This window comes from Solea solea, chromosome 20, assembly GCF_958295425.1.
Source record: "Solea solea chromosome 20, fSolSol10.1, whole genome shotgun sequence".
Lineage (NCBI taxonomy): Eukaryota > Metazoa > Chordata > Actinopteri > Pleuronectiformes > Soleidae > Solea > Solea solea.
The window spans coordinates 8,098,462-8,202,101 of NC_081153.1; the positions used below are offsets into that span (position 1 = coordinate 8,098,462).

Genomic DNA, 103,640 nt, shown 5'->3' on the forward strand with positions numbered 1-103,640 from the left:
ATAATGACACTCAGCAAATCCTTATTTGTGTTATTAACGACGTATTTTAATTGCCATGTTATTAACTTCAGTTTTTAACAATATGACGTACTAAAAACAGACCTTTTTTTACTTGTTTTAGCTCAGAAAGGAAACGTGAGAGTGAAACTCAAACTCAGAAAATTCTCATTTGTATATTAAAGAAATACAATTGTTTATATATTTAAATGAAAGTCACTTCTAAATAATTTGACCTAATAAGAGCATAGTTTCTGACTCATTTCAGCTCAAAAAACACAGCTGTATAAAAGGTCTGTGTGAGGGAAAACCAGTATCGAGTCAAACTCAGCAAATCCTTGTTTGTATACTGAATAAATAAGTTAATTTACATGTTTACAAACGTAATCTAACAAATATGGAAACACAGAACACAGTGGCAAAGGTTGTGAGAGTTTAACCGATATCAAATCAAACTGAAGAAATTAGTAAATTTACATTAAAAATGTCACTTTTAAAGAATTTGACTAAAAACACAGTTTTCAACTCATTCCAGTTCAAGTTGGGGGAGTGAAACTTGTATCAAGTCAAACTCAGCAAATCCTCATTTGTGTATTGAAGAAATGAGTTGATTTACATGTTAAAAGCTTGACTTCTAAACAATCTGACCTAATAAAAACATAGTTTCTGACCAATTTCCCCTCAAAAAAAGACAACTGTAATGAAAAAAGCTGTGCGAGTGAAACCTGTAAAGTCGTCACAAGGAAATAATCAGAGTTCCTGGTTTGAGCGAGTGGGTGGTCTGAGAATCACCAGGGCGATTCGACAAACACGGGAGCGAAAACATTTTTACTGCTGCAGCTCGGGACCATGTTTTCACTCCGTAAGATTCACTTCCAGTGAAAACAAAGATCAGGAAAGATGAGGTTTGATTTGACTCCGCCGAGCGAGTTTCCGAGCGCAGTCGGTTTGAAATTTATTTAGAAATGTCACCCTCGCTCTGGTCCACAGTGTCAGGGGCAGAAAACAGATTTATGGCTGTTTCTTGTTGTGCGGTTTTGGCCTCGAGAAGAAGAAGAAGAAGAAGAAGAAGAAGAAGACGTAGAGGGGGGGGGGGGAGAAAATAAAATGATGAAGCTGTAGCTGAAGAGCAAACAGGCTGTCAGAGTGCAGCAGTTTGACCTCTGGGCCGCAGGGGTCAAAGGGTCAGATGTACTAATTGTATTATGATCCCGACTCGGAGCACTTGCCCATCGCACAGAGGTTAAGTCAGCAGGGCTCCATCAAAGCCCGGCTCACGGTGCCGGAGCCTCAGCGCCTGCTGCACAGCAGTGGGAGGCCTCGAGTGACGAGGGCCCCCCCCCCCCTGCCGAGTGACGAGGGCCCCCCAGTCTGAGTCTGACACACAACTCAACACTTTTCACAGCCACGAGCAAAAAAAAGGGCACAGCAAATAATCAAAATCACACTTTCAAACAATGTAATTCCACTATGAGAGATTTAGAGAGTTTATCTGCTGCCTTAAAAAAAACCAGAGTGACAATATTTATTGTCAAATTGACAAGTTAAGTTGTTCAATTTATCAAAAATGTGCTGTCTAAATTTAAGATATATAATGCAAACTAGCAGTTTCAAGTCATTGTTGACTGTTAAAATAGATCCTATATAGACTTAGGACGATTATTTTCACAATCAATCAATCTGACGATCATTTTCTCGATTAATTGAGTAGAAAATCTCTCCTCAAATGTCTCGTTTTGTCCACAAACCAAAACTATTCCGTTTTAAATGATTTCTTTGTTACATGGAGTGGAAAATGAAAGTGAAAATATTCACATTTAAGAAGCTGATAAATCCGAAAAATTGTTTTAATTTCTTTAGAAAAAAACAAAACATTTATTGATGAATAATCCAGTCATGGCTTCGTCCCCACTTATCTGTACTATTAAAGGTCCAGTGTGTAAAATTAAAGAGAAAATAATTATAGTGGATTTGTCAGAAGTGTATAATCTTTATCAGGAGCCAGGTCAGCTCTACTGAGGCGGCCATTTTGGACCACCATGGCCCACAATGGACCAACTTAACAACTTTTGACGCTATAACTGAAGGCTACATATATGTTATATTACCCCGACAACAACAACAACATGTGGAAGAGTTTGGTGCAACATGCGACCCTGAGCAATACATGTGGCTAAATTTGACACACTGTACCTTTAATTGCAATGTTTGTCATTTTGCTTTAATGTCACACTGATTCAAAATACAGAAATGTATTTAACAACAACTATGTTACACTGGTTTCTCTATAATTCTGATGTGTAGATTAATTATCAGTAAAAACATTTAAACGGTTAGTTACACCTACAAACTCCACCCTTTACGTCAGAACTAACTGATCTGAAAAATCGCAATAAATCAAGACAACAACAATAATAATTTGTGTCTCGTGTCCACAAATCGTCACAATAAATGACTTTATTCAAATCATTTAATGAGGATCTCACAATGTACAGTGAAATCCCAAAATTAAATGTCAGAAACTGTTAAGTCTCATTCTTTCATTACTGTATATTCATTCAAATGGCGTCACATGATCTCGTTTTAAATCTATAAAACAGTAAATAAGGTGATTGACTTAAAAGTTATATTGCAACTCAAATTGTAACAAAAATATTGAAATAGATTAGCCACAAGTCATGAAAATGATCTTTTTATATGCAGTAAAAGAGGATTTTAGCTGTAGAGAATTAAGCAACAACAGCCAATATCAACAGAGGAGGTGTGACATTAATTATGTTACTTCAGAATCATTTAGATTTATACTCTCTCATGTAGCATCTGGAGGAATATTTAAATGCATGAAGAAACATGTGTACGCAGACCAAATTCACTTCAAAATTCTGTCAATATTAGGAACATTTTAATGGGATCATCAGGTCAAAGGTTAATTTAGTTTAAAAACATTACAGTGCTGATGATTTGAGTCAGTCAAATGAAATATTAAGATGTTGAAATGTTGTGTGTGTGTGTGTGTGTGTGTGAGTGTGTGATGGTGTTTTATAACACAGCCCTGCACTGAGATTCAATAAATGAGATCTCATTACAAATAATATGGACTGTGCTCGTAATTATTAATAATTATTCTTCTGCACACTTCTGGTAAAGTATAAAGATAATAATGCAGCACATGGACACTGGACAATACATATATATATATATATATATATATATATATATATATACTATATAAAAACACATATATCATAAACATGGTTTTACTCATAGTGTATCTAGTTTATGGTCAGTGTTTCTTGTTAGTTAAGTTGACATAAAAAACTAACCCTAAACTAATGTGAGCAAATATAATTAATGCAAATAATAAAAAATAAAAAAAATGGATTTGATCCTAATTTTGGTGGTTTAAAGTTCACACGAACAGCCACCGTCAGTAAAGCTGTTGGATTAAATAAGATTTTAAGGTCATATAGATGTATAAACTGTTCCAAACGCATGCTGAGTTGTTGAATCTGACGAAAACAAAGTAATAACTCGTTGAAATGTGAAGATTTTTGGGTGTAAATCATGATCTTTTTCCAAACATGTTAAAATGTAAAAGTTTCCTCTTTAATTTGCTCGTTTGTTCCATTAAAAACTCCTCATATCATAACTTTTCATTCATAAACTCCTCAATTTAATCAACATGAAATCTAATGTTACTTGTTTGTTTATTTTTTTTAAATAAATGTTTCTAAAGTAAAAGTGGATCAAAAGTCACGCACCGTCTCTGCGGGTGAGTCCGCTCTGCGCTGCGTCACCATCAGTCCTGAGCTGCTGCGGCTTGGCTTGTTTGCGCCGGGACATGTTGCTGTCTGTCTCCGTGTCTCTGTGTCTCCGTGCCTGTCTCTCTGTGTGTCTGTCTCTGTGCGGCTCAGTGCTGACTTTCCCCCGCAGCATCTACGGGCAGACACAGGGAGCCTCCGGTGGGAGCGGGCTCGGTGAAATGGTGCTGATGTCCGTGTGCAGATTGCGCATGTCAGTCTAATTATGATGGAGGGAGGATAATGCTTTTACGACTCTCGCTGCCCTTCGCTGGCTGATTGGCTGCGCTCCAGACACACTCACACTCGATATGGAAATTAGGATATCTGTGTGCTTTCTTTTCTTTTCTTTTTTTCTGTTCATAAGAATTAGCCCACTTCCTGTCCTGGATCAGCCGCTGCTTTTACGCACAAATCCAAAATGTTCCAGTCTGAGCCAAACTCCCTGTGCGTCTGGGAACTTTATGTTTCCCTTCACACACGCGCACAGATGTGGGATGAACAACAAAACACACACACACACACACGCTCCAGTTCCAGCTTCTTCTGAGACTGTGGACCAATGTCCCAGGTTTAGTCGCTCACCTCACTCACACACACACTTCACACACACACATATACACAACAGCAGCAACACTGTCGTCCTGCCATCCTCTAATCCTGCGCAGAGGAAAACCTGCGTAAAGTCCAATTTCGACGCCGCAAAAAAGAAGAAGGTGAAAGCACTCGCAGGTGACACTCAAAATTCGTGCGTAAAGTCAAAGTTTGCGCGTCGAGCAGAACGCGCACAGCTCCGTCCTCGGAAGTGAGACTCCTTGGTTTGTGTCCGAGGCACCGGCGCTCGTCTCTCCTTGTTGCCTCCGCCTCTTGTCCATCATTAGCTGCCCTTCAGGCGGCTGCGATAGGCTACTGCCAGGATACACAGGAGGTGTTGGAGCCTGCGCTTCATTGGTTAACGACCTCCCACTATTTGGCGCCAGAAGAGACTGAAAAATGTCTCGATTGTTGGGGAAGAAAAATTCTTCAGAGTGATGATCAAGGGACTGTGAGCTCACATTAAAGAGAGGTGAGGCTTCATGTCGTCCTGTGAGGACTTTAGTCCTCAAAAAACGACACAAAAATACACTTTAATGACTTATTTGCTTCTGCAGCTGCAATAAAATGTCAAATAAAGTAAAAAACCAGAGAATACAGTATGTAATAAAACCTGCCTTGATCTTGTTGAGAGCTTAAGTTTCTCTTTCCATGGATTAAAAGTCAGCGGTGCAAAGTAATGAATTACATTTACATCTACTTTTGTAATTTTACTTTCACTTAATTATGTTTTTTAGGAAGTACTTCACTACATTTTAAATCACATCTGAAAAATTTAAAAATAAAACTGTACGCACCAGAAACTGATAGGGAAAAACAATTCATGTGAGATTTGCGTTCCCTTGTCCTTTTTGCACGACACAAGACTGAACCACAACCTTGTTAAAAAAGTAACTAAGTGACTTTTTTTACTTTAACTTGTGTAGATTTTTAGACCAGTACTTTTACTTGAGTAGAATATTTCAGTACTTGCTAAATGTGAGATTCTATTCATCTTGTCTTTGGTAGGACATCAAGTTTCATTTACGCAAACTGTGAATCTGAGTCAAAGCAAATTACGACGTGTGTGAAGACGTTAGAGTGAAAACAGTGTGAAGTGAAGCTCAAGAAAACATCTGACAAACTTTGAAAGACGTAGTTGTTTTGGTAACACCAGAAGGAAATCAGGCAACTTTTTAGTCTACTTCTGTAGTTTGAGTGAAATTAAAAGTCTTGTGCACAGCTCTCCACTCATGGCCTTAAGTAAGAGTTAAGAGGGTTAAGATACAAGATACAATACAAGTTAGATAAATCAGTTCCATCACCATCATCAAAGTGTTGCAGGACGTGAACACGTGGACGTTTCACCAAGTGTAGATGTTAAAGAGATTTATAAAATTTATAAAAGTTCATTTCTGAAATACCTTGTGCCTTTAAAAGTTGTTTTAACATAAATAAATAAATAAATAAATAAAAATAAGTCAAGACAGACGGAGGAAACAGCAACGTTGCAGCTTGTGAAGTGCGACACAAGCGTTTGGCTGAAAAGTTTCTTGTGAGTGAATTCTACAGTTCTTGTCTCCGCCCACGCCCCTGCTCTGCTGTTGTATACACGCAAACGCTCCCTCAGTCAGGTCTGATAGTTTTGCTTTTCTGATGAAGTCTGTTTTCAAACGACGGATGCAACATCTTATAATTGTCTCTGTTCATTAAAACAGAGGCAGAATTAGAACGTCAACAACCACAACAGCCACAAATGAAGTTACATACTGCAGCTTCAAACTCATTCACTTCACTTGGTAATCCCGAAATAAATTACATTCTCCAACTTCCTTTTATGCATGTTATCTGAAATACACACACAAATCTTTACTAAAACTCTGAGCAAAATTCAGCAAATTTGTTTGGGGAAATTTAAAAATCTTTTTAAAATCACTGCTGTACAGTGATAAAGCAACATTAAGTTAATTTTGAAGTATCATGGGATGTATTCATCACTTCATTTACTAACTTTAGTGTGACTTAACTGAACTAATGTTTGTGTTCCACGCAATAAAGATTAAAAAATACTTTTTTTTTTTTTAAATGTACAGTCTGTATACCCTCTATTCTCCACAGTTTGGCTTTATTTAACATGCTAATGCAGCTGAAGAAGGCATTGAAACCCTAAGTGCTTAGTTATAATTCATTTTAGTAGCAAAAGTAGCAAAAAAGACGAAAAACAAACCAAGTGAACTTTGAAATGTGACTTATTTCCAATTTCACAAACTCAATTCGATTTTTTTTAAATCTTGAGTATGTTTTGCTCAGGTGTGTTTATATAGTTGGTGGAAATGGGAAAAAAAATTATTTCATCAGATTTCTTAGAGCTTGTGCTGAAAAAAGGACACAAGACACCGTATGTTGTACATTCTTATCACCTCTGTATATACGTTTTTACTAAGTAATGGAGAAATACACACTAAATACTCTGTGTTCGCAAGGAAACTTTTTAAAATCACTGATGTACAGTAATAACGCACAATTAAATTAAATAAATATTTAAACTATAATGGTGAAGTATTCATCAAATAATTTACTTTGTAATAATACTTTTAGCTACACGTTAATGCAGCTGACAAAGACATTTAAGGATAATTATTTCCTCTATTTCTCAAACAAACCTTCAATATTTGCAAAAAAACTGCAAAAAATAAGTGATTATTACTTCCACATCCGCCATGTTCTTTTTTTTTTTTTCAGTTGAGGGAAAGAATTCAAGTGCACTTCACCAAAGCTGTAATCCTCTTTCAGGCATTGTTCAAAAACTTGTGATTATGGTGGTATTAAAAGATGCAGCTGCGTGAGCGGACGACAGAATCAGCTGTTGATAATTGCAAAGTACGACACAACAGCCTGGTATCGATCCATATGTCTCTTATTCCCCTGCTATGCAGAGATAAGGAGACCCCACTCCAGTTGGAATATAATTTCTCCTGACCTATCAGGTTTCCAGGGACTTATGATGAATAGCCATCGTGACCACGAGTGCTTATCTGGAAACTCGACCCCCCCGCCCTCCTTGATTCAATATTGATTCTTTGTAACCAGCGTCAGCGCACAAAATCAAACCAGCGACTACTTGACCATGATCTTTTCCAGATCCAAACTTGGCCCGTGCACCGACACAGACTCCACTCATGGCCTTAAGCACCACTTGAATTTCATTATTGTGTACATCTGGGACGCGGAGATTTGTCCAAACAAGGCCAATACAAGTTAGATAAATCAGTTCCATCACCGCGGGTCGTCAAAGTGTTGCAGGACGTGAATACGTGAACGTTTCACCAAGGGTAGACGTTAAAGACATGTATATTAACGTCAGTGATGCATAAGACGCGAATAAAACAAATGATCTGTTTAAATTCAACTGTATTTTTGGAATTTTAAAGGCACTTTGTGTCTTTAAACCTTATTTTAACATAAATATTGCAAAAACTTAAAAACTTAACTACTTTTTTCACATAATGTTGATTTTTATTTACTAATAAATTACATAAAAAAACAATAATGATGAAATTGGCGTTATATTTCATGTATATGCGGCCATACGACTCTACAACAACAGTGTGTAGATATTATAACAATGTTTATGTCCCTGTTGTTATCATATTTCATTTTTGGTCTGCCATAACTACATGTTTACAATCATTGTACATTCTTGCACCTTATTACATATGTATATTTACATATGTATATTTATATTTACATTTATACTTATATTTATATATATATATGTAAATAACTTCATACTTGCACTACTTACTTGTATATTGTTGTTTGTTTTTATCTATTGTTGAGCTGCTGTAACGCCGTTTTCTCTCCACTGTGAGATAAATAAAGCTATCTTATCTTATCTTATACTGCAATGAGGATTAAAAAAAGGTATCCAAACAAAGATTGAAAGCTGCTTTGTTAATACTCATCTCCCAAAATGGTGACCTTAACCTTAGTTTGAGTCCTTTATTTTGCCAAAGTTATAGTTATTCTGCACAATTTGAGTGAGTGCAGTTTTTAGCTTTATATCATATTATTAATAACAAAATAATAACAGTGAACAAATCAACGAAAACCCTGAAATATGCACACTCAGCTACTCCAAACTTAACTGAGTTCAATTAAAATCTAATAAACGAATCGGCAACTTAAACATTAAAAGTTTCTTATATGTAAGTGTGTCAGATTTGGCAGCGATGTCACGTCACAGAGGAAGACGCGCTGACGACATGAAACTGAAAACTGAGTCTGCAGAATTTCAACGATTCCCTGCGACCACTTTCCCGTCCATATGGAGTTTACGTCTGTGATTATTTACCAGCAGCTGAGAGGAGGAGGAGGAGGTGGTGGAGGAGGGAGCAGACACAGCAGTCAGTGCCAGCTGAGGAATGTCAGCGCTGCTGTTTGGAGCGCGAGGCCTCAGATGGAGACACGACGAGCTAATGACCCCTGACCTGCTGCTCCGATCAGCCGCGAGAACCCGGCGAAACTACGCAGAGATACAGTATGTCAGAGAAAATAAGAAAAACTTGACTCCACTGTGAATCCGTTTCGACAATATCTGCTTAACATATGTGGGAAGTTAAAGTCAAAAGTCTCGCAAGAAGTGTCGGTTAATGTAAACAAATACATTTTCATTCTTACATCAAAATAAAAGCAAATAACGCTTCAGATGCAAAAATCACACAACACCCGCACAAGTGTTTATGATCGTTCTTAAAGAGTAACTTTGGGTTTGGATCATTTATATGTACATTTTCAGCAATATGATTCTACTGTTCCTATGAATTTAAAAGCATATCACATGCATTCATCTGCATGGTTCATGGCAAAATTATTATTCCAATAATTGTATTATAGGAATTCACAAACAGTTCCTACACTTGTGGCAAAGTAGTGTTTTAAAAATGTCATCACTTGAAGTTAAATTCACCTTTTTTATGTAATTCAAGGTTTTGAAAAAAGTTAATCAAACAATAATTGAATTAATTGGATTTATAAAGGGATATTTTGTGATTTTGACATGTAAAATCTTGTGCTGATTCCAAATATGGCACAAAAGTATGTTTTCCTATTTTAATTTTGACCCTTCAATCTAAATTATATGTAAAATAAGGGGCATCATCGGTGGTGGATAAAAGTATAGTTATACAGTGTTTTTTTTTTCTGTTATTTAGAGTTAAATAATTCAAAGAGTGAGAAGCCAGAGGTTAAAAGCCACAGACCGTTAGTAACTCACAGGTCTGTGGAGCCTGCATTCTTCTTCACTTGATTTAGTTCTCAGTGGAATCGACAGAATCATAACAATTTTTTAGTTGAAGATATATTTCCTCTGAGGGGTTCCTGGGTGGCAGTCTATTTAGCTCTCCACCACCGGCACCAACTCCACAGAATAGATCTGGAAGAATTACGCTCACTCAAGCCTGTGTTTCCTCATATAATCACACAAAAGGATTTTTCGTGAAAATAACAATAAATCACAGGGCGGATCAATACAGCTGGCCCAAGCTGCACTGGCCTGATAACACAATCAATACAGGGTATTTGGATTTTAATTAATACATGACAGCGCCTCAGCCCTGAAACAGTGAAATATGACCTCAACCCCCTTTTGAAATACAGCCTGCGGCACAATCGCAGGCCCGCGATATCTGCTGCAGCTCATCAGACGTCAGTGAGATCTGAGACAGAGCACAGGAGGGTGAGGACACACAGAGTGGACATATAGCTGGAAAAACAAATCAGAAAGACTAAATAGAATCAAAGAGGGTTTTGTATTTTATCATTTTGAATCACTCGCATTTCATCCCCCCCACCCGGCCGCTTATGGACTTGAGAAGTCAGAGCAACCTCACAAACCCCAATGTACTGTAGGATTCCAAAATGGCTGCCACTCGCATCAGTAGTAAAAACAAGCTAATGTCCTGGTTCTGGTTGAGGGATAGGTTGAAGTGTAAGCGCTAATTAGCTCCAAGGATGAAGCGTAAGAGCCAACTAGCTCTTAAAATTAAGTGTAGCTCTTAAAATGAAGTGTAAGAGCTAATTAGCGCCTAGGATAAAGTGTAAGAGCTAACTAGCGCAGAGGTTAAAGTGGAAGAGCTAGCTAGATTTTCTAACCAAGAAAACTAATACCATCCTCATAACACCGGTTAGCATGTTGTGTAGCTATGCTCAACACAACAAAACTTGTTTGCGGTCTCTGGTACTGACCACAAACATTTTTAGCAGTATTATTATTAGCCTTAAAGACATGTTGTCTTTTCTCTTTGCTGCAGAGGCACATCTGTGGTCCACAATAACGATATAACAGCTGTCTTCTTACGTGGTGACATATCTCGTCACAGGAGGTAAAAGTGAGAAATTGAACTGTATAATCAGGGGATAAAAAGCTGATGTTTTATTGTGTTTGCTTGCATTTTGGAGACAGAGTTTACCATTTTACAACAGTTTTGAATAATGTCCATGATTGTGGACCAGGGAGACAACTACGTCTTGTGTCTATTAGATTCATTAGGGTTAATCATCTGAGGACAATGAATGCATCTCCAATATTTATTGACTTAGTCTCTGTCTAGGTGATTTTTCTACACTAGGAACACCGATATTACTTTAGTACGATTAGTACTTAATAATACCACTACAGCACAGAAATTATTGCCACTGTTTGAGTGTGTGGACTTCATCCTCTGGGGACCATGATCAGACATTTGTGGCCCAAAAGGATCCCACATTTGATCCAATATTTTTTGTCTCACTCTGATCCAAAACAGTAAATCAATCAAAAGGCCAACATTTTTATCACTGGGGCCACGGGAAACAAGAGAGACTGATCAGTAAAGTCCGTCCTCACAGTGATTGTCTCAGCGGTTGACACGGACGCTTCGATGCAATATCCAAAACCTTCACTCAGCAGTTATTGCAGCTGATTGGGAGCAGCTCCTTCATCCCCCAAAACACAAAGCAAACGGAGATTTAGTGCAAAGAAGAAATCAAAAGAGCACAAAGGAGCAGAGAGTGGAGAGTGATGGACAGCAGCGAGACAGAGCCGCTGTCGGTTATGTAGACCGAGAGGACTGAACGAAATTTCTGATCGCTTTAATTCACTATTACACCCAACATGCTCTCTCTCTGCTTTTATCTAACACTGTGTTTCTGTATTGATTTTTTTTCCCTTTATCTTCGGAGCTGGATAAGAGCACAGAGAACTACTGGCACAGGAGAGTGAATGGAGAACTTTCCCGAAGATTGCTGCTATTCTCTGGCTTATTGCCTCCTGTCCTTCACCGTTTCACATGACGTCCCGGGTGTCAGGTTCGTCTCCCAGCTTTAAACGAGGGAAGCTGATGATGCCGATGCACTGGGATCAAAAAGGAGGAGATTGTCCGAGGTGGAAAAGATATTGAATGTGTTCCTAAAAGGGTCGGGTGATATAAAGTGGGTGAAGATATTTGCCGGAGCACAAGGGACACATATAGAGACAAACAACCATATACACTTACGGTCAATTTAGCGTGTCCAATTTGCCTCAACCCCAAATCGGAAAACCTGAAGGAAACCCATGCACACACGGGGAGAACATGCAAACTCCATGTAGAAAGGCTCTTGTTCATGAACCCAGGTCAGCTCAGCTTCAACTGTTCTCTATGGGACAACACAGAATAAGGTTTTTTTTGCTCTGTGGTGATGGAAATGGAAATCATCTGCAAACACAGACATGCAAACACAGAACGTACAGAAAGGTCCCAGACCGGGAATCAGGCTACAGTGCTAACCACTTCTAACCACTGTGCCACTACGTCGATTGGACAAAAGTGGCAAAAACATCACTTGCACTGAAGCTCAGCTTCTCTGGGAGTCAATGGGGCAGTGGGCGCGATGCATGATGATTGACAGCGTTGCAGAAACAAACCCGACAGCTAAGCCTTTTCTGCCTTTTGAGTCACTCAAGTTAAAGCTCTGTTCTGATGACCAGACACATCTGACCACATCTAGAGGAAACACCCCACAAAGCCGTCCACACGGAAACGGGTTTAGAAGAATATGCATACTGTCCACACAGAACTGGTGTTTTACGACCTGAAAGAAACGTCTCCCAGAGTGGGAAAATCTCAAACGCCGGCCTTGCGTTTCCATGTAGACACTGAATATGCTACTTCCGATAACGATGATGTCATTGCCCCGTCTCCCTAACCCTTTGACCCCACATGACGCATAACTTTTCATGGGGGTTCCGTGTGGATGTGTGGAGATATTTCCTGAAATGGCGCCATCTTTATGGGGGAACTTTTTTAAAACGGCAAAGAAAAAAGATCGTTTTGTGCCGTTTCCGTGCGGATGTGGCCTCAGTTTCCTCCTCCAGATTAACACTAAAATATAATCATCTCTTTTTTTACATCATAACCCACATCCTCGCAAAATCTAATCCAAACCCGTCCTTTACTTTCAGTCGTGCTGCTCATTCACAGACAGACAACGTAACCCACTTTCGCGGTGGAGCTAATAAAAGTGTGGCTAAATTCAAACGTCCGAGCACATGAAGGTAAGTAGAGGTTTTGACAGATTATTTACAGGAGGACTAAACCTTTTTCACAATCACATCTCTTAAAACAAAGAGGAGATTGCATTGAATGTAGCAGCGGGAGGCTCTCTTCTTTTCTCATCCCACAAACAATTAGGCGACACAGTTGTTTCTCGAATATGAATAGATCGATGCAGATCAAAGTGAAAGTGAAGTAAAAAAAAAGTCCTTTCAGAGGTGATCAACAAAGCCCAGAAACCACAGGTCGTCCCTTTGTTTCTCCTCAAGCTTTAACAGCGACAGGATTTAATATCAACCAGTGACACACGAACACGCTGAGAAACATTTACATGTCTTTATGTTCCAGGGGTTAAAGCTCAGGTTAAATAAAGCCCGGATTCAAATAGTACACAGATTATAAAGACTCTGACTGTTTTGATGAAGATTATAACTGTCGCGCTTTTGGTTTGGAAACAAAAAAGTCACTATTTCCTGTGTGAAAATGTGAGTTGAGTTAAAATACAGTTCCAGTTCAATGAAAACATCCCATAATAAAATTGACACTGGACTGAATAATCAGAGTATTACTACTCTTAAAATAAGAGTTAACTTAACATCTTGGAATGAGAACAATTATCGCTCCTTTTGTAAAAACAAAAATGTTGAACATTATTAAGTAAAGAATCTACTCAAGAAATTATTTTAACTCAATTTATTTGTCTTGTTCGCTTAAAACTCAAGTTGAACTATTGATATTTACTGTAATATTAACAAAGCAGCCTGGTTTCAAATGTACACAAATGATTTTAAAGACTGGATGCTTTGGTTTGTTTTAAACTTTGAGAAAAAATTAGGAAACAGGAGCAGTTTTTTAAAGAAAGCAGATGTTTGTTTTCATGAAAACCTTAAATAATAGAAAGTACACTGTGCACTAAACCTTTATATTTTAAATAATTAGAACATTAATGGTCTGAAAAGAAGAGAATGGGTTAAACTATTGATTCTTTAAAAAAAAATCAAGAATATTAATTAAATATTATTGAAAAGTATTAAAAAAAGCTTATAAACTTGTATAAACAGACTGTATAGAATCTTTGTTATAGATCCAGCTCATCCTTTACACGTATCAGGTATATTTAAAACAACGCTAAAAACCTATATCTATGTATATAATCCATACGCTTTTTAAAAATGGAAAAATAAACACTTTTAAATGTTGTCAACATTTTTTAGAGACACAAATACTGTTTTGTCACTTTAACAACGTTACATTTTATAAAATGTTTTAATGAATTAAAACTGCATCGTTTTTTAAACAAACATCAGTCAGTCATCATCTACCGCTTTATCCTCTGCCAGAGGGTCGCGGTTTTAAACAAACATAAATTCATTAATTATAATTTGGCACATTTTGTTTGGAGGCCACATGAGGGTCCTGAGCCAGTGTTTGGGAACCACTGCACTGAAACATGAATGTATTACATATAATAACATACATATCTCAAGATTGCAGGAATTATTTTTGATACCTTGACTCATTTTCCTTCTTGGAACACGTCACTGGGATTATAGTTAAAGCAGCATATGTGAGGATTATCTGAAGTGTATGGATGTTTTTATTCTGTTTGCTCTTTTATTGTACAGTTTGTCTTTAATCTCGACGGACGTCCTGGTAAAATAAAGATTCAATAAATAAATAATGAAATTAAATGTCTGTGCAGAACGTTTTTAACGACCTCAGCCTCAGTTTCACGGTTTCCCAGAACAATTTTGAACGTAGAATAAAAGGAAGAAGTTACTGCAAACGTGTTTGTGCATCATCTGTTCTGTTTGTACCTTGTTGCTAACGTTGTTCTTGACCTCAGAACCTCACCTGTAAAGGATATTTAAATTTCAGTACGACTTCCTTGCAAAAAATAAAGTTGGGATTCATTCATCAGCAGGTTTATCCGTTCAAAAACAATATTAGGTGTTACAGAATTACAGAAATGATCTTTAAAAATAGTGGACACTCCCTGCTGTAGCTGTGACTCCTCAGAGGGTTAAAAGTCAACATTTTCTGTTGCAAACATGAACGATGAGGTCAGACTTACTCGTGTCTGTGTGACGTTGCAGGTCCTTGTGAAATGTGGAGTTAAAGCTCGCTCACAAAGGTCCTGCAAACACGTTAAAAGTGTTTGTATTCCGCCGCCACCGCCACTGCCGCAGTAAAGAGAGAAAGAGAAAAGACTCCGGCCTTTGCTGCAAGAAGAAACGCAAGAAAAGAAGAAAAGAGACACATAGAAAAGAAAGAAAGGGACACAGAGAAAGAGAAAAGAAAAAGGGCCCAGACTGATTTTTATGTGAGTGTTGACTAAGAATGTTCTCCATCTGTGTAAACCCACTCAAACAGTGACTTCCTGTGAGTCACAGTCTGAAGCCTGGAGCAAATCACTGATATTTATCATGCAAGATGGCACACACACACACACACACGCACAGACACGCACAGACAAACACACACAGGTTGTGCTTTTAATTGTTTAAACCCCAGAAACACAAGCAGAGTTTTTCAGTGTTTTAGGTCAAACTGTTGTCTTTTTATTTATCGGTTTGTTTTTTATTCAGATGTTTTCAGGGTCAGTTTGTGGATGTAACAGTGAGTTTTAGTCAATTTAAAATCCTCTCTGTGGTTTAATCTGCAATAATCCAGCCTGTCCGTCCGTATCAGACTAAGTTAATCACTTTTTTTTTGCAGATTTTTGGCAAAACCATTTAATTTTTAATAAGTTTAGCTGTCATTTTTTTTTTTTTACTAAATATTGTGATCCAGAGGTTTTAAAAGTTGGCAACAAGCAGATTTTAGTTAAGGCTCGGTGAAACAATATTATAAAAGGAGATTATAGCCACAGAGCAGACTAAATGTGATGTGGGTTTACTTAAAACCAGAAACACAAGCAGACACTTTTTAGTGTTTTAGGTCAGATTGTTGTCTTTTTTTATTGAATATTTATATGTTGTTTTGTGCCACTTTAAGACAGACATGGCTGTTAACACAGATGTGTTCAAGATCATTTTGTGGATTTTGTGGATGTAACAGTAAATTTAAGTCTTCTCTGTGGTTTAATCTGCAATAATTCAGTATCTGTTTGTCCTTAAATCGCTTTTTTTTGCAGATTCAAGCAAATTTTTTAAGCAAAACCATTTAACTTTTAGCAGGTCCAGGTGTCATATTTACGAAATAAAGGTATCCATAGGTTTTATAGGTTGGTAAAATGAAGATTGAGTCAAGGTTCGGTGAAAAGATATTATTCAAGAGAGATTATAGCCATAGAAGAGACTAAATATGTGGATTCAGTTGAAGATTTACACCAGATTTAGTGAATTTATTTATTTTCCCAGAGTGGAATTTCTTTTTCACTTTATCCAGAATCGGAGCCAAACTCAATAAGATTAACAAAGAAAACAAGTTTGTTTTAGGGAAAGTCCACAGAGTCTGACTCTGACAAACTCCTGCTGGATTTTTCACATGTTTGCAACACCAAAATCTGTGTTAAATTGCAGCTTTCACGTGTTATGATAACAGTTTGTTTTGAATTCAATTATAAATCAATAATGCTAATTCTGCAGTTAATCTGAGGGTTAATCTGTATCTTTAAATGTAACTGGTCAAAACCAGGCACTGTGGACAGTGTATGCAAACTTTTTAGACTTATTTTCTTTGCACTTTTTAATCATCATTTTTGGCTCGTTGCATTATCTTAGAATTATATGAAATAAATAGTCAATAATGTTAATTCTATGCAGACAATCTGGGGCAAATGTGCATTTCTTATCTTAACTGATTAACACCAGGCGTTGAAATATTTTCTCAAACAAATTACATTTGTGGACAGCGTATGTTAAATTTGACTTGTTTCTTTGCACTTTTTAAGTAACTTTTGGCTCGTTGCATTTCCTGGAATTGATAAGAAAGTCTGTTTTGAATTAAATTATACGTCTTTTTCCACAGTAAATAGGGTGAAAATCGATATTTTTGGAGCATAACTGGTCACAAACAGGCGCCAAAATTTATATTTTCCCAAGCAAATGACATTGTACAGTGTAAAAGTTGTAAAAGTTACAATATCTCACCATATGCGAGTTAAAGTGTTAAAGTGACTCTCTGTGAGACAGCAGGGTCCTTATCAGCTCTGTGTATGTTCCTCCTCTATTAATGTGATTTTCTTTCTGCATTTTCATCATCTTTTCACTCACAAAACAGCAGAATCACTTGTTTTTAAAGTTAGACTCACACTCACAGCTGCCCTGCCAACTTCCCATGTATTACAGATGCAATAAAAGCCCGTTACAGGAGGAGGAGCAAGTTACGGATAATTGCAAAGTCATGCTCCACAGAGCCGGCGTGGTTTATTTGATTAACCCCGACAGTGACAGGTCAGATGTTGGGAATATGTTTTTCAGCAGATGATCACGGGTCATTTATGTCCGCCACGCTGAAGGATGATCAATGGCTTGATGGACGCAGCTGACAACATCTGTCCTCACAGTGGTATTTGTGTTAAGTCTGGGGTGGACAGATATGATGTGAAAGAAAGAAAGAAAGAAAGAAAGAAAGAAAGGGACTGAACTGAACCATGTTAAATTAAAATTTGTGCCAAATCTGGAATCTTTCATAAATCCTTATGATACATAGTCTGCTGGTATGGTGTCTGATCCTGAATATAGATACCCAATTCTGTTCTCTGATGAGTTTTCACAAAGATGTTCTATTTTGTTTGACAGTTTTGCCCGTTATAAGAAATAGGGATTTCTTGGAATTTTTATAATTTTTATGCTATCACCAAAGGGAAGGTTCTTACCCAAATTAAATGGGAACATACTTGGGTGATAACCCACCCATCACAAAAAATTCAAATTTGATCTGTCAAAAACTGTAGACAGGAATGTGCTAACAGAATGACAAAAGTCGGGATTAGGGTTATTGAGATAGTAGGAGACGCACTGGTCAAAATTCTTCAGCTCTACTCCGATCACATACTGTACATACATATACATTAAAAACAGTATTCCCAGAGGAAGCACCACAGTTTGAGAACCATGGCTTTGAAGTGTTTTGTCTTTTCACGGTGTAAGACTCTCGCACTGTGAAACCATGTATGACATAATAAGTGCAATCAACCGTAAAAGGTAGCAGTGAAAGTGTTTTTCCGAGTTGGAAAGTACGACCTGAGGGGGGCGCTCAAGTTGTAACGTCTACACTTGTGAGTACAACTGGAACGCACCATTTTACACAACCTATGATGTGAGTCCTTTTCTGTTCCAAAGTGCCACACACACGTGTTCGTCTCTCACAGTCATGATGCAGTTAACGGTGCCACAAAATAGCAGCATGTGTGTCAACACACACACACACACACACAGACAAATGTCCAGTTTTCCTTTAACAACACTTTTACAGCACATCCTGGGCTGAGATTCACTGGCCGCCTGCAGACAAACTCTGTCCAACATCCGGCCTCTGCAGCTCCGTCCTCACGCTCCGAGCTGCTCGCGCCTGTAAACAAATGGCATTCAGCATTTCCTGTGGTCCAGACACAACAGAGGAACGGAGGAGGGAGATTCAGTGGAGCTTGCGGCTCGTCCGTACTCACAGAATAACCTGCCAAGTCCACTGTTGATTAAATACCTGGTTGATTATCATTTCTTCTATTATTTATCTCTGATGTACAGCACTTTGTTTCAGCTGTTGTTGAGTTGTTGAGATTTCACTTGTTACAGACGTAGACAAGTGTTCAAAAGTACAAAAAGGATTAGAATAATCAATGAATTAGGAAAAAATGGAACAATTATCTGTTGCTTTCTGTTTTATACGTCTATACTGAACTGGGGAAAAAGGGAAATTTAAATTTAATGTTGTTTTCTTTTTAATTTGGGTTTTGAAAAAAGAGGTTGTTAATCTTAATGCAATTTCCCCTAGTATAACAAATCAAAATAATTTCATTGCACGTCTCTCAGTTGCCCTTTCTTCACACTGACTCAACACTCAACTTACAAAGTTAAAAAAAGGGTGACACTTATTAAAGGGACAGTCCAGGTTTTGTCAATGCCGTTTCCATGAAGGAGAAAACTGAGTTTAACCAACTAACAAAATGGCTGGACTAATAAAATCTACCCCTGCTTTTAGTCTAATGTCTTATCAGCTGCTGCAAACCAACGTTTCTAAACCACTTACTCCACTGCACCAAATCCCATAGAGAAATTCAGCATTTTTAGTTAGTTTAGTTGGCAGACACACAGGAGCTGCTGCTCTACGGTGGCCTTGTTTGGTCAGTTTGTGTCACAAATGTAAAACCAAACACAGCACATTTGTAGTTAGTGATGGCGGCAGCAGTGGATCAACATCTGCTAAGTGCCGTGATGTAAAATCGCAGATTTTTTCAATGGACTTTGGTGCCGGGGAAAGAGAAACTCCAGTTTCCTGCCAAATAAAGCTGTTAAATTAACGGTGACAAAAAAAACTGTGAACATACTGTTAAAATGTGTTTTGATGGAAGCCATGCTATCAGTGAGAGCGAGTGCCAGGCTGTATTATGGTGTGCTTACTATAATCACTGTTGATATTGTGTCAGAACCTCATACAATCACTCTTTAAATACTCCCTTCTAGTTCCAGAAACACACACACACACACATCAACAATTATCCCTGTAATTCTTCTGTCGATGCAGTTATGTCTTATGTGGTCGATGGACGTGTAGTTGTTATCGCAGATCGATACTGAGACACTTCATAACACATGTGAGTGTGATAGAAGTTGATATCTGGCGTTGACACCTCCTGATCCCCGTTTAGTCGTGATTGCAGGCGCTGGTGTGAATCTGTTTGGCTGATTATGGATTAACTCCGTTTGGCCCTGAAGAGGCTGCAGTTGATGATGTGATTAAATCAATGATCGTGTCTCTGTAGGAGCTTTGATTTGCTCTCGTTTGGACGCGTAGCTGAACAGGTCTGAGCGTCTCAGCAGCAGCAGCAAAAGCAGGAATAAAAGCAGCAGCAGCAAGACTAAAGGCAGGGATATAAGCAGCAGCAGCAGCAAAAGCAGCAGCTTGTACTAATGTGTGTTGTAATATAACAACTTTATTTTTGTAAAACTACAACTCTAATCTTGTAATATTGCGACTTTACTCTTGTATCATTGCGACTTTACTCTCGTATCATTGCGACTTTACTCTCGTTTCATTGCAACTTTACTCTCGTATCATTGCGACTTTACTCTCGTTTCATTGCAACTTTACTCTCGTTTCATTGCGACTTTACTCTCGTATCATTGCGACTTTACTCTCGTTTCATTGCAACTTTACTCTCGCATCATTGCGACTTTCTCTTGTATCATTGCGACTTTATTCTCGTATCATCGCAACTTTACTCTCGTATCATTGCGACTTTACTCTCGTATCATTGCGACTTTACTCTGGTATCATTGCGACTTTACCCTTGTATCATTGCGACTTTATTCTCGTATCATTGCAACTTTATTCTCGTATCATTGCGACTTTATTCTCGTATCATCGCAACTTTACTCTTGTATCATTGCGACTTTATTCTCGTATCATTGCGACTTTACCCTTGTATCATTGCAACTTTATTCTCGTATCATTGTGACTTTACTCTCGTTTCATTGCAACTTCATTCTTGTATTATTGCGACTTTACTCTCGCATCATTGCGACTTTACTCTCGCATCATTGCGACTTTATTCTCATATCATTGCGACTTTACTCTCGTATCATTGCGACTTTATTTTTGTAACATTACAAACACAACACTCCATCATAGGAGAAGTAAATCAAAATTTGTAAAAACCAGCAGGCCTACATGGGAAAAATCTGGATTACGATTATTATTATTATTATTATTGGACGTGTGCGTCTCCAGAAGTGTTTCAGAAACAATCCGATGTTGTGCTCCGCATAGAAATGCATGAATGCTTGTCGGGGGCCGTGGACAAAGCTACGGCGAGGCTGTACATCTGTGAGTTTAGAAACAAAGCTTTGTTTGTGAGCCTCAATCACTTGTGCTCATGAAAGCAGACACTTGAAAAACTTTCTTTTGCTTTCAGTGGGGTGGGGGGCAGCAGCGGTGGTGGTGGTGGATGGAGGCTGAGGGGGGGCAGACACTCTAAACCTACATCCTGGTATAAATTTGCAAAACGCAATACAGGCCTGATTGTGTGTGGAGTAGACGACGCAGGGCGCATACAAATAGAATCCCCTCTGAAACGTCCTGCTCTCTCACATGGCTCAGTGGCTAATGTACAATAAATCAACAAAAGACGGCTTTAAAACCAGGATGCTGTTATTTTATCTTTTTTTTTTTTACAGTATTTAATTGGAAGTTTTTTTCCCCCCTGAAACATTACACCGCACTTCTAAAATCTAAGAGGAGATTGATAAGAATTTCTCTCCCTCCCTCCTTCGCTTTCCTCCCTCGTCTTCTCTTCTTTTTTTTTTTCTTCCCCGCTTCTTTTCAGGAGCGAGCTGAAGTTTTCGCCGAGGGGAGACTAAAGTTACAAGTGTGTGGCATTTTGCGGCGGGAGAATGAAATTGGAGGCTTGCGGGGACGGATAAGGACAGGCTGGGAAAAAGGGAAGTTGGCAGTGGCGGTGGGTCAACGGCGCGGCCTCAGAGCCGCAGCCACTGCACCAGGTGTCCACTTAATTCAAATGATACTATTATTCATAGAGAGAGGAAGAGTATTGAAACGACCACCGTCTCACCCCCCCTCTCCATCCCCCTCCCTCTCCAAATCATTTGCAACTGAATACAGATATAATCCTGGAAATATAAGTCTCCATTAAGGCTATCCCATTTAGCAAACAAGGCTCCCATTGTGCGACATGTTGTGTGTATAAATCACAGACTGAGAGAGAGGGAGAAAAAAAAAGACCAAGGAGAAAGTAAAACATTGAGTCCAAGAAGAGATTTGAGAATGTCACCTATTCACACACGACAGTCACGAGTGTGTTTGACGGCAGTCGACTTCCTGCTCTTTTCATTTTAGTCTTTATTCTCAATCATTTCAAGAAAACTAGAAACAAAAATACGTTTATTTTGTCTTTTCATTAAAGGTTATTGTGATTAATATCAACAAAAGAGCAAAAATATCGCAAAAATATACTTTCAAATGATTTAACTCTGTTTGGTTTGATGGCAGCGTCAGTCGACTTCCTGCTCTTTTCATTTAGTCATTATCCTCAGTCATTTTAAGAAAATGATTTATTTTATCTCCGCATGAAAGGTTACAACAACAACAGCTGAAACAAAGAGCAAACATTTCTTTGGAATGGGTTCAAAATATAATATAATGCTCTATGTGTTAAAAATGTAGAAAGTATTCTGGATATTCAGCAATCACAAAAATCACAGTGTTTTTCATTGTAAATTAAGCGAATATTATATCAATGTTAAGAAAATTACATCAAAATGATCAGAAAAATTAGTTTGTAAATGTAAATGTCGTTGTATCCAGTCATTTAAAATGTCTTATTTTGTTCAATATTTTTACATTAACTTGTCGTTGGACCTTGTGGTTGATTTATGGTTAGAATTGATTTGAACAGTTGAACAGTTTTAAATTTCAGGTTAAAATGTGATCTCACCACTCAGGATGTTCAGTTCACTTCAGACACAACAAGTCCATCTTCAGTCGGTGGATCAATCTAATCCTTCAGGTGAACGTGTGACGGAGCAGCGCAATCACACCAAACAAAGAGCAAACACAGGTCTATTCCCTTCACTCAGGAGCTCAACGGTGAAAAGAGAAGTTACTTTTTAAAAGCAGACAATATCCAGCGTGTGATAACTGCCTTCTTCTCTGCAGAGGAGTTTCACCGGGGAACAATTACGGTTCAAAATCCTTTAAATCCAATAAACGTAGAGTATAGAATTAATCTAAAACACGTTCCAACCTTCATTTAATGTTTATAACCGTAACTGTTGTTGTAAATGTTTATTTTTTTCTCTCAGTTTACATTAAAATCATCATTATTTATCTTAAAAATTGATAAATAAACATCAGAAATGATGAATGAAGCTCAACTATCGTTGTTATGTTGCAACTTGAAACAAGGCTTCAGTTTTGATCGACGCGTGCACAAAACTGCCGTGACGTGGTTTTATACGCGGCAAAAACTGGTGACTTATTAAGGCAGTTGTTTTCATTAGAATCAGTGAATACACCAGACTTCCTTTGCTAAATGTTGGAGATTAACGCATGTTTTCAGGAAGTAATTTTAACTGATCTACAGTTCGGCATTGTTCGCTTTGATTCTTGTGTCAGACATCACGTGGCGACACTCTCTGACCAATCAGTGACCGGCAGTCTGTCAACGTCACATTTTAGTATCGCCGCAGCTTGCTTGGAAGTTTAATCAATCTGTTGCATGGCTCTTATAATCATTAACTGCATCTGCTGTTGCCGTGTGTATTTTTTTCACCACGTCTCCAATTAATTCATTTCAAACCAATAAGAGGAGAACGCGGCGATTGATTTACTGCGGCGTCTTTGTGCTATTGATCGTAAACAGCGCGTGGTCGTTCTCGACGTAACGGTATGCAAATGGACTGCCTCTCAGTTTAATTTGTTACAGGTGTCGCTGCCATGTTGAACGCTTTAATGTGCAACCATGCGTCCGTCATTATCCCACAATTACAGTTAACAGTGAACAGACAGTTTCCTGTGCCACGAGGAAGAGAATTTCATCACAACACAACAGACATCTTCATTTCTAACCTTGTATAAACTCTTCAGTTGAGTTACTTTGCTTTTTATTGTCATAGAACTTTTGCAGAATGGGAGCCAGAGTGAAAAAAATTGCAAAAAGCCACATTTGTGTTTTTGTATGGACAACCAATACGCACCTTTTTTGGGGGGAAACAGTGATGTCATAGTCCTTGCTCTGCAACCCGTAAAATCCACAATATTTAATTCTCAATCTTGCCTTTGGGGTTTGGAGTTTGGGCACAGCATGGGAGATTGAAGCACATGATCCACGTCTTCTTCTATGTCTTTGGTGTACTTCCATGGCAGCGTTACAGTGCCACATACAGGCCTGGCATATACACTACAGCAGTGGTTCCCAAACTTTTCACAGCTAGTCAGTCATTTAACCTCCAGCCATGTTATAGTTAAAAAAAACTCAAATTGAAAAAAACATTTTCGTTAACTGAAATAAAAAAAGTAGAGTTTAAAAAAACAAACTGAATCGTGTGTTTACAAAACTAATTAAAATGAACGAATATTGTATCACAAATGTGCTTAGTTTTTATCTCTGTAAATTAATTTCAAGTGTATTTATTATTTATAATATAGGGAGTTGTGTATGTGGCCGATTTACCAAGGGTGCACCTGCGGCACGGATCCTCTGAGATAGCTGCCACCATACAACCTACAACCTACAAACACGACTTTTTCCCTCGTCAATATCACTTTTTAATACTGTCGTATTTGCTTCACAGTAAATCAGTCCTAAATGTAGCACTGTTTATTTATTTTTGAACATAAACATTTTGTATGCGCAATATACCACGGCACGCGCTGTTAATGACCGGTATTGCTAACAGCTAATGGCTAGCCCAAGACATATTTGTGTCTATGTTTTTTTTTTATGATGTTACATGTTAGTTGGCATCAGTAACTTAGCATTACTGCCCTTTTTCCTTCTTCTTCTAAAGAAAGAGCAAACTCCTACACTAACCAGTCTGCCATATAGTTTGCTAGATACTTAGCAGCAACCTTTAGCGGCTGTTAGCATAGAATAGAATGGAAATACTTTATTCATCCCCAAGGGGAAATTGTTTTAACATAGCAGCAATACAAACAAATATTATAAACATAAAATGGAATGTAAACATAAAATGTAAAATGTGCAACAGTGGGAAAAAAAAATAGTGCAGTAGTAAGGGAATGGCAAGTTAGCATACATTATGTTGCATTAATCTTCTTCATCCATTATTTCTTCCCCTCTTTTCCAGTTTATGTTTATTTCTATATAGTGTCTTTTGTAACAGTTTGCGTCAGTAATATTTGCTTCTTCTCCTCTATTTTTACTTCTTCCGTGTGTAATCATTCACTTTTTCTCTCAGGATTAGTTCTTCGCCTCGCCCGATTTGTCAAAAGTAAAAGTTTTAAAAAGTCAAACCACACTCACGTACAGCATTAATCTCAGTTTTGTGTGTTTTTATTGTAAAAATGATCTCTTTCCTTTGTCATAAATATGCTTGTCTACAAACTCCTCATTCATCATCACTTTTGTCGACTCCTCTGTCTCTGTCTCCCCGTCTCCGAGCACAAGTTCCCATGACCCGTCACAATACAGTGATGATGTATTCAAGCAGTGATGTATGAAATTTGGGCAAATAAAAACCTTTGTCCCTCCACACTGGCTAATTATATGACAGATTGGAGCCCTGTTGTGTGTGGATTCTGTGGCGGAGCCCCTCCATCGCCCTTCCCCCACCCAATAAAGAGGCCACTTGCTGAAAAAAAAGAAAAAAAAAATTCCTCTATAGCCTCCCCTTTTCTATTCTTTGTGAGAAGATTACATTTTTTCACCACATTTGGGAATGACAAAATGGGGGAGAATGGTGGGGTTTTTTTGACGTGGGGGGGGTTTCTGTGTGTGCTCAGGCAGTGACAGAGGGGGCCGGGACAGCAGTCAGTGGCAGCTTAAAAAGATTTTCTCAAGCAGAAATATTTAATCTTCCCCGGGAAAATAAAGCAGTGAAAAAACAGAGGACAAAAAGAAGCTAATCATCCACAGGTCCCCCCCCCCCCCCCCCACACACACACACACACACACACCGTCTCCTCCATCTCTCCCCCCCATAAAAAAAAAACAAAAACAAAAGAGATTATGTAAGTTTGATCGCATAAATCTGCATGTATAATTATGACGGGTTCCCACATTTGAGTGCTGTCACTCTCCTTGTGTGACGGCTCTTTTGACAACTCATTATTCCTCAGTATAACGCGCACACATTCACATTTAATTATAGGACGGTAAAAAAAAGAAGACTTACTTTTGCTGGTTTAAGTTGATCACTCTCTTCTATTTTTACGTCATGTTTCTGGGCAAACCTCTGCAGCTAAGCAGCTAATTAGCGGCGCTGGAAGCTTCCAATGACTTTCTTAAGCAAATGGTTTGTTCCGTGTGTTTTTTTTTTCATGTGGAAGCAGAGTAATTACAGGCTCAGGAAATGCAGGTGCAAAGGCCTTAGAAAGGGAAGACGAACACCTGCACGTCAGCTCCACAAATGACAATACCTGTGTAATCCTAGTCAGGAGGGGATTCATAATTGAAGATATTTACATAAACTTTAGAGTCAATTTTTTAGCTAAAATCTGGCTAGATATTCTTTTTATAGATATGTCTTGCTATATATATATATATACATATACAGTATACATCCTTTCAATATTTTCTTTCATAAATGTAAAAAAAACCACTTTATTTGTGAGAATTGAGCTTAATTTTCAAACTGTATGTTTAATCTGAGATTAAATTTAAATGTGATTTTCTTTGCTGTTCCAGATAAGGTGACAAACCAAATCTTGTTTAGTAAAGTCGTGTCTCTTCTCGGTGTCTTTGGGATTTCACAGATTTCAGCAGTGTCAGGTCATCTGACCTGGGAGTTATAGGAGCAGTGATTTAGGAGCTGTTACCGCGTTGACACGATACAAATGAGGCTGGTGCGAGAAGGTCAAGCAGCCTGCGCCGTCGCCATAATCGTGCTAATTGGAACAATATGTGCCCGATAAATCACCTCGGCTTGACACTGGATCCTCTAATCACTTTAATTTGCAAACAAATCTCTTATCTCTTCTGGTTCTCGCGAGTGTTTTCATTGTTGGAGTTGGAGCTTTGCTGCTGACCACATGTTTTTGAGGAGCATATGCTCGGTGCCGCTCGGGGAGGGAGGAAACTGTGAAAGGGTTTTAACCTTCTTCGTGGGAGAAGTTGTGCAGTTAATACTCCAGCCACCTCTTTACTGGGCCAGTGCCAAGTCTTCCTTTCGCCCCGGCTGTACGTAGAGGAGGAGGAGGAGGAGGAGGGTGGTTGAGGTGGTGGTGGTGGTGGTCACCCACAGATGCTTCCCCTCTCCCTCGATCCTCTCCACCTCACAGCCAGATGCCGAAAGGATAAACTCAGAGAGCTGCAGGAGCACAACATCAAGGTTGTGTCCAACAATGGAGCCTGTGATATTAGTCACATGGAGGGTGTGATGTATGACTCAAGTGTGTTCTGTGGCTCAACAACTAAAACCACAAAACAACATTTAAGGAAGAATAAAAGAACGATTACTGGTAAAAGCTGGTCTAAAAACGACATCATATTATGGAGAAACAATGTTAATATTGCTAATGTTTTTACAATTAGCCATTTGCGTAGAAATGTAATAAACTTTTACACAAATGAAAGAGTGATTCCTGTTCAAAGCTGGTGTAAATACAACATTTTATTATACAGAAACATTGCTAATGTTTTTAAAGTCAATAAATTGTAATCACACATTTTAAACCATTACAGTGTGTGTGTGAACATGTCTCATGTCTGATGTATCAAATGTTTGGCGTGTGTTTATTGGTATTTACATGAAAATGTTGAAGGAGCAAAAGTGGAGGCAAAACCAGCTGATTAGCTGGAAGCTAATGCTTACTACATGCAAATATAATCAATTAATGTACACCATATGTTAACAACTTGTGTGAAATGTTCATTTAACTTTAATTTCAAATGAACCCAATAAAATTGTGTGTTGCCAATTAATGTGATTTTTATACTATTTTCCCTTTTTGGTGTAGATAGCTCGTTAAGCTATCTTAGAAAGATAGATAGATAGATACTTATGCTAGCATAGCTATCCATCTAGCCAGCCATCCAGCTATTTAGCTACTTATGACTATTTATTTTATTTGGTCATTTGGTTCAAATTATTCAATTTAACTAAAACTTATGTTAACAGGTTAATGTGAAATAACTTGTGTTGTGTTTTCTCTTTTCGGCGTATATTACATGAAATAGAAAGATGACAAAAATGAATAAGAGTTTATCTGTAATCAGATAAACTCTTATTTAGTTTATCTGATTACATGTGTGTAAACTTCTAAAGTGGGAGGTGATTAGATGAAGGGCTGAGTGAAAGAACCTCATCTCTGTGAAAATCAGTGTACAGTATAAGACAGTAAGAGTCGCTCTGGACGATGCACAGTCAAACACCAGCAGGGACAGAGATGCTCCTCGGGCCACACTTTGAAATCAATCTCTGTGTGTTTTGTTAATGTGCTAATGTGTCAGCTCATATGTCTGTGTCACACCACCGGCCAAGGCTGCCTCCCGACTGACGCTGTCTGTGCTGGTAACACAGAATGTGGAGAACAGGCCAGTTCTGGGTGGCCAGGGTTGTTTTTTTGTAAAGGGGGGGTCCAAGGCTTCGAAGGGAGCACATGGAATGAGAGCCATTCATCCCTCCACCCCTAACTCCCCCCCCGATTGGCATATGGCATGGCATTGTCCTTGGCCGCTGAGCCAGAAGTGATGCAATTTGTTGGCATGTCCTGTCATTTCACAAACTACCCATCCCATTGAGGCCTCCACAAAACAACAACAGAAGACATGGAAGGGCAGCCAACAGCTCAGCTTCTACCAGTGTCCTGCCAAAAGCACTCACGAGGGAAATGAACACTCTGGTTCAAACTCCCAAACATTTACCCATATTCATTTAGGTTTTAAATCAGGATGATAGAAGAAAAAAAAATAATTAAAATGCTGCTGAAAATTTACAGCTTGAGAGCACGAAGAGGTGTTCGAGTGGAAGATGATTTACGGACATGGAAGTTGTTAAAGATGGATGTAGTGAACGAAGCTAAAGCTCCAGTTTACAGTAAATTTAAAATAAAAAAAACATTCTTAGATATGAAAACACATTATTTAAAAGCAGTTTTAATCATACGACATTAAAAAGGGTAATGAAAGTGAGCCAGAAATCCTAACTATAGTACTAACTATACTAATAACTGGTTGTGAATGAAGTTGAAGTATTAAGTAAATAGACAGCGGAGATAGGAGATTTTGTTAGTGTGAATAAAATGAGTTAAAGTGTCAGCTGAAGAAAAACTGATGAATTTAAGTAGAAATCCACCATAAATGTTAGTTTATTTGAATTGTGTGCTGTTTTTAGCTTAAGTGGAAATCACTTTACAAAGTGGAATTTAATGGAGAAAATAACGAGTCAGATGAAGTTCACATGATTAATTGAGCTGGGAAAAAAGATGTGTAAACTAAAAACAGGAACAGAACAAAGTATCAATAAAGAATTAGTTGAAGGTTTAAAAAGAAAAGTCCAGCCACTCAAATATTCCTATTTTTTTTCTAAAGAACAAAGACCTGTTTTTACTTCTCCAACAGAAGTCGCCGATTATTTATGGGCTTCCGCTGCCACCTTCAAGTCTCCTTTAAGCAAACCTGTCCCACTGTAGAGGATAATTGTCCAGATTTCAGTCCTGATCTCGTCCTTCCAACAATCCTGGGTGTCTTCTGATTTGAGGCTGATTTGAACAGATTATCTGTCCAAATTATCCTGATGTGTGAGGGATTAACAGACGCGATTTTAACATCATCGGACGCATCAAATCGTAAGTATTAAACATGTTTGGTATTCATGACTTAACAGTGATTGGCGGCGTGAGCAGAACCCAGCAACAACCAATGAGAGCGATTCGATTGGTAAATGGACGTCGCATACTTATGTTTAGAACCCTTACTTCTCAGCCATGACTTCAGCCACAGTTTTTTTGCGTTTCTCAGCACAAAACATCAGCTATTAACTGACGATGCAGACAGTCTGGTTACATTCTGAAGTCACGTTAAAACACGCGAGTTTCTGTGAGATCCCAAATCCCTGGATCTCCTCCCTGAAATGAACTGGATCGTCTGGTCGAGTCTGTGCTTTCTCACGATTTGAACAATGAAAATCAGTGACTGTATTTGTTGTGTCTGCGGTCTCCCATGTTTTTAAAATCAAATTAAAAAGTTTGAGTGTTTGAACTTTGAACTACTGTATCTTCTATTTCAACTATCTTTTTAGCACTGTAACACATTTTGTAAAGGTGTGTACATTCCAATCGTGTACATACAAATGCTAATTGGTAGGAATAAAGGATATACATTTACAGTCAGGGTTATTTCCAAAATTTGTTGTGAGAGAAATCAAAGCAGTGTGGGGCAACACAACAACCTCACAACAACAAACACATCGGCGTTTCCTTGTTTCACTGTACAGCTGGTGCAGTTGACCACACGCTGCCCAATGTTTAATTAACTCTCACAGACTTGACAGAGGGAGGAGGAGAAAATCTTCAAAGAATGCGTCCCCTGCTTTGTGAAACGTCAAATCCAGCTCCAGATCCTATTGTGGCGACTTTGCTCATACTTGACCTCACCTTCTGTTGGGATATCCTGTTGAAAGACGCGGCCGGATCGCACCGCCCACACAAAGAGGATTTCCCCGCAGGGAAACTCTGAGCTGACGGTGGGAGACGTCGTCCCCGTCCCCGTCCCCGTCCTCGTCGTGTTTCTGATCTGTGGATGATAAAGACTCAGACTTGAGAAAAGGGATCAAAGACTTGGATGTTGTTTTCTGGCTCATGGATCCATTCAGATGCTGTGATTGTTTCCTCTGCTTCCTTTTCATCTGACACATAAGCGTCAATTTGGCCTCTTTCTGGTGTCAAACTGTTTCACACACATTTGGTCCCACTTAAGAAAAAAAACTAAAAGCAAATCATGCAAATGAAGCAGGAGCAGGAGCTTCCTCCCGGTGATTCAGCTGCGTCTGCTGCCTCTGGTGGTGATGAGTCAGACGGCTTTAACAACTGCAGTGTGCATCAGCTCACACGTAGAGTAAATTCTTCTCTTAGTGCGTCACGTCTGAGCAGATTCTTGGAAACAGACAGAGATGGAAAGAGAACTAAAAAAAATATTCTGATCACGTCAAAGTACTATTACGTTATTGAAATCTTGTTTAAAGCTGCAGTGCATACATTTTGGTGATTTTTTTTTGTTGTTGTTGAAGTTATTCTGCCTTTGTTTGGTCTTTGGTCTCGACTTTTTCAAGCAAAACCATCAGATGTCACTGATGGAGCGTTATGTGTACTACATGTTATCTAAGGTATGGAAACAGTCGGAGAAGACATTATTCCAGGCCTGACTTTGATGGCAGTGGTCCACCTCTGCGCTCTCTCAGGATCTTTGGTGACACGGTAAAAATGTTCTACAGTTTGCTTGTCCTTAACTTTTTTGTCATCCCACGACACAGCAGATATCCACCATCTTCACAGCCGACAAAGTTTATGAGTTTACCGACTCATTGCCTAGTATGTATATATGCAGCAGTTTTATAAGTCTATGGAGTGTTTTCCTGCCAAGATGGCGTTGTTTTAGTTGCAAGTGTCTTCCAAACCATACAACTGTGGCTGCTGTCTTCCTGATATTTCCTTCAATATCTTGTCTTTTTCACATTTTGTGCTTTCAAACCCGACAACTGTGACCAATTTATTCTTTTTTACTTTTCCTTTCTCATCTTTCTTTTTCCCCCCAGTTGTTCCTTCTTCTTTTCTCATTGTCCATCTTCTATTTGAGGAGTTTACTGGCAGTGATCCACCTTGGCCGTCTCTCAGGATCTGTAGTGATATGGTCAAATATTCTCCTGTTACTTCCTTTGACTTTTGCCATCCCGAGAAACAGCAGCTATCCACAAAGAGATTAGTCAACTTTTCAACCCAAGTCAACCCAACTTTTACCTGGAATAGGCTGCCTGTTGTGAACGGCACATTTTCCTACCAAGATGGCGTTGTTTTGGTCTTTCAAACCATACAGCTGTGACCATATTTGCCTTTTTTCTCCTCTTAGTCGTTCCTTTGCATCTTTTCTCAATATCCGTCTCTATGCTCACTTTGAATGACTTTACTGGCAGTGATCCACCTCTGCCGTCTCTCAGGATCTTATTTTGTAGGATAAAATGTTCTCTTGTTTGCATGTGCTCGACGTTTGCCATCCAGATACACAGCAGATATCCACCATCTTCACGTTTTACGAGAACCGCTGACAAAGATATGAGTTGGTCTATGCTGCCTGTTGTGAACGGCGCATTTTCCTGCCAAAATGGTTTTATTTTGGTCTTTCAAACCTTACAAAAGTGACTATTTCCCGCTTTCTTTTCTCATGTTCCCTCAGCCTGATATTCCCCTTTTCCTACATTTCTGTGCTTTCCTCTTTTCATTTCATTTCTCTCGTCTTTCTTATTTTCATCCCAGTGGTTCCTTTGCTTCTTTCCCCATTCTCCTTCTTCCCCCTCCGTCGTCTTCTCCGCGCAGTTATCTGTGATCTTCGCCCTCTGCAGGTCGTCTCACTTCATCAATTAGAAAATGTGTTGGCATGGCATGAGGCAAAGAGCTGACTAATGCTGATGATGTCATCGACGCAACCCACGGCTTACAAATCACGGCCGGAGGCATAAATCATCTCGCAGGATGTCGCGGCTCGTTCGATGAACACAGTGTTTCATGCGGGTTCACTGTCGTATATCAATCAGCAGAAGAAGCCGAACGCTCGCTGGCCTCAGCTCGGGCCTTAATGGAGAACACGCCGCGATACATAACCTGCTCCGGTTTTACACTCTCAAAGCGTCTGTTGATTTTGCCGCGTTGCCAAGGCTGTTATTTTCATCACCGCGCACACACACACACACACACACTGTCATCTTTTATTTGTTTATTGTGTGGAGGTGTTGGCCAGGTTTTCCTCCACTTTCTGACACTTCTTCCGTTTTATTTTATTTTTTTACGAGAATCCAATATGCACACGCAGCCATTCGCATTTCCCGTAAAGTGCAGCCCTCAGCGACTGCTGCTCTCCGCCTGGTCTTCCAGGATTCTGAAGGTAGCAGGAGGTTATGATAATCTCACACACACTCATACAACAAGGCGGCCATGACACGAGCGCGGCCTCAGTGCTCCCTCTCTGCATATCAAAAACACCAGCGTTTACGCGCCGCACCGAACTCATCTCATCTCGCATCTGAAGACTCGTCCGACCATTCTAGTTTTGAAAAAGATCTCAGAAATCATGCAACAACAACAAAAAAAAGATATATAATGAAGGGATTTCATGCAGCAGATATGAGTGCTAATTAATGTATTCCGCCGTGTTTCAAGTTCAGCCCCATTGATTCCAGCGTTGTTCCCTCTTAATAACATTTCTTTTATGTCTGTAGGACCTCATGCATAAGTCTCATTTACATTCACGTCTAAAGCCTGAAACAAATGACCTGATAAAACCTTTGAAGTAGGTGAATATGATTTATTCATTTTAGTGAAGGTGTTTATTTCTTTTCCTAACCAGGGAGTTTTATTCTCTTCCCGGTAAACACAACGAGAGAGAGAGAGGGAGGTTAATATGAAGGTTTGTCCATAAATCGTCTTTTACACTAAAATTACTGGGTGTTAAAACAAAGGTGACATATACCAGAATTGTGATGTCCTCGGTGACATGTTGTACGGACCGCAGCTTTGGTTTTATAGTGTGAATAGTGTGTTTGAAAACCACCTGTGAGTAACAGCTATATGCACTCATCTCTTATGTTATTTGACGCCAGCTGTGGAAAGAAAGGCACATTTTCTTTGAATTCTTTTCACTCATGCACGACTTAGATTTGGTTACATTTCCATTTGAAAATGATAGTTGTGAAAATGAAATTTGCATTTTTCTTTTTTTAAACTGCGTTAAAAAAAAGGACCGTTGGCGAGCGGAAATCTTCACATTATCAAATATGGCCCCGTTTGGCAAAGTTTGGGCACCCCTGATTTAGATCTATGGTTTTCAAACTGTGGTACGTGTACCACCAGTGGTACACAAGCTTCCTCTGGTGGTACTTGGAGATAAAATATCTGTTATTTAATACAGAAATACTGTTGTACTGTAAATACTAGGGTATGTGGTTGGGGGAGTGGAGCTGGGGGATTTTGACTAGAGTGAGTAGAAAATTAAACAACAAAAATAAATTCTAAACTAACTCTTGTATATACAAAGGCTATACAAATGTGCAATATAGAGTGTTTTATATCCTTTTTTCAGATCAATCTATTGGCAATCTGACATTTTCACCAACTATATAAACACACCAGAGCGAAAAGTACTTAAAGGTGACATCGAATGCTTGTATCACACATATATGTTAGTTATGGTCTACTTACATATATTAACTTGTTTTCATGGTTAAAAACCTCCTAGTCGCTGCAAACGAGCCGATCAAAATATGTCCTCACTGACGCTCTTGTCAGCCACGCTGTTTCAGACCAAAATCACACCCCCAGAACGTGGACTGTGTTGTGATTTGCCAGCCAACAAGAGCTTTCCCACTGTCCTGTGATTGGCCAGGTACCTGGAAGTGACGTAATTGGTAGGCCAGCTCTCAGATACACAGCTCCCCCTATGGCACGGTGGATGCTCTGCATCTCAGCAGCTGCAACGAGAGTAGTTCTTCTTCTTCTGTGGTTGAATGTACGCAACCGGATGTGCCCGGACTAGTGCTCGCACCAGGAGGCGCTACGGTGGTGAGAGGAGTGGTGAGGATTTCTGATGACATCATCAGCATAGGGAAGTGCCGATCCGCTTCGCAGAGCCCAGGAAAACAATACAACACTATTTTCTCAGCAGTGGCTGAACTGTTTGTTCTGAAACTTTAGGGTTTCATAAACGAGGTCATGACGCAGATACACACACAAACGCAGCTTTAATTGGAGCTTCCGGTCTATGTCGCCTTTAAATATGTGAAATGTGGAGTTCTGTCACAATTTGAAGTTTGCTTGGCTCGTTTTTACGAACAAAAGTAAAAATAAAATCCTCTAAAAGTATCACAACAAAAAAGTGATATAAAATGAATCATAACTTTGACTCAACAACACATAAGTTACCGGTGTGGATCAGAGAGCGACAATTTACATGAATTCTAACTGTAGTGCCCCCTAGTGGGAGCGCCTGAGAAGACATCACAGAAAATTATAATGCAGCTTTCAACCTTATGGATTCTCACGGACATTTTTTTAAATGAAATACTAAACTAATAATGTATCGAATAATTATATCGTGTCAAAAATGTTAAATATAATGCGATCACATGGACGCACAGATTTTAACAAACAGCTGATAATATTGTATATATGTATATTTTTATCTGATGTATTCTTCAAACGCCTAATTAGTTTTGCACATGAGCCAGAACAACGACAACAGCTGCTTTTCTCTGTCCAACGTGAACTCGCTGGTGGATCCTGGGTCGTTTTGGATTAAATGGCTGATGTATACGCTTCATTGTCGATTGAGTGTTGTCTGGTGGGTACTTGAAAATGCATTAACCTACAAACCAGGGGGAATAAGCCAGAGAGGCTCCATGTAAAACCAGCGGAGCCGTTAAAAGGCCTGATCAGAGCGTTCAGTTTATGAGTGTCTCCACTTCATCCTAATGCAGCTTTTAGATGATGCTAATAGATCACAGGCCATTGTGATCAGACAAGGTAATGGACCTTTGTCACAGCTTGCTGAGTATGGCTGCGGGGCTGTACACACACACACACACACACACACACACACACACGCACACACAGGTTTGTGCATCTATTCTTCTCAGGCCACTGCATTGACTTCCATTCATCTGGACAACCTAAACACACTGTTATCACTAAGCTTAACCATCACCACAGCTCAAATCCTTGTCCTAAACCTAGGTTCTACTTCATTAGGACCAGGTTTGGACCTCCATGAGGACCACAGGTCCTGACAAGGTCAGTGTTTATGACAGAAAAAGCTCTTAAATAGGTAACAAATACAAGTAAACACACACATATTATTGTACAGCACCCTTAGTAAAGACACTCATACACATAATGCTTGCCCTGGCTCCTTAATCTAATCTTAACCATCACAAAAAGCCCTTAATCTAACACTAACTTAAACCCAATTCTCACACTAAAACTTTTAATGTTTTGACCCATAAACCAGCCAAAATAGTTCTCACTTAGGGCAAGCATTAACCCTTACCTTAACTATAACCACAATTCAAATCTTAGCTCTAAACCAGTTCCTCTGAAATGAGGACCAGGTTTTGGTCTCCATGACGACTACTGCTCGTGACAAGGTCAGTGTTTAAGACCAAAAAGAGGTGACAAATAGTGAACACACATATATCCATCTACAGCAGTCTTAGTGAAGACACCAATTCCCTCTCCTTTAATCTAAACTTAAATATCACGAAAAAAACCTTAACCTAACCCTAACATAAACCCAATTCTAAGCCTAAAACTGAGTCTTGACCCATAAACAGCCCTTTAAAGGTGAGACAGAACGTGAGGACCATTCAAATTGTCCTCACTTAGGATATTCTTCTTAAGACACCGCACTCATTACAACATGTTATCTCTAACCTTAACCATAACCAGTTAAAGGGCGAACCCTAACCTTCACTTAACCACAATAGCCCTAGACTTAACCAGTTCTTCCGAAATGAGGTTCTGCCTCATTTAGGACCAGGTTTTCCATCTCCATGAGGACTACCGGTCCTGACAAGGTCAGTGTTTATGACAGAAAAATGTCCTGAAAAGGCGACAAACACAAGAACACACATGTACAGTCACAGAGACACACAACTACCTCTGCACACAAAGCAAACACACACGCTGAACAATGACCCTAATTAATAACGATTAGTCTCTCCTCAAACACACTCACAAAATGTGCAAATGGAACAATAAATACAGCTTTTACACACGGCTTTTACCAGCGATCTGAAACAGTCTGCGCTAATCATTAGCAAACATTAGCAAACACGGCCTGATTTGTCATTATTACTCTGTGAGGCGTGAAAAAAGAAAAACGCTGATGAAAGTGGCGTCAGGTTTGGCTCCGAGCGCGACAGAGTTTATCGCGAGGATCAAACGCCTCGGAAAAGTACAAACACAAACTCTGAGAGCAGCTTTTGTTTTGTTTGGTTTTGTTTTTGTCAGTTATGGAAAGCAGGGCCGGACCAAACTTTTATGGTGGCCTCAGAGTAGCCAGCGCTTAACTGTTAGTGACACACATGTAAGTTTGGTTTGTTTTTTTGTAACATTAGAGGGCAGTAAAATCACAAATATTTAAAGTGAAGAACTGAGTGTGGTGATAGGAAACTTGGATCAAACAAGTAAACCAGTTTAATTACACACATAAAACACTCTCTAAATATATCTGACCTCTTCATTTTCTTTTTTTCTTGACCTTCCACTGCACAAAACTCATCTCTTTAAGACTGTTTTTAGTGTTTAGTGGTTTAAACTTTAACTTTAATTTGTCTTTTGTTTTTCATGCTTGTGCTTTTAATGTAAAGTGAATTCAGGTTCAAGAAACTGCATAAATAAAATGTATTCTCATTACAATTATAATCATTGTAATACAAATATATCTATATATTTTTTTTTTAAATTGTTGTTTTTAAAATGGCTGCAACAATTTTTCAGTTATTTTCATAACCAATTAATGAGTCAATTATTGTTTTCCAATTAATAAATAAGTTTATTATTACACAGATCAAAATGTTGATTTCTCAAATCTAGAAATGATGATGTGTTCAATGTCTTGTTTTGTCCAAAAACTAAAACAAAAGCAAAATTCTAAATAATTAATTTCTCCAACATGGAAATGTTGCTGTCTTTCTGTCTCATATTTCATTGTTCACAAACTTTATTTATAAAGCACACAGCATAAGACCTAAAAACAATATTAAACAAAAAGGCAATAAAATACCTGTAAAACTGTCAAAATAACACAGGTAAAACAAATCTACATTTCATAATCTTAAAAGTTAAGCTACATTTTAATTGAACATAGTTTGATTTCTGACTTTAAGTAATAAAGTGATTAACAGCAAGCGTTAAACTGTTATTTGAGCTGCATTTAAAACCAAGAAAAAATGTAAATAAGTGCTGCTGTAAGAGCTCATATGATTTCACTTCATGTGAAATACCATTTAACCAAATTTAAAGTCTTTTTTTAAAATCTAATATTGTGTTTTCTGACACTAAAATATCCTCCAGAGTGGTAATAATAATGGAGGACATTAAAAATAATGATTAGCCTCCAATGTAAATGGGGATTAAAGGACACAAAGGGCTGCAGGCGTCGTCCTTGTGGTTTTGACAGAAACACAGTCTCTGTCCTCTGACACTCGTTTGTCTCCACGCGTTAAATCAATCAGGTTTTAATAAAGACGGTGATGAGGACGATCAGTTTAGTCCACGTTTAAACTGCGTCAGCTGTAAACCAGTGAGTCCCAGACAAATGAGACTTGTTTGTTTGTTTGTTTGTGAAACTTTTAGAGCTCACTCCACACATTCACCACCAAACGAACTGACTCGTGTGGTTAAACCAAAACAAGCAGCATTAGTTTGACTTTGAGTGCGAGTGAAGAAAATGAAGATGCTGCTGCTCTGAGGAGGATGAAGATGATGATAAAGAGGCAGAAGAGGAAACGGTCAAGAACATTTGTCAGATCTTCAGTCAGAACGAACACTGCAGGAGAATCAGCAAAGAGGCACACTGCCACCTAGTGGGAGCTTGTATCAGGTTTTTATTTCCTCTCTAATAATTCCTCAACTGAAAATTTTGAAGATTTAAAAGAGAGAAGATTAAAAAAAATAAAAAGCTTTTAAAAAAATTAAAACTTCTATATCTGTACATTCATATATATATATATAAATAAATATATATATATAAACATACCACTCTTTAATTACTTTTGTATTCAAAGCAGAAATATAGCTATAAAAGCACTGAGTATGAGGAGTATTTAGATTCTTATGAAACAATATCATGAATACTCTATTTTAAGTCAAAGTGCCGCACTCAAAAATTGAAGAATAAAGCAGACGCGTAACTAATAAAATGGTCAGTCAGTCAGTCATCATCTACCGCTTTATCCTCAACCAGAGGGTCGCGGGGGGTGCTGTGCCAATCTCAGCTACATCGGGCGATAGGCGGGGTACACCCTGGACAGTTCGCCAGTCCATCGCAGGGCCACACACAGATAGAGACAAACAACCATTCACTCTCACACTCACTCCTATGGTCAATTTGGAGTGTCCAATTTACCTGTCCCCACATTGCATGTTTTTGGACAGTGGGAGGAAGCCGGAGTACCCGGAGAGAACCCACGCACACACGGGGAGAACATGCAAACTCCATGCAGAAAGGCCCTTGTTCCAACCGGGGCTCGAACCCGGGTCTTCTCGCTGCAAGGCGAGAGTGCTAACCACTACACCACCCTGTGGCCCCTAATAAAATGGTATTTGATGTAAAAAAGCATCAGTTGCCAGTTTATTAGGTACACTCCAATGTCTTTATTTGTTATAATAATTCAGTTTCAGTGATTTGCAAAACAAGATATGATTCCTCAGGTGGAGTCGAGCGTCCGTCGCCTTCAAACTGACAGTTGGACTTGACCTCGGGGACAGAGGTCAACAGGGTCTTTGTTTCCACCATAACAGCAGCTTCAGGTGATGAAGAGGCTCCTCTTCCTCCTCAGCTTCAGTCACACTTCATTTCTGTTATCTGAGGAAACTGAACAACCATTACTAAGTGAATAAAGCTCTTTTGAGAACACAAATCCAGCACATGCCCCTCCTCCTCCTCCTCCTCCTACGACTGACCTCCTCTCCGACAAGATGACAGGAATAATCTCAGCGAGTGAGATTGACACTTCATTTCAGAAATCAATATTTACAATTTACTTCTTTCAAAGTTCGTTCTTGGAGAGGGCTCCATATTATCCACCTCCCAAATAAGCTGATCATATCTGCACCGGCCCTGGAATGAGGTTCCTTCCCCAAAATGTGTCGTCTTTTTTCTTCTCCCTCCCTCCCTCCCCCCCTCCCTCCCTGCTCTCAGAAATCAATGTCTGCGTTTGTGCGCTTTAATCTGGCCTCTGATGACAGTAAATCTTTATCTGTTTCTGGGCGAAAGCAGCAGCGAGCGGCTGACACCATTTCCCATCAGAACAAAGAGCGCGGCCTGTGTGGACACTGGCAGATACACGGGGCTCTAATGTGGCTGAACATGTTTCAGCAGGGCCATTAATCAGAGCAGGTGACAGCATGAGGCCTCAGAGCTGCTGCACACAGGAAACAGGAGATCACACCTGTTCTGTCTGTCTGTCTCGCTCTCTCTCTATAACTCTGCTTTCACCAAAGAAATGTTTCTAAAAGTCCAGTGTGCAACATTTATAGCGACACAATCTGTTGAGTATTTTCTCGATTAATCGAGGTAGTCTTGAGGCACTTTTCCATGACACAGTTCCAGCGCGACTTGGCTCGGCACAGCTTCACTCTACTGGTTTTTGCTTTTCCATTAGTGATAGTACCTGGTATCTGGTACTTGTTTTAGTACCTGCTCTGTAGAGGGTCCAAGCAAGCTGAGCCGATACTAAAATGTGATGTCAACAGTGCCAATGTCATCACTGGAAGAGTCATGAGCACGACGTCCGACACAAGAATCAAAGCCAACAATGCCGAAATGTAGATCAGTCAAAAAGACCAAAAATTTGCAAAGGAAATGTGTAAAATCTCAATGTTTAGCAGAGGAGTGTGGTGTATTTAGCGACAGCACTGCTGAAAGCCGGCGATCGTGAGCCGAATCACAACCCGTTCAGAAGTACTGAACAATTCTGTGAACAAATCTTATTAATTAACTAATTCTAATGATTCAGCACATGATTCTAATGATTCAGTACATGATTCTGATGATTCAGTACATGATTCTAATGATTCAGTACATGATTCTGATGATTCAGTACATGATTCTAATGATTCAGTACATGATTCTGATGATTCAGTACATGATTCTGATGATTCAGTACATGATTCTAATGATTTAGTACATGATTCTGATGATTCAGTACATGATTCTGACGATTCAGTACATGATTCTAATGATTCAGTACATGATTCTAATGATTCAGTACATGATTCTGACGATTCAGTACATGATTCTGACGATTCAGTACATGATTCTAATGATTCAGTACATGATTCTGACGATTCAGTACATGATTCTGACGATTCAGTACATGATTCTAATGATTCAGTACATGATTCTGACGATTCAGTACATGATTCTGACGATTCAGTACATGATTCTAATGATTCAGTACATGATTCTGACGATTCAGTACATGATTCTGACGATTCAGTACATGATTCTAATGATTCACTACATGATTCTAATGATTCAGTACATGATTCTGACGATTCAGTACATGATTCTGACGATTCAGTACATGATTCTGACGATTCAGTACATGATTCTGACGATTCAGTACATGATTCTGACGATTCAGTACATGATTCTAATGATTCACTACATGATTCTAATGATTCAGTACATGATTCTGACGATTCAGTACATGATTCTGACGATTCAGTACATGATTCTAATGATTCACTACATGATTCTAATGATTCAGTACATGATTCTGACGATTCAGTACATGATTCTGACGATTCAGTACATGATTCTAATGATTCAGTACATGATTCTAATGATTCAGCACATGATTCTAATGATTCAGCACATGATTCTGATGATTCAGTACACCGGAAAAAAAAAGTTACTAGTTTGTACAAATATAAAACCATGTCACAACAGTTTCATGCAGCCGTCCACGTTGAGGAGGTACTTTGAAGAAATGGAAAACGATACCAAAGTCAAGTCAAGTTGACACCTACTGACCCCCAGGTCATTTAAGTTTGACCTTGCTGTAAGTTGTAGTTTTTACTTTAACAATAACCAGGAAGGCAAAGACGAAAAGGTCCCAAAATTCTTCTCCAGTAGGAAAAGTGTGTTTTTTGGTGTAAAAAAAAGAGGACAATTTCAGCTGAATAAAGGTTGAGGAAAGGCAAAATTAAAACACACCAAAACTTAAAACTTAAACATTTAAACTTAAATAAAATTCAAATGTCCTCAGTAAAAAAAGAAAAAAATCAGAGAATTATCACTGAGTGTGTGAAACAACAGAGTGAATAAATCTCCACCATGAGGTCCAGTGATGATTCATAACCTCGTCTCTATTAAAAACACGACCTCCAGCTCTGAAATAATAAAAAAAAATAAAATGAACTGAAGTGATGTTTATTATTATTATTATTGAGCAGATTTATGACACGAACCACACTCTCTGTGGCTCCGCGGGGAAAGATTGGCTGGTAATCTATTGTTAAACAGCTTTTAGTGAGATGGATGAAACGTCCGCGGCGGCCACGCGATCAATTCATATCTAATTAACCCGCTTTATTTATGAAGGCCTCGGCGGACACAGGGTGTGAGTCTCTGGGGACGAATAGAGACGTCAGCTGACACTGGAGGGACACGAGAGATATTGATTAAGAAGAGGTGATCAAGGAACGAGAAGAAACCAAAGCTCAGAGAGGTAAAGGAAGGAGGGAGGGAAGGAGGGATGAAGGAAAGCTGAGAGGTAGGGAATGGAATAAGGAAGGGAGTAAGGAAGAAAGAGATGCTGGGAGAGAGAAAGGGATAAAGAAAGGTAAGAAGAAGGAGTGAGATCGAGGAAGGAAGGATGAGAGGGAGGGAAATAGGGAGGAAGGAAGAGTTAGATGCAAAAAGGAAGAAAGGATTAGAGGGAGGGAAATTCTGGGAGGGAGAATGGAAGAAACTGTCAACACTTGTGTAAGCCTGACCTCTGCTGGTCAAACGTGGTTAAAACACCTTTTGTCCTCACTGGTCACAGACTGTGGGTTAAAATGACCTCACGTCATAAAAACACAGAGTCTGAAGAATAAAAGGGAAATCATTTTCCTTTTAAAATCAAACCTGAAAAAGCTGTGCGATGATGAAACATCAGCCTTTCATCGCCTCTCAGTGATGCTGCTGCTGCTTCACCGTGTCACCCAGGTCTCTTTTACTCCGTCCATGAAAAACAGCCTTTTTCTCACTCACTAAGTGCTTTATGTAACAAAAACACGGATGAAAGCAGCAGTGAATTCAAAGAAGACGTCATTGCTTTTTTCATTCGAGGACTGAGAAACATTTTTTGTGCTCAGGTTTTCTTCCACAGTCCACGCCTGATTATGAAGGAGCAAATATATTCTGTACAATAATGGGAGCCATTTGTGGGCGAATCACTTCCGAGTGGAAGTGGTAAAAAGAGAGTTTGAAGTGTGTAACTGTCTGGAAACCTTTGCTGCACTCCATTTGTGTTCAGAACTCCAGAATTCCAGAATTCCAGAGGTTCCTGAAGAAGGAACAACCTCCTGACCATGGATTTTTAACTCAGAAACTCTGAGGCAGGCGGTGACCTCACAGGAGAGTGTCAAAGGTCATGGTTCTCAGTCGGAAAAAAGGGTGAACTGCCCACTGCTGGTCAGGGAGGAGGGCTCAAGTATCTCGGGATCTTGGCAGATGCATTGAGTAATACCGCTGAAACATTTACACTTCCAACTTCTCAACAGGGAAGTGGTTAACGCGAAAGGTGACGTCACTCCCACTTTCGAATTCCAATGTAAATGGAACGCAGCACTGTACTTTCTGATTTTGCGTGCTTTTGTATCTTGTTCTGAGTTTTGTCCGTTGGCGATAAAGTGTCAGAAACCGACAATGGTACACAGTGGAGCCAAAGACTATACGTACAAAATGGGGGGGAAAAAGTTTCCTACAGTGAAGTCACACAGGAAGTCAGAATACACTGAATATCCACTAGGGGGCGACTATTTGTTGTAATACTCAATTTGAGAGTAAGTCTGTGGGAATTTGAACTTCTACTTCTCACTTGGTTTATGGTACATTCCATTTACATCAGAGGTCGGAAGTCTGACGTGGGAGTGATGTAATTCCAGGCTAGCTATTGTTAGCAATAAGTCAATAACAACGTGTGTTTTGCTGGCACAAAAAGCAGGTGGACTTGCTTGAGTAAAGTTGAAAATTCCAGAAATGAACACAAAGTACGGAAGAAAGGCTCCGTCTGTCTCTGTCTTTTGCCAAGAGTATAAATGGGCCTTAACTCCACTGACCACTGATATTTTAGACAGTTAGCACTAAGTGGGCGTGTTTTCTAGGGGGCGTGTCTTTCCATGGGCGTGTTTTCCTACATCCTGCAGTTGGACATATTTGGGCTTCAAAACTGTGACGACCAGCTTACAGTTCTAACAGTAGAAATATAAGTGAAGTAAATGGGATAACTGCAATTATTTATTGAAAAGTTATTGTCGTGAAACCTTGTGCATGAGTAGTGAAAGACAAGAAACATGTTGTTTACCTTATTAACAATGTTTTAATGTGATTTAATGTCCCTGTAATCATTGAAATTGACCCTTTAGCCCATTACCCATTCATTTCAATGGCAGCCTGGTCATTTTAATCTGGAATACCCACTCAGAGAAGTAACTGTGACGATTTCCGTGAAGGACTTTGCTTACATTACAACAGTATGAGTAAAATTAAACTTGCATGAAATAAGAAGAGCCTTTATATTTTTAAAAAAAAAAGACGGCAAAAATATTGTGAAAACATTATTTTATTATACTTTTGTGATATGAAAGTCAGTAGTCGACGACACACAGTTACTGATACAAGAATTTAAATATAATAATTACAATATTTATATATATATATATATATTTATATACTGTATATATAGATAATAAATTTTTCTCCTCAGTCATTTGAACAGTATACGTTGTTTCCCTGCTTAGTAACAGCAGGGCGTCACATGTGACACACGGTGATATATGTTTTTAAACAGCCTCACATGTACAGACATTATTATCCGTCCCCCGCTGCCTTTGCAGCAAATCACAGTTTCACACGTCCAATCCTTTTATTCTGCGCACATACAACGCTAACATTCATATGCAAATCCTTTTCTTTTCTGGGACAGAAACACTGCTCCCATTTTCTCAGCCCCAGTAGCGACTGCATTGCAGAATCACCTGTTCAGCCTCGGGGATAAACAGGAAGTAATATGCAATCTATAAGATCAGCGGGGATGAGGCTGCTGCTCTGGAAAACAGTGATTACATCACATTCATACATGAAAGCCATTATGCGTCTTATTTAAGAAGTCAATTATTCATTTGTTTGTCTAATTTATTCATTCATATACTGTATGTATATTTACAATGCTTTGAAATAAAGGCCGTAATTCCATTTTTATTTTACAAACTCCGCCCCCTAATGTTCAGTGCACGGAGAAGCAGTTCTTTAAAGATAGATTTTGTTTGTTTTTTTGCCGCCAAATTTTGAGGCATAAACGTCCACCAAAAAATTTATTTGTTATCGATTATCAATCGTTAAGTCATTTATATACGTTTTTAACTATAAATCGATTGCTACGTGGATGATGTGGCATAACAGTTGTGGCCACTAGGGGCAGCACTGCATTGTTAGCAAGTTCCGTAAAAGAAGAACAGGTAAATCGGGGTCGTGCGAAGTCGGTGCGAGTCGGGGTGGCGTTCCAGTTAAAGGAACTCGGACTACAACTGGGACAGACCATAATATATACCCGACCAGTTATATCTTCACCACAACAGCAGAGGTGGGCGGGGACAAGGAGCATTTAGAATTCACTTCTTAAACTTTCCGTTGCCGCTACTTTTTCAGTCAAACTTCTTTACCAGCTTAGTATTTCTGTTGCCTTCTCAAATCACTTCCTGTTTGCAGCGCAGGAATGTCACCGGGCGACACGAGATCTAACCACTGCCACACAGAGAAACACAGTAGACAAACATTGTTTGTGTTTGAAAGTTAACTCTCAAAAATCACCGTTGGCATCAGCCTCGCGGTTCCAGTATCAGTCATAATCTACACAAACAACAGGGGGCGCTCTCAGGATCAAAGCATCTTACAGATATGAGAGTCGTGACCTTTGTGGTTCACGCTGAGGTTGGCAGGCGGAGCCGCGGGCTCCATCCTGCTGCGGTGGTCGCGGGTGTCATGCAGCGGACACTCGCTCGGCGTGCGGCAGTGGAACACCTGCTTGTAGGAGTTCCTGAAGTTCTCCGACAGGAAGGCGTAGATGACGGGGTTGACGGACGAGTTGCTGTAGGCCAAGCAGTGAGCCACCATCCTGAAGAGGAACGAGGCCTGGTTCAGCGGAAAGGAGCCAAACTCCACCCACAGGTGCACGACGTGGTGAGGCAGCCACGACAGGCCGAAGACCACCACCACCACCAGCACCGTCTGAGCAGTCTGTGGAAAGAAAGAGCAGGTAATGATGGGTAATATAACGTCACATGATCAAATTTACCTGTGACTGGACTGTCTGTGGAGGAAGCCGAGGAGCAAGATAATGATGGGTAATATAACCTGATCAAATAAAATAAAAAGACACATTCATTTTATGGCCGCTCCAGTCAAAAGTCAAACACAAGAAGACGGTGAGTGGTTTCAGCAAATTCTAATGTGGCTATCTTTCTTTTTCCTGCTCTGAACACTCAAGATAAAGCATTTTCAGCAGGGTGAAAAACCTTGTCCTTCAGTGACCGCCGTGTACCCGACGATCAGTCGACCGTCGGTCATTAAAGGAGGAATCAGGGAAATGTGCTCATAAATGTAGACACAGGAAAACAGACTGGCACCGACCTTCTTTTTGGAGAGCTCTGACTTTTTAGAGACGTTTCTCAGCTTCTTGTGCAGATGTTTTAAAACCTGAAATTGAAAAAAAAAAAAAAAAAGAACAAGATGAGGATTAAGACGAGAAAGCCGTTGACCTACTTTTTGGTTTTATTGCTCGTAAACAGTGAATAGAAGAACCTGACATGACCAGTGGTGAGACACTTTTTAAGGCTCAAATCATTATATAAAGCATCACATTTACAGCCGTATCTGTCTGCATTTTGATTTTGTAAACAAAAAATACTTAAAAGATGGTCAGTAAATCAATTAAAACTGATTCACATTATTTTAAACATATGAACATAAATCTGAACTAAAAGGTTAGCTTGGGAAAAATGCTGGAAATGCTTTTATTTTCAGGGACCCAAAAAAAAATCCCCTGCGACCCAACTGTGGGTCCCGCCCCAGTATTTGGGAACCGCTGCTCTTTACAACTGCATTAAAAAAAACTAGGTAATGTCAGATTATGGCACCAGATTTGACAAATGTACCAGAAATAGGTAAACGTTTGCCTTTTTAAAACATAATCGTTATCTTTCTTAGAAACTTGAAAAATGCTGCTCAGTCACTACAACTCTATTTTTGTCACCCAGACTTTAAACCATTAAATTATGACATCAGTTGTTTATAATAAGTGCAGACACAGAATCCGCACAGGGAGTCAAAACCATGAAAGATTTGGAAGAAAAAGAGAAAAGTCACCAACAAATATCAGTTATCATCTGCACTGATTCCGAAATATCAGTCAATAGGTCGAACTCTAAAATATATAATCAAATCCCTTCTATAGATTTGACCTACATTGATACTGATTATTCTCTCTCTTTATCTGTGGACATATTTTTTGCACTTTTACGCACAAAAAACAAAATGGCACACTGTCACACTCCGCCACATCCACATCTGTTCTGCGTGTCTTGTTTGTACCAAACTGTAAAATCTGTGAACATTTGATGTTTATTTCAAACGTTGACTCTGACTCATCCATCTTTCCAAAGTAGTTTTTTTGCGCTTTTACGCACAAAGAAAACATGACACACTGCGTCATTTCTTTCTTCCAAACCGTGTAATTACTCATAATCACTCATTTATGATAATTACATGAATACAGTCGTTGACTCTTGCGCACACACCTTTTTAGCAGTGACATGTCAGCGTGATGATTAGTTCTGATCATGCAAATCATCTCCTCTCACGTCAGTTACACTCCCTTTTTTGATTTTTCATACACTTTGAGCCATTTTAAACCTGAAAAAGTGCGCTTTCACGCACAAAGAACACATGGCACATGTTCTGTGCTTATTTTCTTTGTTGCGCAAAGAAATGCAACATCGCTCATGATCACTGTCTTATTTATGATAACTATATGAATTTAGTCGCTGAGTCGTGCGCACACACCTTTGTGTAGCAGACAGAGATGAGGACGAGCGGGAGCAGGTAACCGAACACAAAGGTGCACATCACGTACACCTTCCTCTGGTGGCCGGGCCACACTTCCCAGCAGAAGGTGGTGTTGTCCTCTCGCTCCACGATGCTCTGGTAGTGCGCCACGGGCGCTGCCATCACCAGAGACAGGATCCAGATGAGCAGGACACCGAGCAGCGCGTGTCTGCCCACCCGGATCGACGACGACCTCCTGGCGTGCACGATGGCCACGTAGCGGTCCACGGACATCGCGGACAGAGTGAAGATGCTGACCAGCATGGACACGGTGAAGAAGTAGTGTATGAACTTGCAGATGAAGGCGCCCAGCACCCACGTGTCCAGCATGTAGATGGTGGACTGGAAGGGGACGCAGAAGAGCAGGTAGGACAGATCCGCCACGCTCAGGTTGAGGATGAAGATGTTGGTCGTGCTCCTCGGTTGACCCGGTTTACTGCGCGCCAGCACCGTGATCACCAGCGCGTTCCCGAGCGCACCGAGGATAAAAATCAGCCCAAATATGAGGAGAGAAATAAAGTTGTCTACACCTACACCCAGGATGAGTTTGGCCGGGAGCTTCACACTGTTGCTGTGGACTGACTCACTCTGGTTCTCCATCTTTTTCTCTCTTTTTCTTTTTAATCCCAGTGAACGCAGAGAAGTTCCATGTTGATGAAGAAGACGAGAGGTTTTCCTCTACATGAAGCTCACATTTTCTCCTGGACGAATGTTGGACTGGGCTCGTGCTCGTGCAGCCTGATGTTCCTGCCCAGAGCTGAAACGTCACCACACTCACGCGCAGCAAATCCCACCAATACCTGACCAGAGTTCAACGCTGCTGTGAGCAAAGATGATTTTTACAACTTTATCATTAGTTAATGATTAACTAATCACTAAGTTCAGTTCATCCTCTGGTGAACATGAATGTCTGTAAAACATCTCCTGTGTTCCATTTATGTCGGAAGTCGGAACTATCTCGGGCTAGCCATTGTTAGCAGCCAATAACAACAACTCTACTCTGGTATTTTCACGAAACACAAACACAGCGTAGCAACATGTCTACGTTTAAACATGACATGGAAATATGTGAACCACCAATTTACTTTGACCACGGCCTCAGAAATTCAGAGTTCCGACTACAAATGGAACGCAAAAATAATTATTCCCGTCCAAAGTTTCTCAGGACATTTTGTGAAAACTCACTCGGCATCACAGCATTTTATCACATGGCTGTTGAGATATTTCAATATTTCAAAATAAATAAATATCGATTCTCATTCTCATTCTGATATTTTATGTTTTGATATCACGTCCCGTAATCTCAGTTTAGACCCACAATTTATTTTAACTACACAAAGTGTTTTGGTGATTTATAGCAGGTACCAAACTGAATATTATATAAAAAAATGTACCCCTTTTATTTCACTTGAGTGCCTGCCCCCATAATGTGTGTGCACACCACTGGTGAAACATAGTCCATCAGAAGAATATTACTTAAAAACCTATAAAATACAAGACAATATCCTGACAAATAAAAGCAAACAAAGAACAACAAAAACATAACACAAAGTAAAAATAAAAGCATGTGATTTAAACGATTTTAGTGAATCTGGGAGTATTTTCTCATCAGGAAGGTCAAGGGGAACAATCTTCAGACTTCTTTGCGCTGAAATTATTCTTTTGTTTTCCTCCACCGCGCTCACTGCCTTGTTGTTTTTCCCCCGTTTCCTCGGCTCTCTTTTGTCTCCTTCGCTGATCGGCTGTGAGCAGATCTGACAACAGCTGACACATCTTTATGCAAGTGTGAGGATGCGAGTGCGGCCGGAGCTGACAGATCTGCTGCAGAACAAAAACCATGACAACAAAGATGATGCACTTTTCTGTATGTAACCCGAGAGCAGAGCCTGATGTTATCTCCTCTGCTTGTCCTCAGATGGTTGGACACAGCTGGAGCTTTTATTGTTTATACCTGAATTTTTCACACTCTCTCTCCCTGAAGAGGAAGAAGAGGAGGAAAGTGAATCTCAGTCATTATATCGCCCGTTGAGAGAAAAGAAATCACAGGGTTATTATAGTTGTGGGATGGTGATGGTTTGTTTTGTAATTGGTTTTTCAGCTCTTGTCCTGAAGCAACATGAAGTTTCCATGGCGACTCTTCACTTGTTTTCCCCAGAGGAAAAGAAACGGAACCCAAATAGAACGGTCACGACATTCCACGTGTTCCCAGAAATAACAGACAGTCGGTGGTTCTGAATTTGGACATGAATCAGTTCGGCATCACCATTGACGTGAAAAACTGATCCGTTTGCTGTAAAAAAAAAAATTGTATCCACACAGAAACAGAACTTTCTTAAAGAGGCCGTCCACACGAAAGTGGAGAATCGAAGACGGGGGTTCACGACGCGGTCAGAACAAACAAGTTTGCATGTTCTATGACTTCAGAGGACATTTTGAAGTCATGGAACAAAGAAATATGCTCATTCTCTCGTGGACTTTCATTTTAAATAAGTTACTTTTTCATGACCAATAGAGTCGCCCCCTGATGGCCTTTCATGAGAATGCAGTTTCGAGCCTCTTCCAGGACTCTGTAAATGTTGTTTCTCCACAGACTTAATTGCCTCTTACAGAGCAGAACCACGACGGCGTGATGTTTGGACTCTTCTCCCCAATTCCCGTCTCGACTTTGATCGACTGACATCACGACTTCGCGACAGCAGATCCCGCCTCACTGCGTCCTCTGGGATTGTCCTTCGTTAGAGACACGAGGAGGATACGCTGCACGTGACCCCGCTGCTCCGTCCGCTTCTCCGGTGGTTAGCCTTTTAGCTCAGACCAGAGCCAGACCTGTTGTTACCATGACACTGAGCCACGGGAACAGAGCAGAGCAACAGCACAGTCATTTACCCCAATCATTTCAAATGGCCGTACATTGTCTGCTGAATGGATGGAAGCCACAGATCGCTATTTGTGTGATTAAGCTTTGACAGACCACAGGGTTTGATGTGTTTTCTGTTTCTGCACAAACAGTAATGATGGTAGTTTATCAGTCTGGGAGGACGGGAGGTTAGAACACTTAAAGCTGCAGTACGCCGGATCAATGGGAGAACAGTTCATTCTTTAGCGGATCATTAAAGCATTAAATGCATTATTCTGCCTCTGTTTGTTCTTCATGAATAAAATCAGTGTAACATTATTTGTTTGCTGTGTCCGTCGAGCAAAACTATCAGACCAGAGTGAGGGAGCACTTTAAAACAACCACAGTGCTGTACAGGATGACAACTAAAAGACACAAAAAATAAAAAGCATACAAACATGGATAAAGCTAACATCCAAACAAAAAACCACCATAAAAACACATCAAATTAAATAAAACAGTGTCAAAGGCCAATAAAAAGAGACTAGTTTTAAACACAGAGAAGAGGCCTGTCTCATGTGCAAAGAGTAATAAGAGAAAACCTTAAATCATTTCTGAGATTAATTCTGATTATCGGTCAGTTCGGTCTGATTATCGGTCAATATTGATTCAATGTCATCATTACCTGAAAAACAGTGTCTGGGGATGAACTTATTCTGACTTAAGTATTATACTTAAGGGTGTTTTTGCTCCAAAAAAAACCCCCTGGTTGTTCAGTTTGATGGTGGGATAAATGTTTGTTGTCTCCACCCGCCCCCCTGTGCTACTGCTGTATACACACAAACGCTCCCTCGGTCAGGTGGTCTAATTCTGTTCAAATATTAAACACAGGCAGATTAACAAAAGGTTATGATACTGATATGACTGGTTAAAGGTGCAGTCTGAGATATTCAATAGGATATTTATATTCCAAAACATGTGTTCAATAATCCTACGTTGTGAGGAAAGTGAGGTTGCAACCTCCAAGATCACCACTAGATGTCACTAAATCATACACTCAGACAAAGGCCTTTTTTCCCCTTTAGAAAAGAAAAACTAGTTGGAGTTTTTGATTTAAATATCAAATATAACCCTGGGATTATTTTATGAAGAGTGAGCATCTGTGACGTGTTTGTAAAGAGAAGATTTAATCCAATCTTCAGTCTCAGCAGGACAATGTGAGTTCATCATGAGTTCATTACATCTGCACCTCACAGTTCCTCGCACCAGCAGCAGGGGGAGCTACAGGGGTTTACAGCATCATTACTCATCTTCACTAAGTGACTCTGGGAGCAGAGCGCAGACAAACAGCTGCGTTATCAGATTTCCACTGGAGCCGTTGACTTTTCAAACAGAGATAAATGTGTGTGTTCAACAACCTCCAACGAGCCGCTGAAGCTCAGGCCACTATATATATATATCTATAGGCCACAGCAAGTGTTCTATATATAAACTGATTTTAGACATTCATATCAAATAAAAACACACCTTCTACTCAATGTCAAATTAATGTTCATGTGAATTGTGAGGATTCAACAGGAGGCAGATGTATTCTCTCGTCATCATCCTCCTCCTCTTCCTCACATATACGCAGGGCCGGCTCTACCTAATTTTGTGCCCTAGGCGAGATTGCTCTCCGGCGCCCCCCCCCGTGTGTGTTGGGGAGGGGGCGCTCCCGAGGGCTTGGACGGCCTTTTCATGTCGTTAATAACAAAAGCTTCACCTGTCTGTGACCTGACCTCTGATCCCTGCTCTGACCCTGAGGTCACCCGTCATGTGATTCAGCAGCACCACATTTTAGGAACATTATTGTTTATTCATTTGTTAATATTTATTATTTTCAAGAGAGAACACACAAATGAGGGCGACTGGGAATAGAAAATCATTTTTATTTTCATTGTTTTAAAAAATTTAAAACAATGAAAATTTGTTTTCATTGAAAAAAAAAAAAAAATATTTTTTTTTTTTTTAAAAAAAAAAAGCCTCGCGGCGCCCCTCCAGCAGGTGGCGCTCTAGGCGACCGCCTATATCGCCTATGCCAAGAGCCGGCCCTGCATATACGTCACACACTCGTATAGTGATATTAGATTAATCATCATTTGTTTTATCTTCTACACACTCCAGTCACATACCCTGGTATATACAGTAGAACAGTATTTATGATTTTCCTCCAAGTACCACCAGAGGAAGCTCACGTACCACTGGAAGTGCACACACCACAGTTTGAGAACCATGGATGTAAAGTGCTTTTAAATGCATTAGAACATTCACTGTTAGTCCATATTCACCTCTGCCACCAGTAGAACTATTTAAAGGTTCAGTGTTGGACACAGAAAACACGATGAAAAAAACAATTTCTGCCACTTAACATAAAGTTCATCAAATAAAAACCTTTGCTTGACTGAAACTACAACATCTTAAGATGATGTTCACAGCTTTTATTTCACCTTTACACACTCGATTCTGACTGGAAACTTGGGTTTTGTGTCTCTACGTAAAAACTGCTCCCTCACCTGCACAAAAGAAAATCATGAGATTTTAAATGATGGCACACGGGAGTCGTTGATCCACAGCTGAACTCCATTAGTGAGTTCAAATTTGTCATTTTGTGACTTCTTTATTTAGATTTACCTCAGTGACACAAACCGACCACACGAGGCAGCAGTGGAGCAGCAGTTTATGTGTCCCTGTGAGCTAAAATCACTGATTTTCTCTATGGACTTGGGTACAGGAGAGCAAACAGTTTCTGAACTTCAGTTTTCAGTCAGAAAATGATGTTTAACAGTGAGATAAAGCAGCAAACACATGTTTAAGATGAAGGAGATGTAAGAAGGTGTATCATTTATTAACTGATCCTTTTTTAAGTGGCTTAAAATCAGTTTTTTCCAGAGTCAGCCATGTTGTTCTCAGCACAAAACCACACTAAATATAAATGTGAAAAATACTTGATGTACCCAAAGCTTTATTTTGTATACTCAAATAAGAAATGTTTTCTTTTTATCTTCTTTGTGAGGTTTGCAAAAATGTAGGGGAGAGATTTGTGAGCTTTTCGGCAAAAAATAAAAGTGAACAAAAAGGAGGCAGAAACAGCGAGATAAGGTAATGGAAAACCACACATGAGAACACACTGAGCAGCAGCAGCAGCAGCAGCAGCTGAAACTAGAACAAAGCAGAACACATGTGAATGCACAGGATGAACTGACAAAGACACAGAGGACAACATGCAGGGATTAAATGCATGTGGAGGGCAGGGATGTTTGAACACACAGGTGAATCACATTAGAGCAGAGCAGACAATCAGAGGAGCGAGAACAGGACCGGGGGGGTAATCTAAACAAACAGGAAACCAGAAGAAAAGAACTAAAACACCAAGGATTACGACATTAAAGTCGAAATAAATGTCCAAACAAAAGCATCAGAAACAGAAACTCAGAGGTCATGACACACACACGTCCATTACAGTCATATCGTATATAAAATCTACTCATTTATGTTTTTTGTAAAAGTTGCAACAAAGAGCCAGAATGGCTGCAGCTGTAGAATTAATGAAAACAACACAAACAACAGGCTGTTCAAGTACAAACTATCAGGTATCAGGCAGTGAAATCCTGTCAAGTTTGTGTTTTCACACACACAAAAAAATAACAAGCCTATCATTTATTTTTCCAATTGCATGAATGTGTGAAAGTGAAGAAAACCCTTTTTTTGCAGAACAGTGAAGGATGTTTTCCATCAGTCAGAAGACAATTCTGAGGTGACATGGATGGCTCTTGTTTTAGAGTCACTTCTTAGATAAGAAAAATACACAAACCCTGGTCTGAACCGTCATTTGTGTCCAATTCTTTCCAACAACATGATGAAAAGGTGACAGGTTTTACTCGACGTCACTGTCTTTACACCAGAAGCCTTTTAAAAAATGATATCAATTCATTTAATGGATCTGAAACAGTGTGAATGACTTTAATGTCTGCAGGTACAATGAGATCATATTATTTCTTCATTACCTTTTCATCTTCTTTCATTTCATTTTTTCTTTTCTTATATTATTTCATATTATATCATGTTTTATACAAGATTACGATCAGTTTTCAGAGGCAAAGTGACTTACAACTAAAATGCAAAATGGAGACGTGAACACACTTAAAGTGACAGACTTATACATTACTGTTAAACTTGAGAAATTCATTAAAAATAATAATGAAAATCAACAGTGTTTAAAGTTTGTTTTTCGAGCGTTTAAAATAAGAGAAGAAAACCCCCAGCTCTGATATGTGCAACAATCCTCTATTTACTCAGAAATATCCGCCGTTTGAAACAAGAGAGCATGATATTGTTGCGGCGCTAAACAAATGACAGCATTATTCTCCGGCCTCCTGCGACCACTTCAGCCAAATGTTGATGGAATCACTGGCATTTGACCAGTGAGATATTTGCATTGAGTTGTTTATCACAGTGAGGGGGAAGAAATCCATTGGATATTTTTTTAGTATAAGTTAATTACAGTTTACTCAGTTTCTTAATTGATCAGATATTTTGTCATAGAAAAAATCATCTGTAATTAAATGTTTGCAATGGTTTGCATTGAGTTTGTGCCATGACATCAGCTACTGAGCGTCATAGTTATGATGTCATCACTCAGTGACAGCTGGGATTGGACGGATTGAATGAAGGGTTGGATTTGAATGGTATATGGAATGTGTATATACATATACATGTATACATATATATGTATATGTATATATACATATATACATATATATATATATATATATATATATATATATATATACTGTATATACACAGGGATTTAATCGTGCAAGAGAAGTGGCTCTTGGTTTTGGACGATGCACTGCAATGTTTGAGACCTTTGCTTCCATATGTATCTGAATCTCTTTGACGGTTCTCTTATATTTTACAATGATCCACACGTATCAGACCATATGGTTCATGTTCCTAAACGGTTATATCATTGTGCAAGACCTGTGGTTCTTGGTTTTATATGACGTAGTGCAACGTTTGAGACCTTTGCTTCCATATGTCTCTGCTTTTTTATAACTGTGACTGTTTGTCGCAATGTACGGTCCATCTTCTATCCGAAGAAAGCCAGGTATTTCATCTTGTAGGACCTGTGGTTTACTCAGTCTCAGGTTATAGAAGATGTATTTCATCAACTGATGATGTAGAGTTCTGGGGTCCAGACCTGGGAAGTAAAACAAATATCTTTGAAAATGAACCACTAGTCTTTTACAGTGACCAACATTCCAATGGTTCCTCTTCTGAGGAGAATATTCCATCATGTAAGACCTGTGGTTCAGCATGACCTTTGTTAAATCATCTGATGTAGAGGTCTGTGGTTCAGCCCTGTAATGAACCATCTGTAACGATGACTCGCGGGTTTCTGACCATGTGTTTTTTCTTCTGAGATCATGCAAGATCTTTGGTTTCATCATCATCAAGATTCACTTCACTGTTTTTACAATGATTCACAGTTTTCTCTATGGTTCATCTTCTAAGAGAAGGTGCAGTATTTCATCTTGTAGGACATGTTGTTCCTTAGCTAATAAAGAACACTCTGGTTTTAGAAGATATAATTTCGATTTTGAGTCTTTTAATTCCTCATCTGATCTGAGCGTTCTTGGGGTTCAGACCTGTGATGAAGCATACATTTTTGAAAATGCAGTGACCAACATGACTCTGACAACAATATGGTTCCTCAGAATATTCCATCATGAGAGACCTGTGGTTCATCATGATGCTGAAGAAGTCATGTATTCTTTGAGACCTTTGCTTAGATTTCATCTTTAACAATGACCCACGTGTCTAACTATCCGATCTTCTCATCCCATCTTCTGAGACGTGAAACTCCCAAGGTTAATGACCGCACCTGCTCTCACTAACAGAGTTTGCAGAGGTTATAAAAACCATTTCAACAAACTACATTAAAAGCAAAGCCAAACGGTCTCCTGTGGTCATATTCTGCACGAGAACAGATGAAGCCTTTCTTTTCCCTCTTTCTCTCCATTAACAGATAGATATTCAGCTGCCTCTCTCAGTAGGCGTCTTGGTCAAGATTGACATTCCTGTCGGAGTTCAAGGATATCTCCCGCGTTTGTGTCCCACAGCTCTCGACCATGGCAGCTATTGTCTTCCGTGCGGTTATCCTCGGCCTTTGCAGCCCCAGGAACAAATCCAAGACTCTTCTGGACATGAGGGCACAGGCAGTGTGGTCATCCCACTCTCAACATTCCTGCTCCCTCCCTCTGCGAGTCCCCGTGGGTGCTGCGCTGAGGCTTCGGGCTCTGCGGGACGAACAGACGGAGCACTGTGCACGAGTTCAGAGTGGACAAACACGGCTGCCCCTGAGTCTATACCCTTTTTATTTACATGTGCAGGAAACAGGGCGGCCATGTTGGCTCCACTGACCTCAGTCAGGAGCAAAACCATGCAATAGCAGTGCAAAACAACAGTGCACGATAGTGTAATAAAAGAAGAATAACAATAATATTTAACTTACAAATAGATACATTAATATAAAAGTAGGAACAATATGAATGATAGTGAGGTATGTGGGGATAAATGAATAAAATACAGCATGTACAGCATGTACAATGAGTTACAGCAGCAAGAATTATGCGGAAAATTCAAGGTTTATAATAAAAATACAGGAAATGATGCCACAAATGTTTATTTACATTGGAGATTTATAGATTTAACTTCAATTTATTTCAGTTTATCTCCTCTCTGAAGTTGTTTTGCAACAAAAAGGTGATCAGAGAAGTGATGTCTAACACTCTCATTACATTACATTACATTACATGTCATTACACTCTCCCTGCTCTCTTTATTAAAAACAGATTTATCTGTCATTACACTCCACAGCAGCATCAAACAGAACAATTCATTTTTCCTCCCTTAAAGCAACTTTTCTGATTGGTAATAAGGAGCAGCCGTAACAAAAAGGGCATCTGTTTTCAAAAAATATTAATATTCTGATGCTGCGCGGGTGTTTTCTGACACAACTTATCCTGCAACAGATCCTGCTTTGTTCACAGCGGCCACTCTGAATCAGAAAACACATGCAGGGCTTCATGTGGAGCTGTGATGGGTTAAAAAATAACATTTACACACATATTGGCAGATTTAATGAATGAAATCAAGAGCAGGACTAAAAAAAAAAAAAAGAGCATCTGACCCAAAATTGAATTAGCCTACTGTATTTCATGTGTTATTATATTCTAATTATGTGATGTTTTAATTCATAAAACCGTGCATGTTATGGCTAAAGAACCCTAATACATGTACAGTAATTATCAAACATTAAACATTGATGTGTCTGGTACTTTCAGTTAGCTTTGGGAGTAACGTTAGCATCAGACTAATGCTGCGTTCACACCAAACGCCAATTTTCATTCACGCCACGGGAGCGCTGCTTTTTTGTGCAACATCATCAGCCGGTCGGCCCGGGCCTCAACCACCTTCACTGACCCTTTCCCACACTTTCAGATTCAGGGCCAGGCTGTTGAAAACCCACTTCTGTTTCGGTTCACCTCGTTTCTTTGCTTATATCTGTAAAACATTAGTATGTTGTGCTAGTAAAGTGCTATGATCAAGCACATTGAGCCCCAGGATATGGACACTCAAAGTGTAAGGGGTTACAAGACCACCAGCACAATTACTGACAAAAGCTCTAATGAAAATGACCAAAATTCTCACCTTTTATTGAGCATTTTTAAGGGGTTGTACCCTGGGACGGATTCTGAGCCATTGGGTATTAGCCTCAGAGGTCATATACCTGGTTCCTCACTTGGATAAGAGGTCTTCAACTCAACTCAAGCAAGTCCAGTCCCCCACAGCTAACTGCTGAAGAAGATTATGACCTGGATGACTGAGAACCTTCACCGACCCATTGGGCCCATGGACACAGACAACACCTGGCTAATAATATTAACATGAATTGCCATTTATCTAGGCCCAATACAAGGATTACAGTGACTGTTTCCCCCTGTGGCTGGGGTCAATTTAGAGTGTCCAATTACCAATGAGCAATGGGGATTGGGTACCTCGCTCAGTGGTTCACAAGCCTAATTCCCTTTCTGCTTGGCTATATGACTTTTACCAACATCACAGAATATGTGCAGAGTCACCCATTCACAGAGTTTTTTCATCGAGGCGCCTCCATATGTTAATGTGGGCGACTGTACGTCCAGTTTAAACACAGACCATGAAGAAGATAAATGAGGCCAGTTCAACAATGGTGTCACAGAGCAGCATCAGGCTGTGAGTTCACACTCAGTGATAACCCTCGTTGTTCCTGCGGCCGGGGTGAGGCAAACGAGGAGAGGAACAATGGCCAGGCCAGTGCAGAGGGCGGCAGTGACTGACACAGACACTGCAGCTCCAAAGAATGTTTGGAGACCAGCCAGTTCTATGGACCCCCCCCCCCCCCCCCACAGACACACACACACACACACATACCCTTCTCCTAACTTGACCCCCCCTCATGTCCCATGGTGCCCTGAGACCGTTGGGACGACACCTTCAAAGACTGCCTCCCGAGCCTCAGTCAGAGGCGATTCAATCCTCCAGTGAACTGCGTGCGTGGGCCGAGGACTTGGAAGAGAACTTCTGAGTAAATAGACAAGAGGTCAACCACACCCAACCCCTCGGCTGAAGATAGCATGGCAACGGCGAGTACCTCAGGACAGAGCACCTTTGGGCTCGGGAGGAAAAAGAAGAACCCAGGACTCATGGATCAGATTAGCAAATTGTTTGGAGGAGAGAAGAAGAAAAGGAGCAAGGTGAGCATCCGTGTGTTTGAATCTGAAAGTAGCTAATTTCAAGATCATTCATCAAATATATCTTAAAATTTGAAATTCTTTTATTTCTATGTCTTAATTTGTGCTAGGTTTGTCCAGTGATGGGGTCAAATCCATGACTCACGATTATATCATTTCCACTATAAACTTAAATGATCAACTATAATATTGTTTCCATGATTGATTTTTTTTAATTAAAAAATTACTGTGGATTTGCTGCAACTTTAAATTAAACTCTCCACTTAATCCTTATTTCACTTATTTCACTTAGTGGAATTTGGTACCTAAAGCTCAGCAATGGCTCACTCAATCTTCTTCTATTATTTTTTTAAACTAAAAGGGTTTGCTTTTTGATTTTCTTTTTTGAAAAAAAAGTTTTTAGAATTTTCTCACGTGAAAACAGGGCTTGATTCAGAACCATCGTGTTGCTTGTTGTGGTTTTTCTGCTTTATACATCCAAAAAAGGGTATTTATTCCATCTAGTATCTCAAAATTAAATTCCAATTTTAGCTATATTGCCCAACTCTCTCCGTAAAGACTGACTAATAAAGTTAACGTGCACTAAATATTTTATTTCGCTGTAAATATGAATAACTCCTCAATATGTGCATTTTATGAGCCACAATTGTAGAGCATGTCAGAAATAATATCTTTAAAGTTTTGATATTGAACCTCTTATATGTTAAAGGGGAAGTCAACAGGCACACAAATCTGTTTGTCAAATAAAAATAAATTGTTTTTATAATGCATATATAACTTTATTTATGCACACAATTGTATACATTTATAAGAGACAAACATTTACAGAAGATATTGTAATTGTGTGTATATATATATCTATACACACATACAGTATATGCAATTTCATTTTAAAATGTCCATGTTTCTGTGCGTCAAAATCGACACCTGATTAATCTTCTTGCCCTCCTGCAGTTATTCATAAATGTACTACATAGAAGATAGAATTTGATGTTTGATATCTTATTTATTTCACAGTACATTTAAATTTATATAAAGTAAATGTAAGTTATTTTAAATTTTTTTACATTATTTTACATCTCTCACTACTGTGAGATATAAGATATAGATATATAATATATATATATATATATATAATACATATAATATACATCTCTGTAATAACTCTAACATCTTGACCTCACTGTATGTAAAGTGCCTTGGGATAATGTATATGTTATGAGTTGGCGCTAAACAAATCAAATGGAATTGTATTGACTTGGACTTGTGTTGATCCCGGCAGGGGTCGTTCCGGGGTCATCTGGCCTCCTCACCCCAGCAATCTTCTGCTCGCCGTCGGCCCAACGAAAATGCTGTCATGCATTTCTTCAGGAGCATTGTAAGTTTTATACTGAATCACATTCACTGTGTAACCACATGTATAGTCATTCTGTAGCATCATGCAATTCGCTCTAAAAAAAAGTCTCACGCTACTTAGCAAAAACACGGAATAAAGTAACTTATAGTTTAACTTTTTGATTCAATCACGAATTACAAAACTTTCTCTTAAAAATTAAAATCCACATCAGTTTATCAGTAAATCAAAGTTTGTTGTTGTTGTTGTTTTTCCTGCCCTGTTACCGTCAGTCACTGTGTTGCTTGCTATTTCTCAGGTTTCCTCTCCTCGTCCTAAATCCAGGGTGAGTGGCTTTTTATTTTTTCACAGTATTTGTCCCCGACATTTAGCTCTGGCGTGGCGAAACAGCCATGTGCAGATTTATGATGAAACAAAACCTCTTTACTAATGTTTTCTTTCAAAATACCAAGCATGAAAAGCAGCATTTGGTTCTTAAAATGGTAGTTTCTTGTTTCCAGACGTTGAATAACTTCAATAGCTAGTCTGTATGAGAGTTGAAAATTTGGGGTTTTGGCGCCACCTGATGGCAATACTAAAAATGCTCAAATATTCCTACCGCTTACTTGTCAGCCAATGTTGTGAAACGTTGTGAAAAGTTTAACATTTAACAGCCTTTGCAGCAGTTGGGAACAGTAAGCTAAATGCTAACATTTTAGCACATTTTCCCATCAATCAGCATGCGAACATCTGGTGTTAGGAAACAATACTTAGCTAATCATAGGGCATTTAGCACTAAATAGGAGTTTAATTGTTACAACCATGTTAACAGTGCAGATTCTGTACCTAAAGCTAACTGTGTCATAAGCTCTTCAGGGTTGGAGGACTTATGGTGTGTTCCATTTACATCAGAGGTGAGAAGAAGATAAAACATGGATGCAAACATATCTCAGGCTAGCTATTGTTAGCAATACCAGTCAATAACAACATTCTACATGGTATTTTGACAGCATAGCTACACGTCCACGGATAAAAATTTAACAGTATAACGTGTGCAACTGACTTGGGTTATGTCAATGTGAGACAAATACGACAGAAGTGAAATTAACAGTAAACGTACGAGTGGAAGCCTTCTTGGAATCCTATGTCAGGGTTTGTGAGGTTGCCGAATTCTGACTTCAACTGGAGCACGCCATTAATGCGTTACCTAAATATCACAAAAAGGTGAAGTTCAACTTATATCTTGACATACTGATGTCGGTGGAATTTTTCACCAACGTTACTGAGGTTCATCCAACAGGGAACATGAATATTTGCAACAGATAATGGTAGTCTTTCCCAAAAATTGTTAAGATACACTATATGGACAAAAGTACTGTGTCCATTCATTCTGTGGAGCATTTATGAGGTCAAGCACTGATGTTGGACGAGAAGGTCTGGCTCACAATCTATGTTGCAGTTCATCCCATAGGTGCTCGATGGAGGCCAGTCAAGTTCTTCCACACCAAACTTGTCATACCATGTTTACGTAGTTCTTGCTTTGTGCACTGGGACACAGTCATGTTGGAATAGAAAAGAGTCTCCCTCAAACTGTTCCACAAAGTTGGAAGCATAGCATTGTCCAAGGGTTACGGTTGGTTAGGGTATGCTGAAGTGTTAAGATTGTCCTTGTTCGGAGATAAGGGGCCTGGAGACCAAAGCCTAATTGAAACACCTGAATTTAACACTTAACAGGTGTGGCCAAATACTTTGGTTCCCAAGCTTTGCAATTTTGTTCAGAAATGGAAAAACTTGCCTCTCTTTCATAACCCTGACATTGCGATGTAATCTAATGGTGGCAGCTGGATTATTTTCAGATATTATTAAGGTGGACGCAGGTGTTAATCACACTCTTCACTGAACTTCATCTCATCATGTCACTTGTATTTTTCTCTTTCATGTCCAGTGGAGAGAAGTCTTGGGCTTGGTAGGTCACTCAGTCTTTGCTTCTCAAATGGAACAAAAGCACCAGTCCTGAGTGTTTCACTCTGTGTTTTCATGTGTGTGTGTGAATCTGAACTCTTCTTGTCCACAGTGTAAACGTTACCTAACCGTGTTCAGTCTCTGTCTTGCTCTGTGATCTTAAATATCTTTGAGAGTGTTGATTACTCACCAGCCTTCAGAGACAGAGCTGACAGCAGCTCCCTCTTCAGTGATCATTGAAACACATTAATTCAGAAGCTTGAGGAAGTGTATTTAACACGTTTCAATTTCCCCCTTAACTCCAGAGCGACTCCCTGCTCCTGGATGACTTTGAAACTGCTCACCTTTTTATGAACCACAACCGGTAAAACCTTCTCTCTCAGGAACTCTTGGCCTTGACCGCCTTCCTCTTCCTTTTCACACCTCTAATTCTCTGTAACACCTGCCTTTCCTACTCCGTGCCAGTGATGACTCACTGATCCTTCTGTGTTCGTCTTCTCGTCTGTGTGTCGTCATCTGTGGGCAGCCATTTGTGTCATTTGACGACTGATCGTCCATGTCATTCCACTGTGGGCCGTGCTCCGCCCCTGTATTTCACTCTCCTTCCTCACCCTGAAGGTCACTGTCGTGTGAATCCTGTCCTGTCACATGCTCTTCACCGTCAGACTGCTGCTGTTGCAGAGAACCACACACAATCTTTTTGCCTCAAAGCTCCAGAGTGTAAGAATTAGTGACCCGCCACATCTTATCATACTAGCAGGGACGTCGTTCTTCATTTGCGTTACAAACTCCGGTGTCAAAATAACTCAAAATAACTGTGGTTGGTTTGTCCAATCAGGCTTCTGTAGAAACATGGAGGCACAAAATGGCCGCCGCAGTAAAGCAAGGGCCTTGATTAACGTCCATATAAAAGTCTTATTCTGAGGCTATGAAAATGAAATAATGTTTTTTTTATTGTATATCGACAGACATAGATTGGGTATTGTATTTCATTTTGGCAAGTAACCATTGCTAAATGTTACCCACTGGACCTTTAAGTCAGTAAAAATTATATTAACATGATATATGACACGAGTAATCTATCATTACAGTTGCCAACTGCTGTAAAACACCAACAACAACCAAGCTACCAACCAAGTCTTATAAAAGTAACATCAAATCAATTTTCAGGAGTTTAGATTCTTAGATCTTATCTCTTATATCTAAACTCCTGAAGACGACTGAGAATCTTCACAGACATCCGCTTCCTTTCATAGCCCACAAGGGAAATTCAGCTTGTAGTGAAGTTGATTAAAACCCAGTGAAAAATTGTTTCTAATTCTAGACGATCAATGCCAATGCAATTAAAGATGATAAATGGTTTAAGAAAAAAAAACAGACCTGGTCTGGTGATGTCATTTTGGACATCTGTGGTAACATTTGGTCATTAGTAAGGACATTTGCAGTCTTTTACTTGTTTATTTTAAGGACACATCGTTGGTGGACATGCAATAACAGTAACAGCAGTTCTTTTTCATGTCACTGATGACCCTGTGGACAAATGTGTCCCATCACATACAGAGAAAAGAAGTTTATATATAGTGAATTTAAAAGGGGGCAGCACATGGCTAAGTGGAAAGGGAACTTGGCTTGCAACTGGAAGGTTGCTTGTTCCCACTAGGTCAAGGGCTGGTTTACCCCTGAGCAAGGTGCCCATTCCCCACTGCTCATGTGTAAATTGGACACCCTAGTAAATTGCGTCAAGAAGGGTGAAAAAAAATCTCTGCCAACAGTGACACAGCAGCAGACGTGGTTTCAGGTCGTCCTGGTTCCAGGTCTGCATCTGTGCTTATAGAGCATCTTTTTCTAGGCCTCCTCGCCACGTGCTGAGAGCACAAAGTCGCCGGTCAGAAGACGCAGAGACCAAAGTACACTGTCCAGACTCTTCAACCTGGTGAGCTCACCACACATTCACATCTCAATTTACTCCTCTTCTTTCTTAAATCTATAAAACTGGACCTCATAAGCAATGTTTCCTATCTGTGTTTACCCGAATGCAACAGTGATGCTCTCAACAGACATCAGTGAGTAGTATAGATTCATCATTTCATATTTGTTATCCATCAAAATGCTTCCACAGCAGCATCTCATCATAATAAACTAACAAGCTGAACAGCTACACCTTCATTTTTACAGTGTAACTACATATAAATCCATTCATTAAAATTCTCATACACAAATTCATTGATTAGTTTTCAATACATTTGTTTGAACAACTACCTCAGTTTTTATTTTCAGTGTGGATCTACTTAAACTCCTCCCCCTTTTTTAAAAAAAAGAGAAGAGAATTACTCGACAATCAAAATACTTTTCTGCAGCTTTAACCCAAGAACTACAGATTCCTCTTAGTTTTCCTCATATACAAACGTACATACTGTTCTGGAAGCAAAACAAAGCGTTAATGTTCTTTATTTATTCAGCGTCATTTCAATTTTTGAAAGCAGAAGTTCACAGATGTTAAATTTAACCAGGCTCCTAGTGGACAAAGTGCTGCGCTTTATCATCTATTTTCCTCTAAACAGGATTTATGTCAGTTCATATTTTCCTCACTCAGGAGTTAATGGGCTCAGTTGCTAGTTTCAGGTCTTCTTCAGTACAGTCCCATGACTCTGTTTGTTTGCCACCGCCATGTTGGCAGGAAAAGTTTCTGCCTGTCGCCACTTTTCACTGGGCGCTTTAATTCCACAAAGATTCAGCGAAATATTGCAGAACCTGATACAACGAGTATGGAATCAGCCAAAGAGGACATTATTCCAGACCTGCACTATTCAGATGCATGTTTCGACATAGCAATGAAAACCTGTAAACAAGATATTAAAGCTAGTTAGCATAGGATTCTGCACCTGATACCATGTGATCACTACACATGTGGAATCCATTGCTTGTGGAGTCAAATCGCTCCATCTTATGTTTGTTTTTTTAGCAGTGATGCATCTCTGCCATCTTTCAAGATATTTGGTGATCCATTAAAATGTTCTCCCCTTTGCTTGTCCCAACTGTTTCGGTACACCAATGCACAACAGCTATCCACTATCTTCACTTTTTATGAAAACAGCCTGCTACAATGCCGGTTTCATATGTTTGGATTTGAACAGTGCGACTTTTCCTGCCAAAATGGCGTTGTTGTGGTTCCAAGTGTTGCATGATGGGCAACCTGAGCTTTATACAGTATATATGATCATGATGATTGTGCAAATGATGGACCCATTTCGAGCAAATTAGACAATAAAGTATGGCACATAGTAGTGGACACCAGTGTGCTTGACAGCTGGTATTGTCCATTAGGAGCCTTCTCTGAACATCTGTTTGCAAAATGTCAAATTGGCGGCAGCCAACTCATGAATCTCGAGGCTTTACAACATGAGTTAAGATTCTAATGTGTGACATCACCATTGGTTGCCATTTGGAGTCGCCCCCTGGTGGCTACATGCTACTTCTGGGTACTTCTTTGTCCATTTCTGTGTCATCATCCCTCCTTTGTCTTCTCTCCAGGGAGAAACTAAGTCCCGTCCTCCCCCTAAACGCTGGAGCACCATCTTCTAAGCTCTCCACCGAGGACCAAACTACAGACGCGTGTGCGCCGATAGAAAACAAAGAAGAAGAAGGTGAAACAGATCAGCCTGCGGCGGACTCACAACCTCAAGAGACATTAACCCACTAACAAAAGCCTCGTGTTTCTACAGACAGTGATGCAACACTGACGCAGGGATGTGGGTGGTCACCACGCCAGTGTTTTCTTTATAGTCTTACTTCCTGTCTTATAGTCGTCATTTAGCTGTAATTATGTGTTCATGAGAGTGTAAAATCATCCTTTTGAGTGTCTGATGGTCCTGTCGTAGTGTCTGCTGTCTGAGGTTTGTTTGGACCAAAAGGTTTTGTTCTACTTGTCCTACCCGTCGTTTGACTTTTGTACACGAGTGGCGCTTCATGTACCTCGCTGCTTCCTGTAGAAACAACTCACACGCCGAAAAAAAATCAACATGGATTCTTCTCCTCATGAAGTCTCAAAAATGTGAGACTCACAAGCCTTAATGTTGTTTTTCTAATGTAACACCTTTGTTTTCCTTGTTGCGATTAATACAAAATGTACAGTTTGTTGCTGTGAGTGTGAATGAAGAGAATAAAAAAGCCCTTTTCAAATGCACTGTGACATAACGCACTGTAAATACAACAACCGCTCCTCTGTCTTACAGTAGCTTCAGTCTCATTTGTTGTAAGTGATTTGTTTGCGTTGTTAAATTAAGTTGGAAGTTTTAACGTCATTTGAAAGTAGACAGACAGACGGTTTCAGTCGATGGTTAGATCGCAAGTGGCTCAGTGGTTTAAGGCGGACGGTAGCGTGAGGCGTTTACTGAAGGACTTCAATGTTTGAGGCATGTTTGTCATTTTGTTGTCGTACAGGGCATGTTTGTAAGTTCACTTTAACGTGCGTAGTCAAAGACACTTTTTTGCAGTTGCTGATACGTGATGGTGCTACATGTTTCCTCTTTGTGTAAAAGGTTTTTTTAAATGTTCTGTCTAACTGGAAATAAACACTGTTTGTTGTCTCTCAGTTAAGAGGTATTAAGGTTTCTATGTCCTTCATTTTACTCCAGTTCAATTTCATTTATTACACTGCCAAATTATAACATACGTGATCTATACTGTATGTACAATAATGTAGAGAAACAACTACTTGAGAAGTCAGGTAAAAACATGGATGCTAACATATCTTGGGCTAGCTATTGTTAGCCCTTGAAAAACAGCCCTCTACATGATATTTCTCACACAAAATGTGTGTAAAAATGCGGTGTAGCAACATGTCCATGGATAAAAACTGAACAGTACTAGGTGTACAACTGATTTAATGTGAAAAACACAAGACAAAAGTGCAATTAGTAGTAAAAGTAGCTCAGTACTTTTCTAATGAAGCAAGCGGCAGCCATCTTGGAATCCTATGTTGGGGTTTGTGAGGTTGCTCTGACTTTCCAATTTGGAAACTGAACCCGAGGTAGCATTCCAGTTGAAACTGCAACTGTAACACACCATCAATGGCAACAATCATTTCTCTAAATGTTCCTACATGAGCCTATCTAACTTTCTTCTAACGCATATGAGATGGTAGCTGACATCACACAATCCCGTCATGCAACACTGATATATACACACATATTCACTCTAACCAACTGTTGGTTTAACTCTTTAGTTTTGTATAGTATTGCAAATTAAAGCCTGCCCCCACACTCCCTGAAATCGTTTGATTTAATGTGTGAAGTCCCGTGACTTGACTGGATCATTTCATCTGGGCTTTCTCAGGATTAAAACATTGAGACTCGACTACAAAGTTCGTTGTGTCTGTGGTCTCCCACATTATTTCAAGCAAGTCAAGTTTGAAAATCCTCTAGAGTGGGACAAACTTAAGGTGGAGTGTGTGTGTGTGTGACACAGGTGAGATGAATAACAACTAGTGCTGAATACAGAGACAGTTAACAACTGTTAACTATAACATGAGGACATGACTGCAAATAAATCACAGAGAAACTTGACTTGCGTCTGTGAAGACTGACTCGCAAACAGACAAAGGACAGAGGGAAACCTTTAAATACTCCAACTGATGAGGGGGATGAAGCACAGGTGTGTCGGGAGGAGGAGGAGGAGTCAGGTGATTGGAAACAAGCCACACCTGCTGCACAACCGCCTACATGCTCTACATGGGAAACACTAGTGACAGAGTTATTAACAAATAAAGGAATTCTAATAAAAGTTTAAACTGCCCACTGATGATGTCACCAAAAGAAAACATGTATATATAATACATAATAATGAGCAAATACTCAATACAAAAAAAACTGCTCAACAAATAAATAACCCTGACCCTAACCCTAATCCTGTACGTTTCGCCCCCTGTAAGCAACCTCCTGTTTACAGTTTTTTACAGTGATTGGTTGGATAATCCCCCAACTATGTTCCAATTCAATTTTGGAATAAATCTACACAATGATGACGTCCCTATGTCTTATAATGGGCACAACTGTAAAAATAAAATCTCTGTTAAAACTCATCAGATTTTAATTAAATTTGGCGATTGTACATAGAATCTGACACTCTACTCTCAACTACCGACAGACCAAGTTTCACCCTGCCCTCCCCTCCCCTACCATCTCCATAACCCTAACCCTAATATCTGTTATAACAATCATAATAACAAACTATTTCTCTAATAATGCAAAATTGTTGGAATCAAATGGATTCTTTATATAGCACCAACATAAAACAATTGCTATTAAAAAAATATATTTTAGGTCAGACAAAAAGGACAAGCTTTGTGTCCATGTAGGGGAAAAAAACTAAAGTAGTTTGATGTTATTCGACTCTATAAACAGATCCCCAACATCTGCAGCTGCGAGGATTGTTGAGCAGCTAAATTACTGAAGCACTCATTAGCCTCTGACTCAACCCCTGCAAAAAAACTGAACATAACAGTATCCTCAGGAGGTCAGTCATCAGTCTCACATAATAATCCCCAGCATAAAAGACAAGGTGAACACGAGGCCTGCGTTTAACCTAATACCAACCCGCGATGAGTCATATCCTTATCTCCTTCCCCTGTCAATACTCCCACAGAGCAAGAAAAACATTTCATTCTCAGGGTTTAGTGTTAGAAATAATGCTGAGATACAACTTTTCAAGGACGATTAACTAAAACCTAAAAACCGTAATTACAGTTTCACTTCCTGTACATAACATTTATGTGGTAATTATCTCAGTGGCACAGAATTCACCTTAAACATAGGCTGCTTGACAGATTTGACTGTTCACCACTTTACCGTTTATCTTCATGCTCTTTTAGGCCATAAAAAGCATTTCACTGTTCAAACTTCCACTCTCAAACCCAATTAGCATACAATTCTCTTACTTTTAATGCCAATAAACTGTTGTGTAATCACATTATATCGATTATATTTGAAGCTGTTCCCCAGATTAACTGGTTTTTACTAGCGATGGGAATCAGTTACAAAGTCTGTTGTGTCTGTGGTCTCCCATGTTTTTAAAATCAAGTCAGATTTGAATATCCTCAAGCGTAAGAAAAGCTTAAGTGTGTGTGTGCGTGCGTGTGTGAGAGAGACAGATGACACTAGTGGACACAGTGTGGCTTGGAGACAATGAAGAACAGGTAGCACTGAATACAGGGAGACAACTGTCAACTAACATGAGGACATTCCAGAGATGAACTGACTGCAAACATGGCTTGAGTTCTTATATTAATATGCAGACTGAGTCACAAACAGGCAAACGGCAGAGGGAAACCACTGATGAAGGAGATGAAGCACAGGTGTGTCAGGAGGAGGAGGAGTCAGGTGATTGGAAACACGCCACACCTGCTGCACAACCACCTACATGCTCTACATGGGAAACACTAGTGACAGAGTCATAAACAAATAAATGAATTCTAATAAAAGTTTAAACTGCCACTATTGTTTCACCACTTTACCATTTATCTTCATGCTGTCTTTAGGCCATAAAAAGCATTACACTGCTCAAACTTCCACTCTCAAACCCAAATAAGCATACAATTCTCTTACTTTGAATGCCAATAAACTGTCGTATAATTACATTATATTGATTATATTTGAAGCTGTTCCCCAAATTTACTGGTTTTTACTAAGGATGGTGTAGGTCAGTATCGAGCTCAGAAATGGGACATAAAAATGTAAAATCCAAAAATCATATCTGTCGCATGCTTCACTATGCACAGACTGTAAAAATGTACAAACAAAAATCAGCAAAAGCATTTAGGTTGAGTCATGTTTACGCTGTTTATTACAACAATATTTGTTACACAGTTAGAGAGTTATGACTTTGAAATGAGACATAACATAATTAGTGTTACTAACACTAATGTCGGTATCAGTAGATACTCAAGTTTGTGATATCAGCATCGGAATTGAACACAAAAAGTTGTATAATCCACATTTACCCAGTCACAATCCCAAAACATGTCTAAATGTTTCTTCTGTTTTACCTTTGGGACAGTGAAGTGAATTATGACAATTCTGTTTGTTCATGTGAGCTTCTACAGAGTAAATGTATATTCTCTATTGTAAAAGCATTTTCTAGGATGAAGCCATTCATTTGTACAGATCAAATATTATATCGAATGATATGCATTTGCTTCTTTATACTGCCCCTCATTGTGGATTTACAATCTCATGTTTACAACACTGACACCTGCTGCTCCATGCTGAGCTGCTACGAGACAGAAGGAAAATGTGTTGTAGAACAAAATCGATATCCACTCATATTAAATGAATCACAACATACCGCCAATTAAACATCCAATCTGTTTTTATTACCATACAGTATACAAAAACGTCTTTCTTTCTTTTACATAATGTCAGGAGAAATCATTATTGCACAGAAGACATTTTTTACAACCTCCTTTTTATTTCCCAATGCAAGTCAGTGGCAAAAAAAAACCAAAACACATGTGCAAAATGCAAATTGACATAACTAGGTACATTCACAGCTTTGCTTGTTACAGATGTACAGTTTACATCGTCACTAAACAAATACTGAGTCAAAACGACACTGCGTCGATGATAAAGGGTCACTTCAATGAAGCACATAATCATTCTTTTTCATTTTATTTAATATAAAATACCTACAACAAGGAATGCACATTAAAAAAAAGATCAAACCAAAGCGACTTCTCAAAGAAAACGTCCATGATTTGTGTCCCTGGACTTTCAAAGTGTCATCCTCGTATGTATTTATCTACATACACCTCAAGTGCCATTAACATGTTTCACATTAAAGGGATAGTTGGGGTTTTGTGAAATGTGGTTGTATGAAGATATTTACACATCATGAGCAGGGACACAAACTGAAACACATTTCTAAGACACTTAACAAATGGCTCACCTACAAAAGTCCATGTCTACGATACTTTTTTTTTTGCCGTTTGACAAACCTTTTGAAACTGAGGTTGTGACGCTTTTTTAAATCAAGAGTTGTTGATCCACCACTTAGTACAAATGTGTTATTTTGTGAATTAGGTGTTTGAAATCCTTCATTCAGTTTTACCTAAGTCACAAAAACTTGATTTTCTCGATGGACCTTTTTTGACAAAAAACTTGACAAGAGAAGTTGACTAATGACAAGACAAGGCAGCACACACATTCTTTAGATAGCGTAGATTTAAGCAAGCTTTAATTTTGTTAGGTGACCCTGATAATAAGTGGCTGAAAGACACATTTTTAAATTTGTTTTAATGTTGATTATTAATCAAATAATAAATTACTCGACAACTATTTTGTTTCTGTTTAGCTGTTTCTATTTTCTTGTTTCCTTGCTCCATATAACAACAAGATCATTTAAACGGAATAATTATGGTTTGTAGACAAAACAAAAACATCATTATTTCAAGGTTTGGGAGACAATTATCGATATTTTTGAACAACTTATGGATTAATCGTTAGTTGCAGCCCTTAATGTGTGAATGTTTTCTTGAGCCTTTCTACTTTTTAGGACAGACAACAAAGTAACATAGTAAGAAAGTGAGTGAATGAGTGAGTGAGTAAGTAAGTGAGTGAGTGAGTGAGTGAGTGAGTCAGTCTAAAATCTGTCTTTCCTTGTGTCCCTGTTGACAGCTGTGTTTCATAGTGAGAGAAACCATGCCTGTCTCATGTTGGTTCTCAAGCAGGGCTCAAGCCATAACCAAACCACAACAAAAAAACCTGAACTATCCCTTTAAGATTTAATTACCACTAAAACTCTCACTGGCCTCTTGTTTAAAAACATGGCCGCCAGTGTTCAGACTTTGCGACTGCGTTCTGAGCTCGTCCACGATCCCAGACACGCTGTCCAGCAGTCCGATCCCGTCCTGAAAATCCACCTGCTCCACTTTCACCTGTCCCGCCGGAACGAGGAACGCTTCCCCCTCGTCAAAGCCGTAACTGTAGCTGTCGTCCAGGTCCGCTGCGGCTGTGCTCGTGCTGTTGCTGTTCGCGGACGAGCTGGAGGCGAGTCTTTCGCATCGAGCTTGATGCCTGAGGAAACTGTCTCTCCAGATTACTTTCTTCCCACACAGGCTGCACTCGTAGGGCCGCAGCCCGCCGTGGGTTTTAAGGTGCTTGGTGAGATGGTGCTTCATCTTGAAGGATTTTGTGCAGACGGGGCAGCCAAAAGGTCGCAGGTTCAGGTGCTGCATCTTCACGTGTCGGTCGCGCATGCTCTTCAGCGTGTAGGCCTTGCCGCAGTGGCAGAAGTGGACTTTTCCTGTGTATGGGGCGCCAGCGAGGGAGACTGAGGAGGATGAAGATGGGGTTGGGGGCGAGGAAGGGGGTGGAAAAGCAGCAGAGGATGGGGACAAGTGGCGACTGGAGGTGGGGGTCATCGAGCTGCTTTGTCCCGTGCTTGTGGACGGCCAGTGCGTCTCTGAACTCGCCATGGCAAAGTCTGGAGACGCCGACACTAGGGGCCTCTGGGAAACCTGCCCGGTGCCGTCCTCAATCTCGTCATACGTGTCTCTGCTGAAGGTCCCTTCGCCGAAACATTCAAAGCTCACGTCCTCTTCCTCCTCGTCTTCATCCTGGTCTTTACTGCAGCTCCTGCCCTCTCCTTCTTGCGGCCTGTGCTCCGGCTGAGACCAGGAACCTGACTGCCACTGCTGCCGAGCTGAATCTGGACAGGACGGACACAGATCTCCTTCACCTGTTTGGTAAACATGAGCGTCAGGCACGTTGGAAGAGTGATCACCTCCCACCTGATCTCTCTGCACTTTGTCCTTCATCGTGTCCGCACTGGTCTTTCCTGTGGCTTCTGTGTTTTCACTAGAAACTTGTTGAGGGGCTGGAGGAAAAAATTAAATAAAACAATTAAGATCAAGTTTATAAAAGTATTTATCTGTGCTGTTTGTGCTACTTTCTCCTCTCTAGTGGGTTTAAGGTTGTTTTTCTTGCGAAAACACATACACTAGAGCATGGATACTCAATATGAGCCCGTCCAGAAATCCAGAAATGATTGTCCGGCTCGGGTCAAGTTTGATCTGTATATATTTTATAAACATATATGTGTTTTGTGTGTATCTGTGCGTGTGTATGTGTTCACTGGGCTGGTAGTTGCTTCCTCCTGGATGTAATGATAACTTTTGTCATTTGCCATAATTAGAAATACAGGCTACAACCACTTATGAAGCAGTCAGAGAACTCATGTGAGGTACACGTCAATATTCTTCCAGGCTTGGTTTAATGTATGAGTAGACCAACATTACATTAAATTGCGAAATATTTGTGGGGCAAACCTGAGAAAAAAAGCAATGACTATTTCTGGTGAGATGTTTAGCATTTTTGCTGTATCTTACCACAGTGTCCCATTTGTGTGAAGCCTTCCTTCTCCACCACCTCTTCTCCGACACCTTCATCTGCTTCAATTTCTCTCTTCTCCATTTTTCTCTTCTCTTGGGTTTCATCACTGTCCTCACTCACCCTGTTCTTATCCAGCGGTCTCTCAGTGCTCAGCAGTGCTCCCCGCTGTTGAAACCTGACTTTCTGCTTTAATGTCTCACCACTAGGGAACCCCCCGTGGTGGCGGCTATTGTGTGCAGCTCCATCATGTGTAAAATGGCTGGTTTTTGCATGGCTTGATATCCACGTCTCCTCACAGCTGGTGTAATCACTCTCTGTATAACTGGGCAGCGTGTCGAGTTGAGTGTCCGCTAAGTGCTGGGCTGATGAGGGCCGCGGACGCCCCCATCTGGGGAACTGCTGTGGGCGCCTCCATGTCGCCAAAGGGGGCAGGGCATCAGGCTTCTTCTCCCTCCTCCTCCCCTCTCTTTCCAGGTTCAAGCAGTCAGTGCTGCTCGGAGATTGTTGTCGAGATGTGGTTCCCTGGTGAGCTGCGGCTGCCTCTCCGGGGGGGACTTCTACTAAAGCTCGGGGCCTTTTCAGGATTTCAGTGCATTTGTCGACAATGTGCCACATCTGGAGGAAACTAGCCACAGTTACGTAGTTGACAATGTCATCATGCACGATGCTCAGCTGGCCCGTGTAGGCAGAACTCAGGACACTCTCGAAAGCTACCGGGTCCATAACGGAGGGAAGGGAGACTGTTGTGACATTCTTCAGTAACACCTATTGATGGAAGAAAAATATTAAATAAATTGTGTCAGTTTGACTAAAACCACACTTTGAAAATACATGTACAAATTTAGCCTGACTGGAACTTTCTCTTAGTCTACTGACACCCAGATAATGTGGTTGGGAGTTAAACAGGAGTTGCTCGGCACATGCTTCACAGTTGGCGCACCCAGAATTGAACATGGAATTTATAGCAGGACAACAGTGAGAAAAACATGGTGCATTTTTTTGACTAACAAGGAGACCAAATGCCATATGATAATCAATACGCCAGGGCAAATATCTATATTTTAATGAATAAATGAAAGCGCTCTAAAGTAAACAGTCCCTGCCAGTTTCACTCACCAAACATCCCTACTTTATGTCTCTTTGCGGCAGCGCCGCTCAGATGAATAAGGGAAAATTGGGCAGGAGTTACCTGGCCAAAGAAGAGGGAGATGCCCCATCCACATTCAATATATAGACTTTATACACGTCGTTCTCTATGTTGTGATAAAATAGAGAAATCTGCACTTCTAACTTTTAACGTACGTTTTGTTTTCTTCAGTTAGCGAGATATTGTGATGTAATGCTATGTGACTGTCTTGCAATATATTGATTATCACAGAATCATATTGTGATATTATTTGTATTGTGGACCATGTTTCGCATATCGAATCATATCGTGATGTACCCTGTGAGTCTCACCACTCTAGTATAAGCTGTGAATGTCTGTTATTTTCTGTTGGTTGGAGTAGCTGTAACGAAGGCAATCCTCCGTAGTCCATCATAACTGGACACAAATCCATCACACTAATGAGCAAACTCAAGCCTACCTGGTCGTGGAAGTATGGTGAGGACGCAGCGAGGACACAACGGTGGGCCCTGAACACCTGACCTTGCACCTGGATAGAAAGGTCACACAGCCTGCCCTCCTCCCGCTGTCGGTTCAGATTGTCCAGAACAGCCGCCCGAACACCAGGGAAACACACCTGGATTGTCAAACCAGCTGGAGCTGCAGAAACACTGCAGGTCGCATCCATAGTCACACAAAGCTACAGAGAAGAGGAAATATTTAATCAGAGAAAAATATCGAGCACTGTGAATATAAATAAGCATACATACATATATATATATATATATATATATACATATATATATATACATATATATATATACACACATATATATCATATTTGTTAAGGGCTTCATCTTTTACATATTTTGTTGATCAAAAGACACCAATATCTATTTTGTTTTACAGTATATTCATGTGTAGCACAGTGACACTGTCACTACACACGAGAGTCACATTTGTATCCACAAAGATTTATAGCCCTCAAAGTTGACCCTGTAATTTATATATATATGCAGAAACTGCCTGGAGATGTGTGACAGTCATTCATTTTTTTTATTCCAGAATATTAAATTATACCAGAATTTAGTCAGCACAAAAATCAATGATGAAAATAGCACTTGCACTTCTTAGTAATATTAATGGAACTTAATCACAAATACATCTACAATTACAATGATCATGATGTTAGGTAAAGGTATATACAGCAGACAAATAACATTATCTATACATTTTAAATGCTTCCATCTGGTGACTATTGCCACATTATCATTCGCTAAGCTAGCTGGTATCAGCTAAAATGTCGTCACAAGCCACTAGCATAATGTTTTGTTATAAAGCGACAGTTTCCAGTGACTTTAAAACGCCGTAGCTGTGTATCGACTCAATAGCTTGTAGCTAACACAGCTGCTAGGCTGCGTCAGCTAGATGCTAACACAGAATGACACAAAGCTAAGGCGCCTACGATGCTATCCGTGTTAGCCATGTATCATTAGCTGAGTACTTTACCTTCGACACGTCGGTACGACGAGATTCTTTAATTTCAACATGGAACCCTTTTACTACAGGATAAAAATGTTATTCGCGAATAGATTATTGTAGGTGTCATCGCTTGTTTGTGTTCAAAAACAACCTAGCAATGGTCAACAGCAACTAGCCCGTAGGCGTAGCTGACGGTAGCTTGTTGACATAACACTATGACGTCACGTGAGTGGGTATGGAAGCCCGTTTCTGCCAAATGGAAAAAAATAACCCAAGTTATAATTATGAGATACTAAGTCATAATGAGATACTGAGTCACAATTATGCGATGCTAAGTTATTAATATGAGATACTAAGTCATAATAATGAGATGCTAAGTCAAATATTATGAGATGCTAAGTCATTATTATGATATACTTAGTCATTATTATGTGATGATAAATATTTTACACGTCAGTTTGTTTTGGTGTCGATTGAATGTCGGACTCTTGTCTCGTTGACGGCAGGGAGACGCCATTTTGAGACCCCGCCCAACGGGAGTTCAGTTAAAGGGCCATTTCACCTTTTTTTTTATTTTTTTTTTATTTAAATGTCTGTCTCATTATTATAAAGACATTATAATCGATAAGAAGTGTCACAGTTAACAAATACAAGAGGGCGAGTGTGAGTAAAAAAAAAAAAAACTAATAACATTGAAGCTGGAAAACAGTCGTCACGCACATCACACGCATCATCTGCTCAGTCAGTCTGTCTGACACGCACACACACAGGCGTTTTTACCGCAGTGTATCTGCAGCATCCTGAGAGCGCAGAGAGGCAGAAGTACCGCTGCTGTGACGCAGGTGGAAAAAAAAACCACCACCACACTGTACATTTATTTATATATTTATTCATTTTTGTGTGCGGGTGTGAGGCGTTCAGGCGCACATGCTCTTTTATCTGCAATGCCAACGCGACTGAAGCATCTCTTCTACGAGCTCGGGGTCATTAGGTGGATGAGAGAGTCAGTGTTTCCACACTGAGCTTCTGTCTTCGCAGGAGAGGACACACTGTATTTTTTATTCTTTATTTTTTTTTCTTCGAGAGGAAACGAGGACAGGAGGCCTCTGATCCACGGCAGTAGGACACACAAGGATTATTCTTTATTTTTGCACAATTAGATTGCTATCTCTTCATTTCTTGATCGCCTTGACAAGAGGCAGTAGCAATTGAATTCTTATCATAAAGCATGCACAGTATATAGCTATGTATTTATGTATGTAAATGCACTGTATTTTGGACAATGGCTGGCATGTCGCTCCTTATACAAACACTCCTGCTCTAAGAGTATAGTGTATTTTTAACACAAGACATGAGGTCTGGTGATTGTTCTGTGCAGTTCACACTAGGACATCAGGGAAACAAGAACAAACACACGACATAATCAAATCTCAGGTGGTTTACCTGGGGAACACTGTGCGTGACCAGATATCTTAGATTAAAATATGCTGCTGGGTAATTAAAGCAGACAGTGCACTGTCAATCCAGTGGAGAGATCATCTGGGGGGGTGGGAAAAAAGAAGCAGCAATAATCCCGAGGCAATAAATCCTGTGGCCATCAGGAAACTGTTGCTGGCTCGAGCCAAAAAAGAAGTGGAGACACTAACAGCTCCTCCACGGGCCTGTTAGGACGTCATAAACACACTTTTTGCACTTTATTATTTGCTCGAGGCGACATCATCACACAAGGCATCAGTTTACTTCCATTGCAGCTCTTTGGATTTGCAGATAAGCTACTTTGTTATTAAAATAGAGAGGAAAAACTTGAGGATCCTTTGAGGAACATGGCATTGTTACATCTATTGCTCCTTTCTCTGTTCTGCACACTGGTTGGTGAGTCTCAGTTTGATGCTTTCACATTTTCTACCTCATGTAAAGGCCATAAAGTAAATAATAGTCTGACTGTTTTTCGTCTTTTGTAAACAGTGCACCAGTGTGATGGAGCCTGTGCAGAAGTGGACTCTGACACACAGGCAGTGGCAGGCAAAGGCTTCAAACTGGGCTGCATCTCCTGCAAGAACAGGAGTGAGGTGGAGGCAGAATCCTACGTTAAGTGGGAGTTCAGGCCCGAAGGAGAAAGCGAGTTTTATTCTGTGAGTGCACGCCTTCCCTTAATGAAGCATATTTTTAGTCTGACGACTGTGTCAGAGCATCTCCATCAGGATCCAGCCGTCCATTATCATTATTATCTGCTGCTTATCCTCGGAGTATTTGAGCTTGAGCCAATCCCAGCAGACGGAGGCAGGTCACACCCTGGACAAGTCCATCACATGACCAACATACACACACACACTAATGGCACTTTTACATTATACAGTTGTAGCACTACTCGGCTCGGCCCTGCTTTTCCTGCGATGTGATTGATAATGTGACATCATGAAAGCCAAAATTATCCAGAGTCCAGGGTTCTTCAACATTTTTCAGGCTAAGGACCCCCTAACTGTTGGAAAGATGGAGCAGGGGCCCCCTACTATATGTATATCTATATATATATATAGATATACATATATTGTCTAAAATTGTCTTTATCTGTATATTTTTGGGTCTTCTCTCGTTACACTTCCCAGCTGCTACAATAGCAGCAGGTGCTGCCTCACCACTTACATATTCTGCACTGGTGGTTTCTGAGGTAGGGTATCTCCCTTGTAGTTTTTGTGGTCAAGTCACAAAACAATCCATTTTCGATCAAAACACTGTCCATACACTTGGCATAGTAATGTTCTGGCCTCAGTAGTTGCTGGTTGTCAATAGGACCTGCAGTGTTTTATGATCTATTCAAATAATATTGCAGGTTCTTCTTATTTGGCATTTTTTTCCAACTATACAGTTCCAGCTGAACTTGACTCAGATTGGTATCGTTTTCCATTACTATAGTACCTCCTTAACGTGGGCGGAGTCATCATAGCACGGCTGCATGAAACTGCCCTGACGTTGTTTTATATGCGACAAACAAACTAGTGACTTGTAAAGCAATTGTATTTCGCGTAACTAAATCATTAGAATTGGTTCATTAAAAAGAGTTGTTCACAGAATCGTTCAGTACATCCTGAAGTCACTGAACTGAAATACAACTGAATGGGTTGTGATTCGGCTCATGGTCACTGGTTTCGGCAGTGCTGTGGCTAAATACACCCTTTGCAGACCCTTGTGACGATTTAGTATCCTGAGACAGGGTTCCCATGGGTCCATGAAATCCTCTCAGGGCTTTTAAAAAGTTCTTGAAAATCACCCTAAATAGACACGAGTCATTAAAAGTGCTTGAATTTGGTGCAATAAAGAGGTTAAGTTGATATTTAGGTAAATGTCTCCCTTGTTTGTTACGACAACACCTACTGAACCGCCGTTGACGTGAGATTCCATGCAGAACAATGAGCGAGTAACGCGATGCCTGGCAAATGAAATCTCCTAGATCTCTGTCGCATCAAAGAAAATGACAAAGACTGACTTTGACCAAGATCCCAAGGCCAATCACTTGTCCAGATGCAGAGCGTGCTGCAAATCAATAAAAGTGGACGCCATGGGTGAAGTGGCTCTTAACAGTTGCCCTCCCATCATGAGCTGTCTAAGCACATTCAGTCCTTGAATGTGAGGGAACTGGTCCTGGAAAGTCCTTGAATTTTGTGTCAAACAAGGTGTGGGAACCCTGCCGACAAACAGAAAAACCCTGTACACACCGGGATTCTACCTAAGACTGTGCTGTGAGCTTACAGTGCTCAGCACTCGCCTCATCCAAGAAACGTTCAAATTACAAGCTATTTATATAAGCACATACCTGAAACTTGAACTCTATACTGTCTGTCTGACATACACACACATTCTTACACAGCATTCTTAGTGAGACATACTCCATTGACAAGCCCCTTCCCTCATTTAAACATCTCAACTTAATACTGTACCCTAACCCTAAAACCAGGTCTTTAAAGTTGAAAGGACTTTTTGTTTGTTGGTCCTCACGAAGATATACATACAAGCACACACACACACTGTCCTCGATCACATGACAGCATTGGCAGTGCCGAGGTCATAGTAAAGAATCAATCGTGATATTTGACACCGCAGATCATTAAAGCTTCACAGATGACACACAGCTCCATTGACCTTCTGCTGCCTCCTATATCTCCAATAATAAAGGACTCAGGTTAGCAATACCTACATCATGTTATACATTAGGAGTTAGAATTAAGAAATCAAATCCTTCCCCTCGCCCTGGGAATTTGGCAGATTTAAAAAAAATAATAATCATGTTCCGGAAGAAACAAAGTTGTTTATGAAATTGAGAATATGTCAGTTTATTCTGTATTGTCTTTTTTTTTAATGATGACCTTTGAATATCTATACTGTAACAACGTATTTTCACAATCCAGAAAGGAAGAGATAACTTGAGTGCTTTAACTTGAGTGCTTGAATTGTACGCAAGAAAGAAGTGAAGTTGATATTTAGGGTAAATGTCTCCCTTGTTTGTTAGGACGCCACCTACTGTCTCATGCCCTGCAGTGCTTGATGTGCGCAGACTAGGCCTACGCAGGACAAACATTGAATCATAATTCCACAATTCTGTCCACTGTCTCTGTCAACCGCCGTTGATGTGAGATTCCACGCAGAACGACGAGCGAGTGACGTTAATTAAAGAGAGAGCAAATGACAACGTGATACCTGGGAAATGAAAATTCCAAGATCTCTGTCTCACCAAAGAAAATGACTGACTTTGACCAAGATCCCAATGACAATCACTTCTTCCAGATGCAGAGCACGCGGTCTATATTTAAAATAATAGAATATACACGCTCTTACAAGACACCCTCCCGTCTTAAGCTGTGTCAGCACATTCGGTCCTTGAATTAGAGATAATTGGTCCTGGAAAGTCCTTGAAAAGTCAACCCAGGTGTGGGAATCATCAGTCGGTCAACAAATCAATCAAATGTACACCATAAACTGTATGTACGCAGATGACACATGAGCTGTTTGATGACCTTTATGCCTCTGTGCATCCAGATCTATACCTACGATGAAAATGGCGGTGCAGTCGAACACGAAAGCTTCATGGACCGCTTAGACTGGAAAGGGAGCAAAAGGAGCAGCGACATCCAAGACGGGTCCATATACGTGCTGAACGTCACCTTCAATGACACAGGCACCTACCACTGTCACTTCTTTCGCAAGCTCATCTATGACAACTACCAGTTCGACACCGTGGTCAGCAAGGTGGTCCAGCTCACTGTGGTGGCGAAAGGTATGAAATCATTGGCTTAAAACATTCCAGAGTGCAGCTATTGGCTGAAGCCATGTTTTGGTCATGGTACAGTGACCAGATATGCCAGATGGCCGCGTCAGCACATTATGTAGCGTCATACTGGTGTAAAAATTATGACTTTATTCTCGTAATATTATAACTTTATTCTTGTAGTATTAGCAGTTATAATATTTTTATTTTACGAGAATAAAGTTGTAATATAACGACTTTATTTTCTTAAAATGATGACTTTATTCTCTTAAAATTATGATTTTTCTCTTTAAGTTATGACTTTATTCTCATAATATTACTTTAACTTTATTCTGGAAAGATTACATTTTCTTTAATAGTAGTAGTTTATATAGTTGGTGAAAATGGAAAAATAAATATGTTTCATCAGATTGCCTATAGGTTGTGCTGAAAAAAGGATATAAGACACACATTTTTATTGCGTCTGTATTATATACGGAATGGAATGGGGGAAAAAAGCAGCCTAAATGCTATGAGTCATAAGGATTGAGACCGAAAATCTGGGGGTCAGGATTAAGGCACAACAGGAAGTCAGGAATAATAAAGTGCAGTGAATAATGAACAGAAGAACCATTGAACTACAGCTGGGATTCTTCCTGCTCTCACACACACACACACTCTGTGCTGTCGTCTTCTGTGCAGCCAGCAGAGGAACAGCCTCCATCGTGTCAGAGGTCATGATGTACGTGTCCATCATCGGCCTGCAGGTCTGGCTCCTCATAGAGATGATTTACTGCTACAGGAAGATCTCCGCGGCCGGGGAAGAAGCATTACGAGAAGCAGCGTAAGTATTTTAATCATCCCCGTGCTCGTGTGTACGGTTCTGTCAAAGACATGGTAATGAAAGCATTTTAGTTTTGACAGGATGACAAAAATTCTGCCCTCGTTTAATATCAATATTTTGATATTAAAGACATTCGTCATGGACTGTTTCAAAACAACACACACCTGAGTTAAAACCTGGTCACAGCAGCTGACTTTAAAACATCCTAACAAATCTGTGCCAAAATCACATCACAAAATAAACATCCCTGTGAGCTATACATCTATTCTGAAGTAAAGTAAATCTGTGCCGATGTTGCACATGCAGTGTCATTTGACAGTCAAATTTGTGCCTTTGACCTGGAGGAAGTGAAGGAACTCAGAGTAAATTGATCGTCTGCTGTGACCTTGACTTTTCAAAATGACATTAATAAATGACATTAAAACTAGTGCCGCCGATGCAAATAAAGCTTTAAAAAGTGTCCCGCCAATCATGGTTCATACAGCAGGGCTGTACAATTATTAATCAATCAGTTGGAGTTTTTTTTTAAAGATTTTCTTAAATGTCATTGTTTTCTGGGGTTTTTACTCCATATAAAAATAAATCATTAAAACTGAATCCTGAAAATAACTGTTAGTTGCACTCCAACTTTTAAGGTTATAAACTGCCACAATTGTGTTCTACAATTACAGGTACAGGCCCAGGTTTTGGTATTTATTTCTCCCATATAATAAGCAAACAATAAGCTATGTTTTTGGGGTACATTCACTATTTCAAGCATCTTTTAAGCTTTTTGTCCAAAATTCAAGCACTTTTCAAAACTTGAAAACACAACATTATCAAGAATTACCTGTATGAGCGTCATTCATTACTTAATTAAGACTTATGGTGTGTTCCATTTACATTGGAAGTCGGGTCGTAAGAAACTACAGACGCAAATGTATCTCGGGGTTGCCATTGTTAACGAACCTCCTAACCGATTTTCAATGTTTTAATCCTGAGAAAGGATCCACAGATTAGACGCAGGACGACACACATGTTTAATCAAACCATTTCCGGGAGGAGATTCCAGGGATTTGGGATCTCACAGAAACTTGCGTGATTTAACGTGACTTCAGAATATAAACAGACTGTCGGCCTCAGTTAATAGCTGTTGTGTGTGTGATGTTTTGTGCTGAGAAACATAAAGAACTGTTGATGAAATCATGGCTGAGAAGACCGATCAATGTGGTTTGTTCAAGTTACAGTTCTAAACAAAAGTACTCTCATTGGTTATTGCAGGATTCTGCTCACGCCCCCAATCACTGTTCAGCCATAAATATCAAACATGTTTTAATACTCATGATTTGAAATCGATTCTGATGCGTCCGATGACGTTAAAATTGTGTTTGTTAATCCCTCACACTACAAGATAATTTTTCCAGATAACCTGCTCAAATCAACCTAAAACTTGAAGGCATCCATGATTATCGGAAGAGCCAGAATCTGGCACAACCAATTATCCTCTAGTGTGGGGCGGGGCTTAAGCCATTGTTAGCAATGAACGTTCGGTGATAAAACGTGAACAGTACGATCTTTACGACTGACTTACTGTGAAACAAATACAAAAAAGTGCAATTATCAGTAAAAGTAGCGAAGGTTTTTACTATCAGCCATGTTAGAATCCTACGTCAGGTCGTGTGAGGTTACCGAGATCTAATTCCAGTTCCGAACACGGAAATTACGACTTCCGACCACAACTGGAACGCACCATTAGACCTTTGTAACGTTCTCTTAGGTTGATACTTTCTCTCTCCGTCTTCTCCTTCACCTGTCCTCTCATGTGTTTGTCACGTCTTCACTGTTCACATCATATTTGTGTGTTTTCACGTGTGTCTCTTTGTCTAACGTGGTGTGTTTACGTCTTGTCCTTCTCATCCTGTCATCCTCCTGCTAGTAAAAACCAAAACCAAACCCTCCCTCCTGTAAGTCAAAAAAAAACAACCGGTCCCACTTTCATACGATCATATCTGTGTTTTCATATTATTTTCTCACAACAATACTGCCATAAATTCAAATTTTAATCACTTTTTCCTCTTTCCAGAAATGCTGAATATTTAGCAATAGCATCAGAAAGTAAAGATAACTGCGCAGGAGTGCAGGTCGGGGAATAACACAGGTACGTCTCTGTCTCACAGTCAAATGTGTCCAAAGTGTCCATTATCCATTATGTCTCTTGACCAGTTCTCACTTTGGCTAAGTATTGATCTTTGATACATCACCCTACGTGATACTGTACGTGACCAGAAGCTACACCATAATAAATGCACTCCAATTTATTACTCATTTATTTATGGTTCAGTTCCCACAGATTTATGATTTAGATTTATGATTTATGATTAAGTGGTTTTATGCGATATATTTAACAAATAAGTGCTTTTTGAATGAGGAACATTAGCAGAAAAATGTTATCATCCGACCACATGCTGAGCTCAAATTACTTTCATATTCTTAGCTGCTCGTGTTAATAGAATAGAACTTCATTCATGCATCAATTATTAATTCATCGTCAACTATTTTGATAGTCTATTAATTGTTTTTTGTTTGATGGAGTGTTTCTCCAATAATGAAAACAAGTTACTATGATTTTCAGCTTCTTAAATGTTTTATTTGCTCCACTTAACAAAGAAATCATTAAAACTGAACCAAAAATTTTTTTTTCTGACATTGAACGGACCACACAAGTACTCGATTATGAAAGTAACCGTTAGTTGCAGCCGTAGTTGTCTTAGTATTATGATTATTGTTGTTTTGATTTTGGAAAGTTTTGTCAACTGAACCAAGATGCTAATACTATAGCACTACTTCTTATGTATATGTATTTGTCTCTCGTTTTGGTCACACCAAGCTGAAGCTGCTCTGCAAATCATTTCTACCTTCATTAAGGTTCTAATGTTTCAGTTTATGTTCAAACCTCTAAGTTTCGGCCGTTTGACACTCACGAGCCACTTTATAAGGCACACTGTAAACCCAATTCAGTGGCAAGAGTGTGGTACTCGGTGTCTGTTGTTGTTGCCTTTTCAAACCATTCTCTGTAAACTCCTGAATGGTTGTACATCTCGACCATGTCGACATGCTTAAATTCCACTGAGTTGCTGCCATGTGATTGGCTGAGTAAATATTTGCGAATCAGGGTTTTTGGAACGGGTGTACCTAATAAAGAGGCGATTGTAGAGGTGAGTGTACGTGACCGTAAATCTGTTTTCCTTAAGGCTCTGTCGTTCTCTTCAGGCTTCTTCCACGGACTGAAAACATCCTTCCACCCTCTGACCCGCATGAAAACAAAACTGGAGAAGAAGAAAACTCTTCGTCTCATTCCTCTACTTCACCTTTTCCTTCGACAAAGTATCCCACGTGGATGTGACGTACAAAGAGAGCATGGTGCCAGCTCTGTATATACTACAGCATGTTCTGCACTGCAATGACAAACACATTATGCATTAACGAGCCACATTATTGAACGCATACATAGCACACACGCAGTATTCCTCCGAACATATGGAAGTGGTGCGACGCGGAGGCCGATCGTGAAAAAAGAAAAAAAAGGGAACGCTAAATCACCGCCATTTAATGTATAAACACAGAGGCACACGTTACGTACGGTTCAGTTATTTATAAAATAGAATGTGATGGATTATGATAGACGGTCCTTACAGATTCTAGCTGTCCTGAAAACTCTACAATGTATTAATAAAATCTGAGAAACACACAATGTAGTGAAGTCTTCATTAACGGATAAAGTGACTTTTTTATTTTGTGAAAATGTGAATATTTTGTCGTTTTTGGACCAAATAAGACGAGTTTGTTGTTCTGGGAAACTTTTCACACATTTCAGACATTTTATGAACCACACAACTGATCAATTAATTTAGAAAATAACTGATAGATTACCTGATAATCAAAATAACTGAGGAAATAATGACAGCAAATGCATTGATATTTTTGAACTTTTTATATTCTGACATGGAAACAGAACGCTGGTTCAAGCCGAAATTGGATGGTAAATAAAGTAGATAAGCATTATTTTTAAAAAACGCTGAATTATTGTGAGTCACAGACGCGTCTCGGTGAAACCTACGTCCTGTTACAGTTGCAGCACACAGTCTGTGCCGGGATACTGAGGCAGGTTGAGCTCATACTTCCTCTCAAGGCCAGGAGGCACAAAGCGACCTCCGAGGAAGTGGTATCGACCCCTGAACAGGGAGGCAGACTTCTTGGGAGCGGTCAGAGAGATGAGCATGTCGGGCTGGAGTCCGTCAACGCTTCCCTGCTCCACATCCCAACCTTTTTAAAAACACACACACACACAATCCTGTGAATAATCAAGTCCAGGAATCTTTTTTTTTATTATTATTATTTTTCATGGTGAGAATTCATCACAGGCAGGTCGTTAATAACACAGTGGCAGTTCAAGGCAAGGTCAAAAGGTCACCTGAAATCAATAGATATGTTTCCTGTGGGAGCTTCAGCAGCATGTACAGCTCATTTTATGTAAGCTGGCAGATTGATTTTCAAGATTCACACTGCTGACCCAGACATAAAGTATCTCATTACTGTTCTCAAGCTTTCTGAATTTTCTGAGAATCTCCACAGATATCAATTCTAGTACCAATCATTTCTTCTGTTTGCTAAAGCCCGACCCCCACAGTAGAGGATAACTGGACAGATTTCAGACCCAATCTGGCCCTTGGGATAATTGTGGATGTCTTCTGATAATCTGGCAAAATGATCCTGTAGTGTCAGGGATTAACAGACGCAATTTTAATGTTAATCAAACCAATCAGAGCTTTCCCGATTTCAAATTGTAAGTATTAAATGTTTGATATTTACAACTTGAGCGGGGATAGTTCCGCCCACTTGAAGTCCTGCCCCCCTCGATTTAAGTAAGAGTAAATGTGACCGAATACTAACCCTTATCACTCGACACTGACCTGCTTTTATACTTTTATTTTGCTACTTGTGCCTCAGTTCTGTGTGATTTGCACAACTTTAAGACCCGCCTCCTTTATTGAAGTTTGGGTAATCTTACCTTAACCTAATCTTAACCCTCATCACTTGATACTGGTCTGTTTTTTTGTCTTACTTTGCTACTTCTGTCTTCTTGTGTAGTTCTACGTGAAGTAAATAAATTTCAGCCGCCTACAATGAGAGGCGATGACAAATATTACAATATTTGTTACACCGTTAAGTCTCTTCATCTCCTCCTCTTGCGAAGACATGAGTGTGTGTCGACTGACCTGATGGGATGTCGACGCTCGCTATGGGAACTGTGGTTTTCTTCAGCACATCTAAGATGGAGCCAAAAGGTTCTCGCACGGCGCCTTTGAAGCTGAAGCCGAAGATGGCGTCGATCACCAGGTTGTAAGCCTCGTCAACCACTTTGGCCTGACAAGATTAAAGTATCCAGAGAAATTTGTTGTTGTTGTTTTTTCGTTTACACGGCCTCACAGACACCAAAAGGTTTTAAAAATCTGTTGCATTGACAATCATCAAATTTATTATCTTGAATAAAAACACTAAATAGTATATATTGATAAAAAAAATACATGCAATGCACAAAATAGACCTAGCACAATTTGAACACATTTATACTTAATAACACACATAAATATCCTTCATTTAACATTAAAAAGCCAAAGAAAGTGTATTTTAAGAAAAAGTAAACTTTTCACGAGTCCAGAGAAACAACCAGCTTTATATCCACTGAGATGTAGTCTAAAAATATCCAGATATTATTTATAAGCCATAACGCCCAGCCCTAATCCAGGGATTTCATCTAACAGGGAGATCTAATCTTCCATGATTCTGTTAAATAAAATGCATTCTCATGAACACAGAGAGCAGAAAACATTTCCTCCACCACTGTGAACAAAGCTGCTGCATAATACATGAACACAACAAACCTCAGGCATCTCAGTCAAGAAAGGGATCTCCATTTTCTCACACTGTGTGGTCAAGCCCTGGAACAGAGGCTTGTTTGGCCTCTTTGGATACAAGATGGCCGGCTCGTAGCCCTGCAGGAGGAGGAATATGATTCTTGTTGTAAACTAAAATAACTGTAAAGTAAATGTGGTTATTATGTGGATGTAGTAGAGCAGAAGTAGGGAATACCACAAGATACCACTATGTTATAGTAAATAAGCATGTATTTACTGACAAGGATTACATTTCAGCCACTTTTTCACTTTGGGCCATGTTAAATTCCCTGAGGAATAAATACTGAAACAACTACTAAAAGGCAATGTAAAAGTTTTTGATCTGTATTGGAAATTTTAACTACTTTCTTTATCTTAAAAAGTACAAATTTCCCTTTAAAAGTAAATGAGCTGGTTTATGTTATCACAGAGGTTATGAGTGATGATCCATGCATTAATTTCATGTTCTTAACATAAAGTAAAATAGGGTGAATTTAAACAGTGATTTGATATTAATGGTGAGTCAGAAATTTTACAATACGTGGGTGGGTGTGTGTGTGTGTGTGTGTGTGTGTGTGTGTGTTCACAGGGGTAGTAGTTGCTTCCTCCTGGATGTAACGTAAATTTTGTCATGTGCCAATAAAAGTTAATAAGCACCTCAGTGTTTCAGCTTCAGCTTAGTCTAACTGTGTCAGGCTCCGACAAAAAACACATGTACAGGTTGGGGTCGGGTTCAGTGATTGTTCTCTCTGATTTGGTCGAGTTCAGACAGGACACTCACAAAGAGCTTCAGGTGTCGAGCACAGACAAGTCCGTCTCCTCCGTTGTTACCAGGTCCACAGATCACCAGCAGAGAAGGACGAGCCTTGACCAGGGAAGTGAGTGGATACGCCTGCAGACAAAAACAAACAAACACAACAAAGAAAACAAAACAAAAAACACAGGTATCAATACAGCATCACACATGACTGCTCACAGCAGCTGCTCAAATAGAAAAGTCTCTCCTGAGGTGGAATCACAAAACCAAGTAACCTGATTCTATTTCGGGCTGCAAAATTAGGGTTGAATTTTCCATGGGAATAAATGGGAATCTTTCAAGATTGAAGGTTGGGCACTTGAATATCAAGTGAAGAAGAATCAATTCCCATGGAAAATGTCCTATTTTGAATATTTGGAATAATTCCAAAATTCCAGAACAAATGTTCTCATAGAAAGTTTCTGGAAATGTACAAGGAATATTACGCCCCTTTGCAACCGTAGTTATATTATTACTTTTACACTTTACATTATGTGTCATTATCTCACAGCTCAACGGTGATGTCTTCAGCTGACTTTTGTTTGACAAAAACACAAATATATCCATCTCATTATAATGTATGAGACAGCATCATATTTTCTACTATAAATAAAAATAAAAAGCCTTGCTTGACATCTCACCCGTGTGATGGCCGTGGCACAGCTAAGTCCAGCCAGCTCCATCAGCTGGTCCACGCTGAAGCCGTATTCACTGAAGAGCTCCTCGTCGATGTGCTGGGCCTCCTCCTGCCTGCAGAGCATCAACAGCTCAGTCTGGAGCCACAGATAATCTGTGTGATCGACGTTGAACTAATCTGACATAAGACTAGGGGTAGGAATCACTGGGTACCGCATGATACGATACGATATGCAATACATGGTCCACAATACGATACGGTGTATCGATTATCATATTGCACAGGAAAGGTACGTATATAAGACCTTACCCAAGATATTTGATGGTCTGTGCCATGGTGGAAGCTGCTCTGCTGCTGAAACAGTCTTGTTTGTGGTGGTTAGCTGCGGTGGACAGAGAACATGTCCCCCTCTGAGCGAGGACCACAGCGGCTCGAGAGGTCACCAGGACACCGATCCCAAACAGAGCCCGCACGGTCAACATCCAGAGGGACACAAACTGCTGGAAGAGACAAGGAAAGAGTGAGGACATTTTCCCCCCACACGATCACATGACTTAATGAACTGAAAAAAGTGTAACTGTAAAAACCTCAACTGAAACAAGGAACCTTTATTGACATGAAAAAGAGTCTGTGTGCTTAGATCCGGGCAGAAAAGACTGTTAAATATTATATTTCACAGCAAAATAAGAAAAACGAAACGTGTCTTTCCTACTTTCACCCATGACTTCCTGTTCATTGAAAAAATAAATTATAAAACATATAACTTAATAGAAAAAAATATATATATACATAAATGTGGGAAAATTCTGCCTGAAAAACTATTATTATTATTCTACAAATACATTTCTTCTAAGCTTGTATATTTAATCTTTCTTTTGACACTTTCCAAAAATAGTGGCAAAAGCACCTTTAACTGCTGATTTTGAATAATATAAGTATAATATAAGTATTATCTTTTTATAAATACTAAAACAAGAATGTTAACAACTCTGTGGTTAAATTTCTACAAATCAAAAAATGAAATACAAACAATTCTGTCACAAATTAAAGTGGCCAAAGGTAGTGGAAAAAACAATTCTCCTCAATAACATGTAGGGGTAAAACATACGATATTATCACGATATTTAAATCACAATACTGCAACAAATTCATGAAACGGCTCTAGTGAGAGTGAGCACTTGGCACCATCTAGTGGACTGATACAAAACAAAAAATGTAATATTTATTTGTGTCAGTTAAAAAAATATATGCTAGAAATATATCTATATATGTATTTATATATTAATAATTGGTGTCTCATTAGCAATAAAGGCAAAACATATGATATTTAACTATATACCTGAAAAAACAGATTTTGAATATTATTTCACATTAGCTGCATTTTGATCTTTCTTTTGCCATTTCTTTCTCCATTGAAAATGCACAAATGCACAATTATCAATATTATTATCATTTCAGACTCAGTAATAATCCCTTAGAGAAGACAATTAATAACTATGTGGTAAAATCTCCATATTAAAAAAAACACAATACAAACAACTCTGACATAGATTTAAGTGACAACAGCCTGAGTAGTTTTCATTTATAAATGATGCTGTTGTTGTTTTGAATGTTGTCATTACTTAGCACGTTTCACCTGTGTCAACTTTTAATGTAGTTCACTTGTTTAGACAAGCTAACTTATAAAGTACCTTGTCCAAGTAAATGACAGCGTCATTATAGTTTGTTGCTCAGGTTTGTTTTTTGCTGCACTTTGTGAACAATTATCGACTTTAAACACACAAACAACAAGTTGAATTTAAACAAATGTTAGATACTTCAAGGTTTGCTGTGCAAGTGTTAGCTAACCTTAACTATTGCTATGTTCTCTGCTGATTCATTACGTGACAAAAATACGTAAGAAACATGGGGGGAGAAAAATCCGTTTTAAAACAATTCAATAAACAAGTTCTCCTTGAAAAGTGAACAATGACACAGAACTTACAGGTCAATAATGAGCTGATAAACGACCAGAAGAAACGTGCAACGACATTTAGAACACAAACTGTCATCTACTTCCGGTTATGAAAAAGTTAAATCAACGCTTAATTTCAAAATAAAGCTGTATCGCTAGTTCAAGTATTGTGTGCTGCAGTTCCAGATGACGGGATGTCGAATAATGCTTTTATTGTGAAAAGTAGAAGCGGAAGAAGTATTGGAACTGCTCTTAAAATTTTACCAAAGTAAAAGAACAAAATTACTTTACCTATCTAGTATCAAAATAAAATTACATATCATTGAAAATAGTCAATTTCAGAATGAATTATTAACACTGGACAACTATTATTGAGTTAAACTTAAAATAATAACACTCTAAGTAGTAAACAACTATTTTTGTGATGATGTTTGACTTGATCTTTTTTTTTAATATATAGTAACCAATAACGCAAATACATTTAAAAATGTATTGAAAATGGCCTGCAAAATTTTATTATTTTATGCTGTGATAAGAAAGAGACATTTTTATTAAACACATTTGTTGAATTTGAGTAAAACAGAATTCAGAAAATATGTTTATTGATACAAATGTTACAAAAGTTACAAAAAAATCAGTGAATCTGAAACAAGGATGGGGTCAATTTACTTTAGCTCGTGGAAAAAAATTACGCTTTTTCGTTTTTTCTCTCAAAATAACTGAATAAAAAATAATTCACCACAGCCCTGCTGCGTCAGTATAACCAAGTAATTGTTAATGCATTTTTATTATTTAAAAAAAGCACCAATTTTTATCAGAAAATACTTGTTTAAGTTTTTTTTAGAATAAACTTACGCAAACTTACGGTCAGGTTGATGAAAGTTCCAATTCTTCATGTCACCAATACAAGTGAAAGAAAAAGGCTTACATTTAACATGAAATTCAAGAAAATATTTAAAAAGCATGCCTTTGTACATCACAAAAACATTCCATACAATACCATGAAAATCAAAATCATTCCAGCGTACAATAGAGGAACTTAAAAACTACAACTAGTAACTAAAGAACTAAGAAAGTTTAACTAAGAAAGTTTAAGTGATGCAAAAAAACGTGGTATAAGGGCTTCACATGATTGGACAGCCCTCCATTCTGGCTCCAGTCTACGATAAAAAAAGAAAGAAAAAAACAAGTTAGTGCCCATTTTTAAAGACAAGATCGAAGTAAGATAAGTTATCTGCTTTTAAATTGTTCAAACACACCCTGCGAGGAGTGCTGGTGCCGAATATGTAGGAGTGCGGCGGCAGCAAACCCTCGGAGATGCCGCCGCTGCGGAAAGAGCGGGAGGCCGAGCTCACGGAGCAGTTGTTGGATTTGTCCGAGGGGAGTCCACACGAGCCGCACACCACGGTCCTGCTCCGCAGGTTGTACTCACTGTCCCCACAAGTGCTGTGAGCCACCTGCTGAGGCACAGCGGTCCAATACTCATCAACAGTTATTAACAGTTTGAGTGTTTTGTTTTTTTTCAAATAGAAATGCAAAATATTGTCTGGTTGTAGGTTGTCAAATGTGTACACTTTAAAAAAAAAAAAACATATTAGAAATAAGCCAAATATTCTTACATTGTTTTAAAGATTTGTGGAAGCAGGTTTTGCTTGGCTAGAATACTTGAAACTAGTTTTTACAGTGCAAAAACTGTTTTTTCATGCTTAAGCTTTCTTAAATTTTGTTTATTTTTTGCCCTGTTTTTCCTCCTTTTAATGAATATTAGAGTCTGAAAGTGGCTGCAGATTTGCTGTGAGCCGCCTACTGAGGCACAGTGGTTCAATAATCATCAATATCAATGAAATTATGAAAAATGTTAGTAATTTTTAAATGGAAATGCTAAATATTGTCTGGTTGTAGGTTCTCAAATGTACACACTGCAAAAACAGTGGAAGCTAATTTTGCTCTTACTTTTAGCTCATTTTAGCTTTTACACTGCAAAAAAATGGTTTTCAAGAAAGTAAGTAGAATATGAGTAAGCCTCATTTCAGGGAAAATGATCTTATAGTGTATTTATATTGTACTGCACAAGAAATTGATTTCAGAGAATAAATATTTAAATATTTGGAACTTTGGAGAATCATCTTTCACAGCAACTGACGTGGCCCTTTTATTTTTTGACTGGCAAATAGATCTCTGCAATTTGAATATCTTGTGATGTAAATACAGGACGTTCATGTCGATTTCATTCCTCTCACCATGTCATCATCATCTTCTTCAAACTGTGTGCGAGTCACTTTCCTCATCGCCATTTCCTGTAAGGAACAAAAAAAAAGTATTGTTGTTTTTGCCGTTTGTTGAAAAACAGTAAACACAAATTAAAGTCAAACTAAACTTTATGGCTTTAGGTTATTGCCGTTTTGTGTGGGTTTTATTGTCCAAAATGTAAACAAACTAACTAACAAAATAACAAAATAAATGTCTTTTACCAGTCACCTGATGCCCAAACTGTGGTCAAACCAATCAAAATAAATAAGAAAAAAAACTTTGCTACACTTCACTTTTAAAACAAATTAACACAATGTAGCAAAAGAAAGTATTTATAGTTACTGATAATCAAAATTCTGATAGAATATAATTTAATTTTTGAGCTTGATCGTCTGAAAACCAATGCAATAAAGAAGTATCCTAAATATGACACACTAATAAACAATGATAAAACACACCAGCTGTAATAAAGTACTTTATTATGTGCTTTAGTACTAATTGCAACAAAACATAGGTCATATGATCATATTTCTTTGATAAAGAGTGCAGTATATTCGACATACCTCTCCATTAGCATTGATCAGTGTGGTCTGGAACAAGTCTCCGGTTCCCCAGGACGGCTGAGTCTTCCACACCAGGTCAGAGGGAGGATTGTGGACTCCACCGGCACCAGAGGCCCAGATCTGATGACCGTGCAGGAAAGAAAAGTAAGTATACGAAAAAAGCAGCTGCTGATTGTTGGGTGTTGATGAAAGAGGGCGCTGCTTACCGTGACCCTCTGTCCGGCCTTCAGGGTGAATTTAGCCGGGAACTTGAAGACAATGGATGAACCAGATCCCACCTGACGCTTCAGCTGCCAGTTCCCTAAATTCTGATCCTGCAGGAGGAGAAGTTAAAGGTTAAGATTAAGATTAAGAGACTGTCCCAAAAGAATTGGGTGATTACAAATGTGCCTCGGATTGTTAGAGCCTTTTATTTCAAAGTTTTATCTGACTAAACCTCATCTGCTTTGTTGCTGAGTCGGACATATTTCCCGTCCAGGTCCACCTCCTCCACAGTGACCCGCCCACTGGCCGAAGCCTGCTGGGTGATGCGGGTGCGAGCCACAGCGCCCCCTGCGAAGCTGGAGGCCTCACTGTCTGTGTCGTTGGGGCGTCGCCTCTTGACAGGAGAACTCTGAGCACTGCAGTGGACCGACCGAGAGTGAGCAGCCGACACCGAGGTACGACTTCCTGTCACTCTGGTGGGAGGAGGACTCGGGGACAGGCGTAGCCTATAGGGTGGAGGTCAAGTCTCAAATTAAAGCTGTAGTGCTTAACTTATATTACCATTGCCCTGTCTCCATTTTTTGGACGAATCAATCTGATTTTTTTGTGATGGGTATGTGATCACCCATGTACTGTCCCATTAAATTTTTGTAAGAATCTATTCATTAGTAACGTAAAAAAAATGACAACATTTTCAAGAAATCCCCATTTCTTACAATGAGCAAAATTGTAAAAAAAATATCTCATATCTCTGTAAAACTCATTGGATTTGAACAGAATTTGGTGTATTCAGGAACAGACTATGCTTCTACACCTAACCCTTTAAGTTTGTCCCGTGTTTAGCAACTTCCTGTCTGCAGTTTTTGTCAGATGGTAAGAATCTACCCACGGATGATCTCACAAAAATGATTAAATCTATATTTTACAATGGGCAAAACTGCCAAAATGGCTAAACTATTTTCGTCAAAACTCAACCGATTTGAGGGAAATTTAATATGTGTATTCAGGATCCGACACTCTACCAACAGACTATGTTTCATAAAGATCCAATCCAGATTATGGATTTGGCGGCCATTTAAACATTTTAACATCGGAAGTCCTCCTTCACGGAGGTAATGTTATTTTGTTTCTATTCACAAAGACCAAACTGAGGCTGATGATAACATCGACAACAAAAATCGCCAAAGGTCACGTAGTGCAGCTTTAAGCCATCCTACCTCTGCTCCTCTCCCTCCAGCAGCTTCCTGTAGGCACATATCTCCATGTCTAGGGCCAGTTTGACGTCCAGCAGCTCCTGATACTCGTCCAGCTGCTGCTGCATGCGCTGCCTCATCTCCGTCATCTCTCTGTCCTTCTCCCCCAGCACGCGACGCGTGGTGTCCCGCTCCCGAGACAGCGCGTCCTCCAGGTCCCGGATCTTCGCCTCACGGGCCGCCAACTGTAAAATAACACGTGAAGACAAACAGACTAGATTAGATTATTGAAAACAAATAAATAATCCAAGTAAAAATAACGTGCAAATATAGAAGATACTTTCAAATTGACTTACTTAATAATCTGAAAACTCTTTTTACAGATCAGATATGATAAAAGAGTTTAAGTTTAGCCTAACAAGATTAAATTAAATTATTATCCACACTTATCGTAGCAGCAACAATACAATAGAGCACAATAAACCCAAAATACCATATTACAATAAGTAAAAGAAATTTTTTTTGAAAGAAAATTAGAATCATATAGAAAGGAAATAAATATAAAGAAAAAAACACAAAACATTAGTTGTTCTAAACCAAAAGATGGTGAATTTAGTGCCTGAAAAAATAATGTAAAAATGCATTAATCTTTTAAATTTCTGCAAAAGAGAATAAAGGGCAAAGATTTTTGGAGAATCATTACATTCTTTTTATATTTTAATACTAAAAAACTATTTTTTGTCTGTCTGCAGAGTGCAAGAGGCAGGTGTAACTTTAGGAGAGAGAGACTACAAACAGGGGGCGGGACTTCAAGTCACACAGAACCACATGAGGAGTAGTGAGACCCTATTTAACTGTTTAAATTTAATTATATGACATTTTTTACAAAAGCAGATCATTTAAAGTTGTTATTAAAATAGTGATTTTTTTTTTACGTAATGGGGAGAAAATAACTTTTATTGTGGTTTTGTGTCATTTGGATGATTGAAGTACCGCCTCCTGCTCATAGTCCCGCCCCCCTATCTTGCAGTTTGCTGATGCATTCACCTGTTTCTGCAGCTGGCTGAGCTGAGCAGATGTGGACTCCAGCCGCATCCGAGTCTGCTGCAGCTCCTCGTGAGTTGCTCCGACCAGGTGGCTGTTTCTGTCCGCAGACTGACGAGCGTTTTCAAGCTAAGAAAAGAAAAGAAAAGAAGAGACAATCAACAAGGCAAAACCTAAACTGTAACTTCACTCTGAACTTCAATCTCATTTCTTCTTATGAAACTGCTCGTGTGCTTCAAATCTGATGCATCTGATGATGTTTTCATCAGATATTTATTCTATCTGCATTTTGTCCTTCAGGTGTAGGACGTACCTTGCTGTTGTAGGTCTTCTCAATCTCCTCCTTGTACAGTTTGATCTGCAGCTCGTGCTGGTTGCGCATTTCCACCAGCGCCTCGGCCAGTTTGCTCTCGAAATCCTGCTGGTTTCCGTTGTCCATCTCAACCATACGTGACTCGTGACGCCGTTTACTCTCCCGCAGTTCCTGTTGTTGGAGAATCAGATAAATAAAATGTATTATTTTCCTGAACTGAAAATGTTCCGAGATTTGCATAAGATAAGACAGACGATGTTGATGTGAAGGAAAGTCAGTGGAGAATGTTAGAGTCTGAGTCTGACCTCAGAGTGCAGGCTCTTCTGAAACTCCAGTTCCTCTTTCAGAGTCTGGATGCGATTTTCTCCGTCCACTCTCCTCAGCATCTCGTCCTGCAGCTGCTTCCTGGCGTCGTCCATACCTGTATTTAGCTAAGAAAACAACAGAAAACCCCAGAAACTGAATATTAGCTCAAAATAAAGGTAAGTGGGAAGACTGTCCTTTAATGAAATCGTCTGAGTCCACCTGCTGAACTCAGCTACAAAGAAGTAATAAAAACTGTTTTATTTGGAAAAGAAACTGAGGTGCTTTCAAAACTCTGAATCAGAATAAATGGCTTGTTGGTGGACATGAGCCGAATTATGTTCCACAAAGTGGAAAACATGCAAGGAAGGTAATTGAAAGCCGGGCATTATGCTTGGCTGAGAAAATTGAGAAAAAAGATTGAGCCCAGATGTGTTTCCACTGAGTATTAAACTGAGTGGGTGTGTGTTTGACGTTACCTTGGCGAGCTGGGCCTTCAGATCCCGATTCTCCACTTCCAGGTTGCGCTTCTCTCCCAGAGCCGTAGTCAGTGTCGCATCCTTGGAGTTGAGCAGAGCCTCCAGATCTTTGAGCCTCTGCAGAGCTCCCACTAGTTCAGACTCCTTTTTGGTGTTCCTGTAAACACGTTAGACTTTTTTCATGAAACTGAAATTTAAAACGCAGTATCAATACCGAGGAAATGACAATGACAACACAATGTTTAAGTTGTCTGTAGAAAACACAGTATAATTTAAATGGAAAACTCTAATAACCAACTCAAGCCTCATTTTAAAGCGTCAAGTTTTGTAGTTTAGCTGGTGCCATCTTGTTTTTTTAAACCAGAAGAAGCCATCTATGGATGAGAGGGTGAGGATTTAATGTGAGGGGTGGGGCTTACTGAGAGCACAAGGAATGCTCTAAATCCATGGTTCAAACTGTGGTACACATACCCTGGTATAAACAGTAGAACTGATTTTCCTCCAAATACCACCAGAGGAAGCTTGCGTACCAGTGGTGGTACACACACCGCAGTTTAAGAACCATGGATTTAGGGTAGAACATCTACAGCCAAATGTTCCTGCCTCTAATTCAGTTAAAAATATTTTTTAAAGTGTCCATTGAAACCAGATTTTTCAGTTTCAGACAACCTTGTAGTCCTTGTAAAGAAGGAGCCACAGATTTAAATGCCTTTTTTTCCTAAATCAGTATGGACACTTGGAACTGAAAGTCAGTAAATCTTCTGTACTAAATGTAGGCCTGAAGATATACTGACTATGTTGAGGATTTTCCACTTAGGACGTCCATATTTCTCTGTAACCTAAGAAGTGGAAACTGAATTACTACACTTTCCTTTACAGGGCGTAATGAAACAAATATGAGCTATTTCTGAATTTAAGGATGTAGCCTTTAGATGAAGCGGAGACAGAGGAAAGACCTCGGTGCGTATGACTCATACAGACCACAGGGATCTGCGTCCAGTCTCGTGTGTCTGGTAGCCACAAGCCACAGCCGTTGGTGTTTAGCCTGCACGTTGCCACAGCAACTGCTTTGGCTATGCCAAACACACAGGGGCCGCCATCTCAATATTTATGGAAAAACATAATGGACGCAGAGAGTGGAGCCTTCTAAATACTGCCACGTATTGTGCACACAGTGATTACTTTTGAGGGGGAAAGAGTTAGTCATCAAGCTCTGGATGTGGCAGTTCATGGGGAGAAGACGAGTGGAAGCCCAACGTCAAAGTGCAGTGAGCAATGGGGAGGGTATGCTCATGGCAGGGAGTGGCCGCCGGAGAGGTTTTAAGACATCAGTTAACAGGGAGCTAATGACTAACTGTGTTTATTATTTATGTGCAGAGATGTTTAAGACATAAACACGGCGACTGTAAAGACTTTCACTCGTGAATAAACAGGCAAAGGGATGAAGAAAAATAGAGAAAGATTTAATCAAAGAAAGGGATTTCAAAAAACCTGAAGGGCAACTGATTATCAGATTAACAAAATATCTGGATCATGAGTTTGTGTGGGTTTTTTTTTAATTCTCTGATCATCTTGAAAAAGATGAAATTTGCCTTATTTTAAGTTCTCCCTGAACAATTAAGCCCTAACATCAGCGAGCCGCCATTTTAGAGCTTCAGGTTTCGTAGTTTAGCCAGAACTAAGAGATGCCATATTTGGACTAGGGGGTGTGGCCTCAACTTGAGGGGTGGGGCTTACTGTTGAGCATGGGGAATGGTGAGTCACCATTCATGACCTTTGCGGTCAATTAGACCATAGTCACACTCTAAAAGCAAACAATACCTGCTGAAGCTATCCAGCTAACAAGCTAGCCCTAACAAGTTTTGGCTCTTTATGATTTCAGTTTTAAATTACTATTTTTGTTTCTAAGAAAATTATTGTGCTACTTTGTCTTTTAAAGTGCAAAGTCTGGCTTTAATTGTGAATAATCTTAATTTCACAAACACACAGGGAATCCCCTGCATGCTAACAAGCTAGCTCCAGCATTGCAACTAGTCTCGGAATGTTCCAATAAAATTCTCCTGTCAAGAAAATAAATTTCACATTATTGTTTTGCTTATCTTATACTACATTTCACAACACTAGTAGAGACGAAGTACAAAAAGTACATAATTATTTAAATGAAATGTATTATTATACATTTTTTGTGCTTCTGGTGATTTAATAGGCACCATATTTTCATCTTTTTCCCAGCAACAAAACCAGTTTCAGTTTATTTTTGTTTCTACCATAAATTATTGCGCTATCTATGCAAATTGCAAACGTCTGGCTTTAATTGGGAATAAACTACATTTCACAAACACACAGGGGTGGATTTAAGGAATCTGGGGCCCGAACATAATAGGACCCCATTAAAAAGTACCCCCACCCGACATATTCCTCCTTTTTCTCCAGTTGCACCACTAATAAACACACACAAACCAGAGTGTTGCAGCTGTAACTCACCTGGCCTTCAGCTCTTTGTAGTCTTCCTTCAGTTTGCCCAGCTCCAGCTGCAGACGAGCTCGCTCTTTGGCCACAGAGTCCAAAGTTTGGCGGGCATCAGCCAGCTCGGCCTCGTAGGCGGCCTTCAGACCTGTCAGCTCCCGACTGACCTCCGTCTCAGACTCGGTGATGCGCAGACGCAGCCCGGCATTCTCGACTTCCAGAGAGCGGACTTTGTCGATATACACAGCCAGGCGATCGTTTAGGTTGCACAGATCATCTTTCTCCTGGAGCCGGGTGATACGGTTGGGTGACAGTGGTGTGTTCGCACCTCGTGGAGTGTTTTTGGGTGTCGCCATTGCAGCTGTCTGTTCCTGTACCACACACAAACATAATTATCCACCTTCTGATCTTATGATAGTTGGTTTAGCAAGCACGATAAATGTACAGGATTTTGTTAAATTTAGGTTTGAATGCAAATACTTGGCTTTAATTCACAGTAGTTTAGTCTACAAACTAAACACGAACCACAGTTACTATCAAACAAACCAAATAAAAAGTGATGGAAAACATCTGAAAGCAACAGCAAAACCATTAAAAGTCATTACTGCAAAGTATAAACTGCAAAGATTGAAATTACTCGAAAGACATGGGCGGGTCATCGACTCCACCCAAAAAAATCAAATACATTTCTTGGCACAATTAAAAAGAAAAAACTCGGACCAGCTGAAGCAAGTTTTACCTTTTTTTTTAGAGAAGAGGAAAGTGTGATGTGACAGGATTTATTGGCTGGTCTGTTGATTTTCTTTGTCGCTTTGTGATCTCAGGTCGTGTCCTGGTTCTCCAGCGGTGTTCAGTCTGTTACTGCACTGTCTGCAAACTCATCAGTGCCCATGTAGGAAAGAATGAGATGGGAGGAGAGAGGTTGGCCTCAAGTTTGGCAAAATGACTCTCTCTCTCTCCCTCTCCCTCTCTCCCTCTCTCTCTCTCTCTGTGTCTGTCTCTCTCTCTGTGTCTGTCTCTCTCTCTGGCAGTGCAGTCTGAATGAATGAGTCACCCTCTACTCAAACAAACTTGCAGATCCATGTGATACGCACAAGGAATTATTTTAAGCCCATTTATTGCTCAAGTGTGGAGTGCAAGTAATTTACAGTATTAGACTCAAACCACACGGCTCATTATTGTCTATTTAACTTTAAAAAATGTGTTGCATACCTACTTTATGACTGTTTTAACACTAAAACAGGATTGGAGCCTCACTGCAGCCTGTTTATTTGTGCAAAAGTGCCTCAAGTAAAAAATAATGTTTCTAAATATATTTAACCACTTTAATAAATACAGAACCCACATGGAGAAAATTCCATCTAAAACATAACATCCTCTGCATGTTACAATTTGACAACTATTTTAGATTCTTCTTGAGTTAAAAATGTTCCACTGGTAATTTGGCAAGTCGGAATTTCCAACTCGGAGCAAACTCAAGATGGCTGCCATTATACAATACACATTACGTTAACAGCACTTCTGTTGTAATTGTTTTGCACATTACTGTGCTTTTTTATCTTTTAAAGTGCTAAGACTGACTTTAATTGTGGATAAACATTTCACAACACTAGTAGATACTTTCTGTACTAAGTGATTATGTACAAAAATGTATTTATTTATTTTTTTAAATCGTAGACATGTTGCTATGCTGTTTGTGTGTAGAGATACCATATAGAGTTGTTGTTATTGATTAGTATTGCCAACAATATTTTTATAGCACCCATGGTTTTTGTTCCAACTTTTCCGTCAACTGGAACACTGTGAATTCAGGGTTGACGTCACACCCAATGTCCGATTTGTTTCCTTTTCCTTTTTAATTTTCCCCAAGATTTGCTGATTTTCTGCAGATTTTCTGCTTAAGCCGATATGTTATTCATACACAAATGCCAAGACACAATTTCATCGAATTACACAATTTATTAACAAACACTGATAGTGGGAATATTGTTAAAGAGCAATGTGTGTCTTAAAGAGATTATTCCTTCATACTCATCCATATTTCGCTTATTTTGAAGAATTTTATGCTTTTATGGCAGAGCTAACAATAAAGAATGGTCAATAATCAGATTACTCTGAGTCATTATTACAACAGGTATTCAAGTGGGAACTTAATATGGGAATTAAACAAAAAAACAATGAAAGAAAAATGTCGTTAAATCATGTGATGCCGCAGCAACAGCTTCACCACTACAGGCTGGTTTAGATACTGAAAAATGGCAGAAAATACAAGCACAGCTGTCAAATTCTGCTTTAAAACGCATTGAAAACGGCATTTACGATGTTGCACGTGAATATTTCTAAGAGTAAATCCTCTCCGCGCTGTCGAAAACGACATAA

General features: G+C 39.5%; 7 protein-coding genes across 14 annotated transcripts in view; 2 read left to right on the forward strand and 5 right to left on the reverse strand.

Moving 5' to 3' along the window:
• sall3b (spalt-like transcription factor 3b) overlaps window positions 1-4,135 on the reverse strand; it is a 10,651-nt gene extending 6,516 nt beyond the window's left edge. The window contains exon 1 of the mRNA XM_058619703.1: window positions 3,759-4,135. Coding sequence (XP_058475686.1) covers window positions 3,759-3,933 — 175 coding nt within the window. The 5' untranslated portion in view covers window positions 3,934-4,135. The remainder of the gene's footprint in view (window positions 1-3,758) is intronic.
• Window positions 4,136-45,863: 41,728 nt separating this feature from the next.
• galr1a (galanin receptor 1a) lies at window positions 45,864-48,824 on the reverse strand. Its single transcript, XM_058619504.1, has 3 exons — window positions 48,066-48,824; window positions 46,635-46,700; window positions 45,864-46,241 (listed from the first exon to the last, which is right to left on the reverse strand). The coding sequence occupies exons 1-3, from the start codon at window positions 48,705-48,707 to the stop codon at window positions 45,885-45,887; spliced, it is 1,065 nt and encodes a 354-aa protein (XP_058475487.1). The 5' UTR covers window positions 48,708-48,824; the 3' UTR covers window positions 45,864-45,884.
• Window positions 48,825-59,525: 10,701 nt separating this feature from the next.
• On the forward strand, window positions 59,526-67,674 carry mbpa (myelin basic protein a). Of its 3 annotated transcripts, XM_058618390.1 has the most exons (7): window positions 59,526-59,780; window positions 61,060-61,155; window positions 61,430-61,456; window positions 63,056-63,076; window positions 64,922-65,005; window positions 65,115-65,135; window positions 66,604-66,694. In XM_058618390.1, exons 1-6 carry the CDS (start codon window positions 59,661-59,663, stop codon window positions 65,115-65,117), a joined length of 351 nt encoding a protein of 116 aa, XP_058474373.1. In that variant the 5' UTR covers window positions 59,526-59,660; the 3' UTR covers window positions 65,118-65,135; window positions 66,604-66,694. The 3 variants fall into 3 exon arrangements, with proteins under 3 accessions (XP_058474373.1, XP_058474372.1, XP_058474371.1); XM_058618388.1 differs by lacking the exon at window positions 65,115-65,135 and having other exon boundaries at window positions 59,529-59,780; window positions 66,604-67,674; XM_058618389.1 differs by lacking the exons at window positions 63,056-63,076; window positions 65,115-65,135 and having other exon boundaries at window positions 59,527-59,780; window positions 66,604-67,674.
• A 3,744-nt stretch (window positions 67,675-71,418) lies between these two features.
• zbtb22a (zinc finger and BTB domain containing 22a) lies at window positions 71,419-77,472 on the reverse strand. 2 transcript variants are annotated; one of them, XM_058618371.1, is made up of 4 exons: window positions 77,071-77,472; window positions 76,043-76,261; window positions 74,453-75,221; window positions 71,419-73,803 (listed from the first exon to the last, which is right to left on the reverse strand). In XM_058618371.1, the coding sequence occupies exons 2-4, from the start codon at window positions 76,247-76,249 to the stop codon at window positions 72,848-72,850; spliced, it is 1,932 nt and encodes a 643-aa protein (XP_058474354.1). In that variant the 5' UTR covers window positions 76,250-76,261; window positions 77,071-77,472; the 3' UTR covers window positions 71,419-72,847. The 2 variants fall into 2 exon arrangements, with proteins under 2 accessions (XP_058474354.1, XP_058474353.1); XM_058618370.1 differs by having other exon boundaries at window positions 71,419-73,941; window positions 77,071-77,463.
• A 329-nt stretch (window positions 77,473-77,801) lies between these two features.
• Window positions 77,802-86,856, forward strand: scn1bb (sodium channel, voltage-gated, type I, beta b). Of its 2 annotated transcripts, none has more exons than XM_058618387.1 (6): window positions 77,802-78,915; window positions 79,009-79,175; window positions 82,075-82,312; window positions 82,985-83,126; window positions 85,189-85,263; window positions 86,357-86,856. In XM_058618387.1, the coding sequence occupies exons 1-5, from the start codon at window positions 78,867-78,869 to the stop codon at window positions 85,256-85,258; spliced, it is 666 nt and encodes a 221-aa protein (XP_058474370.1). In that variant the 5' UTR covers window positions 77,802-78,866; the 3' UTR covers window positions 85,259-85,263; window positions 86,357-86,856. The 2 variants fall into 2 exon arrangements, with proteins under 2 accessions (XP_058474370.1, XP_058474369.1); XM_058618386.1 differs by having other exon boundaries at window positions 77,803-78,915; window positions 86,376-86,856.
• naxe (NAD(P)HX epimerase) lies at window positions 83,149-92,600 on the reverse strand. 3 transcript variants are annotated; one of them, XM_058618380.1, is made up of 8 exons: window positions 92,477-92,571; window positions 90,802-90,992; window positions 90,497-90,605; window positions 89,841-89,951; window positions 89,048-89,158; window positions 88,382-88,529; window positions 87,223-87,428; window positions 83,149-83,165 (listed from the first exon to the last, which is right to left on the reverse strand). In XM_058618380.1, exons 2-7 carry the CDS (start codon window positions 90,972-90,974, stop codon window positions 87,229-87,231), a joined length of 852 nt encoding a protein of 283 aa, XP_058474363.1. In that variant the 5' UTR covers window positions 90,975-90,992; window positions 92,477-92,571; the 3' UTR covers window positions 83,149-83,165; window positions 87,223-87,228. The 3 variants fall into 3 exon arrangements, with proteins under 3 accessions (XP_058474363.1, XP_058474364.1, XP_058474362.1); XM_058618381.1 differs by lacking the exon at window positions 83,149-83,165 and having other exon boundaries at window positions 87,082-87,428; window positions 90,802-90,989; window positions 92,477-92,600; XM_058618379.1 differs by lacking the exon at window positions 83,149-83,165 and having other exon boundaries at window positions 87,082-87,428.
• A 431-nt stretch (window positions 92,601-93,031) lies between these two features.
• Window positions 93,032-102,449, reverse strand: LOC131446958 (lamin-A-like). Of its 2 annotated transcripts, none has more exons than XM_058618372.1 (13): window positions 102,001-102,449; window positions 101,280-101,632; window positions 98,796-98,952; window positions 98,319-98,444; window positions 98,014-98,184; window positions 97,704-97,829; window positions 96,681-96,901; window positions 95,696-95,969; window positions 95,466-95,573; window positions 95,260-95,379; window positions 94,687-94,743; window positions 93,706-93,906; window positions 93,032-93,606 (listed from the first exon to the last, which is right to left on the reverse strand). In XM_058618372.1, the coding sequence occupies exons 2-13, from the start codon at window positions 101,615-101,617 to the stop codon at window positions 93,571-93,573; spliced, it is 1,935 nt and encodes a 644-aa protein (XP_058474355.1). In that variant the 5' UTR covers window positions 101,618-101,632; window positions 102,001-102,449; the 3' UTR covers window positions 93,032-93,570. The 2 variants fall into 2 exon arrangements, with proteins under 2 accessions (XP_058474355.1, XP_058474356.1); XM_058618373.1 differs by having other exon boundaries at window positions 93,706-93,903; window positions 102,001-102,448.
• Window positions 102,450-103,640: the final 1,191 nt, after the last annotated feature.

Excerpts from the sequence above, each read along its gene's own strand:
- galr1a (XM_058619504.1), bottom strand. The coding sequence starts at position 48,707 with ATGGAGAACCAGAGTGAGTCAGTCCACAGCAACAGTGTGAAGCTCCCG. Across the intron at positions 46,701-48,065 it reads TCTCTGTCTGCTACACAAAG|GTTTTAAAACATCTGCACAA; the intron begins GTGTGTGCGCAC and ends TTTCAATTTCAG. Across the intron at positions 46,242-46,634 it reads CAGAGCTCTCCAAAAAGAAG|ACTGCTCAGACGGTGCTGGT; the intron begins GTCGGTGCCAGT and ends TTCTTTCCACAG.
- mbpa (XM_058618388.1), top strand. The coding sequence starts at position 59,661 with ATGGCAACGGCGAGTACCTCAGGACAGAGCACCTTTGGGCTCGGGAGG. Across the intron at positions 61,156-61,429 it reads TGCATTTCTTCAGGAGCATT|GTTTCCTCTCCTCGTCCTAA; the intron begins GTAAGTTTTATA and ends GCTATTTCTCAG. Across the intron at positions 65,006-66,603 it reads TGTCCAGACTCTTCAACCTG|GGAGAAACTAAGTCCCGTCC; the intron begins GTGAGCTCACCA and ends TCTTCTCTCCAG.
- zbtb22a (XM_058618370.1), bottom strand. The coding sequence starts at position 76,249 with ATGGATGCGACCTGCAGTGTTTCTGCAGCTCCAGCTGGTTTGACAATC. Across the intron at positions 75,222-76,042 it reads CACCATACTTCCACGACCAG|GTGTTACTGAAGAATGTCAC; the intron begins GTAGGCTTGAGT and ends TTCCATCAATAG. Across the intron at positions 73,942-74,452 it reads CACACAAATGGGACACTGTG|CCCCTCAACAAGTTTCTAGT; the intron begins GTAAGATACAGC and ends TTTTTCCTCCAG.
- scn1bb (XM_058618387.1), top strand. The coding sequence starts at position 78,867 with ATGGCATTGTTACATCTATTGCTCCTTTCTCTGTTCTGCACACTGGTT. Across the intron at positions 78,916-79,008 it reads TCTGTTCTGCACACTGGTTG|TGCACCAGTGTGATGGAGCC; the intron begins GTGAGTCTCAGT and ends TTTTGTAAACAG. Across the intron at positions 83,127-85,188 it reads GAAGCATTACGAGAAGCAGC|AAATGCTGAATATTTAGCAA; the intron begins GTAAGTATTTTA and ends TCCTCTTTCCAG.
- naxe (XM_058618380.1), bottom strand. The coding sequence starts at position 90,974 with ATGTTGACCGTGCGGGCTCTGTTTGGGATCGGTGTCCTGGTGACCTCT. Across the intron at positions 90,606-90,801 it reads CAGACCATCAAATATCTTGG|GCAGGAGGAGGCCCAGCACA; the intron begins GTAAGGTCTTAT and ends GATGCTCTGCAG. Across the intron at positions 89,159-89,840 it reads CTCGACACCTGAAGCTCTTT|GGCTACGAGCCGGCCATCTT; the intron begins GTGAGTGTCCTG and ends CTCCTCCTGCAG.
- LOC131446958 (XM_058618372.1), bottom strand. The coding sequence starts at position 101,617 with ATGGCGACACCCAAAAACACTCCACGAGGTGCGAACACACCACTGTCA. Across the intron at positions 98,953-101,279 it reads TACAAAGAGCTGAAGGCCAG|GAACACCAAAAAGGAGTCTG; the intron begins GTGAGTTACAGC and ends ACGTGTTTACAG. Across the intron at positions 95,970-96,680 it reads CTGGAGGGAGAGGAGCAGAG|GCTACGCCTGTCCCCGAGTC; the intron begins GTAGGATGGCTT and ends TCCACCCTATAG.